Source organism: Pseudorca crassidens, chromosome 9 (genome assembly GCF_039906515.1).
Source record: "Pseudorca crassidens isolate mPseCra1 chromosome 9, mPseCra1.hap1, whole genome shotgun sequence".
In the NCBI taxonomy this organism is placed as follows: domain Eukaryota; kingdom Metazoa; phylum Chordata; class Mammalia; order Artiodactyla; family Delphinidae; genus Pseudorca; species Pseudorca crassidens.
This window is the reverse complement of record NC_090304.1, coordinates 54,777,496-54,881,812: the sequence shown is the minus strand read 5'-3', so window position 1 is coordinate 54,881,812 and position 104,317 is coordinate 54,777,496. Positions and strand designations below refer to the sequence as shown.

General features: G+C 43.8%; 2 protein-coding genes and 1 long non-coding RNA gene across 6 annotated transcripts; 2 read left to right on the top strand and 1 right to left on the bottom strand.

Moving 5' to 3' along the window:
* Positions 1–14,872: 14,872 nt before the first annotated feature.
* GVQW3 (GVQW motif containing 3) lies at positions 14,873–45,142 on the bottom strand. Of its 4 annotated transcripts, XM_067750417.1 has the most exons (7): positions 43,740–45,009; positions 43,484–43,629; positions 41,751–41,859; positions 30,824–30,938; positions 29,377–29,452; positions 29,003–29,149; positions 14,873–15,066 (listed from the first exon to the last, which is right to left on the bottom strand). In XM_067750417.1, the coding sequence occupies exon 1, from the start codon at positions 44,566–44,568 to the stop codon at positions 43,939–43,941; it is 630 nt and encodes a 209-aa protein (XP_067606518.1). In that variant the 5' UTR covers positions 44,569–45,009; the 3' UTR covers positions 14,873–15,066; positions 29,003–29,149; positions 29,377–29,452; positions 30,824–30,938; positions 41,751–41,859; positions 43,484–43,629; positions 43,740–43,938. The 4 variants fall into 4 exon arrangements, 3 of the variants coding, with proteins under 3 accessions (XP_067606518.1, XP_067606520.1, XP_067606519.1); XR_010946198.1 differs by lacking the exon at positions 43,740–45,009 and adding an exon at positions 45,016–45,142 and having other exon boundaries at positions 29,003–30,938; XM_067750418.1 differs by lacking the exons at positions 14,873–15,066; positions 29,003–29,149; positions 29,377–29,452; positions 30,824–30,938 and adding an exon at positions 33,429–37,367.
* A 144-nt stretch (positions 45,143–45,286) lies between these two features.
* Positions 45,287–71,473, top strand: THAP12 (THAP domain containing 12). Its single transcript, XM_067750402.1, has 5 exons — positions 45,287–45,652; positions 58,845–58,965; positions 62,597–62,704; positions 67,038–67,074; positions 68,583–71,473. Exons 1-5 carry the CDS (start codon positions 45,564–45,566, stop codon positions 70,514–70,516), a joined length of 2,289 nt encoding a protein of 762 aa, XP_067606503.1. The 5' UTR covers positions 45,287–45,563; the 3' UTR covers positions 70,517–71,473.
* A 3,677-nt stretch (positions 71,474–75,150) lies between these two features.
* LOC137231324 (uncharacterized) lies at positions 75,151–85,058 on the top strand. The gene is made up of 3 exons (XR_010946454.1): positions 75,151–76,201; positions 83,257–83,458; positions 84,694–85,058. It is a non-coding gene; the product is annotated as an uncharacterized lncRNA (long non-coding RNA).
* The last annotated feature ends 19,259 nt before the right edge of the window (positions 85,059–104,317 follow it).

The window sequence follows — 104,317 nt, the reverse complement described above, 5'->3', positions numbered from 1 at the left end:
GGATCGGATTCCTCAAGAGTCTTGGGAGCAATTATCAGCGGCGTCCAGCCCCGTCAGACGCAGCTCGAGGAGAGAGAATACACGTTACGACACCTGAGACAGTGGACATCGCAGTTGCGCGTACCCGATCTGGGGGTTGCGGAGTTGCAAGTAGAGAAGAGGAACCCGAGCGTTCTCGACTTTGGGTTTCTCCGCGTGTGAAGTAGGAATGATAGTGCTATATCTGTCAAAGGCAAGAAGGAGAAGGGGTGTGTTTGAGGCCCTGCGACGTGGTAGGTTCACCCTTCAGCCTTTGTTCGTGTTTAATCACAAAACAGTTGTGTGAAGAGGGTATTGTTGCCCCTGTTTTACGGATGAGAAAAGGGGCCCAATATACAAATAATCGCGGCCATAAGATCGAAGCCAGTAACTGCTACTGTTGAAGATCCAATCAAGTTTTGTGATTGCTCTCCCTTTTAAATTTTGTACTTTGGGAGACATTGGATATGGTAAAAATACTCAAATGGAAAGGAGTTTTTAATGTGCTTTATGATATTAACAAAGTTTTCTTATAAAATGTTAGGTTAATATTACCCTATAGGGATGTTGTGATACACAAAGTAGAGAAAAGTTATTTGTAAATTTTGGACCACTATACAAACGTGTGAGATTGTTCATGTTCTTGAATCTCCATTGTAGGTTAGGTTAGGAAGAAAAAATAAATAACGGCATTTGTGTACTATTTGCCCATTAGCTAAAAATCCTCTCTGAGGCCCAGGAAAATTATTGTTGAAACCCAAGTCTGCCCCTTCAGAAAGTCAGGAAGTGAGACAAATAGTCTCCCGGCTTTCCCACCACTCCCTCCCTGATCTTCCAGTGCATTCTTTTCCATCTATTTCCTACTGAATTGAGGTACCACCGCTTTCTGGCCAGATACTTAACTCTTGGAAAGATGATAAATTAAACTTTAATAGAAGATTTTGTAGTTGAACATATATTTTTTGATTTGAGTATCTTAGTGAGGCAGGTATAATTAAGATTACCCCCCACTAGGAGTGAGAAAAACAGATGTTCAAGAACTCACCCAATTGAAGGGAGTTGGGCTTTATAACTCCAGATCTTCGACTGGAATTCACCCAAATCCTATAGATTTGGCTGAATTCTCTTCTTGTAGTCCCCCGAATATCTTATAGTCCTTCCGCTTATGCTTGGCCTTGGTAGGTGCCAAGTACTGTTCTAAGCATTTAAAATATTTATTCCATCCTTAAAACAACTTTATGAGGTAGAAACTATTATCTAATTACAAATGAGGAAACTGAGGCATAGGAAGGAGATGAAATAGCTTGCCTAAAGTTACACATTATAAGTAAATGGTGGTTATACTCCAATAAAGATGTTTAAATAAGTAAATAAGTAAGTGGTGGGACTTCCCTGGTGATCCAGTGGTTAAGACTCCTCGCTTCCGCTGCAGGGGGCATGGGTTCCATCCCTGGTCGAGAAACTAAGATCCCCCATGCTGCAGTGGCACGACCAAATAATGATAATAAGTAAATGGTAAAGCCAGGATTGAAACCTAAGCAGCTTGGCTCCAGTGTGTGCTCTGGACTAGTGATTCTTAAATTTCAATGTTCAAAGAATCACCTGAGTATCTTGTTAAAATACAAATTTTAATTGAGTAGGTCTGGGTAGCGCCTAAGAGCCTATATTTCTAACAAGCTCTCAACTGCTGATGCTCTGGCATCAACTACTACCTCTGATCTACCACACATCCTCCCTTTCCTTGGAACCATATTTGTCTTTTGCAGCAAGAAACTGCCTTCCCCATGCTGTTCGTTACTGCTCCATATTCCCAAATGTTCCCAACATTGAATTCTCTTCTTTAAGAATCAGACTCAAACTTTACCCTCAAGAATATTGTCCTGCCCCTGCCTTTCTCTCTAGGATGAGACAGGCATTCTTGCCTCTGCTCCTACACCACTTATTATACATCTTGTTACAGAACTCAGACCACTGAGTTATGGTCATTTGTTTGAAAATATTTCTGACCAGGCAGTGAGCTCTTTAAGGAGGCACAAGAGTCTGTACACTCTTGTGCCTAGCACGTAAGAATAATAGCTAATACTTATCGACGGCTTTCTCTGTTCCAGATGCTTTTACACACCTAATAAACTTGTTTAATCTCCACAATAGCCTTATGAGATATATCATGACCCCCATTTTATGGATGAAGAAACTAAGGCACAGAGATTTCAAGTAGTTTGCCCAGTGTAACAAGCTAGTAAGTAGCAGAGCCATGAATTCAAGTGAAGGCACTTTGACTCCAGGAAATGTATGGTAAATAAAGTAAGAACCACTCTCCTCTACCTCTGGTCTGAGAAAATGCATTGGAATATAGTACCTATCTCAAACTTTATTCCTGTATTCACAAAGCAGATTAAGCAGGTTTCTTGGAACAAACTTCAAGATGCCTACCATCCACCATTCTAATTTTGTAGTACTCTGTTGGAGAAGGTGGATTTCACCATTATCATGAAAATATCTGAATATAGCTCCTATGGTATTGTACAGGTAGGCAAATTGAAATGGATAAGACCTTAGAGATTCATTTTCTAAATTAAAAAAAAGTGAGGTCCAAAGAAGAAATGAGTTAACCAAAGTCATACAAGAATTTCATGGCAGGATTGGGACTGGGAAGCAGCCCTTTTGACTTATAGGCTGCTGCTCTTTCCACTGTATCACACTGCCCTTAGATTCTTACCATCAGAAAGTTTTATTACCACACTGGTATAGCCAGAAGGTGTACTAAAAGGGAATAGCAAGACCAAAATTTTTTAAAAATATACAAGTAGAATATCAAATAGTGGATTTGGGGGACAGAAAAGAAAGAAGGAAAGTAAACTGGAAATAACTGGCAATTACATATCCAGGCTCAATAGAGGATTAAAAGTGCTTGGAACAATCTAGAACAGGTTCAGAAAGGTAAAAGATCTGGCCACTGCCTTGTCCAATGTGTCCCTTACTCTCCCCCACTGTCCATTCAGTTCTCTAGTCTCTACTTCCTAGGTAGCTGACCCCATTGTTTTAGTAGGCTGATGATGAGGCCTCATCACCTGTGTGAGATGGACCTTTATACCAACAGTTTTTCTCCAAAGGAACCTCTCTATACTCCTTGCCAGTACATCTACCATACTGCCACTACTGTCAGGGTGAGTTTTCTGAACTTCAAAGCACTTGTCAGTCCCCTGCATAAAACTTGGGAGGCTCCCAGATGCTAACAGAGTAAGGTTTAGCTTTTTTATAAGCAAACCCATGCTAATTCAAAGAAACATCCTTACACATCTAACCTGTTCCTAGAGCACTGCTGTCACCTTTTAATCTAGTATAAAATCTAATGTTTTCCTTAAGTTCACTGCTTCCCTTGAAGCCCTTTCAAATGGAGTTCTTCCTTCTCCCCCCCATCTTCAATATCCTGAACCAGAAATAAAGGCTGGCATTCTCCTAACTTGTCACTACATCTGTATTAAGGTCGTCTACCCCTGTTTTATGGCTTTCACCATTAAGCCATTCAAACTCCCTTTCACCCTCATTCCATCACTCTAGGGATGAAAGGATCTTAAGGAGAAGTGTTTTTTTTTTAATAAATTTATTTATTTTGGCTGCGTTGGGTCTTCAGTGCTGTGTGCGGGCTTTCTCTAGTTGTGGTGAGCAGGGGCTACTCTTGGTTGCGGTGCGCGGGCTTATTGCAGTAGCTTCTCTTGTTGCAGAGCACGGGCTCTAGGCACGTGGGCTTCAGTAGTTGTGGCTAGGCGCGTGGGCTTCAGTAGTTGTGGCTCGCAGGCCCTAGAGGGCAGGCTTAGTAGTTGTGGTGCAAGGGCTTAGTTGCTCCACGGCATGTGGGATCTTCCAGGACCAGGGCTCGAACCCATGTCCCCTGCATTGGCAGGTGGATTCTTAACCACTGCGCCACCAGGGAAGTCCCGTTCCACCTTTGAATCAGTAAGCAAGGTATTCCACATTCAAAACAAAACTTCCTTTTTTTGCATATTCTTACTCCTTTACCCTCACCAAACCTGCTCTTCAGCTTCAGTGAAATCTGCAGTTTACAGTCTCCCAGTTCCAAATCTGTTCCCTCATCTGGTTTTGCTTTCTTCCCTTTCTATCCTGGACTCCATGATGATTTATTTCAAACTCAGTCTCATCAACACTTTCAAGTCCATTCAGCCATCTCTGCCCTTCCACATTGACCCTGAAACAGCCCTCAACCTTGAATCAGTTTCTTCCCTGCATCCCTCCTCATGATGACTGATCTATTAGTTAACTATTAGTGCATAATACGTTATCCCAAACCTTAGTGACGTAAACCAATAATTTTTTTTTTTTAATTTCATACAGGTTTTGCAGTTTCTATGGGAATCAAGAGTGGCTTAGGAGGGTGGTTCTGGCTTGGGATCTCTAAAAGGTTGCAGTCATCTGAAGGCTGACTAGGGCTAGAGGATCAGCTTCCAGGTAGGTCACTCACATGGTTGGCAAGTTAGTGAGTCAAGAGGTCTGTTTCTCACTATATGGATCTCCTTATAAGGCGGCTTGAGCATCCTTATGAAATGGTAGCTGGCGTCCCCTAGAACAAGTGTTCCAAGAGAGCAATGTAGAAACTGCGGTATTGTGATGTGCCTGTGTGTGTATATACAAAATCAGGTTTTATATTTGTGTGTATATGACACATACCATGAAAGGGAATTAGTACAAAGCAGTAAATCTAGAACAACTTGACAGAAGTAAGTTGAAATATTAGGTAGCATTTGTTTAAGTCCCATTATAAAAAGAGCACCTTGTGTGTATTATCTCATTTATACCTCACAACATTCCCATGATGTAGTAATTATTGTTCCATTTTACAACTGAGGAAACCAAGGCCTAGAGAGAAGAAATTATCCAAAGTCTGATATCACCAGAAGACTTCCCAAGAACTCACAGATACTACAGAGTCCTAGTTATCTATTGTTGCATAACAAACCATTGCTGTGGCTTAAACGATTTATTTTGCTCTCAAATCTCCAGTTTGGGTAGGGTTTAGTGGGGACAGCTCATCTCTACTCCTCTGGGCAACTTGAAGACTAAGAGCTGGAATCATCTGAGTGCTCATTCGTTCACATGATTAGCAATTGATGTCGGCTGTTGCCTGGAATCTTTGCTGGGATTATCAACGGGAACATCTGTATGTGGCATATCCATGTGGCCTAGGCTTCCTTACAACATGTGGCCAGATTCCAAGGGTGAGTGACTTGAGAGAAGGAAACTATATCATCTTTATAATCAAGCTATGGAAGTCATATCATTATTTCTGCCATACTCCTGATTGGAACAGTCAAGCCCACCCGGGTTCAAGGGGAAGGGAAATAGATTCCATTGCTAGATAGAAGAGTGGTAGAGTTCTGAAAGAATATGTGGGAACAGAAATGTTGCTGTGGCCATTTTTGGAAAATGTCCTCTGTCCACAATAATCCCTCTCACATGCAAAACACACTCATTCCTTCCCTGCAAAACCCAAAGTCTCTTCCCATTATGACAGCAGACCTGGGCTGTTCAGAGATTAGGAGGTTGCAGTCATACTGTGAAATTCCATTTATATAAAGTTCAAAAGCAATAAAATCTGTAGTTATAGAAGTTGAAGAATAAATACCTTTAGCGGAGCAACTACTTGAATGGAGCTTGTAGGAATGTACCAGGGTGCTATAAATGTTCTATATCTTGATCTGGGTAGGAATTATATAAATAGATATGCACATGTAAAAGTTTACCAAGCTGTACATGTTTACCAAGTGCACATGTAAATTGTGTCCTTTCTGTAGATTATACCTCAATAAAAAGTAAAAGGGCACTACAGTGGTAGGTACAAGCCATTACACATTTGTCAAAACCTGTGGAATGTACAACACAAAGAGTGAACCCTAATGTAAACTGTGGACTTTGGGTGATAATGATGTATCATTATCATATCATAATCGATGTGTAGTTTCATCGATTGTAACAAATGTACCACTCTGGTGTGGGATGTTGATAGTGAGGGAGGTTAGGAGGCAAATGAGAATTTTCCACTCAATTTTGCTGTGAACATAAAACTGCTCTAAAAAATAATTAATTAATAATAAATTTTTTAAAAAGCCGTAAGTTAAAAGGATTGAAAAAAACCTATCTGTGCCAGTTAGGGGCCGTGTGTGTGTGTGTGTGTGTGTGTGTGTGTGTGTGTGTGAGAGAGAGAGAGAGAGAGAGAGAGAGACAAATGATAGATGAATGAATATATGGATGGGTGAATGAGTGAGTGAGTAAAATGATTTAAGGAACAATGGAAATTTTTGGTTCACTTAAAAGTGAGTGCTGGGGTAGTTCTGGCTTCAGGCATTACTGAATCTAGGATTCTAACAGGGCCAGTCTTAGTATCTCTCCATCCCTCAGCTCTGTCTTCTACTGTGTTGGCTTCATTCTCAGGCTACATGTGTTGGCTCCCAGCAGTTCCAACCTAATATGTTCCGCCTGCTTATAGGCTCAGAAGAAAAGAGCACATGTCATTTCTTCCAGCAGTCTTAACAAAAGTCTTCTTGCTCTGTTGCTGTTGACTCCATCTGAGTCACATGCCAATCCCTGAACTGTGGCCAGGGGAATGTAATGCTCTGATTTGCCAGGCCTGAACCACATGTTACTCTCTGGGAAAGGAGGAAGGGTGTGGGTAAAGTCAGTTATTCCCAAAGCACAGGGAGTGGGTGTGAGCGTGGGCTTGGTTTCCCTTAGGAAAGTTAGAGTACTATAATCAGAGGAAAATAAAAGAATGCCGCACAGCAAAATCACAGATGCTTACTAAAGTAAAAGATGGCAATGTGATAAGAGTCATAAAAATGTTCCTACCCTTAGATATAGGATTCCCATCTGTGGGAATAATCCAAAATATGGGAACACTTACATATACAAAGATTTTAATTTCAATGCTATCTAAAAAGATTGACAACTTACTTGTCTTACAATAGGAGAGTATTTACACACCCCATACATCTGTTTCAGTATGTAGTCATTTAAGATGAAAATTACAAATAATTAACATCAAGGAATATGCTTATGATAAGTGGTAAAACCATGTACATATAAACATCAAAAAAATAATGGAAGAAAAACACGCCAAAACAATAGCATACTAGAGTGGTAGAACCATGGACGATCCTTTTCCCTTCACTGTATTTCCAAGTCTTCTTTTAGTATTTATATTATTGTTATGATTTAATGTATTTTGTAAAACTCCTTAGTGTCTTACCAAGAATATTTCTTTCTCTTAAGTATGGAGTAGAGCCAGAATAAACAAACTGCTACATCAGTTGGCTAGTGATTGTGGTTAAGGTCATAGATCCTCAGAGTTAGAAGAAACCTCAGAGGTATTCAGTTTAACCCCCCCCCCCCCCATTTTACAGGAGAGGTGTCTGAGACCCAGAGAGGTAGATTGAATCAATCAATTAAGATTTGGATTTTGGTGAGATTGTCTGCTTTTCTGAAAACCCATCCTCAAGTTCAAGTTGATATCTAGCCTTCCTAATTCAAATTAAAGCAGTTACCGTGTTTGTTGGGAAAGTGGTGTTCTTAAAAGAATATTAAAAACTAACATCATGGCCCTTTAGGTCCTTCCCTTTCACATCCTTGCACTCTTTCTTTGTAAACAACTTAGTGAATAAATGCAAAGGAAGCCCAGATCTGGCTAAATTTAATGGGCCAATGTTTACTTCTTTTGGGTATCAACTTATTCATTCAATGAATGTCAGGCCATGAAATTATGAAGATGAATAAGATACAACAGTTATCCTCCTGGAGCTCACAGTTGAGTGGGGAAGTTAGACACATGCAGATAGCTCTATATACCATAGGAGACTGTGGTAACACAGAACGTTCACAGAAGCATTTAAGGAGTGCTATGGGATCAGGGAGAAAAAGATTGTTTCCATCACAGAAGGCTTCTAAGGAGAGGTAGCATTTGAGCTGGGCCTCACAAAGTAACAGGATTTTACCAGGCAGAGAAGTAAGGAGAGGGTATCAAGGGTGTCATGGCAGAGAAAATAGGAGAAGCAAAGGCATGGAAGCATAAAAGGACACATAGAAATGAAATGAGAGATATTGGATTCTTAGTGGTCCTCAACTGGGAGTACCTGTCAGAACAACTTGGGGAGCTCTATCAAATTTCAGAAGATTGTGATGTACACTCTTGGCTAAAAGCCTTAGGTGGCCACTGAGATCTTGTCCGTACCCTAAATAATTACCACAGTACCTCACAAGAGAGCACCAGACCTAATAACACAAGTTATTGCCATTTAATCCTCGTTGGAACCCAAGTGGCAAAAATACTGTCTGCTCTGGACGGTGATTTGACACTGATTAATGACTTGATCATTAGAAAGCCAAAGGGAATTGCAAATGGAAAATAGAAATAAAGACATAATCTCACACATTAAGTTTTCCCTAGTTCATTTTTGAAAAAAAAAATTCAGGTTCACCCAAGTGCTAAGGTGCCTCAGGTGAGGAGCTGATTATAATCAGTGATTATCCAAGGTGAGATCCAAAATATTTCATGAAGATGGAAATAATAACCCTGTCGGAAATGGAAATCAGCTATCATGGGGGAGGGGGCTATAAATCCAAACATAATATTCAACTTGTCTTCACCTCAGAGAGTTTCCAGCTGTTTATGACATTTGCTGTGATTTGCCAGAGATGAAATGCATTTTTTAAAACTCTGCTCCAGCCAGCAGAATGAAAGCCTTGGAGCCATAGTCTCTTTCAAAAAGTGTTGAGCACTTGTGAAGTCTTCAGAGAAATGGTAGAAAGTGTCTGCTTTCTTGTCAGTTCCAGTGAAGGTTTTTTTCCTGTAACCCTAGGATTGATCACTATTTTCTAGGTGAGCTAGTGGAAGACCAAGTCAGGTCTCTCATGGGTGAAAGGGCACTTATTGAGATGCTATGGACTTTAAACTTATCACATGAAAAAAACCCCACAAACTTAACCACATCAAGGCCAGCAGTTCAAATCCAAGCCTTGCTAAAGGCAGAGAGATAATAAAGGAACACATGCTTATGAAGAGCCTGAGGAATATATGTGTTGAGAAATGATTGTGGGAAGGAAATGGTCCAAACAACGCTTGTGTGAGTGTGCTCATGTGCGCGCGCACACACACACACACACACACACACACACGCGCGCGCGCACCCTGAGCTGAAGTGTACAAGGCAATCAGTGCTGATAACAGTTATCTCACCAGACTCTCATTAGATTGGAGACTCCTTGAGAGCAAGGACTGAGGTTTTTGGCTTCTGAGTCCCCAGCACTGTTGACTGAATTACTGAATGGTGTGTTGAACCCAAAAGTACAGTGGTGTGGGCATGTGGCAATGTCTTCCCACAGTCACCCAGACTGCCTAAGTTTCCCCAGGCAGGCGTTACACCTTCATGCTCTGCCCTAGGGCTGTTCTCCTTCCATTCTTCCTCTGCCTGGAATGCTTTTACCCTGTCCCTTCATCCACCCCCTTGCCTTTTGAAGCCTATCAAAATCCTTCTTATTCTTTATAGTCCATCTCAAAATGTCTTTTGAAAATAATTCTCCAAGCACAGATAGGAGCAGGGCATGTTCTTGAAAGTCAGAAAGATTTGGGTTTGAATCCAGTTCTACCTCATTCAAATTCTTGAACAAGTTACCTCATGTCCTTGTGCCTCTGTTTCCTCCAGATGGGCTTTGGGGAAGATTTAATGTGAAAACGTATGTACGGTGCCTGGGTCAGTGACCAGCACAGGATAGATTATCAGTAAGTGTTAGCTCTCTGAAACCCAGCTCAGTTCTTTAAAAATGTTAGGTCCCGCTGCCCATACATTCTTTAGGTTTCCATTAGACTTCTTCCCCCTCCCCAACCCCAACTCCCTCATCAAGAATAACTGCTCCCTCCTCTGTTCTGTAGTGCTTTGTTTATGCCTGTTTTCTAGCACTTAGTATAAACTGACATGTGCTGTAACTCATTGTGTTTCCCTCCCACTTTCGCTGAAAATGCCTCAAGGACAGTATCTCCAGCAACTACATTAGGGACTAGCTTAGGACAGACATTTCATAAATGGTTATCTAATTGAAACAACATTTAACCCAGCTTTCCAGGAGGCAAAGTGAGCATGTAACATGTCTTCTCTCAACCAGCGTTGAATGGTCTAAGTAGCAAGGAGGAAATTCCCCTGCAATTAAGTGGTTCAGAGTTGATTGCTGTCCATCCAGCCCAAGTGAGCAGAGCCTCCACTTCCAGATGTCTTTGTTTCTCTCACTTCCAACTCAGCCCGGCCAGAGGAGCATTCCCATAAGGGTAACTCAATATATGGTGGTTGTTTGTTGTTTTTTTTTTTTTTTTTTTGCTGATCTGATTAGAGTGTGAAATATTTTCTTTGGAGAAAATGCACAAGAGTGAGGTTTTCTTCTTTTTCACAAGGGATAGAAGGTGAGGGAGAAAGAGGAAAATTGAAGCCAGAGGAAAATCTGTTGTAACCCAGGAGATGAACACATACAGTCAACACATCAGATACTGTCCTGGGTCAAAACTTCAGAGCCTGAGCCATAAAGGACTCCATACCTTTGCACTGATCCTAGGAAAAGAATTAAACAGAAGCAAAAGCAAAAAAATTTAAAAATCTCTTCCCCAGAAGCTATTCTTTGCAGTGATATCTATACCAGTGAACTGGAAGCAACCTAAAAATTGAGTCCAATTCAACAAATATTTACTGAACTGCTAAGTGCAAGGGCATTGGATTTATGGAGATAATGGTGAAGATAGACTTTTAACCTTAGTCTGTTCTTCTATTCACTCAATTATTTTCATCCTTGGGAAAAACACAGTATTTCAGTCAGTGTTCACCTAAGGAAGCAGAACTCTTATGAATTATGGGATAAGGGGTTTATTATAGGAATTGGAACTTGCACAATTGTGGGAGAAGCTGGGGCAGTGTAGCTCTGAAAGTGGAGGGGGGCGGGGATCAGTGAAGTCACCAACCAGAAGAAAGCAAGCACACCCAGCTGCAGAATGGGGCTGTGATGGGGGAGCTCCTGGAGAAGTCTAAGGGGGAAGTCTGTGGGTGCTCAGCCAAGTGTCTGGTGGTGGGCTTGGAGCTATGATGGGCCAGCAGAGTCAGCAGTGGGAGGAGCTGGATGTGGAGTGGAGGAGAGTGAAGACAAGCTGGCACCTGCCGGCACCTCCATGTCTGCTGTCAGACCCATGACTTCAGAGAGCAATGGCTGCTGATTCACTTCTGCTTCCCAAATCTCAAGCAACTGTTCTTTTTAAACCAAGTTTAACCTAGAATCATACAGTTGCAGCTTAAGCAAGCGGACACACATAAATTGCCTCCATCATCACAAAGTCATTTCTGTCTTTTCCCTATTTTCTACAATGGAAAAAGAGTGTCCTTTTAAGTCTAACAGGACCTGAGTTCTAATCCTCCCTAGCTGTATGTTCTCAGGTAAATTACATTTCTGGACCTGAATGGATCAGGAGCCCTTGCTCTGTGCTACCATAGCTCTCTGCTTCTCTCTGTTGTAGCATTTACTTCACTTTCTTGTCATTATCTATTTATGCCTCCATTTCCTCCACCAGACCACAAGCTCAAGCACGGGGATCATATCTGATTCTGCTCTATAGTTATGGTACCTAACAGAACCTGGCACAGAATAGATGCTCCACAGATGCTTGCTGAGAATGAATCCTTGAAATGGAGAAGAGAAACTCATCAGACTGTCAAGCTAATAGTGGAGTCCGGCACAAAGACATTAAGGAAGTGTACCCTTCTCTGTCCCTATCATGCTCTCAGCACACTGTAAAAACAGGCTCCAGATACCCTTACTTCATCCATAGCTTCTATCTTAAACCATTCCACTTCCCAGCCTGTTTTAATCCTCCCGATTCCTAGCTCCTGGGCTTGTCTTCTCTTTACTACCTGCAATCACCTCTTGGACTTTTACTTGAAATGTTCAGGGCTTTGGCTCTCTATCTTGTTTTCCCCTCTGATTAAACTATTTCTACTTTCTTGACATATTTCTCACCCTCCGAACCCTAGATTCTCAGGTCAAAGACTACAAAAGTTCCTGCCCTTAAGGAGTTCTCAGGCTGGCGAACAAAAGACAAGGAAACCAGCAATTCCGGGACAGTGTAGTAAGAGGTCTGGTTGAAGTATGTGCAGGGTACTGTGGGAGCAGAGAGAGAATGACGAGCACCTAATCTTACAAAGAGAAGGGTAGCTGTTAGAAGGAAGTATAGTTTGATCTGGGTCTTAAGAAATTGCTTAAGAAATTCCCAGGCAGAGAAAAGGGAGGACATGCATTGCAGACTGAGACCAACAATGCAGAGGTGTGAAGACAGGAGAGATCAAGTTCTGGGGGGGCTGCAGGCGGGTTGGTGTGGTGGGAAGGGCTTGGAAGGCACAGTTGGGAAGTGGAGGGAAATGAGCCAATGTTTTAAAATTCAGAGATTTCACATAAAATCCTGGATTTCCAGCTTCTGTTGAAAAATCAGAAGATCTGGCCACACCAGGCTCTCATTCTCACGTTAGCTGAGTATTGTTTGTCCTTCTTAGATGCCAGGGGTGTTTTATAACTTGCAAGTCTCTACCACACCCTTTTATCATCACACTTGCACTCTTGTTTTTCTTTAAGGGAAGAAATATTTCTTAGTACCCATGTCTCTGTGAAAAGTGGGGAAATGGAGGTTAGATCACAAGGGGCAGGCAATAAAAAAAAAAAAAGCAACGAGGACTAGCATGTTTCTTTGTGGACGTGAAGAAATGTGTATCTGTTGGAGAACTGCAACTTTCTCTTAAACCCGGGTCCCTCACTCATTTATGTTACCTGCAGGGTTTGCTATATAAGGAGCGATGACTTCATGGGGCTGCCTTACTTTTCATAAAACTTTGCAATGTTCACAGGCCATCAAGAAGGAATGTGCCAGGAGTGCTAGTCTTAAAGAAGGTGTAGGAGACATGTGCATGTCTGGCCAGAGCCTGTCGAAGAGAAGCCAGCACTGACTTTCAGAGCCTCAAATAGGTGATGAATCAAGTAGGAAGAGATTGAGAGGGCCCAGAAAAGGGCTTGTCCATGGCCCAGAGGCAGCTAATGGCAGGGGTTCTCTGCAGCTGGTGACAGCGTGGAGGAAATGCTGTGCAACCCCTGCTTCCAGATCCAGGGCCAGAAAACCAAGCTGCTCCCAGTAATCATGCAGAACTGGCCCAGCTTCTCAGTAACAGGGTTACTGGATCCTTCAGAAACCCCCCTAGTCCTCACATCCTGGGACTGACGGCGCTGCACTTCCAAGTACTATCTAAGGCCTCCAGCTTTCCCAGAGCCTGGAACTCCTCCTCTGGGCTCCTCACAGCTGGCTGAGAGGCTGCCTTGAGCTCCTTTGAGACCTCCTGCCTTCAGTGATAATTCTCTGCAGCTTGGCTCTGGCAGTCTTACCTCCTCTCCCTGTGTAACTGATCCTGGTCCTCTGGCTCTGTCAGCACCTCTGCTGAGTGCACCGTGACGTGTGTGAGCCTTGAGCTGGGAGGGAACGCTCAGAGCGAAATGTGAGTTTCTTCCCAGGCCATTGAAGCTGCCTTTCCGTGGTATGCAAGACACTTGGTCTCTGCTAGTAGGAAAGGAGTGCCTTCATTAGGTGGTAAGGGAGAAGGGATCCCTTAAATCTTCAAATTGATCTCCCCGATTCCCCATCTTTTCCCACATCAATTCTGCTTGTACCTGCTGAATTAACTTACACTAAAGCCTAATGCAGAGCATGCTCCTGTGTGGTATTGTTTGTTTGTTTGTTTGGCCATGCAACGTGGCTTGTGGGATCTTAGTTCGCCGACCAGGGATCGAACCCTCGCCCTCGGCACTGAGGGCATGGAGTCCTAACCACTGGACCACTAGGGTATTCCCATGAGGATGTTATGTTTCTGATCAAAAGCCTTCATTGGCTCATTTCCTTCCAAATTCCAACCAAGTCATCTGCCCTGGCATGCTGGAACTTTCTCAGGATGACCCCAAATGTTTTTCTAGGCTTCTTGGTACCTCTCAGGTAATCCTAGACGCTTCAGCAAAGGAATGGACCTTAGCTGTTATTTTGTCTAATCCTGAATTTGATGATAAGAATCTCTTTGTGACATCCCGGCTTCACTGCCAGGGGACGATGCAAGGTAATTTCCTGTTGGGGGAGTTGGAAAGTGGTTAGGTCCATCCAGGTAGAACTAAACCTGGGGCAAGAGAGAGATTTTATATACAAAAGCATTAGAGTTAGCCCAGTTGTGTCTTATTGGAGGCCAGGCTATCCCTTACAACAGATGTTCTCAAGCCACAGTGGCAGAAAAGGCCCAGTCTGCTGGTAACAGGGGACTCAGACCAAACCAATACATGTGTCTGGGTCCCTTTCAATTGCAACCATACTGCCTTGCATCCTGTGGCTGCCCCTCCTCTTCCTAATGGGTGCCAGCATATCTTAAGCACCACACATCATGGATTCAAGTTTCTGAGAATTTCATCCCAGAGACTGGGAAGCAATGAAATGTGGAGGAACAATCCTGGTCTTTGGAGCCAGCCAGACCACGTTGGGTTTTCATTGTCTTGCATAGTATGATGTGGTTAAGAACTCTGGCTCTGGAGTTAGGCAGAGCTAGGTTCAGATACTATTCTACCATTTCCCATCTCTGTGACTAAGGACAAATTACTCAACTTCTCTGAGCCTTCATTTTCTAATACGTAAAATAGGGACAATAACACCAGCCTCATTGATTTTTGGTGACAAATGATAAAGTACATGTGTATCAGCTAGAATGTCTTCAGCTGCAAGTAACAAATAAAAACTCAAAATTGCTGAAACAATTAGGAAAATGTATTATCTCACAAAACAAGAAGTCTAGAAGTAGGAAAGTTCCAGGATTGGTTTATTCTTCAAGGACTCAGATTTGTTCCGTCTTTATGCTCTTCCAACCTCAGCTTGTAGGCTTTCCTAGGCTGGCCTTCCTCATGAACATAAGATGACTGCCACAGTTCCAGACATCACATCCACTACAATATGCAAAAGTAGAAGAGGATCATCTCTTTTGTGTTTTCTTTTTAAGAGTAAGAAAACCTTTCCCTGGTGTTATCACAGAACACACTGTCTCTCTCCTCGAAGTCTATATATGCTACTTCCTCTCACATCTTTGGCTGGAGCTGGGTCACAAGCCTACCTTTAATCCAATCACTGACAAAAGGGATAGAATCACCATGATTGGCTTGGCCAGTCATACTGGAGATAGAGTCCCCTTTCCTTAGGGATGGATATCTGGACAAAACTAGGGTTCTGTGAGCAGAGAAGGAGTGGGATGGTTGTTATGTAGACAGCCAACAGTGTCTGTTACCACATGGAATCTGGCACATGGTAAGCATTAAATATATGTTAGCTATTGTTGTTATTTATTATTATTAGCTGTGCAAACTTATTCAAGTCACATATCTCCTAGAGTGCCAAGTTTCTAGTTTGTTGGATGGTTATAAAATTAAATGAGATGGCATATGTAAAGCCTTAGGTGCTTAGTAAATGTAGCTGTTTATTGTAGTGGTACATAATTATTGCCAGAGGACTTGGGCAGCAGGCTGACCATCTTCAACAAAGGTTCCTGGGATGACCTCACTAGAGCACTAGAACCAGTTCAAATTTAATGTTCTATAGTTGTGATTGTGCATGTTAATTTGCCAGCCCTAATCCTTCAGGAACAGTTACGTATGCCTTTGTGTCAGGAGACCCGGTAAGACAATGATTCTGCTAAGTGACCCACTGTGCTGGTGCCCTTGCCCCTAGAGGGCACTAGAGGCCTCCCCTACTCAAGGGTTTGATGGCCTAAGATTAACAACCCATTTACCACCAAGAGTAGATCTCACTTTTTGGCCTTGAGTCCTCAGCTTAGGAGGGGAGCTTGATGGGCAAGAATCATCTTCTCCACGGCACTTAGGACTATAGCTTTGTCAGATCCAGATTCCCATCCCAGCTCTATCACTTACTAGCAGTGTGACCTTAGGCAGAACTCTTTATTTCTCTTTGAGTATCATTTTCCTCATCTGCAGAATGGGGATGATCATGTGATATCCATTAGAGTTATGGTAAAGATTAAATTAGATGGTAGCTGTACATAATGCTTGTCCAATTGGGTGAAGCTTAATAAATGGTGCCTGTGTTCTTGTAAGTACTCAATAACTGTTTGCTGATTGACTACAGAAGGTGAATTCGTGCACATATGCACTTGAAGACAGTGATAATTAACCCAAGTCCAATGCTTATACTTTTACAAACTAAATTTTCCCAGTAGAGGTAGAAATTAGCCTTGGCCTAATTTTTACACATGATGATACTGAGGCTCAGAGAATAAGAACTTAGTCTGGATCTCAAAGCAAGTTAATGGCAGAGCAGGGATTTGAACCCATGTATCTCTGATGCCAAAGCCCCATACTCTTCCACTGACCCATCTTTCCCTCTTACCCTGCTCATTTGAAGGCAGTGACCCTCACTAACCACACGTTCCACATCCTTCCCCACAGCGGTCTCTTTAGCCTCTGAGTTCTGAGAGCACTTGCTTGAACCTTCCATTGGTTCACACTTATGAGTACATCCAGTTAGCCAGGCCATAAACCTGGGCTCACCCTCCACCCTTCCCTCTCTTTCACTCTTCATGTCTAATAGGTTACTAATGTCTGTCAATTCTACCTTTTAAATAACGCTGAAGTCGTTACATGCTTCTCTCTTCCCACTACCACCACCCTGTTTCAAGCCTCCAACATCTCTCTGAGTAATGCGGCCTGGAGTAATGCAGCAGCCTCTCGACTGGTCTCTCTGGCCCCCATGCCATTCTCCAGAATGACATTTCTGACAGAGAAAGCTGACCGTGTCACTCATACACCTAAAACTCCTTCAGAACAGGTGTCCCTGCTCACCTGCGCAGCCTCATCTTTCATCACTTTCCCTTCAAATTCTGGTCGCTGGTCTCTTGTGATGACCTGCCGTCCCTAAACAGACACACTGTCTCTCCTCTCCAAGACTTTGCACATGCTACTTCCTCTGCCGGAATCAATGCCAACCCCACTCTCAGGCTTGCCTGGAAAACCCCTCCTCATCCTTCAGGATGAGGTTCAGGAAAGCACCCCCTCTTTCTCTACCTCCTACTCACAACTCAAGTGATCCGGAAGCACCTTGCACTTACTTCTATCATTGCACTGATCTCCCTGGATTGATAACTTGTAACTGTCTTTTTCTTCTCAATCTTTACCACGAGATTGTAAGACCATTAGTTGAGGGCAGGGTTCCCTAACTTATTCATTGCTCTACCCTCTGATGAGTAGCGTGTTGAAGTGTTATCACTGCACTGAAGTCTTATCAGTGAAGGGGAGCTCTGCAGTTTCCACTGAAGTTGCCATGGGTGTTGTGTGGAGCCCGACATAGCACCACATTCACCTTCCCTCCCTCTTCACCCCCAGAATCCCAACCACAAAATATAGCATGATGACTTACTTCCTTGGGAGCCTTCCAGCAAGTGGAGCATTTCAATAAACAAACAATAAAAGCGTAGAACAAATGGGAGAGGGAAAATGTAGGCCCTCAAGAGGAGGATTGAAATCAGACTTGGCAAGAGGCTGTGAATGCTTCTAAGTCTGATAGATTTATGATTGGGAATTTTGTGTTTCCACGTGGACCTTGCCTGCCTCTATTATGCTAACAGGCAGGGCTGGAGTGAAAGTGATTTGAGGAGAGGAGACCTAGATTCTTCTGACTTGGAAACAGCTTTGAGTTTCTACATTCCATCTTCAAACACAGGGATCCTAAATGGTCTTAGGGGGGTACAGATGCCTTTATGCACACGTGTGCTCTCTCTCTGCTCTCCCTCTCTTTCTGTCTCATGACACACACACACACACACACACACACACACACACACATCTATATGTAAGGATTGATTTTTTAAAAAAACTTGATCACTTTCTCATACTTACCCAAGAAATTAGATAGATAGAAAAGAGACCCATAAGCTTTTTTATTTTTCTGGATCTCAGGAGGATTTAGGCATTTTAGATTCTCCTATTTGTCTGAATGAAACCAAATGTCTCCATTCCATGTCTCAGGATTCCATTCCTTCTCATTCATGCCCTAACTTTCATCAAAGAAACCCGGGGAACCTGTGACTTCCACTAACATTATAATTGGGCAGCCACAGGATCAAAGTTTGAGTCTGATTTTCAATTATATTAGTCCTGAAGTTGTAATAGGTAAAAAAATTATTTTCAAGCCATAGTAGAAGCTCTCCATTTCTCTTAATGTGCCTAGAACTGAGAGTGTAGAACTCTGAGCTTGTGATTTTCTTCCAATAAGCCTTCTGGTGCCGTCAGAAGCAGCCAACCTGTCTCAAAATCCTTGTAGTCACAATTCCCACCACAATAGTCATTTCAGCAGAAATTTGGTCTCCCAAAGACTGGCCTTGAATAGGCATTTCATCCCAGGTATTCACAGGTAATCATTTTTTTTCATTTTTTTGTTTAATTTCACAGGTGATAGTTTAAGTAACTCTTGCTGTTACATGTCATGGATTACTAATTACTGGAAGAGGCAGTCCACCACGGGCCCCAAGGGTCCCCGTACATCCTTGTTTTTTATTTATTTATTTTTTGCTGTGTTGGGTCTTCGTTGGGTCTTCATTGCTGTGTGCGGGCTTTCTCTAGTTATGGCGAGCAAGGGCTACTCTTCGTTGCGGTGCTCGGGCTTCTCACTGCACTGGCTTCTCTTGTTGTGGAGCACGGGCTCTAGGCCTGCGGGCTCAGTAGCTGTGGCTCGCGGGCTATAGAGCGCAGGCTCGGTAGTTGTGGTGCCGGGGCTTAGTTGCTCCGCGGCATGTGGGATCTTCCCGGACCAGGGCTTGAACCCGTGACCCCTGCATTGCCAGGCAGATTCTTAACCACTGCACCACCAGGGAAGCCCACTGTACACCCTTGTTGAGCGTGCCAAACTGCAAGGCCTAACCATGCTTGGACCCTGGGTCATTTCTGTAACTAGTCTCAAAGGCAATTAAGTAGACCAAGGTGACCACAGCATGACTGTTGTACAACTATTCACTCACTCCCTTGGGGAAGGAGACTGGCTTGTTGGTTGCTTGTTGTAAAAGGTTCTGAGCCCTTGTCCAGGGCTCCTCAGTGACAGTGCAACCCCATTGCATGTGTAGCTGCCATCTGGGCCCATTGCATTGCCCCATGGGAATTGAGGGCAAGGAAACCAGCTGTACCATGCTGTTGTTCCTGCTCTTTGCAGTGCTGTGAAATACAGTCTTTCTCTGATCCACTGAACTTGTCTACTTTGGGGACCTCTGAAGTGTAGCAAGCCAACTTGGAGTCTTGTTACTGCTTGCCATCTTCCATGAGGTTGGGGTTCTTCCCTGACCAGTATCCCATTTTCCACTGACAAAGACCTTATAGCTGAATTCAAGCCCAATCAGGTCATATAACAATCCCAGAGTCCCATCTCTGAGGGTCAGTTTCCCAACCACTTTCCATATCAACTACTGTATCAGCCAGTGTTTTTCCAGTCAGAAAAACAAATCCTTCTAGGTCTGTGCTGTCCAGTACTGTAGCCATTAACCGCATGTGGTTATTTACATTTAAATTATTAAAATCAAAAGTAATTAAAAAGTTAGTTCCTCAGTCACACTAGCCGCATTTCAAGTAGCTACATACGCCTAGTCGATACTGTACTGGTCAGCGCAATTAGGACATTCCTATCATCACAGAACATTCTGTGGGACAGCACTGCTCCAGATCATTTCAAGCAGAAAGGGATTTAAAACAGGAAATTGTTAAGCATATGGGAGTAAACCAAGGAAGAAAGGGCTTAGGAGGGTTAGAAGAGAAAAAGGGACATGAAGAGGGTGCCGCCACCCTGGGAGAAGCCAGCCCACAGTAGGTAACTGATCTATTAGGGGTGTCGCTGCTGGGGGCACCACCAGAAAGCAGGACAAAACGATGCCTTCTTCCTTCCTCCTGCCTTTCGGTCTCCTGCCAATACCTTCCATCTGGCAAGAGAGGCTTAAAAAATAATTTGTGAGTTCCTATAATTCTTGTAGTACTAAAGAGAGCAAAGGATGGGGGGAAATGTATCTTACAGCAAACAGACAAATAACTGCAGAGTAGGGGTTTTATCAATAATAATAATATTATTAGGAGACTCCAGGAATCCCACCCTGTAGCTCACATCCATTCCTTTATCTCTAGCAACTGCCCCCTGCCCTTTATGTTCCAGCTACATGGCACTGCTTTCAGTTCTGCCCTGAAACCTTATGATATTGCTCCTCCTCAGATCCTGCACATACTGTTCCTTCTGCCTGGAACACGCTCTCCCTTGCTCTTCACATAGCTGGCTATTCTCATCCTTCAGATATAGGTCCGATATCACTTCCTCAGAGAGACTTTCCATGACCTTGCCAATCTGTCTAAACTAGCCTCAGCTCTCCTACCTCCTGCCCCAGCCATCAAGTCATCCTGTTTATTTTATTTTTTTTATTTTTTTTTTTTTTGCGGTACGCGGGCCTCTCACTGCCGTGGCCTCTCCCGCTGCGGAGAACAGGCTCCGGACGTGCAGGCTCAGTGGGGCTCAGGGGCCCAGCCGCTCTGCGGCATGTGGGATCCTCCTGGACTGGGGCACGAACATGTGTCCCCTGCATCGGCAGGCGGACTCTCAACCACTGCACCACCAGGGAAGCCCATCCTGTTTATTTTATAGTCCTTGTTTCAATTGAAAATTATCTTCTGTGTTTACTATGTCTCCTCTCACTAGAATGTAAGCCATAGGAAGGCAGGGGCTTTGTCTGTCTTGTTTGATACTGTGTTCTCAGCATTTAGAACAGTGGCCGGCATGTAAGAGGCCCTCGGTAAATATATACTGTCTAAATGAATAGTTTCCATCCATTCTTAAGGTCTGAAATCTTTCCTGTCTCTCTAGCTGGGTGAGGTATTTCTGCTATGTGTTCTAAGAGGAACCCATACTTCTCCCATTGTGACACTTAAAATTACTGTAATTACTTATATCTGATCCCTTGCTGGACTTAAACTCAATGAAAGCAGGGACCATGTCTTTCTTGTTCACAGTTGAGTTCCCAGTGCCTAGCACAGTGCCTGGGATATAGCTGAAAGTGAGAAATTACTTGATGGATTTGGTAATCATATTGTTCTACCAAAGAGTTTGGGAGAAGATTTATTAGTGATGGGTATATTGAAACTAAGCAAAAGAAAACAAGGCAATTATTAACTCTTGGAAAAACTCCAGGAAAAATCTTGGCAAAAATGGAAATGCTATCACACAGCCCTGCACAGCTTGACTATGAATAATATTTACATAGCTGTAATCAGGGTCAACAGAACTGTATTAGTTAGATTAGACTTTATAAGTTGTTAACGTTTTGACACTTTTCTATACTGGTTAGTAAATATCAATAGTAGTTACCCCAAGCTCCCTGAGTACCACACTGCCACTGCTCCAGCTGCCCTTGTCCCCCATCTTAAAACTCCTTGAACCTTCTCAGGATCCACAACTACAGAGACAATACCTGGCACAGACTGGGGCTCTAGACCCTGCTGGAAAGGCCAGCATCTCTTTGGATCCGTCAAGTGTCCGTGTCAGTCAGCAGCCTACAGCCCCTCCTGGGCACTGCCTTTGGTTTCCCCAGAAGGCTTAACTCAGCACTGCTTGTTACACCTACCGGGGCCCAGGGAGCCCTGCATAGGAACCATCCAGAGACACCCGGCTACTAGCCAGTGGCCAGCCTGCCCCACCTCCCACATATCAACCCCCATTCCTCAATGTTCCGCCTTCCCCCAGCAGGCTCAGACCTCACCCCCGAGAGATAGCAGTCCTGGAGGGAATGCTGGCATCTCAGATGGCAAATATTTTTAATGGTACTCCTGGTCATAATATGTAAATACCACAGAATGATGTAACCCAAAATTGTGATATAATTATATTGGAAGATAGGCAGGGAAGTGGTGTTAGAGAAATCTTCCATTGTTCAAAGTCAATATATAATGTCTGAACTTAAAAATCAAGAAATAACAGTAGAGCTATATTATTTGGAAAACAGAAGTAAATACCAAAAGAAACAGCTGGAAGAGTTGAAAGTGTCTAGTTGTCTCTGAGGAGAAGGGCTTGGTGTGGGAGAGATGAGACAAGAATCTACTGTTTTCTATCATAAGCTTTAAAGAAAATTTGACTTTTGAACCATGTACATATTACTTTTTTTTTCTTTTAGGAGACTATTCCAGGAATCCTGATGAGAGGTGATGGTCAGTGGTGATGGCAATGAGAGAGATAAGTGGATGCAAAATTATAATTAGGATATGAATTAGCATAACTTGGTAATTGCCTGGTGCAAAGAGTGAGAGAGGGGGAGAGGGAGGAGACTCACACAGATTTGGGCGTGTAAGCTGGGATTAGAGGATGACAGTTTCTTGGTGAGCACTTGGATGCCAAGGGTCCCTCCAATCACCACATAAGGCAAGAGTGACTTACTCCGCTTAGGAGGATTGGAACTAGTTCACAAAGAAGGGGTATTTGAGCTGGGTCTTAAAGATAGTATAGAAGTTCCCGGTTCCACAAAAGATGAGCTCTGTGGTGAGAGGGTATGTTAAGGGAAGGATATTCTCAGGCAAGGGTGATGGGAAATAATAGGAAGTACAAAGGCACAAAAGCATGGAAGCATTATTTTGGAGGGAAGATATTGAGTTGTCCTGTGTGGCTGCAGTGTGGGAGGCGAGAAAGAAAGAAAGACGTTGGGGAAGAAAATGGTGAAAAATGAGCAGTAACGAGAGTCTGTGGCCAGAATCCAAGAGCCTGTAATGTAGTCCAAGTGGTCCTCTCTCTCGAGCTGGTGGCGGAATAACAGATACAAACCTTCTGGAAAATCAACTTGGAAATATACATCAGAAGCTGTTCAGATGTTTCTAACCTCTGTTCTAGTGATCCTTTTCCTGGGGATTGTTCTTAAGGAATACTTTTTTTAAAGGATGGAGTAAGCAATATACATTAAGATACTTATTACATCAATATTGGAAACAATAAAAAATTGGAAAACAACCAACATTTCCATCAGAGGAGACTACCTAAGTAAAAGATGGCACATTCATCCAATGAATAATAAATACAGGGCTTCCCTGGTGGCACAGTGGTTAAGAATCCGCCTGCCAATGCAACGGATACGGGTTTGAGCCCTGGTCCGGGAAGATCCCACATGCCGCGGAGCAACTAAGCCCGTGCACTACAACTATTGAGCCTGTGCTCTAGAGCCTGCGAGCCACAACTACTGAGCCCACACGTCTAGAGCCTGTGCTCCGCAACAAGAGAAGCCACCGCAGTGAGAAGCCCGCACACCACAACGAAGAGTAGCCCCCACTCACCGCAACTAGAGAAAGCCCGCGCACAGCAACGAAGACCCAACACAGCCAAAATAATAATAATAATAATAATAATAATAATAATAAATACACAGACTGGAGTGCTTGTCAGAATTTAGGTGAACTCACCCAGGAGGCCTGCTGGGCTCAGGGGAGAGGAGAAGGTCCAATGTGGGCAGGAGAAGAAGGGTGGAAGCAGAGTGGACCCAAGGCCAGTCCCAGCAAGAGCACAGGCAAGGCAGCCACCATTATGGGGCATTTGCCTTTTGGTATCTCTTTTAATCCTCACAGCAATAGCAATCTTATGAGGGTGGTACTAATACCAACCCGATTTTACAGACAAGGACCTGAGGCTCAAAGGAATGGAGCGATCTGCCCAGGGCTATCTAGCTTCGATGTAGATTCCACCCCAAGTCTATGTGATGGCAGAGCAGTCAGTGCTTTCCTCTGCACCATGACGGCAAGTGTCAACAACCACCACGTTATCTATGGGGCATCCCTTTTTACATGGCCCTGGCATCTTTCTTCAGTCTTGGGGTAACAGGGCCAAGACTGTGTGGACACCAGAGATTGGCGGTAAGTAGCAAAATGGAAAAAGCTGTATGATGACATATTCTTATTGCTTACAAAGCTGAGCAATAAGAATATGTAATTGTATCAGTGATCAAAGCTGCCCCCCAAAATTGTGCTCACAGTCAACAGCAGGAAGGGGCAAAAAGAAATGGAAACAGATAATGTGTGAATGGGTTATCTCTTTCTCCTAGTTTTGAGGTTTCTGTTCTTATCACTGTATTATGTGCACAATAAAAAAACAATTTACGGGGCTTCCCTGGTGGCGCAGTGGTTAGGAGTTTGACTGCTAATGCGGGGGACGCGGGTTCGAGCCCTGGTCCGGGAGGGTCCCACATGCTGCAGAGCGGCTGGGCCCGTGCACCACGGCTACTGAGCCTGTGCTCTAGAGCCTGAGAGCCACGACTGCTGAAGCCCATGTGCCTAGAGCCCATGCTCCACAAGAAGAGAAGCCACCGCAATGAGAAGCCCGTGCACTGCAATGAAGAGTAGCCCCCGCTCACTACAACTAGAGAAAGCCTGTGTGCAGCGACGGGGACCCAATGCAGCCAGAAATAAATAAATAAATAAATATTAAAAAACAAAAAACACCAATTTACAATGAAAAATGGAAACATGGAGAAAATATGAGTCGCTGGGGTGGCCCATGGCCATGCCTGGAGCCCAGCTGCAGCTCCTGGCCTTCCAAAACCATTCTGACAGCAACACACATAAAGAAGAAGTTGGCTTCTTCTGAACAAAGGAGGAAAGGAGAGAAATGTAGTGTGTGACCCATGCCAAGAGGCCTCAGGTCCTTGCCATCATGCTTCAGATGTTGGTGTCATGGCTGCATCTATGTGACCTTCTCACCTGGGCCAGGGATGTATGGTTGTGACCAGAGCTTCCCAGTCCAGGCCACTTTGTATCTGATGGTCGTTGCTGTTCCCCATTCATTTTTGTTGTTGGCTCTCCCACCTGGGGCTTGAGTTTGGCCTTGCTGGAGGAAGAGCCAGTACAGGATTCTCTCTGATTGAGGGACAGAGGCCAAGGTAACCTCAGCCAGCAAAGAGAACAGTGAAATAGCAACATCCATGCTTGGGTTTCAGAGCTGGGGCCCAGCGAGTCTTCTTTTGTTCATGCTCACACTCCCTATCTCACTCAGTTTTACTCTGTCCTCTAGATCACCATTCCTATCATGATTTCATGCACTTGCCCACGCTGTTCCTTCAGTCTAGAGCACCCTTTCTGGTGCTTCCTGACAGAGCTAAACCCTGCTTATCCTTTAATACCACGTCCTTGATGAAACTTTTCCCGATCTCCTTTTGGGGAATGAATCATTCCCTCCTCTGACTCACACAGAACTTGATTTGTATCTTTCCTATGGCAATTGTATTTTTCTGCAGTATGTTATAGTTATTTGTGTCCATGTCTGTTTCTCCCACTGAATGGCGAGCTTCTCAATGTGGCCAAGGAGCATGTCTTATCCAACTCTGATTCCCCACACAGCGTGGCCAACGCCTGCTATATGGTAGGTGCTCAATCAAAGTGTGGAATGACATTAAATTACAAGGGCTGAGTTCTTTGTCTTCCTGTGTCATGGATTCTCTGGGAAAGCTGTTGAGATTGTGGGCAGATGATCAATTGGTTTTATATCCCTTTCTTTCCTGTGCATTTTGAAAGGGGCTGGAAGAGGAAGAGAGTTAAAGCTATCTGCGGATCCATATTGCAGAGATTTCAGCCAGGGGTCCTTGGAGAGGGTAGTAATATGAATAATAACTAACGTGTGCAGGGACTCTTATACTTTTACACCCATTAACTCTGCTGGGTCTCACAAGGACTGTAGGATGTAGGCTGGGTAGGCAATATTTGGCTTGTCCCAGTGTTATAGCTGAGGAACCCAAGGCTCAGAAAAATGAAGTGATTTGCTCAAGATTACATCAACTCAAAGGAGAGCTGGGACTCAGACCCAGACCTGTTGACTTCAAATCACACGCTCTTGGGATTGCAGAGGCGACAAAAACACAGACTCTTCCTCTTGATAAATGTTTGCAGAATGAAGGAAGGAAACCAACAGTTTAACCCTTGAGGAGGTGTACCTGCATCAGACCCCACTTGTTATCCTCACACATGTTTGTTTGCTCATCTAGGGGTTTAGCTCCTCAAAGGTAGGATCCATGCCTTCTCCTTTATTTCTCTCCCCACAGCTCAGGCCTTTGGCAGGCGCCTCACTTTTGCTGGCTCTTGGCTTCCATGTCTATAAAACGAGGAGGCTGAGCTAGAAGTTTAAGTCGGGTCACATTCCCACCAGCGCCCAGCACAGAGCCTGGCCCACAGTTTCCATCACCCTCCCCATGGACGACTCTCAGCTCCAACACTAGAGGCCTCCAGGACTCTAGCTGACATGATGGAGTGTGTACCCTGCACGTTGCAGCCTCTTCCCAGGCTGGCTTTGGAAACCGAGCTTCCTCCAGACAGCAGGACTGCTCCGCTCACACAGATCAAGTTGGGAGCCTCATTAGTCATGTCAGATGACACAGTTAACACTTGGGGCTGGCACGACCAGTTCATCAAAAGCTCCTATATGCCTGGCTCCATCGCTGCAGCTGAGGAACTACTGTATGTGGAGCAGGCAGCACGTCAGAGGAGCAGTGCCAGAGAGCTTCCAAATTGGTTTTGATTAATTGCATGGACATGTCTTTAATTGGTGCCAGGCTAGCGGCCAGAGAACTTATGGGAAAGCAGGATATTATGCTTTCATTCCCTGAAGTCCCATAAAGCAATGAAAGATGAGGAACAGAATCACTGCTCGTTGAAAATTTATTGACCGTGCAGACCCAGAAAACAAAAATTAACTATCTGAATCGAAACCTAACCTCATTTTCCCAACTCATTGGAAGCCATGCATGTTCCCCTTTGTGCCCCTGGCTTCCTGCTGAGATGTACAACTGAGTGAAAGGTGTGATTTCTAAGGAATGAGTGCTGTAGCATGGAGATGGTACCCTCAGCTTTCCCAGATGGGCGCAGAGGTATCTGGGAAGGTCCCTCCCCTCAGAAACATCTCTTCCTCCAGCGCATCACCGTCCTATGAACTGATATCAGTCGTTGATCCGTTTTGGGTGAAGTATTCATTTACACATTCATTCTTTCTTTTCCATCCTTAGAGATTTGTGTTGAGTGTGTCCTAAATACATAGCACTGTTCTGGTGTCATGGAGAATACAGAATGGAATGGTGTCAAGTACAGATCCTTCCCTAAGGGAAAAGGTTATCTAGGAGAAAGGAGAGGATGGGTACACAAATGAACTGATGCATGATGGGTGCATCACAGAAAATGAAGCATTGAGATTTGCCATCAAGAGGACTTGGGTTCAAATCTCAGCCCTGATTCTTATTTCTGAGTCACCATGGAAGTCACTCCGATCCTCTGAGTTTTAACTACAGGATAGGATAATAACATTGCACCTGGCTGCCATGAGGCTTATAAGAGGTAGCAGAGTTGAAAGAACACAGTGCAGGACCTGGCACCGACCAGTAAACGGTTGCTAATTCTGAATAAGCGGTACCAGGGAGGTTCTGAGAAAGTGCTATATGACAGTTCATGTATTCAAGGAACAAATGTTTACCAATTACAGACTCTGTGCCAGGCTCTGTGATGGGCATTAGGGATTTAGACAGGAAGTTCTGCCATTGACAAGACTGAGATCCACTAGGGAGTAGCAATGCTATAGTATGGTAAGAATGGCAAGTCGTTACATGTGTGCTGACAGAAGTCTGCTCTGAGCCAGTGGGGAGGAAAGGAGACAGTGGTCACTTTTACTCAGGGAAAATAAATAGGATAGATTTGCCTGAAGAGGTGATGCTTGAGCTAAGTCCTAAAAAATGAGAAGATTTTTGTTTGTAGATAAAGCACAAAAGGGTATTCCATGCGCAATACCACAGTGTTCTTTTTGTTTCTAGAAGAAGCAGTGGTTATCCCCTGAGATTTTGGAGTTAGCTGCTTTCTTTGTATGGAAAGTTCTTCCCCTAAATTTCCCCAAAGGGGACTTCTTGACATTTATAACCTGGTATTTTCTTTTTTTTTTTTTTTTTTGCGGTACGCGGGCCTCTCACTGTTGTGGCCTCTCCCGTTGCAGCGCACAGGCTCCGGACGTGCAGGCTCAGCGGCCATGGCTTCACGGGCCTAGCTGCTCCGCGGCATGTGGGATCTTCCTGGACCGGGGCACGAACCCGTGTCCCCTGCATCGGCAGGCGGACTCTCAACCACAGCGCCACTAGGGAAGCCCAACCTGGTATTTTCTTATTCATTCCTTTGTTTATTTTATGTCTCCCTGACTAGAATGACAGGTCCAAGAGAACACAAGATCTTGGCTGTCTTTCTCTCCACTCTATCACAATGTCTAGAACACTGCCTAGCATAGTGTAAGTGTTCAATACATGTTTGTTGCCTGAATAAATAAATAAACAACAGGAGGCACAGGAGGGCCTACTGCAATCAAAGAACCATAAGCACACAGCCTGGTGCACAGCGGGCATTGAATTTTTTTCTCATAAAATTGAACAACAAGGAATACCTAAGGCATAGGCTGGAGGAATTGAGGTGGGAGATAACAGAAGAGGTGGCCTCTGAGCTGCTCCCTGAAGGCCAAGAAGGATGACAATGTGATGGGGATGTTGGGAGGGGATCAGGAGGACTAAGTAAGATAACTTTTCAATCTCTTCCAACCTTGAGCTTCTAAGACTTTCTCCCAAACAAATCAGCTCTTGCCAACCTTCCGGGTCTCCTCACTCACACTCCTCCTTTCTACTCCACTCTGTCTGGAGGCTATAAGGACATCTGACACACCATTTCCTGCCAGTGTAAATCACGGACTGATATGTGATGCTTGTTCTCAGTTTTTACCATCCCCCAGGTGGAGATGGCCCTATAACTCAGGGTGGAGGCCCCAAGCAAAGGCAGCCTTTCCACAGGATGGCAAATAAGGGGGAACTTGTTTACCCACCAGCACCTTCCTGGCCCTGCTCCCAGGTAATTTTATGTCCTCTGGTCCTGGATCTGCTCCTTAGTTGGATGCACCTCAGTTCACTTGCTGGAGCACTGATGTGTGACTGTTTAACTGCCGCTGCTTCCTGTCCCAGGGATCCTGGGCCTCAGGGAGCATGAGAAAGAGACAAGAAAGAGAGCTTTATATGAGGTAAGCTTTGACAGTCATAATAAAGGCCAAAAACTAACTTACACTTATATAGTGCTTAACAATTTACAAAGCCCTAGAGAACTCCTGTTCATCCTTCAAGACCCTGCACAAATGTTACCTCTTTTCACCCAACTTCAACTCCAGGTAGAGCTAATCCTTCCCTCCATTATAGCCCTTATTACCTTGTAATGAATTTATTTGCGTATGTGTCTCATTTCCTTCATCAAACCATCAGCACCTTGGGGACAGATCTCTTCTCTCTAGTAAAACGCATTTCTTTTTTTCTTAAAAAGTAATTTTCATCATACATATTTTTCTAATTATGAAAGTAATATTTATAGATATAATGATAAAAAATTGTATATATAAAAGTATAATGAAGAAAATTTTAAATCACTTATCATTTCATCACCCAGATAAAACCACTGGCACCATTTTGAGTATATCTTGAGTCTTTTTTTAGCATACAGAAAGTAAAAATGGACTATGCAATGCATCTGGTTTTATAGTCTGGCTTTAGCATCTATTCCATTGTGAACATAAACACGTCATTGACAGTTCTTCAAAAACATCATTTTAAATGGCTGCATTATTTTCATTTAATGAGTATACCACAGTTTACCTGACAATTTCCTCATTGTGGGACATTTGGACCAGTTACTTCTTTTTACTGTCTTACAAATAAAATAAATAACTGTATACATAAATCTTTGTCTGCATCTTTGACTATTTCCCTAAGATTCCTAGAAATGGAATGTCTAAGTCAGCAAAATGCCAGGGGTGAATTATCCATAAAGGCTAATAATGGAGAGAAGCCAGAGGTACCAAGTCAACTTTAAGATGCCTAGATATCTTGCATGGGATTTTGCAAACAGACTGGACACAAAACCCATTTCCCCATTTAAAGTTTTATGGCTTTGGCAATTTGGACAACCATTCTGAGTTTCCATTTTCTTATCTAAAAAATGAAGACAATAAATGTCTTTCTCACAGAATGATTCCTTCTGATCTGGGAACTTCCAGAAACATGATCAACTATCCTAATATAGATGGGTTTCCCATCCCACCCCCTGCTACAGACACGTAGAGATGCTGGATGAACTATAACAGACGTTATATTTTTATTGCCAAATTTGAAAAAAATAAAGAGAAATCCCCAGATATCAAAAATGAAAAAGAAATGAAAAGCTCAAAGCTAGAACAGGTCATAGGTGACGTGCCTTAGCTGCCACAAGGATTTCACACTTAGCTATAGTTCCTGAGATCTGCAGGCCAGGGTTCCACCGAACACTAAGGAGTAGGAGATGGGGCTCCAGTCCTGGGCAGGTGAGAAAGCTGGAACTGAGCCCCTTGCATACAGCTCTGACATTGGAAGCTTTGTCCCCTTCCATGAAAAGGAGACTGGAAAAACTCTACCCCAAGGTTAGAGAAGTTCAAGGAACCTTGATGTCTGAAGAGGCCTTGGGAAGGGAAGAAATGGCACTCAAGAGAAACAGAAATCCCAATCGGTGCCAAATGCATATGGAGGTTTAAATTTACTCTACCTGTATGTGCAGACAGCTAGTGAGATAAATTAACAGAAACATTGGTCCAGACCTTAAAATTCTTAGGTTAGGGCTGAAGTAAGACCTATTAAAATTCTTAGGTTTAGGCTGAAGTGAATTCAAAATAGCTCTGCAGGGATGTTTACCAATCCAGGGCTTGCAGAATCCACTAGAAAAAACAATCCCTGATGAAGCTGCTCCTGAAAAGTATCAAACCACATGAGGAAAGAAATGAGCAAAATGGAGAGTCAACCAACACAACAAACTAGAGAGAAGAAGGGTTAAAATAGAACCATTTAAAAGAGACTGTGGGTGGGAGGGAGTGTCAAGAGGGAGGGGATATGTGGATATATGTATACATATAGCTGATTCACTTTGTTATACAGCAGAAACTAACACAACATCATAAAGCAATTATACTCCAATAAAGATATAAAAAAATTAAATTAAACCTCTTTTCTATTCAACTATAAATAAATAAATAAATAAATAAATAAATAAATAAATAAATAAATAAAGACTGTGGGGACTTCCCTGGTGGTGCAGTGGTTAAGAATCCACCTGCCAATGCAGGGGACACGGGTTCGAGCCCTGGTCCAGGAAGATCCCACATGCCACGGAGCAACTAAGCCCGTGCGCCACAACTACTGAGCCTGTGCTCTGGAGCCCGCGAGCCACAACTACTGTGTGCCACAACTACTGAAGCCCACGTGCCTAGAGGCTGTGCTCCGCAACAAGGGAAGCCACCACAATCACACCGCAACGAAGAGTAGCCCCTGCTCACCGCAATGAGAGAAAGTCCGTGCACAGCAGTGAAGACCCAACTCAGCCAAAACTTGTTTCTTTAATTAATTATTTTTAAAAAAGGAAGAAGAAAATTCAATCTAGAAAAATAAGTTAGATGTAAGGAGGGGGATGCAAGTGAGGTGCTAGAGTCAGCTCTTATCAGCCCAAAGAGCGACTGTTAAATTTTAAGGAATTTTGAGAACTGGTTGTAAAACACAGTCATTGCTAAAAATTAAATTATACAAACTTGCAATTAAACGAATTACTTTCAAAATAAAGGTAAAAAATCCTCACAGTGCATCACTTCTTAATTATTTTACTACAATTTTTCTATTATCTATGCACTTGAGGTTATTATCTCCCACATCTATATGGTAGAAATACTATAGAATGGTGTGCTGCTGTGCATCTTTTTCCTTCTCTATATTTCAGTGATGTCACATTGGTAACTTGAGTATTTGCACCTCAGAGCTCAACAAATGCTACAAGTCAGGGCTCCCTTACTCCTACTACATGAGAACTGGTTGTTAAACATCTAAACACCACTGAATATAAGAAATAATGGTTTACACTGCTAGGTATATATCCAAGAGAACTGAAAACATATGTCCACAAAAATACTTGTACACAAATGTACGTAGCAGCCTTACGTATAATACCAAAAAGTGGAGCTAACTCAAAAGTCCACCAACTAATGAATACATAAATAAAATATGGTTTATCCATAAAAGGGAATATTATTCAGGCATAAGAAGGAATGAAGGACTGATACATGTTCCCACATGGATGAACATTGAAAACATTGTGCTAAGTGAAAGAAGCCAGACACAAAAAGCCATATATTACATGATTCCATTTATATGAAACACCCAGAAAAGGTAAATCCATGGAGACAGAAAGTAGATTAATGGCTGCCAGGGGTTAGGGATAGGAGGAATGGGGAGATTTCTTTTGGGGATAATGAAAATGTTCTAAAATTAGATAGTGGTGATGGTTGCACAATTTTGTGAATATGCTAAAAACTATTGAATTGTATCTTTAAAATGATGAATTTTATTGTACACAAACTATATTTCAATAAAAAGAAAGGACTAAAAGGTAGGCAGAGAAATTGGTATGCATGTTTGTAAATATAAATAAATTCTGGTTGTTAAAACATCTAATGGAGGGGGGGTGAGTGGTTAAAAGTCAGTTGGAACTAAAATACTAAAAACCAAATTAAGTGGAAGATAGAGGGGGTGGAGAACAGAATTAAAGAACTCTAAAGTTCCTGAAATTTTCACAGTGTGCTAAAGATAGTGATTAACTTAACAATGTTAGGTTGAGCATGCACATTGATAACATAAGAACACCCACTGAAGGAATATAATTAGAATGTATAACTTCCAAATCACTAGTGAGGCAAAAAAGGGAGCAAAGAAAACAACCAAAGTAAAAGAGGGCAGGGTAAGAGAACAAAGCAAGTAAAACACATGGCAAAGGACAAAACAAAGGGGGAAAATATCCACAATAGGTCATAAGTAGAAGAAATGTAAACACGCTTAAGAAAAGACAGATTCTCAGATTGGATTTTTAAAAATCCAGCTGTATGTTGGTTACAAGAATGCATTCGGGCTTCCCTGGTGGCGCAGTGGTTGAGAGTCCGCCTGCCGATGCAGGGCACGCGGGTTCGTGCCCCGGTCTGGGAGGATCCCACATGCCGTGGAGCGGCTGGGCCCGTGAGCCATGGCCGCTGAGCCTGCGCGTCCGGAGCCTGTGCTCCGCAGCGGGAGAGGCCACAGCAGTGAGAGGCCCGCGTACGCAAAAAAACACAAACAAACAAACAAACAAACAAAAAAAACAGAGTAGCCCCCACTTGTTGCAACTAGAGAAAGCCCGCATGTAGCAACGAAGACCCAAGGCAGTTAAAAATAAATAAATAAATTTATTAGGAAAAAAACAGAAAAACAGGTGTTTAAACAAAAACTTGTACACACATGTTCATAGTAGCACCATTTATAAGAGTCAAAAGATGGAAACAACCTAAATATCCATCAGACATTTAAACATCAACAGATAAGCAAGAAGTGGTATAGCAATACAACAGCCTGTTACTCAGCCCTAAAATGTAATGAAGTTCTGATGCACGCTACAACATGGATGAATCTTGAAAACATTATGCTAAGTGAACAAAGCCAGACACAGTGGCCACATATTGCATGACTCCATTTATTTGAAATGTCCAGAACAGGCCAATCCACAGAGACAGGAAGTTGATTAGTGGTTGCCAGGGGCTAGGGGAAAGGGGGTGAATGGGGAGTGACTGTTCAATGGATACAACGTTTCCTTTTGGAGTGTTCTGGAACTAGATAGCGGTGATGATTGCACAACACTGTGAATGTGCTAAATGCCACTGAAATGTACACTTTAAAATGGCTAAAATGGTGAGTTTAATCAGAAATTTAAAGAAGCAATTTCCATAAGTCTATTCTTTCATTCATCTATCAGACATTTATTGAACAGCTCCAGGGAAGCTTTATTCCGGATGCAGGCAATACAGAGAAATCAGATGTGATCTTGGCTTTCAAGTTCATGGGTTGGTAGGGGAGGAAAAACATTCTGCAGACAATTAAGTTCAATTAAGTGTTAGGGTTTCCTTCACTTAAGAATGGGCATTGTACACTGTGGGCACTGCTTTGCCAAGAAGTGAGGGGTAGAGAATAGCAACGGTAAGGCTGAGGCTTGAGTGCTGAGTAGGAGTTTTCTAGGTGGATGGCAGCAAGGATGGATTTGAGACAGCGGGTGTGACCTGAGCAGGCTCAAAACGCTGGCATCAAAAAGCCTCCGGTTTTCAGCAAACTCCAAACTAAATAGCACGTGTGCAGCAGTGCAGAGGATGGACTTCAGGACAGTGATGTGAGAGGTGGGTGACCACCCTGTCCGGTTGCAGTAGGTGACGCTAAGACATGTTAGGGGAATGACCTGGACTTGACTGCATGTGAGAGTCAAAGGAAGTATGATGCCAAGATTGGGCTACTTTGTTGGTAGTGGAAACTGCCAGTCCCTAAAGTGGGTCTGCAGGACATTCTGTTCTCAGGGGACGTGAAACTAGAATTTACACTCCCCCCCATCTTATGTATTCTACTATTTTTTAATGATTTTTTTTCTTTTTGTATTTATATTTGAAACCTACTTCCCTTTTCTTTGGGCTTCCTCTGTTTTCCTGTTTGAAATATATGTTACTCTGGAAATGTCATGGCATAGAATAGTGGCATTTACAAGTGAAATGTAAAGAATTTTCAGAACATCTAGAAACGCAAGTCTAGGGTTTAGGAATATAAGCCCTAACGATGTGATAGCGTTCATGCCTTCAGACACTGTGTCATAAATATAAACACACCCGGAAATTTGAGACAGCATAGAAGAGATAGTTGAGAACTTTATTAGAATTTATGTGCCCAGATTTTTAAAAATGTATATGAGAAATATTAAAAACACAAAACATAACACACTAGGGAAGAACATCTGGAAAAAATGAATGACAGAATGCCAACATTTACTTGTGAATACACAGTCTGGGAGAAGGACCAGGGGGCCTGGACACCCCAGGAAAACTTGGAAAAACCTTTGCACCACCTTCTCTGTCATAAATATGTTCCCCACAAACTGCATGTAAATCAGTTGTTGGTAAATCATATTTATCAAATGCAAGGGTGACAATTATTTTAAAGTTATCTTAAGAATGTACACTTTAGTAAAGGATATTATTACCAATGGAGTAATGGAAAAAAACCTCACTGGACCAAGAGAAATTCAAGGTCCTTCATTATTATCCTGGCTCTGCCACCAACTAGATGTGTGATTAGAGAAAATTCACTCAATCTCCCTGGGCCAATTTCCTCATCTAATCTGGGTTGTACCTCTGAATTTTCACTTATTAGATTCTTAAAGCAAGATACAGGGGTACTGGCTCACAGCCTAATGTCTAGTTTCTTCTGAAAGGTGATACTGCAGGACAGAACTGAGGGCCCTTTTACATAAGAGGAGCCGGGGATGGCAAGGCCAGCAGGCCAGTTACCAATGCTTTACCAATGCTTTGTGTGTTTTGCCTCTTTATACTCCACTTTCTCATTCCTACAATCACCCTAACTGTGATGATAACAACTTTTGTTCCAAATTCTTTACAAAAGCTTGTTCCTTAGAGCTGTGCTCTGGGAGAGACTGACAGTCTAAGGTAGGTGCCCATTCCCAGTGGTCTCTCCACCTCTGGCCCTTTCCCTACCCCCACAAGGCCGGTACTGCCTAAGGGCAAGGGCTATACCCTCTATGCCTAGTACAGGCCCAGGCCTAAAGAAGGAATTCAGTAAATGACTATTCACTGGATGTTTTTGAAGGAGCAAGCTGAGGCAGAGAGATGGGTCTGGTGCAATAACTGAATCCTAGGGGTGAACTTTTGGCTACTTCTTTAAACATTTCTGAACTTCCCAAATTTTCTACAATGGGCAAAAATATATAGAAACCACAAGTATTAAACCCTTTTTTTCCAGGCTTTTAGTCAATGCCCTGGTTTCCCATAAATAATGTAAATTTTGTCCAGTTCTCCGATGTTTGGAACAGAACAAAGGTCACACATCTTTTAAGAGAAACAGCTAGTACAGTTTCCTAGTTCATTTTGCTTAAACAGCAAAGAAACAATGCATTTGTCTTTGTGGTCAAATGCCGTCTAGCTCCAAGCAAGGACCCCTGCCAACTGGCTTCAGAAAAGGCCATTTATCAACAGTGTTTAGGCACCACCTTGATTAATCTGCCATATAGGAAGTACAAAGCACATCTGTAAGCATTCTTTTGTCTTCTTAAGCAAAATAGGTTTAGGCCGTATTAACTTGAAAGAGGTAGAAGGCAATGGGTCAGGCCTTCCGCTGATTACTACCATGCTGTAGACTAATTCAGGAACTGTTCGGAAGACTGAAGAAGCAAAGGAAATTACTCTCTGTTGAGTACTTACTACATGCCAGATATTGTGCTGGGCACCCCATATACATTATTTTAATGTAAGCCTCACATCTAACAATAACTATCTAACATACTATATTTTCACTCATTTATCTTATTTCTTGTCTGTCTCCCCCACTTAAATGTAAGCTCATAAGAAGAAACATTTTTTTTGTCTTGTTCACTGCTGTATCCTCAGTGTCTACAGCAGGGTCAGATACATATAAACAATCAATAAATATTTGTTGAATGAACAAAGTGAACATCTCCATGAGACAGGTTTTATTATTCTCCTTTTATGGATGAGTAACCTGAAGTGCTCCAGTGGTGCAAATGAACTGCCCAAAGTCCCATGGCTTGTTAAGGAGCAGGACAAACCCCAGTCTCACTCCTTTGTTCTTTCTATAGACCAAGAGACTTAGACCTTGAAAAACTTTTCCAGCTTGACAAATCTGTAGCCTAGATGCCTATAAAACATGTATTTACTTTGGGTACTCATTTGAAAATCTGAAATTTCACCGAGGAGATATATTTGGCATTTTAATGGTAAACATTTTGCTAAAATAACAATGAAAGACACATTTTCCCAACAGAACAATTTCATCTATGGATAGACAGGAATTATCTACATCATTTCATACCTGAAAATCCTGTGAATAATTACTCTTCAGATATAAATAAAAGCACAGTAATTCTGGACACCAACAAAAACATTTGCAAACTTTCGAGTTTCCTAAGTTACATCATTAAGATGACTATTGATATTCATGTGGTATTCTCAGTGTGGAATATCAAATACTCCCATGTACATCCGTGTTGAGTGTCCCAGCATGGGAAGAGGTAGACTCGGCACATCAAAAGCCATTCCTATCCTAAAGAAATTATATGGGAAGCTCAAGGATTCTTCAGAGAATCAGTTGTAATAAAATCCATCTCAAGAATATTCATTTTGTATGAGAGAATGGAAGAATGAGGTTAATTTTACCCAGGAGAATACTTCAAATCCTTTCCATTTGTCAGAATATATTTGATCCATATGTGCTCCTTTACCTCCCTAGGACCACATAACAGGAACATGCCGTTTGTGGTGTCTTCTCATATCACTCAGGATTTTTGTAGGGATTCTGGTCCCCTTCTCCTTCGGGGAAGGCCCCTTTCCCTTCTGTCCCACTCCTGCTACCAATACAATAGTATCATACAGTCTCCATGTGGACCCAGCCAGTTAATTGTTCCTGGACCAAACTAATGGTTTGGCCCCATTCTCTCCATTGCCAACTTTTGGTGCTATTGTTTTATTCTGATAATAAAAGTATTAATATTTTAGAAAAATATTTTTGGATTTATGTATATAATTTTGTATGTCACTCTTTTCACTTATAAGTATTTTGCCATGCTGTTTTAACACTTCACAAACATTAATTATAATGACTGCATAATAGTCTACTATATCATCATAGTGTAATTTACTTAACCAATTTTCTACTGTTGGACTTCTGGATTGTTAAAGCATAAACTCTGCCCACATTTCAGACCATTTCTTTTTCTTTTTTTTTTTTTGCGGTACGCGGGCCTCTCACTGTTGTGGCCTCTCCCGTTGTGGAGCACAGGCTCCGGACGCGCAGGCTCAGCGGCCATGGCTCACGGGCCCAGCCGCTCCGCGGCATGTGGGATCTTCCCGGACCGGGGCACAAACCCGTGTCCCCTGCATCGGCAGGCGGACTCTCAACCACTGCGCCACCAGGGAAGCCCCAGACTATTTCTTTAGGACAGATTCCCAGAAGTAAAATTAGAGGATCAGAAGTTATAAACATTTTTAAAGCTCCTGATAGATACTGCCAAATTGCTTTTCAGAAAGCTGTTGCCAATTTACACTTCCAACATTGCCAGCGTGTTTTTCTACCAATACAGATTGGTCTAAAGAATAATAAAATTTAAGTGGAACATATAGTCCTTAAATTATTAATGCAGCTGGAGAGGCATCATGACCACAGCAGAGAGGCCTGTGGCAAACGTCATACCTTTTTCCAGGTATGCAATTAACAATGAGTTAGTGTGAGCACATGGAACAGAAGTTTTGCAAGAGTGAACAGCAATATAATTATATTTCAGACTCAAATCTAAGGCTTGTGTCTGCTTTGTCTGTTGCTGTACCCTAGCACATAGGACAGTGCCTGGCACATAGAGCCACTCGATAAAAATTTGCTGAATTAACACAGAATCTCCTTTCAGATGCAGTTTTTCAGCAGCTGTAGGATTTAGCCACTCCTGGATTCAAAGGAAACATAACTGGCTGGATTAAACATCCTTGCAAAGGTCTGTTCAATTCTGAGATTCTATTTCAACTTTGGAAAATCAGTTTAAGTGAAGGTGACACAATATGGCACTCTTTAGGAGAAAAACAAGTAAACATATCTAAAAGAACATAGCTTGGTACCAGTTGCCAATATATATATATATAATTTTTTTACAAGCATGCAAAAAAATATAATTCAATGAGTTTTGTCACCTCCATAGTAGTCCCTTTCATAGATGATAACAAACTTATTCAAATGCTGCTCATGGTCAAGGCAATTTTGGAATTACCTTCAGTTCATTCTGTTATCACTGGTTGTAACTTGGCACCATTTTCAGTATTGCCAATTTTTTTTGGAAATATTACAAGGGCAAAATATAGGTAGTTTGTGTACTATAATTTTTAGCCGAGAACAGCACAAAACTTATTTTGTGAATCAGAATATGGTCAAGGTAATACAGTCAATCATTCAGCTCTAGTTCACGCTCCTGGCACCATAAAGACTACCTTCAATATTCCACAATTTCTATAGTAGTAAATTGTCAGACATTGCCAGATCAGTTTGGCATTAACAATGTTACTGATGGATCAATCATCTGTCATTTTTATACACACATTTTATATACATTAGACCAGGGGTCAGCAAACTATGGCCCATGGACCAAATCTGGCCCACCATCTGGTTTTCTATGAACTTACCGCAAGCTAAGAATTTTTTTAATATTCTCAGTGGTTTGAAAAAAATATTTTGTGACATGTGAAAACTATATGAAATTTAAATCCCCGTATCCATAAATGAAGTCTCATTAGGACACAGCCATGCTCATCTGTTTCCATATTAGCTATGTCTGGTTTTGCATTAAAATGTTGAGAAATTACAATAGCCACTGTATGGCCCACACAGCCTAAGACATTTCCTTTACAGAAGAAGTTTGCTGACCTCTTCACTAAATGCAAGTGGGACCTAAGAAGTACTGAAGTTTCCCACTACAGATTTTTTGTTTCTGGATATTAATACTGGGAGAAGGGTGATGCAACTGGGACAGTATTTGCAAGGATCTGATAAGACAGAGACTCGAGAAGATAAATATGAGTGTTGCCTCAAATAGGATGTCAAAGCCTGGCAGAATCTGAGGGGTCTGATCCAACTAAGGAGTTAGAGAACACAGGGTTACATATACAATCCCAGCAGCAAAGAAGACTCTTATTGAGCCACATAGGACCCTGGTGACCAATCCCAAGGAGCCTAGTGAGACTTGCTGGCAATGAGGTCTGTAAACGGCAGGCTGGCTGATCAGCAGATGTGATACAGCGACAGTTCCCAATAGTACCCCACTCCTGTACTAGATATCCTCAAGTCATTTAGCATCCAGATTTATCCGGGCACCTCCAAAGTCTGAACTCTAAGAAATGGATCTGAAAGGAAGACTCTGGAAAGCAGGCCCCATGTACACATTCTTCCCAAACAATAACATTTCAGTGAGAACTCAGAGCCAGGGGCAGAATTCAGAAGACTGCAGAACTACCCACGTTTTTCGAAATCAAAGATTGGTGAATACTTTATTCTTTCTGTTTTTGATCATTACCAGTGGGACAGGTGGAAGGTGGGATGATGGGTGGAGAACGGACTGGATAAACTCAATGATGAAATGATCTGCCCTGGAAAGTGTTTATTCCTCCCAGACTTCCAGCTGTAGTGTATAACATTCCATGTGGATTTTGAACCAGAATGGGGAAGGGGAAGGTCAGCCTGAAACCCAGAGAGATTCCTTGACTGTGTGTTTAGCTTGAGAATTATGGTCAAGGTTTGCAGATGGCCAGCTCTCTTCCTGACATCCTACAGAGAGCCAGGCTTCATCTCTTATGGTTAGATGGAGCTTCTCCTGCCAGGGAAAATACAGTTGCTGGGAGAGTGCGATTTGCATATTATATCTATGAAAAACTTTCATAACTCCTGAGTACTAGAGGTAACCAAATTGCCTCAAGAAACTGGTAATACTGGTTGCCTCTGGGGAGTGGAACCCCTGGTGGCTAAGGGTGAGAGGGAGCTTTTTTGTTCCTTCCCAGTGTGCCCCTTATATATGAAGGCAATCTGGGGCCAGGGATGGAGCAATTTCTTTACTCAAGACTATAGGGCTGGGAATTCCCTGGCGGTCCAGTGGTTAGGGCTCTGTGCTCTCACTGCTGAAGGCCTGGGTTCAGTCCCTAGTTGGGGAACTAAGATCCCACAAGCTGCGCGGCACTGCCAAAAAACCCCCCCACAAAACAAACAAAACAAAAGACTATAGGGCTGAAGTGGGGAGCTGGAAGAGGGATCTAAAAATCAGAAGAGAGAAAAGTTGCAGTTGAGTGGAAAACCATGACCAAAAGGGGAATTCAAGGCAAGCATACCAAAGTGGCCAAAAGCAGCTATTGGAGGGTGCGGTCCAGAACCAGAAAACAAAGCCCAGGGAAACAGAAGAGCAAGAGCAAACTGGAGAATAAACTGAGTGATATCTGAGAAAAGTCAAGGACAAGGGCCTAGGGCATGATGGGTGGAACCCTGAGATTATAGGATCAAAAAGCTCAAGAGGCCTAGGCAGCAAGGTGCAGGCCGGGCAAAATTCATGTCAGAAATAAAACAGATTCGGCAGGTGGACAGATAAGGGGTACTGTTACATGAGAACTCTCTTGTCTGAGGACAGTCTTTTGAGATTATGCTCTAAACTGGTGTGTAGAGATACTGAGCAGCCATGTGTGAAAGGTTTGCTCTGCGTGAATATTTTTACTTCCCTCCAAACTTGAGGCTTCCTAGGGTTTATTATCATCTTACTGAATATTTTCTGAGAAGCCGTGCAAATGGGCAATGGGTTCAGGTAGTGCAGTTCAACCTGACTACCGCCCAGGACATGATCTAAGGTAATAAGGTAAGTCCTTTTCATTACAGCTACTTGTAACAATTTGAATTCACCCTCCTGATTACCTGCTTCTGGTTGCTTTGCGTCCAAACCCTGTCTGGGACAACATGGCTTCCAGTATTCTACTCTCCAACATGGTCTTGGTCCAGCACCTTTGGCAGGGTCACTCCAGCCCTGTTTACAGGGCAGGGATAAATCCAGAAATAAGTTCTCTCAGGACCTCTGTGTTATCACAGATTGGAAATAATGCCTGTAGGTACGGTTGTGGGAACCTGGCCTAGGCATAGGGGCATACAATTCTGCAACAATTACCCCCTGGGCTGAGCAAGGATTAATATTGGTTCAGTCACCAAGTGGCCAGCTGTGGCGGCTTTCTTCCAGAAGTGCAGTGTCCCTGTCGCAAAGGCCTTATGGGGAGCCCAGGGCCTTATCCGATGTAGGAAGATGTAATGGTCCTGAGATGGAATGTCTAGAAATTGCTAAGTATGCAGATGTCTGTGAGCTGTTGCCTGGTTTGAGAGCTTTCCTGAACAATATCTTTTATTTGTGAGATAAGGTCTAAGTTTCAGAGTGCCTCAAAGCTGACAGGTATTAGCGGGAAACTTGTAATTTTTCGAAGGTGATAGTGAAAAGAACTAAAAACAGCTGTGTTGAATAAATGTTGGGCCTCTACTATCAACCAATACTGTTTACTAACTTACCAGTTAAATAATAGGAATGTAAGAATCCTTGGGTTAAAACATAGACATTGGCCAATCCTGTGAAATGCTGTTACTAACCATTCCCCCCACCCAACACACACACACACACACACACACACACACACACACACACTCCTCCACCAGCCATTCTGAGATGTTTCCAGTCTATGTGGTATTACTTGGAACCCAATTGGGAAACGTTCCATTCCATAAATCCTGGCAGAGAGCCAGAAAGAGATAAAGGAGTCTCAACTAGGAAAGACTGCTTTTTTGAAGGTTTGATGAGAAACTTAAAAAACCCAATCAAATAAGTAGGCTATTATATAAACCTATCCACAGACTCAGGGGAAGCAATTTATAAACTACTAGCATAGAGTTGGGGGCGGAGAGAGGAAGCAAGTCATCCCAAATTATTTATCTTCTGTATAACACCATTATCTTCCTCTTTGGACTTTGCTATTTCAGCTAATAGTGCCCTCATTGTCCTACTGACGGAGGTTCGGAGCCTCATGCTGTTCTACCCGCCTGGGAAGCATGCCCTCATTTCCTAGCCTCCTTGTCCCATCCTTCCTTACGGATCCAGTCCAGGAACTACCTCATCCATGGAGTCCACCCAGCCCTTGGTGACCTTATTTCATAATATCACACTGTGAATGCTCAGCAGTGTTCTAAACACTGAAGGTGCTCAAAAAAAAAAAAAAAAACCCGACAAGGTTGATATTAGTTACTAGAAACAGGCTGCGGTGTGGGAATCAGCACGTAGGCAGCAGACTCCCTTAATTCAAGGTCTAGAGTGTCACCTTGTCTTCCTCCTCACATATCACAGCCTGGACCTTAGTGCCCTGGTTTCTATTTTCCAGGACCAGATCCTCCTCCTCCATCAGAGGGGATACACCCAAATGAGGGGGGGGGCGGGGTTCCAAAGCACAAGACTAGAATGAAACAAACCCAGCACTTCTGTGAGGGGTAGGTCTGTGAGAAGGTCAGGATGGGTGGCCAACCCCTGAGTTCTGAGGGGCTCCCACTGAGTCATTTGGGAGGGATCGGCCCTTAGCATTGCTCACTATGTCAGTATGCCACTGCCTCCTGTACCATACCTCAGGCCCTGACTGTGAAGCAGGCTGGAACTGTAGGCCTTCTTTTGGGGTCCTCCCAGCAGAGTATGCCTCCCTGGGCACAGAGAGAGAGACTCCAAGAGGTCCTGCTCCCACTTTTCATTCGTATGATCCCCTGAGGCAGAATACTGAGAACAAAGGAAGACGACAGTCACAACAAGCTAAGGTCTGGACAGTGAAGAAAAAACTTGGTAAGGAAAAAAAAAAGAAAAAAGAAAAATCAAGCACAAGCAAGTACCAGAAGCCAACAGCCAGAAGTTCTTCAAAGTTGTGGAGAACAGCAAGGAAGATGGCCCAAGAGTCCAGCAAAGAGTAAGTTGCAGGGCCATGACATGTAGAGAGGAGTCGTAAAGAAGCTGAAAATAGATGAGCGGCAAATGAAGGTGCCTAACCTTGAGGCAGCTTTCTAGTTTGGGTTCAGCTACCCCAGATTCCTTTCACCACGGTGTGAACCAATCCTGAGCCGCCCTGCTGGGAAGGCTTGTTGAAGATGAAGTCTGCAGCAGCTGGCTGGCAGGAGGGATTTTGGGATGGGATACAGGCAGAGGCATTTCCCCACCGGCTTCGCACTGGAGATGACTCCATGGTTCAGAATTTGTTACTTTTTCCCTCACACATGAGCTATTTTTCCTAGTTTCCTTTGAATGATCAGACCGAAAGTCAAGTTTTCGAGGTTTAGGCTCATTCTTCAAAATACCCGATATAACTTTTGCAGATACCTTCCTCATATTCAAGTTTTCTTTCAGAATGAGCCTAACGGTTTCTTTATCTAAATTTAACTCTTCAGCCATCATCCTCACAGTTAACTGCCTATTCGAACAAACCAAGTCCTTGACCTTCTGGATATTTTCATCTGTCCGGTGGGTGACTGGACGACCACTTCGGGCATCATCTCGAATGTCTTCCCGCCCTTCTTTAAACCTTTTATGCCAGTCGAAAACTCTGGCCCTTGACATGACTTCATCCCCATAAGCTTCTTTTAAAAGATGGTGAGTTTCACTTGCAGACTTGTTCAATTTCACGCAGAATTTGATACTAATCCTTTGTTCTAGATATCGGTCACTCATTTTGGCACTCAAATAACACAGGAACGTTAAAATGCCACGAGTGTGAGGGGAAGACAGAGGGACCAATCTCTATAGGGCTGCAGGTGGAATCATGTCGCTATTCTTGCTCCTCTGAAGACTCATCAGGGAAGAGTAATTGCTTTTCTGAGTTTCAGACCCTCGGCTTCCAATCTAGAAGCTAACGGGGCCAAAGAGTAGCTGCAAAGCTGGGGAAAATGAAAGCTCCTAGAACCCACGTCTGCGTCCAACTCCGCGGCACGGAGATCTGCTGGGGGTGTGAAAACCAGTTACTGAGGCCGTCCCGTTCCGCGGCCCTTAAGAGTCTATGGCGATTTCCGCAATAAAAGCCTATGTGGTGTTAATTTAAGCAAGCAAGAAGCGATGCACCGGTGATGCAACGTGCAAGCTCGCCCCAGACCTGCAGAAACCCGCGCACGCGAAACCTACCGGAGCTGCCCCGGAATCCGAGGCTCTAGAGGCCGGGAGACACGCCCGCACGCGCCATTCCCTCCACTCTCGGGGTAGGCCGTGCGCAGGCGCACTGCGGCAGCCTGGGCCAGGCCCCGCCTCCGCCTCCGCCTCGCCACGCCCGAGCAGGCGCGCTTCCTTGCGCGTGCCCGCCTACGGAGAAGTCGGCGGAAAGGAGGGGACGGGGAGGAAGGCTGAGGGAAGAGAGGGCACCCACGGGCGCCAGGGTGCATTGTGGGAAGGAGGCGGCAGCGTCCCGGGCGGGCGGGAGGTGCACCAGCGGCGGCGGCGGCGGTAAATCCTCCCGGCCGCTCACAGCACTGTCGAGCCGCATCCCCAGCCCGGCCTCGGACCGCGGCGCCCCTCCTGCCCCTCGCGGCTTCTCTCCCGCCCGCCCCTCCCCCCGGCGCGCCGGCCCTAACGAGCCGGCCGGCCGGCCTGGCTCCCCTCCCCGGCCCCGACGGGCGGGCGGGCTGCCCTGAGGAGGCGGGGAGGGGAGGGCTGGGCCGGCCGGCGGGCAGACAACGATGCCGAACTTCTGCGCGGCCCCCAACTGCACGCGGAAGAGCACGCAGTCGGACCTGGCCTTTTTCAGGTTCCCGCGGGATCCAGCCAGGTGAGCGGTGGGCGCGGAGCTGGCAGCCCGGGCCCTCCTCCGCGATGCGCGCTGCCAACCGCCGACCCCGGGCAGGCTCCGGGGCTAAGAGGGGCTGGGGGGGCACAGTTGTCGACCCCAGTCCAGCTCCGAGGTGGGGAGCGGGCCTCTAGCCGTGGACGGGGTGGCGCTCTAGGGCCTTGGAGCACGTGCGCCCGCGGGGGCTCGGCGCGTAGGGCTCCACCCGAAATTAGAGGCAACTGGGGCGGCGAGGGCGGGGTAAGGTGGGTTCTCGCCCTGATGAGCTCGTGTGACCTCGGACAAGTCTCTGTCCTCCCTGGGCTTTAGTTTCCCCAGCTGTCAAAAGAGGGACTTGGATTCTATGGTTGTGGTCACCGGGGCCCTTCTACCCCCGGGACAGTGTTTCTTTTTGGAGTCCGGCCACCTTTGATCTCAAGTCAGGTCACAACTACTCCCTCCTTCGGACTTGTTCATGGTTCATATTCTGGCTCTGACCGTTACTCATTATCTCACTTGGTTAATGTGGGGATAACGGGGGGCGGGGGCGGGGTACGCAAGAGGGCATGGGAGTTGGTATTGAAACCTCTTCTCTGAGGTAACCCACACGCTCTGACTTGTATTTAGAGAGTGGTAGAGTAGGGACTGTGTTTGAAAGGCTGAGGATTTTTTCCTTGGCATCCCTTGTTGATTCATTCATTTCAGATCAACACCTACTGTGTGCTAGGGCACTAACATTAGAGGTACTGGAAATTCACAGTGAACGAGGTAGCGGTGCTGCCTGCAGAAAGCTTACAGTCCATTAAGGAGGCAGATATGTAAGCAAGCGATTATAATATAGCATGCTGTTTATTAGTTCTACAAATATCTATCGAAGGCCTACTAGGTACTAGGCATTATTCTGAGCACTGGGAGGGTACAGATAAATAAATCGAAGTCCCTGCTGTCATGGAGTTCACGTTCTAGTGGGGTGAAATAAGTAAATATACCTTGTGTCAGACGGTGATAAATACTATGGAGAAAAAGCAAGTGTTTGATGGGAGATAGGGTAGGGGAATAGGAGTAGCAGGGGAGGCACGATTGCTATTTTAAATCGGATTATCAGAGAAGGCTTCACTAAGAGGGTGTATTTGAGCAAAGACCAGAAGTAGGTTAGGGGGTCAGCCATGGAGGTATCTAGGGGAAGAGCATTTCAGTCTCTGGAAACAGTAAATGCATAGGCAGGGCATGCTTGTTAGAGGTCAACCAGAAGTCTGGTTGGACTGCTAAAGCTGGTTTAAGGAAGGAGGGAGAGGAAAAGATGAGACCAGAAAAATGTGTGTGTGTATGTGGTAGGGGCAAATTGTGTAGGCCATTGTAGGCGGTGGAAAGCACTATGGCATTTATACTGAGTGAAATAGGAAGTCGTGGAAGGGTTTAGAGGGGAGAGACGTATACTTTAAACAGGATCACTGGGTACTTGTTAAATACATTGTAGGGAGGCAGAGGTGGGAGCAGAAAGGCCAGTTAAAGGCAATTGCGATAATCCAGGTTAATAGAGGAGGAGGTGGTAAGTAGTTGCATTTGAGATATATTTTGGAAGGTGAAACCAACAGGATTTGTTAATGGTGTAGATGTAGGTTGTAAGAGAAAAACTGAAGTCAAGAATGACTCTAAGATTTTTAATCTGAGCCTTTATTGAGCTATGGAAGACAGGGAGGAGCAGGTTTGGTGGAGGAATATTAAAAGTTTGGTTTAGGACATGTGAAGTTTGAGAGGCCTGATAGACATTCAAGAATAGATGTCTTCATACTATATACATCAGTGAACTCAAAATGGTCCATATTTAGATCAATGATCTAAATATTTAAGAGCTAAAACCATAAAAAGATATACAAGTCAGGAATTTAGAGACTTCCAGACTGGAGATTGTAAATATGGGTGTTCTCAATTTATAGAGGGTATTTAAAACCGTGGAACCAGGTAAATAAAGCAGAGTAGGTATGAGGATTGAGCCCTGGGGTGTTCCTAGTGTTTAAAATTCCGGGAGATGAGGAGGAACTAGCTCAAGAGAGTGAGGAAAAGCTGTTGGGTTCTGTGGGAGCAGAGAAGAGGAGCATCTTAATCTGCCTGAGCCTCACTCCATTCAGCATTATCTTCCTTTGAGACAAATTGGGAGTATATTTCACTTGCGTAATGAGGACACCACTAGTCAATTCTGGACCACAGGTTGTTCATGTTCATAGGTAGTGGATACTCTTTTCATTATACTTCTTAGTCAGGGAGTATGTCCTTTAGGGGCTTACAGTCTCAGATTTGGAAGGAGTTTTTAGATCTAGTGCAGTATCCTTTGAAGTGTCAGAATTCCCTCAAGAATAGTGGCTTTTAAACCTTTTTTGGGTCTCTGTCCCCTTTGGGAATCTAATGTAAGGACCGTTGAGAGAAGACATCGACACAATTTCATGTCAAATTTTTTATGGACCCTTTAGGGATCCTGCGCATTTCTGACAGGTGAGCCTTTGCTAAAACACCCCCAGTACCAGTTTCTCTGCTTTGTGAGGGGATACTTGAGGATTCTGGACAGCATTGGCTATTGTTTCTTCCTTTTATTGAGTGGAAATGTGCCTCCCTATAATTTATGTTTGGGAGGTCCTAGTTTTGTTCTTAGGGTGACAATGAACAAAGCTGTTCCCTGTTTTATTTTATTTTTAAATTTTATTATTTTATTTAATTTATTTTTGGCCTTGCCGTGCGGCATGCGGGATCTTAGTTCCCCAACTAGGGATCAAACCCGTGCCCCCTAGAGTGGAAGTGTGGAGTTTTAACCACTGGACCGCCAAGGAGGTCCCTGGTGCCCTTTTTATGTAAGAGCCCCTTGAGTATTTCAAGACCAAATTATGAACTTTTCTTAATTTTTTTAAGAAAACATCTTTATTGGGCTTCCCTGGTGGCACAGTGGTTAAGAATACGCCTGCCAATGCAGGGGACACGGGTTCAAGCCCTGGTCAGGGAAGATCCCACATGCCGCGGAGCAACTAATCCCGTGCGCCACAACTACTGAGCCTGTGCTATAGATCCCGTGAGCCACAACTACTGAAGCCCACGCCTAGAGCCTGTGCTCCGCAACAAGAGAAGCCACCACAATGAGAAGCCCGTGCACCGCAACGAAGAGTAGCTCCCACTCTGCAACTAGAGAAAGCCCGTGCCCAGCAATGAAGACCCAATGCAGCCTAAAATAAATAAATAAAATAAGTAAATTTATTTTAAAAAAATCTTTATTGAGATATTCACATACCGTACAATTCACCCACTTAAAGTGTGCAATTCAGTGGCTTTTGGTATGTTACATTATTAATTTTTAAATTTTTTGATAAAAATATACTGTTGTCCCTTGGTATCTGCAGGGGACTAATTCCAGGACCCCCCCCACCACCGCGGATACCAAAATCCATGGATGCTCAAGTCCCTTATATAAAATGGCAGTAGTGGGCTTCCCTGGTGGCGCAGTGGTTGAGAGTCCGACTGCCGATGCAGGGGACACGGGTTCGTGCCCCGGTCCGGGAAGATCCCACGTGCCGCGGAGTGGCTGGGCCCGTGAGCCATGGCCGCTGAGCCTGCACGTCCGGAGCCAGTGCCCTGCGGCGGGAGAGGCCACAACAGTGAGAGGCCCGCGTACCACAAAAAAAAAAAAAAAAAAAAATGGCAGTAGTATAACATAAAATTTGCCATTTTAACCATTTTTTTAAAACTATTTTTGAGTGTATAATTCAGTGGCATTAGTTACATTCACTGTGTTCTGCAATCATCACCACTCTCTATTTCCACAGCTTTTTCATTACCCTGAGCAAAAACTCTAACCATTAAGCAATAACTCCTCATATCCCAGTCAACTTTTCAGTCTCCATGAATTTGTCTGTTTTAGGTACTTTCTACTCATACTGTGAGTGGAATCATACAATAATAGTCCTTTTGTGTCTGGCTTATTTTACTTAACAGTGTATTAAAGGTCTTAACTTTTTTCTGAACCAAAGGTCAATACTATAGGATTTCAAATTCTACTGAATTTGACAGTTTTTTCCACTGTGCCCAGAGTTAATTATAATAAAGGAGTACATAGTTTCCAGAGTTGTTTATTGAATTAATAACAGTATTCTTAGGGTTAGTGATTATAACTAGTTTTTTTTTTTCTGTAAATGGGTTGTAGGGAGGATTGATAAAAGGTGACATTGCCACCCTACCTATTATTCAAAAGTTAACTCACATTGTTAACTAACAATAAAGATAAGTATATTTAATGCTATTAAATAGTACATTTCCCATTCATATTTATAAATGCCTTGCACACTTTTAGAAACATCTATTTAGAGGTAACTTAAAATTCAAGAGTGTAGGGCTTCCCTGGTGGCGCAGTGGTTGGGAGTCCGCCTGCCGATGCAGGGGACACGGGTTCGTGCCCGGTCCGAGAGGATCCCACATGCCGCGGAGCGGCTGGGCCCGTGAGCCATGGCCGCCGAGCCTGCGCATCCGGAGCCTGTGCTCCACAACGGGAGAGGTCACAACAGTGAGAGGCCCGCGTACCGCAAAAAAAAAAAAAAAATTCAAGAGTGTAATCAATAAACGGCACTATGTGGAATTTCATGCTCTAATATTTCATTGGTTTAGAAAAAGTGGCATTAATGTACTTTTTAAAAAATATAAAATAATAGAATCAACTCACCTTAGGGCAGTGGCAGGGAGATAGATTACCTAAAGTTAAAGTTTAAAAAGAAAAACGCCTGAATCATGATTGCCCCAGGATGGCTTGACTAATGCCCAAGCTTGGCAGGAACCTGGGGGCAGGTTACAGTGGAACTCATCCCCAGACCAGGTAAAGGTAGAGCTAATGAATTGCTCTTATTATTAGAGAGAGTTGGGCAGTTAAAGGGCTCTCCTTCCTCCTCAGGCAGTTAGTACTGACTCATCCCTGAGCTAGTGAGGTCTTCCAAGTTTCTTTGGTAATTTAATCAAAGTTAATTGAGAGTTGATGTGCTCTAAGATGTAAAATGTGAAACGGTGGTTTCCCAGGCACTTGTGAGGGTCTCCAAGACCCTTTCAAGGAGTCTACAAGGTAAAAACTACTTCATAATAACACTGATATTATTTGCTTTTTTCATGCTCATTCTCTCAGGAGTGCACAGTGGAGTTTTTTAGGGGCTACGTAACATTGTGAAATCACTGCTCAGATAAATTACATTTTGTGTTCTATAAAATTTTCTAACTGAGATTATTCAGATGCAGGTGTTTGGTAGATATTTTCTTGGAAATGAACAAAAATAAGCCTGCCACTTCAAGGAAAGCAACTGACAGCCAAGCATTCAAGGAAAAATTAGAATTTTGCAAAATTTATATTCATCACTTTGAGCTTGACAGCTCTCTAATATTTAGACTTTTCTGATGCGATCAGTGGTGATATTGATAAACGTGACTTTTAATATATTGTATAGTGAAATGTGTTACCATTCCGATGGTCTGCCTAACTCAAACTGATAAATTCATGATTTTACAAAGACATGCATGGATAAAAGTTCTATTCAAAGTGCAAGTTAGACTAATGGATTTTAATGAAACAGTGTGAAAAGTCTCATTGGTCTGGTTTCAGATTCCACATTGCAGCTAATCTTTAAGAAACCACCACTTGTGGACTTCCAGTGTCCTATCAAAGAACATCCACAACTAAATGGGAAACAGAGGAATATTGTAATAACCTTTGAAACTACATGGCATTGAGGAGTCGTTGTCTTTGGTTGAAGTCAACTAGAATAACATTTGGCAACAGATTAAATACAAAAGCAGATGTGAGAATCTAGGTATCTTCTGTTAAGTTAGACATTAAAGAGATTTGCAAAGATGGTGAACAGTGCCATTCTTTTCACTAAATGTTTTTTGTTTTGGAAAAATAGTTATTTTATTAAAATGTTTTCTATGTTAACATGTAATGGGATTGCTATTTTTAATGAATTAATAAATATTTTTTAAAATTCTAAGTTTTAGTTTCTATAATTATGAACATTGTTAGGTAAAATGCACATAAACAAAAGTTCTTTAGATAGTTAATAATTTAAGAGGTAAAGGGGTCCTGCGATTACGAAGTTTGAGAATCCCTTCTGTAAGGTACAGTCTTAAAGTACTTTCATATGCTCTCATTTAATCCTCCAAACAATGCTGTGAGTTGTAATAATAACAATAATACTTAGAGAATACTTTATTCTGTGTGCCAGGTACTATTCTATGTGTTTTATGTACACTATTTCAATTAACCCTTGCAATAAATTTTGAGATAGTTTGAAACAGGAGGGAAGGGGGCAGGGCACAACCTTTAAAAGAATGACATAGCCATAGGACATGACAAAAACTTATTAGAACCAGCTAGCCATAGGACATGACAAAAACTGGTTAGAACCAACTAGATCCAAGATGGCGGAAGATTCAACTTCCAGTAGACCTTGAGCCTCATTATATGCTCATTGTAATATATTAGCTAAATGACACACCCACCAGCGCCATGACAGTTCTGAGGCCAACCATAAAAGGCCCGAAAGTGGGAGGTGGCCTAATTTCTGGAAATCCCCGCCCCCTCCCCGCCCCCCCCAAATAGTTGGAATAATCCTCCCACTTATTAGCCTATGAAATTACCCAGCCCATAAAAACTAACGATGCCATATTTTGAGGTTCTGTTGCCTTCTGAGATGGCCCACACTCTGTCTATGGAGTGTGTTTCCCAAGGCCTCTCGCCTTCTGAGATGGCCCACACTGTAGAGTGTGTTTCTCTCTAGATAAATCCCATTCTTTTTAAAAATTTATTTAGTTATTTATTTTTGGCTGCATTGGGTCTTTTGTTGTTGCACACAGGCTTTTCTCTAGTTGCGGCGAGCAGGGGCTACTCTTTGTTGCAGTGCGTGGGCTTCTCATTGCAGTGGCTTCTCTTGTTGTGGAGCACAGGCTCTAGGCACCCGGGCTTCAGTAGTTGTGGCTTGCAGGGCTGTAAAGCACAGGCTCAGTAGTTGTGTTGCACGGGCTTAGTTGCTCCGCAGCTTGTGGGATCTTCCTGGACCAGGGCTCGAACCCGTGTCCCCTGCATTGGCAGGCGGGTTCTTAACCACTGCACCACCATGGAAGTCCAGTAAATCTACTTCTTACCTATCACATCATCTTCACATTCTTTTGCGAGGAGGCAAGAACCTTAAATTCACTGGGAACACTTTCAGATGAGCAAAGCAGACACAGAGAGGTTAGCTAACTTATTCAAGGTCCTACAGGAATATCTAAAACCCCAAATGTAGGATAAAGTATGTAATATTATCCAAACTTACTTGACCGTGAAACCTTCTTTTTTCTTTTTTTATTGGAACAGTTCTTTGACTAGTGTTCCTTGGAATATGGTTTGGAAATTCTGCATAAGTTGAAGACCATTGAAGGAAAATATTACAAACAAAACTTAAAAAGGAGTGGTCAATGATGGTTGAATAGTACTGAAAGAGTGAAAGTGAGGATAGAAAGTGACCATTGGATTTGGCAGGATGAAATTCATAACTTTTAGCTGTCCTGGGTAGCCATGATGAAATCTTGCACCGTCCCACTCTGTCCTGCCCAGAATGTGAATCATCCCTTCGTCCAGCACATCCACACTGTATACACTACCCACCCGTTAGTATTGGAAAAACATAGTATATATAGGGTTTGGTACTATACGTGGTTTCAGGCGTCCCCTGAGGGTCTTGGAATATATCCCCACGGATAAGGGGGAGACTACTGTACAGAGAGGTAGAGGAGTTTTACCTATCTGGGTGTGTGTGTGGGGGTACATACTCTTCAAATCTGAAAAGTTTTCCTCAATAAGTGACGTTTGAGCTAAGATCTGACGGCTGATGTTTGCAAAGGCTTTGGAAAGGAAGTGAAAAGCAATGAAGAGGATTCTAGGTTGAATAAACAGCATGGGGAACAGCTCTAGAATAAAAGGGATCACAGTGCATTCATGAAACTGAAGTAAGGCATGTGAGGGGGCAGAGTGCAAGGGTGGGTGGCGATATGAAGAGGGAAAGGTCGACAAGATCTAGATTGTACAGAATCTTATGAGACGTGAGGTTCTTTATCCTAAGGGTAACGGGAAGTCACTAAAGGATCTTAAGCAGGGAAAGATATTCTCAAATTGGCTTTTTAAAAGCATTTTACACTTGGAGAAGGGGTGAGAGAAAGGGAAGACTAGTTTGGAAGTAGATGGATTTGGGGAGTCATTACACTCTGCCAAGGGAAAAAAAAAAGTCTACAGAATCTGGAGTACAGGGCACAGAACAGCGACAAGGAGAGCTAGGACAGGGAAGACGCTGGTTAAAAAAAATAATTGAGAGATAACTGTAAGTGTGTATATACATCTTAACACATACACAAATACATGTATGAAAAAAACCCCCAAGATGTAGCCACAAGTCTCATAACTACTATTAAAACAAAACAAAACAAAACAAATACATGTATGCATGTAAAAAAGGCTTGTGGTTATATGTAATTTTTATAACTTATTGATGTAAAACATATATATACAGAAGATCACAAATCATAAGTGTATGGCTTGTTAGATTTTCAGAGTAACATGTCCATGAAACTTTTACCCAGATTTAAAAAAAATGGAATGTTACTAACATCCCAAACTTCCTCTCCCCTGTGGCCCTACTCTCCCCCATAATAGACGCTGTTTGACTTCACACACATTAGATTAGTTGGTTATTGAGGAGAAGGGGAAGAGTGATGGGGAGCTGTTTTATTGGTATATGACATACATAGGAAAAAGTGCAAAAATGGTAGTCTAGAACTTGATGAATTTTTACAAAATGAATATACCCAGGTTACATTCGAGATATAGAACATTACGAGCACCTCAGAAGCCTCCTTTGTGCCCACTCCTAGTCATTACCTCTCCCCAAATGTATCCACTGTTCTCACTATCATTACCGTTTTGGGGGTCTCCAAGCCACCCCCATATCCAGAGATTTACCAGGACCCATGGAACTCAGTGTTTAATTGTACTCACAGCTAAGATTTATTACAGCAATGTAATAAGAACACACATCTGGATCATGAGCAGAAAAAGATACAGGTAGAGTATGGAAGGATCCATGTGTAGGCTTCCTTATGCTCTCTCCCTCCCTTGAGGGGTCACTCAGATCCCACTTTCCCCACCAATGAAAATGCAACATGTTTGCCATGTTTCTGCCCAGAGAAGCCCGTTAGAGACCCAGTGCCCAAAGTTTTTATTGAGGTCTGGTCATTTAGACACACTCTGCTTAGCATATGCTAAAATTCCAGACTCCCAGAAGGAAGGCAGGTGCTCATTAAAGGTCATACTGTTTGCACAGTCTAGGCGCCATAAGTCACCTTATCAGTTAGAAGAAGTTTTATGTCAGTGTAGGAAACTGTTTACCAGCCAAGTTCCCAGACATCAGCCAAAAGACCAGCCTTAAAAACAAGCCTTTCTGAGGATAGCAGTCTCAGGCCTGCTGTGTTAACTCTTTTTCTGCACAATCACCATAGATGAGTTTTGCCTACTCTTGAACTTAATATGAAAGGAATCACATAGTATGTACTCCTGGCTTATTGTGCTCAACATTATGTTTGTGAGATCTAGCTAGTTCATTCATTCCCATTGCCATAGTAGTCTATATATAATAGTATACCACAGTTTATCCTTTCCACCCTTGATGGGCCAAGTTGTTTCACCTTCTCATCAACATTTGGTATTATATTTTTTATATCATAGTCATTCATATGAGTATGTAGTAATATTTACAGTTTTAATTAGTATTTTCCTCATGACTAATGAGATTGAGCTTTTGAAAAAATTGTTTATTATTTTTTTTTAATTTATTTATTTATATCTTATTTTTGGCTGTGTTGGGTCTTCATTGCTGCATGAGGACTTTCTTTAGTTGCCGTGAGCAGGGGCTTCTCATTGTGGTGGCTTCTCTTGTTGCGGAGCATGGGCTCTAGGCACACGGGCTTCAGTAGTTGTGGCACGTGGGTTCAGTAGTTGTGGCTCGCACGCTCTAGAGCGCAGGCTCAGTAGTTGTGGCGCATGGGCTTAGTTGCTTCGCAGCATGTGGGATCTTCCCTGACCAGGGCTTGAATCCGTGTCTCCTGCATTGGCAGGTGGATTCTTAACCACCGCTCCACCAGGGAAGTCCTATTATTATTTTTTTTTTTTACTGAGCATTTTTTTCATGTGTATTGGCCAGCTTTTTATTGTTAATTGCCTGTTCAAGTCTCTTGCCCATTTTTATATTGGGTTGTCTGATTTATTTGTAGGAGTTCTTCATATATATTTTGGATATGAATTCGTTGTTGGATTTGTGTATTGCAGATACCTTCTTCCATTTTGTGGGTTGCCGTTTCACTCTTAAGTGACTTCTTTTAATGAAGAAAAGTTATTAACTCTAAAGTAGCCTGATGTATTCATCTTTTCCTCTAGAGTTTATGTTTTCTGTTGCCTTTTTAAGAGATCTTTGTGCCAAGGTGATGAAGATGGTCTACTGTGTTATCTTTTAGGAACTTTGTTTTACCTTTTATATTTAGATCTACAATTCACTTGGAATTTATTTTTTTGTATATGGTGTAACAATACAGGTCAAGATTCATTGTTTTTCATATGGATATCCCATTCAGCACTATTGAAAAAATTTGACTTCACTGCTGTGCAGTGTTACCTTTGTCTTAAGCATCCACAGCTCTCAATTTTGTTCCATTGTTTTATCCTTGTGCCAATACCAACCACACTGTCTTAATAACCTTTATAATAAGTCTTACTGTCTGGTAGTATAAGTCTTTCAACTTTTTTCCCCCAAGATTGTCTTGACTATGCTTGGTCCTTTGAATTTCTGTGTAAAGTTTTAGAATGATCTTTGTCATTTCTCTCTGTATCTCTCTCTGTCTCTCTCTCTCTGACTCTCACACACACGCACGCACACACACACACACAGAGAGACATGCCCAAAAGAACTTGTTGTGATTGTATTAAATCAGTAAATCATTTGGAGGAGAATTGATATCTTTTTTTTTTTTCTTGGCTGCTTTGGGTCTTCATTGCTGCATGCGGGCTTTCTGTAGTTGCATCAAGTGGGGGCTACTCTTCGTTGTGGTGCGCGGGCTTCTCATTGGGTGGCTTCTCTTGTGAAGCACGGGCTCTAGGCCTGCGGGCTTCAGTAGTTGCAGCACAAGGGCTCAGTAGTTGCGGCACGTGGGCTCTAGAGCGCAGGCTCAGTAGTTGTGGTGCACGGGCTTAGTTGCTCCGCGGCATGTGGGATCTTCCTGGACCAGGGATCGAACCCATGTCCCCTGCATTGGCAGGTGGATTCTTAACCACTGCACCACGAGGGAAGTCCAGTATCTTTAGGATTCAGTGTACCAATCCATGAACTTGTATATCTCTCCATTTATTTAAGCTATTTAAAAAAAATTTTTCTGCTACAGGTCTTACACATCTTTCACTAGGTTTATTTCTAGGTATTTGATATGGAACATGTAGGTGTAGTTAATTGGCCTCTCTGCTCAACCTTTCTCTTTTTTTAAAATATCTTTATTGGAGTATAATTGCTTTACAATGGTGTGTTAGTTTCTGCTTTATAACAAAGTGATGCTCAACCTTTCTTGATTGAATCTGAGTGTTCTTTTTACCAGAAAGCTACTTCAACTTAGTTGAGAAATAATACAGACAGTAGTGTTCTGTGTAGAAGGTCTTCAGAGATTTAAGTATTAAAAAACAAACTTAACTCTAGCAATATGGCAAATTATTTTATGGTGAGAGTTTTTATACCAAATAATTTAGATGTTGAAACATGAAATATTTATAATCATATTGTACAGCTGTGTAAAACTATGATTAAAATATGGACATCTTAGTCATCATTACTGTGTATAGTATTACTTCTTGGTCAAATGAGATGCTGAACAATTTAGGTGTGGTTTTATTTTAGGTTAGGTAATCGACATTTCACCATGGTTTTACATACTGAGAGTGGAGCAAATTAAGTGTCAGAGTGTTGTGTGTGTTTAGGGGTAAATTTGTAATGTTAAGACATAAGAAAATATACTATGATGTAATTATAAAATAAATATGTTTTCAAGTTTGTGACACTATATATTCATGGTGGACTTTTATTCTTAGAAGCTTGAAGAATGAAGGAAAGATCTAGTTGTAACCTTTAACAAATAACATTTCTGTGCCTTCGTTTCTTCATCTGCACAAGGGGGATAATAATAATAGTACTCCCTTTGTTTTTGTTTCTTTTTTTTAATCAACTTATATTCAATTTTGTTTTCCTGAAATTTCTACCAGTAGAGCTTATTTTTGCCTTTTTAGGTACATAGAACATTTCTATCCCCTTTGGAAATAATTTAGAATAGTGTCTGGCTCTTAATAAGTGCTTAATAAGCATTGTGATGATGATGATGATGATGAAGAAAAAGAAGAAGAAGCATGATGATGAAGAAAAAGAAGAAGAAGCATGATGATGAAGAAGAAGATGATGATGATGATGTTTTTTTGCAGATATTTAAGCACCAAGAGGACGTGGACTTTGTCTCATTCACTATCTTTAACATTGTCTGTGTACTAGATTGTGTAGACACAATCCATGCATTCATGGAGCTTGCAGTCTAGTTTGTACATCATTGTAGATAATCATGTTTATAATAAAGCAGATGAATACAGCCATCATGCTTCCATAATCAACTAGTTATTTATAGAACATCTACTTACTAATTTTCTACCATGACTGTGTCTTTTCATATGCTTGTTTAAGTTGAAATCCTGAGGGGAATGTTAAGCCATTGGCCTCATGGTTGTGCAGTTTTTTGCTTGTATTGCTGATGATTGGGTCCTCTCTGATGCTAGGATGTCCTGGGAGTTGAAAGATTCAGGTTTAAGTTCTAGTTTTGCTGCTGATTTTGTACATGACTCTGAGTGAGTTACTTCTTAACCTTGTCTTTAATTGAACGTACTAAATGATTTCTAAGGTTTCTTCCAGCTCTCATTTTCTTATTAATCAGCTTCTCCAAATTATGTTATGTTCTTTGGTTATAGGGGAGCAGGAATCCATTGTCCATAATAGATATTTACCTTAAAACTGAATACTGAAATTTAAGTGTTGAGCTCATATTCCATTATTGTATTTTGATTTTACTTTTATAGATGCCAGAAGTGGGTGGAGAACTGTAGGAGAGCAGACTTAGAAGATAAAACACCTGATCAACTAAATAAACATTATCGATTGTGTGCCAAACACTTTGAGACTTCTATGATCTGTAGAACTGTAAGTAACCAGAGGGCTTGTTTTTTTTGTTTCGTATTCTCTCACTTACTATTTGGTTGGAATGTAAAGCTTTATATATTAATGTTGGAGAGTATCCTTACAGCCTGCCACTTTTTTTTTTTTAAGATGAAGACAAATTTGGAGCTTAATAGTATCTATTTTGTTCTTAAAAACCTGTTTTTATTTTCTAAACCCTTCTGTTTCTGATGCCCCATTCCTACTCACCAGAGGTAGCCACTTTTAAACTTCTTTTGTAGCCTTCAGAAAATTTTAGATGAGTATAAATGTGTATATTTAAAGTAAAGTTGGCATTTTTATTTGGATCAGCTTCTCTAGAGCTTTTTTATGAGTGAAATCTTCATCAAGGAATAGAGCTCTTTGTTTTCAAAGTTTTGTATGTACTGTTAGAACCAACCCTTAATTTTTATTTGCTGGACACAACAGGAAGCAAATCATGCAATTAATGTGAAAAAACGTTTCTGTCAGTAATTTGCAATTTCATATCAAAACCTGACTCTCTCAGCCTTGCTACTGTTAACTGTGATTTTGGCCAAGTCACTTCCCCTCTCTGAGCCCCAATTTCTAATGAAGAAATTAGATCAGATAATTCTTGAGGTCTAAGACTTTTAACCCTCTGTGATTCTGTTATTGCTATGATTCATAAAAGGCACAAATAGGACAGATTTGATTGAAATGAAGCAGACTTGAAACACTTAACTAGTTAGGAAGACAGTTTTGTTAAACAAATAATATATTCTTGTTTAGGTATTAAAACATGTATCATCTCAGTTATTGGGATAGACATAAACTTGATTTGAAGGTACACTATATATTGTTATGCAGCAATTTATTTTGATATTTTTTTCAGATACATTTTGCAGAGGCATCAGAAAACTAAAGAATGATTGGGTTATTTTATTTCTCAAAATTAATTGAAGCAGATACTTGTGAAGTCATTGGGAGGTGAGCCAATTCCGGTTCAACAGTTTAATCACAAATATTTGAGGGATATTTTTGCCTTGCTTTGTTAAGAGGGTAATAATGATCAAAATAAGAGATTTCATATGTTTAAAAGGCAAACTTTATGTTCTTGACATTAAGTAAAAATATCCCAAATTATTTAAAATACACAAGCCGTATGCATTTTTACATTTTTATTTTATTAATAAATATGGTCTCTTAATTAGTTAATTCCAATAAGACTAATGTGAGAAATATAAAATATAGTTTACTCATATTCTTGCTTATAGTTAGAGGATAGAACAGAACTATTTTCGCTTTTTAAATTTCTACATAATTCTTTAATCTTGGATCAATTAATGCAAATGTGAGACATTTTCTTTCTACACATGTAGAAGATATTGCTGTTAAATCTGGATTATCTAATACTTATACCCAGATGTTTTAAGAGTTTTGACTTCATTAGTTTGGCATTTAAGATCTCCTCAGTAAACATTTGTGGCTAGTTCAACAAGAGCCAGATATTATCTTTGATGCTAGAGTAAGATCATTACTTTATGCTCAAACCTTAAATCAGCTTAATAAAGATTAAATCTTGATACTGAATAAAAATTATCATGCACATGAATTGAATATAACCCTTATTGGCATGTGTACTTATAAATAGATGTAAAAAATTGCATGTTTTTTATTCATATATTGTTTTCTGGTCTATAATATCTTTCCTTGGTAGCAAATTAATTTTATTTGAATTTTTAAAGTCTTTACAATGTTTTATCCCTCCTCTCTTTATTTAATTGGTAAAATATCAAGAATTTACTGTGTATGTGGATATCTTTGCTTTTTGAGATGTTTGCTAAGTAGGAAAGATGAGACACTTGGGGTATAGTATAGTTTTTGTTCCCTTCCCTGATTGTGTCCAAAATCAATCCCTGATTCAAACTCCGTAGTAGACTCAGGATATTTGGCCCAACACTAGAAGCTGAACATCCTTAAGAAATAGATTTTCTTCTTTGTGTTTTCTATGAGGCTTGGGATTGAACTAGAAAATATTGACTGTAAATAGAAATTCTTCCCAAATGTGTTTAACAACTCTTCAGATGAAACTTAAGATAGTGTGTTCCCTTTAATTATATATTTTTCCATCATATTTTCCTAACCTTTCCTTGGGTGCAAAAACATAGGAATTGTTATTTTTGTTTGGCATATATTTGAATACGCTTTATTAGTCATCTTTTTTTTTTTGTATTTTTTTTTTGCTGTACGCGGGCCTCTCACTGTTGTGGCCTCTCCCGTTGTGGAGCACAGGCTCCAGACGCACAGGCTCATCGGCCATGGCTCACGAGCCCAGCCGCTCTGCGGCACGTGGGATCCTCCTGGACCGGGGCACGAACCCGTGTCCCCTGCATCGGCAGGCGGACTCTCAAGCACTGCGCCACCAGGGAAGCCCTATTAGTCATCTTTGAGACAATCACTGCTCCTACAAAAGCTTTTTAAACTGAAGTGTATTTTGTTTTTATCAGTGCAAATTTGGGAATAAATTTCAGTGCAAATTTGGGAAGAAATTAAAGGCACTGTTTCTTTGGACTAGCTAGGGAAATGTAGTAGCAGTTATTCATCTGTTACTCTACCTCTTAATAAACTTCTTGTCCCTACCTGACCTCCTCTGGTCTGGCTGTGGAAGACTGTCACCATCTAAGTATGCATCTAGCTTCTAGCCAGGTTGGATTAGGTTAAGAGGAATTAAGATAGAGAATGGTCATCCTTCAATGATAAGAACATTAGAATTAGAATGGAATTTAGAAATACCTAGTTCAGTGTTTGCAGAAGTGTGATTATGTATATCACTTGTGGTATATGAGTGATTTCAGGTGGCACATGAACCAATTTTTATTTTAGAAGTTTTGTAATATGTGTTAAAAGTATAACTAGCTCATCAAATCATTATTGTATAGTTTTTATTGCTTAAGATAATGTTAACTAAAAAAGTGAGTGGATTATGAAAAAGTATAGATGGTTGTGTAACTGAAATGGCAAACATTATGATCATTAGTATGTGAATAACTTCATTTTGGGAAATACTGATCTAATTCAGTACCTGAGTTTTATTAAGAAGAGGAAACTGAGTCCAGAAAGGGAAAAGATTTAGTCAGGGTCTGAGAGTGAGTCACTGGTAGAATTTGGACTAGCCCCTAAGTCTCCTGTGTCCTAGTCCAATATTATTTCATGGTGCCTTGATGCTTCTCAGTAATAGTAGCAAAGGTGGAGTGAACAGCAGGTAAAGGAGGGAAGAATTATTACAAAACATACAGGCGGATAGATTATTTGAGAAACTTTTGTGCCTGCTGTGTTTTGTGGGCTCATAGAAGAACAGAAAAGTAGCTGGGAGATTGAATCAGAAAAATATATGTAAAGTGCAAATACATTTTATTTTTTATGCCTACCATCAATTCAGTTCCTTCATTTATAGTAGTAAGATTGCCAGAAGGGCAAATGCAAAAAGAGTTAGAAATAATAAGTGGATCTGGACTGACATCATCCATTCTACAAGTCTCTACACTTTAGAATTAGAGTTGAAGGAGTACTGGGGAAATCATTAACACTAGAATTTTATTTATGTGTGATACATTCTTAAGGACAGTCTCTGAATTAACACATTTTTCTTTTTCAGAGCCCTTATAGGACAGTTCTTCGAGATAATGCAATACCAACAATATTTGATCTTACCAGCCATTTGAATAATCCACACAGTAGACACAGAAAACGAATAAAAGAATTGGTATGTCAGTGTGCTTCCAGATTTCCTATCCTCTATAATATTATGAAATCAAATATAGATGCATTCATGTAAAAATGGAACCAAGTTACTATCTACTCCAGAGGTAGCATTATGGGAAATTAATGCTATGGTTATTGTTGAAGTAGTGTGGACATAAGATGATTAGTTTGTTTTAGTATTTACGTTGGAAAATCTTCTTCAAATTTAGCCAATTGATACTCGTTGACTTGAGCCAAAGTATGCGGCTAATTACAGGCTCCTAACTCATTCTCTTCCAGGGAAGAAGAAAAAAAAGAAACCCACCTTTTCTTTTGTAGTAAAGAAAATGGGGCTGAGGTATATATCCAGAATTAAGCACAAAGGGATAAGTGAAAGTTAAGACATGGGTAGTTTTACTAGAAATAAGGATTCTATCACTATTAAGTACTGACAGGGTTTACAAAAAGCTTTTAAATCTCTGTATGTGGCATCTTTGTGCATGTTTTTACAAACCTTTGATATCCTTGAAACCTGTCTGTTTTTTGTTGACCTCAAATGAACAGAATTAAATTACTCAGACTCCTCAGACCATTGCTTTCTGTCATCATTGCCACCAGGAAGCCCCTTGTTTGTTTATTTTCTTTCCTTCTTCCATTATTACCATTTCCTTTCCTCCCCTCCCTTTTGTATCCATGCTAGTGCCCTTAATATGTCATTTCAGTCCACCGACTATGTGCTTTTTTAAGATAACTGTCCAATTTTCCTCATTTTCTTCTCTGTTTACCTTTCATATTTAGATCTGTGATCCATTTAAATTTGTATGTGTGGTGTCCAGTAGAGACCTAATTTTATTTTTCTCTTAATAGAGATCAAGTTTTCCCAAATGGTCTGTTAATCCATCTGGTGTAAGGTGCCACCTCTGTCGTATACCAAGTTTACATATATGCAAGGCTGTTTCTGGGAACTCTGTTATGTTCCATTGGAAGATTTGTTTGTTTACAGCTATACCACACTTTTTAAAATTACCATCGCTTTATATTATATCTTATTTTCAAAAAGGATGATTTCTTAATTCTTCTTTTTCAAAATTGTCTTAGCTATTTGTAGACCTTTATTTGTCCATGTGAATTTGAGAATCCTTTTGTCATGTTCTAGAAATTCTGTTGAGATTTTCATTATAAGTACTTTGAATTAATATTTTTCCAATGTTAATTAGTCTTATCCATAAACTGAAAAAAAAAACCCAATAGAATAGCTATCAAGTAGTAGCAATCATTGACAAAACTACTGGTTCTTTGAAAAGACTATTAAAACACTTTCAGGAGTGCAAAAAGTAAAAAATTTGATAAAAATTCAGGGTTTTTGTTGCAGTTCTTTTTTTTTTTTTGTGGTACTTGGGCCTCTCACTGTTGTGGCCTCTCCCGTTGCGGAGCACAGGCTCTAGATGTGCAGGCTCAGCAGCCATGGCTTACGGGCCTAGCCGCTCCGCGGCATGTGGGATCCTCCCGGACCAGGGCATGAACCCGTGTCCCCTGCATCGGCAGGTGGACCCTCAACCACTGTGCCACCAGGGAAGCCCTGTTGCAGTTCTTTAGAAGAGAACGTGTACATCCTTCCTTAGATTAATTTTTTTTTAATTTAATTTAATTTTTATACAGCAGGTTCTTATTAGTTATCTGTTTTATACATAGTAGTGTATATATGTCAATCCCAATCTCCCAATTACCTTAATTACTTCCTAAATACCTTATGGTTTTTGTTGATATAGATAATGTATTTCTGGTTGAGAGATTGTTTCCACCAATTTTGAAGATCCCTTTTTATTAATTCTAGTAGTCTACTGAGTTTTCTATGTAGTTGATTGTATCATCTACAAATAAGGACAAATTTGCCTCTTCTTTCAGTTCTTCCAATTTTAATTTTTTCTGTAGCCTGTCGTTATTGTTTAGTCAAGATCATCTCTAGTACTGTATTGAGTAGTCCCAGTAATGTCACTGCTGGTACACTTGCCTTATTCCATTAAGTATGATAGTTTTGTTGGTATTGTTAGATAATTTTTATGAAGTTAAAGAAATTCCCTTCATTTCCTTCTAGTCCTCACATTCACAGTTTTTATCATAACTTGTTGAACTTATCAATACTTTCATTGCATCTGTTGAGTTCTCATTTTTTTTTGTTCTTTAATGCTGTGAATAACATTGATGGATTTTCTGTTGTTGAACCATCTTTGCATTCCTATGATGAACCCTAATTGATTGCAGTATATCTCCCTTCATTTTCATACACTGTTTGATTCAGTTGGTCAGTATTTTATCTACGGTTTTGCATTTATAAGTGTTGGCCTATAATTTCTTTTCATGTATTCCTTTTATCCAGTTATGATATCAAGGTTCTGTTAGCCTCATAAAATAATTTAGATAGCTTTTCTTTTTTCCCTCTCCTAATTTTTCCAGAAAAACTTGTATAGGGTAGCTATTGTCTGCTCTTGAAAGTTAGGTTGAACTTTGGTAAAACCATCAGAGCTTTGGGTGGATGAGGGAATATTTTGATTACCATTTCTGTTTGTTTATTAGTAGTTTCTCTTTCTTCTTGTGTTCTATATGTTTCCAAAAGTTTATGAACTTCATCTAGGATTTTAGGACGCTTGCCTTTCTCTGCTCCTAAAATTACTTTAGTAGTCTTTTCGAAGAAACAGTAGTGAGTTTTATCACTGATTGCCTTACTTATGAGCTGTTTTATTGGTTTCTTCTTGATTTGAAGGATTTACTTTTTGGCTCTTTTTTAGCTTCTTGAATGTTTAACTCATTTATGTGTATTCAAAGCTATAAATGTCTAAATATATTTTAGCTATATCCTACAATTTTAGACATATAGTGCTTTTATTGTTCATCTGTGAGTATTTTGTAATTTCCCCTATTTCTTTAGTATAAGATTATTTTTGTTCTTAGTTTCTAGACATGGGTTTATTTTTTAAAACTTTTTTCCCCCAAATGTTGTTAACTGATGCATAGAGGGTATGTATAGTCTATGTGATATTCTTTCTAGTTTTTTTACATCCATCATTGGTATTAAAGTCTGATGCCAGCCTGATTCTTGTTCCTTTTTAGGTGATTGCGTTTTTCTCCTTCACAGCCTTCAGCATTTTTCTTTATATTTGATATTTCAAATTTCACTAAACTGTATCTAGAAGGGAGGTTTTTTTCTTATCCAGATGTACATCTTAAAGTTCTGAGAAATCTTCAGTTTTTATTTCTTCATGCATTTCTTCTCCTCTATTTATTTGTTTTTTTCTGGGATTTCTTATAGTTGAATGCTGACACTACACAACAGTCTTCCACCTCAGCTTTTTTCTTAGTCATATGAACCAGGGGTGAAGAGCTCAACGACTTCCCATCCTGTAGCTACCATTTCCCTGCTCTGCCCCTCAAGGAACCTCAGATATCTTACAGCAGGCACACTCTTCCAGATATGCCATCCTTGTAACTCCACAGCCCATAGGATAAGGAGGGAATGTTTCAGATTGGCTAACCTGCTGACATTCTTGTTATCAATATCATGTCCTATGCTACCCAGCAGGCACCTTGACGTCTCCAGCTGTCACTGGTACTGCTGCTTTCATGCCCCACAATAGTAATGGGTTGGGTTATGATCTAAGAATTCTAGTGGGTTAGAGGGAGAGAAAAGGACATAATTGAAAAGTTCTTCCTCAGTCTAACCCTGTATATGTCACTTGGCTCTCTATGCTATATGTATCCATTTCTCTTCCATATTGACACTGTCACTTTCTGCTTCCCAGAGGTTTCTTATAGCTTTTGTATTAGGTTCTGGGATCCAGCAACTCCCTTTTACATGGCAATCCCAGGGGTTAGATTGGGCGGGGGGCATGGTTTATGGCCCCTTGGATTTGACCTCAAGTGCCATCATATACTTTCTTGCCTTTTATCAATATTAGCCAATACACACTTGTAACCCCAAATTATGATGATATAGGTATAAAAGTAAGTTAAATGATGTATTCTTTATCCTCTAGTATTTTATTATAAACTTGGAGTCATTAACAAATCATTGTTCCAGTTTTCCTGTCATCTGTCTGTTTGAAGAATGTATTCTTTATGAAGAATTCATGCTCTTAAAAGAGCTAAATTTGGGACTTCCCTGTTGGTCCAGTGGTTAAGACCCCACGCTTCCACTGCAGGGGGCACGGGTTTGATCCCTGGTTAGGGAACTAAGATCCCGCATGCCAAAAAAAAAAAAAAGAATTAAATTTGACTCATAATATGCTTTTTACTTGTGAGTCTGTGATGATAATACTAGAGTTCAGTTTTCTCAAAGTTATTTTTTTCTTGTCATTTAGAGTGAAGATGAAATCAGGACACTGAAACAGAAAAAAAGTAAGTGATAGTGTTAATGACTCAACTTCTGAATGCCTTTTTAAAAGCCCTTGACCTGGTAAGGACAAATAAATATGTTTTATGTCCAAAAACCTACTGTGAGAATGATGTAAGAGTGTGATAGGCATTGTCCTGTGGTCTGAATTGTCTGTGAGATAAAGTCTTAGTTTGTCTTTATTGAGTGCCACTATGGCATGCACTTGGCCTTCTCTCTCTCCACTAGGTGCTCCCAGTGTGGTAAGGATGGCAGGCACACAGGCAGAGTGTCCTAGTGTAGGGAAAGAAAGGAGCAGAATCTCTGTCCACCCAATGTGTAGTGCATACTAAGTTCTTGGTAAATATTTAAGGAATAAATGCTGTTGAGACACTTGGGCTTACAGAGAGTAGGAGTCACAATAGCTGTTCTCCAGGTACTGATGCCTGAGCTGTGTCACTAAAGAATGAGGACTGGAAGGTTTTTCTGTTCTTGTCAGTTATTACTATTACTCTTCCTTTCCTATCTCCTCCTCCTACTACTATTATTATTAACATAACTTTTTTTATTGAGTGCTTACTGTGTGCCAAGTCATTATTATAAGTGCTTTACTTATATTAATTCATGTAATTCTCATAGTAGCCCTGAGGAAAGTACTATTATTTTCCCCCTTTATAGATGATGAGACATGGACTCAGGCAAAGAAAGGAGGGAAAGATAGTCTGTGCAGTGCCTTGAAACAGGATGCCAGATTTGGGAAACTACACACATTTTGTTGTTGGAGTGTCTAATAACCCGTGATGGTTAAAAAATAAACCTAAAGGGACCACAGGGGTCAGGACTTTCAGGGTTGTGTGTATGACTATGGTCAGGAGACTTATTAACCTCAGGGCCGCAGTTTTCCCATCCAAATATGAAGAGATTAGGCTAAGATTTCTAATATTCTAATATAGCCCTAAAAATTGCATGAATATGCTTTATATTGTATTGTCTCATCTCCCATATAAAAGCGTAGATTAATGGTTTGATAGAAACAATGTCAGCAGGTACCTTGGAGCTAGAGAAGCTTGGATTTGAATTTCACCTCCATCTGTGACCTTGGACAATTATTTATTGTCCTCATTTGTCAAATGGGGTTGATACCACGTGCCTGTACAGGGAGCAGTGTGCTATGTATAAAATGCCAACGCAGTGCCTCAGTACATATTAGTTCTCTTCCCCTTCCTTTTTGTGAGGACGTGGACTATCTTTTATTACTCTGTATATATGATGTGCCTTATTAAGTTTATAAGAAATTGTTCCTCTCATGATAGCATTGACATACAGGATTAAAATATATCCATTCACAGTGTTTGTCTCCTCCACTAGAGTGTATCTTAACCTGTGTATCCTAGTCTGTGGTCCAGTAGGTACCCAATGAGTGTTGAATGAATGAATTTGTGGGTTTTAAATATTTAACCAATCAAAAATGTAATTTTTTTGTTTGTATGATTCCTTATGAGCCTGTTTATAAAATTAATTCTTTGTTTTCCAGTTGATGAAACTTCTGAACAGGAACCAAAACATAAGGAAATAAACAACAGCAATGCTCAGAACCCCAGTGCAGAAGAAGGGGGTGAAGAGCAGGATGAAGACATTTTACCTTTAACCCTTGAAGAGAAGGAAAACAAAGAATACTTAAAATCTTTATTTGAAATTTTGATTCTTATGGGAAAACAGAACATACCTCTGGATGGACATGAAGCTGATGAAATCCCAGAAGGTCTCTTTACTCCTGATAACTTTCAAGCACTGCTGGAGTGCCGGATCAATTCTGGTGAAGAGGTTCTGAGAAAGCGCTTTGAGACAACAGCAGTTAACACATTGTTCTGTTCAAAAACACAGCAGAAACAGATGCTAGAGATCTGTGAGAGCTGCATTCGGGAAGAAACCCTCAGGGAAGTGAGAGACTCTCACTTCTTTTCCATCGTCACTGACGACGTGGTGGACATAGCAGGGGAAGAGCACCTGCCTGTGTTGGTGAGGTTTGTTGACGAAGCTCACAACCTGAGAGAGGAATTTGTGGGCTTCCTGCCTTATGAAGCTGATGCAGAAATTTTGGCTGTGAAATTTCACACTACGATAACTGAGAAGTGGGGATTAAACATGGAGTACTGTCGTGGCCAGGCTTACATTGTGTCCAGTGGATTTTCTTCCAAAATGAAAGTTGTTGCTTCTAGACTTTTAGAGAAATATCCCCAAGCTATCTACACACTCTGCTCTTCCTGTGCCTTAAATATGTGGTTGGCAAAATCAGTGCCTGTTATGGGAGTATCTGTCGCGTTAGGAACAATTGAGGAAGTTTGTTCTTTTTTCCATCGATCACCACAACTGCTTTTAGAACTTGACAATGTAATTTCTGTCCTATTTCAGAACAATGAAGAAAGGGGCAAAGAACTGAAGGAAATTTGCCATTCTCAGTGGACAGGCAGGCACGATGCTTTTGAAATCTTAGTGGACCTCCTACAAGCACTTGTTTTATGTTTAGATGGTATAAATAGTGACACAAATGTTAGATGGAATAACTGTATAGCTGGCCGAGCATTTGTACTCTGCAGTGCAGTAACAGATTTTGATTTCATCGTTACCATTGTTGTTCTTAAAAATGTTCTATCTTTTACAAGAGCCTTTGGGAAAAATCTTCAGGGGCAAACTTCTGATGTCTTCTTTGCAGCCAGTAGTTTGACTGCAGTGCTGCATTCACTAAATGAAGTGATGGAAAATATCGAAGTTTATCATGAATTTTGGTTTGAGGAAGCCACAAATTTGGCAGCCAAACTTGATATTCAGATGAAACTCCCAGGGAAATTTCGCAGAGCTCAGCACAGTAACCTGGAATCTCAGCTAACCTCTGAGAGTTACTATAAAGAAACTCTAAGTGTTCCAACAGTGGAACACATTATTCAGGAACTGAAAGATATATTCTCAGAACAACACCTCAAAGCTCTTAAATGCTTATCTCTCGTACCCTCAGTCATGGGACAGCTTAAATTCAATACATCAGAGGAGCATCATGCTGACATGTACAGAAGTGATTTACCTAATCCTGACACACTGTCTGCTGAGCTGCATTGTTGGAGAATCAAGTGGAAACACAGAGGGAAAGATATAGAACTTCCATCCACTATTTATGAAGCCCTTCATCTGCCAGACATCAAGTTTTTTCCTAATGTTTATGCATTGCTGAAGGTCCTGTGTATTCTTCCTGTGATGAAGGTTGAGAATGAACGCTATGAAAATGGACGAAAGCGTCTCAAAGCATACCTGAGGAACACTTTGACAGACCAAAGGTCAAGTAACTTGGCTTTGCTTAACATAAATTTTGATATAAAACACGATTTGGATTTAATGGTGGATACATATATCAAACTCTATACAAGTAAGTCAGAACTTCCTACAGATAATTCAGAAACCATTGAAAATACCTAAGAGACTTTTAACATAGGCTTTCTCTTATATTTGATATTTGAAAAAATCTGTAAGAAATTTGAAAATATCTTACAGAAAAGTTGTAAGGTGTACGTAGGCCACTTAATCACTGAATATCTTGACCTGTAGGCCTCCCTTTGAGTACATTAGTCATTGATAATCTGCCTGTTTAAATGGCCCGTTTGAAGGCCCATGCTTTGGAGACCTAACTGTTCTTCCAGAAGATAGCATTGAAAGTACCATGTTACACTCTGTGTGATCTCTGCTAATGGCACTTTGAAATTGTATTAGTTAAGTCATTTTAGATATAACATTTGTCACTGTGGATCCAGTTGTCAGGTACTTAGTTATCATTTCTTTGAAGAAATAAATTTTGAGGAGGTATGGGAGGAAGGAATACATTTTATAAAACATTACAGTGAAGCTCATGACTGACCTTTGAATAGTAGGAATTTTAAGTATGCTGTTAAAAATCTGTAAGGGACCGTTAAAATGATCAGACTGTAAGAGAAACGTGTGAGCTCACCAAACAGGGATTTCAGTGTAGATTTTGCCTTTATCAAATGAAGTTGAAGGAACAAGTTATAGTTAAAGTTTGAATGGAAGAGCCTGCCATTGTTGTTCCACATCTGATTGTTGCTGTTTACATTCCTTTATTGAGCCTACATCTTCATAAGCTTTTTGACAGGTATACGTTGAACACTTCTGTTTCATGGTCAAGACAGGATCAGAGACCATGGATACTGACAACTGATTTGTCTGTTTTCTTCTGTCTTTTTCCATGACTATATCTACTGCCTCATCTTGATTTACAAACAAAACCTAGAAAACCTACAAAAATAAGTGTTTTGTGGTTTATCTAGGAATAATATAGAAAATATTGCTGTTATTTTTGGTGAAGAAAATCAATTTTGTATAGTTTATTTCAACCTAAATAAAATGTGAATTTTGTTTAAAGTTCAGGTACATTGTTTTTGATGGGGACAAAACAGATTCTTGTGGTAAATTCTCTTTTCAAAAATATTTCTCACCTTCACAATTGAAGATCAGGTCTTTTTTTTTTTCTTTTGGTGTATGGTTTACTACTTGGGGGAATAAAAAAAAAGCCATTTTAATTGTGAAATTATTAAATGTAAGATTTATCTAACATTTTAAGTATTATATGCTGTATGACCCCTGATATAAATTGTTAGTGTTTGCGTAATTGTTGCTGGCTAAAATGTAAATGAATGAATATTGCAAAGATGTCATTGCATTATTTTATGTTGGGATAAGTTAGTGTTATTTGAGTTTCAGAAAACAGGATGGGGGTATATTTGCGGAGTGCTGGGTCTTACTGATAGCAGTGCATTTCCCTGTTGTGGACAAACCTGGCAGATGTGTCAAATCAGGACACATTTCCCATGCAGGCTGTAAAAAAGATAACAGAGTTTATCTTATATCCAGAGCTCTAAGAGGTGCCTCTGTCCTTGACAGAAAGAACTGATGGGTTCATGATGGCAGGATGACCGAAAAAGAGACACAGAGCTGGCCTTTTAATCGCTGCATACAGTTCTTAGGACACTTAATAGTGGTGTGACCTTGGCAGATTATATAATCTGGGTATATTTCCTCAACTATAAAACCACACTTAAGCTTGTGCTATGAGGGTTAAGGTAATTTATTATCAATTATCTATTACTACTTAATTGGTGCCTCAAAACCTAGTGGCTTAGAAAAAAAGTTTACAGTTTTGTGGTTTAGTTGAGTGGTTCTTTTGCTGGTCTCATCTGGACTCTGCATTCAGCTGGTGGATTGGCTGGGGGCCTAGATGGGACAGCTGGGCCTGTCATGTGGTCTTTCATCTTGGGCTTATGGCACGGTGGTCTCAGAGTACCAAGAAGGCAAAGGCAATAGCTTCAAAGCCTGGGCTCAAGAACTCACAGAACATCACTTTCACCACATCTTTTGGTCAAAGCAAGTCATGAGGCTGGCCCAGAAGGGGTAAGGATAATAGACACCTTGTCTTGATGGGCAGAGCTATAAAATAGGGCCCTGTTTTCAGTCAACTATACTAATTTATCCAAAACGTTCATGCTGCAAGCATTGGTTAAGCTTTAAAGGTGCCCACCACTTGTTTTTATAATCTCTGTATGTTCTCAAAGTTAATTTGAGAATTTATTGAAAGCTTGAAAACCCTAATTTGTTAAGAAGCATCTTCACAAACTCTGGTCTTTGAAGATAGATTGAGTCAATGGTAGTCTCCCCATAGATGAAACAGAGATTATCGTTTTTGCGAGTTAGATAGTCAGAAAGAGGTTGATGTAGTGACTGTTTATTCCTCAAATATTAGTTGAATGCTTACTGTGTGCCACGCTTCTTCCTGGGTTAAGTGCTGGCAATAACATGCACTTTCTTACAGAGCTTACAGCCTAGGGTTGGCCCATAGGACTACAGTTGTACTTATTTATAACCACACACACACAAACACACATACCTTACAGTTAAGTGGATCAGATTATTGAAATTAAAAGAAAATAACACATTAGGGTATCTATAAAAGCCTTGTGCGATTTAAAAAAAAATTCTGGGGACTTCCCTGGTGGTCCAGTGGTTAAGAGTCTGCGCTCCCAATGCAGGGGGCCCGGGTTTGATCCCTGGTCGGGGAATTAGATTCCACGTGCCGCAACTAAAGATCTCACACATGGCAATGAAGACCCCGCGTGCAGCAACTAAGACCCGGCACAGCCAAATAAATAAATAAATATTAAAAATTTTCTGTATCATATCTAAACAGTTTTCAAAAGATACTAGGAAATACATTCAAGATTTAATATATATAATTGGGGGAATTTTTGCTTTTGACATATCCACTCTCGTTTTGGGGGAAAAAAAGCTGAAGCCTAACATAGAATTTGTTACCTGTAAATTGATGAGAACAAATGCGTTATTAATAATTTTATGTAATTTTTATTTAATTCTTAACAATGGCCCCTTGAAGTAAATAGTAGTTGATTGAGTTGAAAGAGACCCCCCCACTGCCCACTCCTCTTGTGGCCATTTCCTCTGCAGTAACTTCGTTGGATCTGGTTTTTGTTTCATATTAGGGACAGCCACTTTTTAAGTGCTATTTAAAGTGAGTAATTCATAAAACAGGAAAATTGTACTTGCAGTGTTTATTAATATTTATACGATACTCTAGAGCTTACAAAGCACCTTGATTGTATCATTCAAGTTCTAAGAAAAATTCAGGCAAGAATTATCCCCATTTTTCAGTTGAGAAGTTCAAGCTCACAGAGGTAAATGAATTGCCCCGAATTATAGCTATTAAGTGCCAGAGCCAGGTACTTCAATCCAATCCTTCAATCTTAAAACTGATTATGAAAGCCACTTCATTCTTAAGGTTTGTAAGAGAAATATTTGCTTTAGGAATAGGCTTCTTTTATGTTCTTGCTTTATCCATTGCCAACCTTCAGCACAGCATCTCTAAAATGTGCTCATTATAGTCAACGTGGGTTCCTTGCAAAACAAAAAAACAAGTCTGAAACTTCTGAGACTCTGCAAACTAGGTGTAGAAATGCTGCCACCTTTGTTTGGCTGCCAAGACACTACCACAAAGGGCTGTAGATCCAGGTCCATTTACTTCACTAGAGTGGCTGCAGCTGTCTTCTTGCTGTAATCAAATGTTCCTCTGTAGCCAGCTTTTTGTGGCCAGAAAAAGCAAAGTAATTTTTAGTACAGATTAGCATAAAAATCTCTACTAGATCAGTTTCAGGAAACAATTACTAGCTTAGAAACAAGTGTGATCTATAGGTTGGCTAAAATGGCAGTTAATTTCCAGACCTTTTAAAATGCCCCTTATTTCTCACCGTGAATACTATATAAATAGAATACACTACCTGCCACTGTATTTGGTTTCATAAATTATTCGGACAGGGTGAACAACAGACTTCAAAATTAAGTAGAGGTAGTAAATCTGCCCTTTTTAATGAGTTTGAATTTACAGTAGTAGTTTAAACATCTGGAAGTTTAAAGTCTTAATTCATTCCAAATGTTCAAGAAGGATATACTGCAAAGAGGATATTGTAATTGAGGGATAAAGAAAACTACTGTTGACTCAATCTGAAGCCTTTTCTAATTTTCTCTATATACATTAATCACATAAAACTTGAGAGGCTGACAGTTCAAAAAGAGAAGAGATGGACCAAAATATCCAAGTTGGCATGCTTGTAGAAAAATAACTTTTAAAAGAGGTCATAGTTATAACAAGGATGAAGTTTAAATGCTGTTAATTAACATGTCTAGGATATGGCCAGATAGTGCTGCTGTGTTGTATGTTCTGTTCTTGTGGATATGAGGTGCGGTTTTCTTTTGTTATTATTTAAACTGGACTTAGAAGAGTCAAACCGTTTGACTTATAAATTGTAATTTTTTTCTTTTTCTTTTTGGCCGCAGCATGTGGGATCTTAGTTCCCCTACCAGGGAATAAACCCGTGCCCCCTGCAGTGAAAGCATGGAGTCTTGACCACTGGACCGCCAGGGAAGTCCCACTAAATTATAATTTTGATTAATGCATTTTGTAATCCAAGAATCTGGTCTGCTGCCAGCTTGGTCTAGCATAAGACCTAGTATTCGTTTAGTGCACACTTATTGAGTGCCTACTGGATGCTTGTTAGGTGTTGGTTTACGTTTCTTAGAGCAGAGTTGCGGCAGCAGGAGTGTTCATCATTGTCTGGTAGCAGCTGCTGCTAGGGAAGAGTGCTCGCTGTATTCCAGTGCTGTGCTCAAGCACCTTACCTGAATTATCTCATTTAAACTTTTTCACCCTATGAAAAAGGTAATATTGTCCGTATTTTTTTCAGGTGAAAACCTAACGATTAGAAGGCCACACAGCTAGTGAAAGGTGGAACCGTGATTCTAACGTGATGTAAAGATTTGCAAATCTAATTCCTTGTCTCATATTTGCTTTTCATTTTATTTCAAATATTGTATTGAATGCCTGTGGTGCTTAATCTAAATTTAGCCTCAGGCATGAGGCTAGGGTCATGGGTACAAAGATGAATGAGATGAATCCCATGCCATGGATGCAAAGGTAAGACTGAGCCCGTACCCTCAGTGAGCTCAGTCACATGGGGGAGCCAGACATGCAAGCCAGGAGCTGCCAGGAGCAGGGCTAAGGGTAGGGTAATCCTATCACTCATCATCCCAACTGGGACACTTTTGATAGTGTAAGGGTACGATTATTAGTTATGCCAGAACAACAGATAAAGCAGGACTGTCTGGAACAAACCAGGACGTATGGTCACCCTAGCTGGCGGAAAACCCACGGTGTGAAGGGAGGGCCCTGAGTGACTAGAGGAGGTGATGCCCTAGCTAGACCTAGAAAAGTGTGAGACATGCTCTTGTCTCCAGTCATCACCTGCTATTTAAGGCTTTCAAGATACCCGATTAAGTTGTGATACTTCTTCCTTAAACCAGTATTATACATATTAAATTAAAATCTGCATGGTAGAGTTTAGAGCAGTAGAGTTACACAGATGACGCTTCATTTTACAGAGGACTAGACAGGACAGCTTGCTCAGGATCACACCACTCGGTGGTGGCAGAGGCCAGGGGAGAACCAAAGTGTCCCAACAGTGCTGTGCTCTGTCCTACCACACAGACGAAACTGAAGATGGAAAGCCTGAAAGAATCATTTCTTGGCAGGTGAGCAGTGTCCACCCTTCAAACTTATTAATGTAAACAGTAATCCCATAAGTATGTCAGCTTTATAGGAGAGAGGTTTATTAAACAGGCCAGGGTCTGGGGTTAGTTCTTGGCACACTGCTGTTTTGCATACCGTAAAATTTTGGTTTCAAAAATATTTGATATTGCTACATCTTATTTGGCAAATTCCTATTCTTGGTATGATTATTTTTCTTTGGAAGGATACATGTGGTTACAGTGTGGGTTTTCAAAGCCTTTTTCCTAAAAAATGAGATGTTGAAAGCTTTCCTTATAATTGTGCCTTGTGGGATTTGGACTTCCTTTTATTAATAGCAGCTACTATGTACTGAGCACTTACTATGCTCCAAGCATCATATTAGGTACTTTGTATGAATCATTTTATTTAGGCTCACAGTAACCTGAGGCGGTAGGTGTTACTGTCCTCATTTTATGGATCTGAAAGTGACTTGTAAAAGGCCATGCAGCTGTGGAGTGGCAGTCAACCCGGCCAGCTATTGCTGGTAGAGCAGGCTGCTCCTCAGAGTGGAAATCCTCACCTTTAAAGAAAAATCTGTGTGAAAAGACTGGGGTGGGAGGAAGTACACCAAAATACTACTGTTCGTCTCTAGGTAGGTGGTGGGAGTATGGGGGATTAAAATTTTTCCTTATTTTCTACAATGTATTTATTTTTCTCATTTTCAGAAGGATTGTATAGCATTCTGAAATGGAAAACTCAAGATTAGTTACATGAAAATATTTTTCTTCCAAAAGATTTGTTGCTACTTTTCCAGTTCCATTTAACACACATCATGCCAAGCGTTATTCCAAGTGTTTGGGCTACAAAGATAAGTCATTGGCCCTGATGGCAAGTTGTTAGGCTGCTGATTCTTCAAGGCCCAGCTCAAGTGTCTGTCGCCAGTGCATCCCCATCACCTGTGCCCAGTTGCTTCTCACCGCCTCTGCTGTTACCACCTCAGTTCAAACCACTATCACCTCTCACTTTGTCTTTTTCTCCAAGTCTGTTTTCCATGTAACAGGCAGAGTTATCATGAACCTCCTTTTCTCAGACCCTTCCAGTGGTCTTAGGCCAGAATCCAAACTCCGACCATGACCTAAGACCCTACGCAATCTAGTCCATGCCTACCCCTGGTCACATCTCCTAGTCTGATTCTTGTTCACTCTGCCCAGCTACTACGGTCTTTTTTGTTTCTCCCACTCACCAGGCACATTCAGAGAAGCTTGTTCACGACCTTTACACTTGCTGTGCCATGACAGCTGTTAGCCCAATTAGTTCCTAGCTCATTTTTCACATCATTCAGATCTTTGCTTAAACATTATCTCCAAAGAGCAGCTTTCTCTGATGATGCTTTTGAAACTAGCTTATCTTTTCTAAAAATAAGTTGACTTCCTGCACTAGTATATAAGTTCTACAAGGGCCGGGACCTTGTAATGTTTGCTGTGGTTGTATCCCATTGCCTTTAATAGTGCTGGCAGGTAGCTGGTGCTCCATATTTGTTGAATGAATGGACACATGATGTGTTCCAGGACCAATGGGAAATTCAGAGTGGCTGGAAGATTGAGGGAAGGGGAAAGCAACTGGAGATAAAGATGTAAAGGCAGTTAGGGGCCAATCCATGAAAACCCTTGAAATTCCCACTCAGGAGTTGGCCATCACCCTCTGGTCAGGGGAATCTTCCAAGAAATGCTGAACCTCAACCCCTTGTCTGTGTGAACTGGCCATAGGAATAGAGCCTTTCAAAGGTGAGGTGTGTGGTAAAGTCTGGCCTGCAGCTTCTGGGCATGTTTAGAAAATGAGAGAACATGGTTGAACTAAAAAAGCAAACCCCACATTGGTCACTGTTAATCATAATTAGTAATGTCTGTGATTTGTATGATCTTTCTTCCAAAGTGTTCCAGGTCTTGAGACATGTTCCCTTTGGTCCCCCCAGGCCCTGCCACAATAACAACCTTGGCATGTGACTCACCACCCTCCCCTGCCATATAATACCCTTCTATTTATCACCTGTCTTACCCCTTCCTTTCTATGTCAAGTAATTTCTGCCTTGCTTTTTTCTTCTCTTCCTTCCCTTCTCAAACCACAGCCCATATAATTTTCATTGCCCTCTTTAGAACCTTCTTGTGTCTCAGCTCCAGCCTTTTTATAGGGAAGTGGAGCAGACCTGAAACAGTGTGGAGAGGGAGATGTACATTGTTAATTTACCTCCATTACATAGTGGCGTTTTCCTCTGGACTGCAGTTCCTTTTCCAGCTTTGCAGTCCCCCTGGAAGATAGATGACTAAACACAAAGGTGGTTGCTGGTGCTTTAAAGTCATTGGTAATCTCAGTGCTCATTTGAGGTTAGCGTTGCTACCCATAGCGTGAGATTTGTCAGTGTGCTTAAATAATAGAATTGAAGTATTGATTTCTGCTGTGCTTCATGTAATGCTGCTTATACTTAGGGAGGAATTGAATATTTATTGAGTGCCTCCTGTATGCCAGGCACTGTGTGAGATGCTTTATGCGTATATTCGTATTTAAGACTCATATTTTGATGAGGTTGATATATTATCCCCATGAGAGAACTGAATTTCAAAGAAATTATTTGCCCGCCGTCACACAGTCCACGTCTGTCTAAAGCCAGAGCCTGTGTCCTTGCATACACTGCACAGCCAGCCCCAGCCCTGCCACAGCACTTGACAGTGCATAAAGGGTCTTCACAGGCATCGTCATTTCAGTCTTCATAACAACCTGTAGGGTTGGCAGGGTCGTCCCCAACTGACTTGTGAAAATGCACCATCACGGGGACCTCCTGCAGCCCTCTTGCTCTCTGGTTTGGAGTCTGGAGCTTGGGCAGGGTCCTGTGCTCGTCACTGTGCTGGATGCAGGATTCGAATCCAGCTCTAGAAGAGTTAGATCATTGGTGGGCAATGCTGGAGGGGCCAGACCACAACCCCTGTGACATCATGAGAGCAGGGCTGTGGGTGCTCGTTCTCTGAGGGAGGCCTTGAAGAGCTGCTGTCCTTTTCCTGCTTGTGAGAGTGGATGCAGGCCTGCCCAGGAGCTGGAAGCATCGGAGTGAGAGAAGGTTGGACAAGCCAGCAGTAAGGAACAGGGGAAAGAGCAGAGGTTTGGTGTGAGGAGACCCAGTCTGAAGGCTGCTACTTGGGAGTTGTGGGGCCTTAGGCAAACCACTTCACCACTCTGAGCACAGATACCACGGCGTTTATTGTACAGTCATGGTCAAACCTCACCACAGCATGGAATAATGTTTTCTCCAAGGGAAAGTCTCTGCTAACCTGACTGCTAACCAGCTGGTTATGGTTAACTATCCCAGAACAAGCTTGAGTACTGATATGAAGGACCTGGAGACTCACTTCTCTTCCCTGCCCTTGAGAGAGAGGCTAGGCAAGTTGCTGCCCCTCTCTGGGCCTCAGTCTTCTCATCTGTAAAGCAAGGATGCTAGTATCACCCATGATTAAGGAGAAAGTGTTTAGTCAGCTATATGTTCTATCATGTCCCTGAAATGCTCTGAAAGAAGAAAAGTCTGTAGATGAAATTAGAAAGGGTGAGCTTCATGCCAAAGGACCTGGAAAGACTTCTCGGAGGAGTGTGGTATGAGCTAGGTTACAAAGGCTGGATAGGGGTCAGCAGGGAAGGAGGCAGGGTTTTGGTGGAACGGCTGGTGTAGAGGACCAGGCAACATCCCAGTACAGGAAGGGCTACTGCTCTGTCTTTCCTTCCCGTCTGACTCCATCAGCATCTCTCACATTCACAGCTCCTGCCCTCAATTCTCAATTCTAAGAGGCTATTAGTTATGAGACACAATTTTAATTAAATAGCAGCTTTGGGGAGAATAAAAAATTTTCTATGTAAACAAATATTGGTTTTAGTTGCATCTCAATTTCCAAACTATTAAATTGTGGGGAGAAAATGTATCTTAGAATTGAGAAGATACAGAATATGTCACTTTAGAATGAATACTACCAGAAAAGTTTGTCATGTGGACCTTGAGACTGATGTTCGTGTTCTTATTCTGCGACATACCAGCTTTGTTATTCTGGGCAAGTTGCTTGATTTTCCTAAGCATCAATTCATTTTTTAAATGGTCTATAAATTGCCTGGGCATAGGAGGTGAGCAGTTAAGGTTGTTTGAATCTGAATGTTGATTCATTTTGGAAAGAGGTCTACAGAACATATTTTGTCTGAAATCAGAGGTTGCTATAGTAAAAAAAAAACTGTACATATTATCATTTTAGAATAGCATAACAGAGCAGTAGTTTTCAACCAGAGGCGATTTTACCTCCCAAGTGACATTTGGCAATGTTTGGAGGCATTTTTGGTTGTCACCACTATGGTGGTAGTGGTGGTGGGGAAGCTACTGGCGTGTAGTGTGTAGAGCCTAGAGATGCTGCTGAACATCCTACATCGCACAGAATAGGCCCCCAGAACAGAGGATTTTCTGGCCCCAAATGTCCGTAGCACAAGGCTGAGAAACCCTGACGTAGAGATTAAGAATGGGGATTATGGAGCCCACCTATCTGGATTTGAACCCTAGCTCTGCCACCTGCTAGAGCTGTGTATCCTTGGGTCAGTTACTTGTCCTCTGTCATCTGGGAAAGAATAGTAAGTTTCTGCCACAGAGGGTGCTTGTGAGGGTTACCGGGACTTAATGTTGGTAGAGCATTTCGAATGGAGACTGGCTTCCATGAGGCACCTAGTGAGTATCCGCTTTTATTTTAAGTCATTGAATAAACGCTAGAGTTTGTGACAATACCTTGCCTGGTACCAGGACCTCAGGTAAGTTACTTAACTCCTTGTGCCTCAGTTTCTCCATCTGTTAAAAAATGTTGTGGAGGTCAGATGAAATTAAGGATATGACAGCACGATGGAATCTGGAAAATCTTACAAATACACTTGTATCATTATTATTGCCTCAGACTCCAGTAAGAGAATGTTCTGGGGCTGAAGTAATAAACTCTCCTGGGCCAGGCTGTAACTCAGCAGAAGGGACAGCCAGAGAGAGGAGGTGCTCAGAGCAGAATATCTCAGGCCCAGCAGTGGATTGCATCTTAAGTACATCCTCAGCTGTGAATCCCGGAAGTTGCCTTTATTGCACTGTTATGTGCAGGCTGCGCCCCAGCTTTACATACCACTTTCCCCAGAGGAGTACTTGGCGAATCGGCATGCATGCCTGCTCTGCAGGCTCTAAGCTTAGGGAAAAACAACAGCTCAGATGGAAAGAGTGCCCTGAAAGCCCCTGGCCGGGGATCTGTTCCTGTTCCTCCTCTGTCTCCTCTGGTCCCAGTTTTTTCAGCTCTCAGATGAAGGAACTGGATTGCTGGCCTGGACTCCAACGCTTGTTGGGGCCCTGGCTCTACCCACACAGGATTGAGTCAGGATTATTATTATCTTTAACAATTATATCTGTAAACAGTAATCTAGCAGGAACTGTGTCAAGCAATTTACATAAATAAACTGATATAATTCTCAGAACAACCTTGTGAAACATTGACCTTACTGCTGATGCTATCACTGAGGCTCAGAGACGTTAAGCAACTTGCCCGAGAACGCATAGAGCCAGATCCACATCACTCTTGACCAATACCCTGCAGTATCACAAGCCAGAACGTGCAGAGAGCCTGGCGAACACTAGGCACTTAATATTTGTTCATTGTGTTGAATGAATGAATGCCCAAGGGCAGATCACAAAGTAGCTTGTCCCTCATCCAGCTCTGTCCATCCCTGCCTCTCACAACCTCATCCCTTCTCCTTGCCTGGGCTACCAGCGCCTGCTCTCTCTTGCCGAGAGCTTGGCACCCTCTCGGCAGCAAGTAAAACTGTTCTTTAAGGGACCTTCAGTGACAACTGAAGAGACTAGCCTTTTCCACTACTCCGTCTGGTGAGCCTGCTCTGTGCTAAGCACTGAGGGGGGCTTGGGGACCTAGAGGTGAGTCATCCCCAGCACCTGATCTGAGGGGAATCTACATCTGCGGAAGGTGGGTGGGGGTGAGAGGGGAGACTGACGAGAAAACCAGCTGGTCACAAGCCGAATGATCAAAGCAGCCCTTGAAGGGAAAGGCTCAGGGAAGCCTTCCCTGGGGCTGAGGCTGCTTTTGAAATTTGCCTACCTGTACTTGGCACAGACTGGGCCACAGCTGCCTTCTCCCATCCGTCCCAATTTATCCTTCTTTCAGTGTCCTGACACCACACAATGGAAAACGAAGAAGCAGTCTCTAGCAGCTCAGAATCCACACTGGGGAAAAAGGGAGAGAGAAACTGCTGCAAAAACCCTACTATGTGCCAGATACTTTCATCTACTTTGTTTAACTTATATTCATAAGTAGTCAATGAGGTAGACATGCCCATTGTGGAGTGAGGGGAAAATAGGGTTCAAAGAGGTTAGGCACTTTGCTGAAGGTTCCAGAGGAAATTGCTTATGAGGAAGCTTGCTTAAAGATAAGCAGGTGAATTGGCCTCTCCATTTTGGATCCCTGTGCCGGTCTACTCTCATAGGGCCCCATAGAGGCACAGTGTTGGGGTGTCTAGCAGGCTGCAGAGTCGGGTGGGGAGTGAGGAAACCTCAGTTTCTTCAGACCCCCACAGGTTCTCTGTTCAAAACAACTCAGGGGATGCCCACTTCCTAGGGAGTGCCCATTGCAGACAAGGGCAGGAACACATAATGTGGCAAGACATCCCCAGATCCACATCCAAAGGTGGGCATTTTTCTTGGTGGGGCTTTGGATAGGGATGAGGGCCCAGGGGAGAGGCTTGGGAGAGAGGGACCTCTCCCCTCTTCCTGGGACTGCCCAAGAACAGGCCAACAAGCTGCTTTGGGGCAATCAGTCAGATCTACAGAGCTGAAGTTCTGCCGGCGCCATCCACGATGAACAGATTTGTGGACACAGGTATAACAAGCTACTGCATCCCCACTCATTAACCCAATCACAATCACCCACAGCAGTCTAACCCTCCACCCATCCAGCCCTCTGTCCCTTTCTCCTCCCTCCCTCAGGCATTCCTCTATTGCACTCAGTAATTTCTTTCTTTCTTTCAGCAAGGGTCTGGGACCCTTGTCAGGCATCTTTAGGATTTTGCCAGGATCCAAGAAGTCTTCATCATGATGCAGAAAGCATGAGACCCAAGCCTCGACAGATAAGCTGGAACTTGGCAGGAAGAAGTGGGTTAAAACAAAGAGCAGTCCAGATGGAAGGGATGGTGTGAGCAAAGGCAGAGAAGCTGTAAAATCTGTGAGAAGTGTAAGCGATAATTTATCATCCGCATTGGCAGAACAGCGTTTCCCAAGAATATGGGACCACAGAGCATCTCATGAGATCAGTCACCTAAGGAATGCCCTTAAGGAGGTTCTTTGGTACCTTATGTGTGTGTGAGTGTGTGTATGTGTGTGTGTAAGTGTGTGTGTGTGTGTGTGTGTGAGAGAGAGAGAGAGAGAGAGAGAGAGAGAGGGAGGGAGAGAGAGAGAGAGGGAGAGAGGGAGAGGGGGAGAGAGGGGGAGGGAGGAGGGAGGGAGGGAGGGAGAGAGAATATAGTGAGGGTGAAGGCATTTGTGCTTGCTCTTAGAGGTCTAGTCACAGAATAGTAGACCCCAGAGATGCTCTGTGGAAACATGGTACCACAATAAGCATAGGAAGTGCCACATATAGTGTCTTCCTTGGGAGTCACAAGGCACAGCAGCATATTAAAGGCCACACACACCCCCACACCCCTGCCCCAAGTCCTGCGCAAAGACACTTTAACTTTGCTTAACCCTGTATGGACCGAACTTATTTCACCACAGGTCCGTTTATTTCAGGGAACATTTTTGTTTGGGGGACTAGGGGACTAATTCTGTTTTTAAGTTAATGTGTGTTTACAGTATGCGTACATTTCAAACTGAGCAATGGGGTATGCTTTGCAAAGCTTTCCTCCCACACTTGCTCCCTTGGACTCCCAGTTTCCTCCTTCCAGAGGAAGTTATTTGTGGCTCTTCTGTATTTTCCTAGGGAGTTCTAGGTTACACAGGATGTGTTCCTTTCAAAATGTAGTTGGAGACAACTGATGAGCACATTTCTTCTGCAGGCATGTTCCATCCTAGGGATATGTCATGTGTGTTTAGCCGTTCTTCTACTGATGGACATGGAGATCATTTCTAATCTTTTATTAATCTGAACCAGGGGTTGGCAAACTGTGGCCTGCTGACTAAATCCGGCCCACTGCCTATTCTTGTAGCAATGAGCCCGTATGGTCCTCAAGCCTAAAATGGTTACTATCTGGTCCATTATTCTAAAAAATACTGCAACGAATATCCTTATCCATTATTGCAAACACATGCAAGTAGATCTCATAAATAGCATTCTATTTCATCTAAGCCAATCTGAGGGCCATAGCTCAAAAAGTACATTTCACTGTTATTTTTAGTTGATTTTTCTTTTGTTTTGAGTGAGGTTAAGCATCTTTTCACAGGTATAAATGTTTACTTTTCTCTTTTTTGTAGGTTTTACTTCTTTCCAATTGGATAAAAAAATGTGAACAAAGGTATTTTTCCTATCACTTTATAAAATGTTAAGGGAATTAGCATTCTGGCTTGTGTATGTTTTCTCCATTTGTCATTTGTCTGACTTTATGATTTTTTTTCATGTTGAAACGCTTACTTATCAGTGACGTGAAGGTGGGTTTGGTTGCTGACAACAAAGGGGGTGGAGGTCCTGGGCCAGGCAGACTGTTCTTGTTTTTGAGCCCCTACCTTCTTCTAGACCCTGGGAATCCAGTGGTGAAGGAGATAGGCAGAGGCTCTGCCGTGGCGGCAGTGATGGGCAGTAGGGCAGTGTTCAGCGAGAATGTCACAGGGGCACCTCCGCAGCTGGACCTGATGAATGAGGAGGGACTACCCAGGGTCCAAGCTGCAGGGGGAGAGTTCTGAGCAGTGACTCATACAAGCCTAAACCTCAGAGAGATGGAGGTTTCAGAGTCAGGTTTCTGGAGCCCAAGCTGTCCTTGGGTGGTGATGAGGCACCTGGCACAGCCATTCCTGGGTTGTGGTGGGGGGGCCAGGATAGAGTCTAAGGGGTCTCCTCGAGTCCCTGAGTGGACAGAAAGCTGCTCCACTAGGCCCTGCTCTAGGCAGGGATTTCCTCTCTCTGTACAAGGGAAGAAAGAGACTCTCGGGCCTGCAGCCATCCAGCCAGTGGAGACTTAAACTGAGGTCTGAGTGGTTAGGACCGGCCAGGGTAGCGATGAAGTGTGTTGTTCTAAGAGCAGCAGAGGATGGGGACACAATGCTGACCTCTCCTGGAGTGACGGCCTCTTCCTGCCTCTCCACAGCCCTGGCCCTGTGAACATCTCTCCAGAGAATCAAAGACCAGGTGTCAGCCCGGGAGGGGAGGAGGGGCCCTGAAGGGAGATGTGACTGGAGGGCGGGCTGAGACCAGACCCTCGAGCCTTGAATGCCAGGCTCAGGCAGTTAGCGATTGTTGGAGGTGATGGGGAACAGGGAGCCTGGGAACTGCTCTGCTCCCCTGCCTGGAGCCCCGCCCCAGGGCTCCTTGCAGGTGATGACAGGATGAGGCGGGGAGCTGTGGGGAGAGCCAAGAGCTCACAAAGGTTCTGCTGTGCTTGGCCAGGGCCTCCACCAGGGCCGGCTTGCTTGCTTGGAGGGAAGGATATGATTTAGAAAGGTGATTGCCGGGGGCTCAGGGCCAGGCCTGCTGGCTGCCAGCCAAGCACAGCACCCTCACTCCAAGCTCCGCATCTTGGGGCCTCCTCATTTCCCTTTATTTTGGTGCTCCTTATTAGACCCAAGTAGGATTCCACAGCCTTGAACTGAGGACTTACTACACACAAGGAGCAAGTGCTTACCTGAGGACCTGGGAGGCGGGAGTGTGCAGGGCGTGGGGGAAGGGTAGGAGTACAGCACTGGCCCAGTGGGCACTTCATGGAGAAAGAAATGCAAGGCTGCCCTTCACTGAGCACCATATGCCAAACACTGGGTGTTTATAGTGTTCATATTTAATCCTCTCAACTACCCAGCAAGGTAGTTATTAATATCTCCATTTTACAGATGAGAAAAGAGAGTCCTAGAAAGGCTACGTGACTTGCCAGGGTCACATAGTGAGTCAGTGGTAGGGCAGGGCCAGAATTCTAACTCAGATCGGCCCTGCCTGCCTGTGAATCTAATTTCCGCTTAACCCCTACCCTGCTTTGTGCAAGAAATGATCCTGTGTCTCACATGTGTCTGGCAAAGAGTAAGGGGGGGTGTCCCATAAATGTTGAGTTTATCATGCACTCTCTCTGCTAGAGCTTGTGAACCTCACAGCAACCCTTCAGGATCAGTAATGTTTCTCTCAATTTAATGATGCAAGCTCAGAGAAGCTGAGCAACTTCCTCAAGGTCACACAGCTTACAGCAGAAGATGGGGAACTTGGGGGAAATTCAAAAGAAGGGGGTGTAGAGTGGAGCAAGCTAGCCCAAGGAATGACAGGGAATTTTCAAGAAGCTCAGGGTGCCCACTGAAGACTGAGAGTGTCCCTGGAAGCTACAGATTTGAGGGTGGAGTAGTGGGGTTGTTCATTCAGCCCTGACCCTCGATGGGCTGTCACCCATCAGAAGAGCAGCACTCAAAGAGCTGGGCTCAGGGCACCTGCCTGGACCCATGTATATTCCCTGTGTGACCTTTAACAAGAAAGGACCTTCATCAGGACTATTTCCTTTTTGTCAGATGAGCACAGCTGGACTAGGTCTTTGATTCTCTTTTTTTTTTTTTTTTGCTGTACGCAGGCCTCTCACTGTTGTGGCCTCTCCCGTTGTGGAGCACAGGCTCTGGGTGCGCAGGCTCAGCGGCCATGGCTCACGGGCCTAGCCACTCCGTGGCATGTGGGATCCTCCCAGACCGGGGCACAAACCCGTGCTCCCTGCATTGGCAGGTGGACTCTCAACCACTGCGCCACCAGGGAAGCCCTGATTCTCTTTTTTAAAGTGGCACCTTTCTTAAAAATAACCTTATGCTAAACCTTAATATTCTTTCATCCATTCGACAAATATTTATTGATACCTTCCAGGTGCCTGGAACATATGGTTAACAGGCTTTTCTTCCTGATTTGAGGCACTGACATAAGGTAGAAAAACTAAGGGTAGCTACTCCTCCGCTCAGGGTAGGAATCAGCCATCTGGGCTGCCAAGGGTCCACGTCCTCATCTGGGAGCGCGCCCACCACAGAACTGACCTGAGAGGCTCAATGTCTGTGCTGACAGGACCCTTAGAGATATTCCCATGCTCACAACTGTCCATTTCACAGATTAGGTGACGGAGGCCCAAAATGTAGACCAGACCTCAGGTCCCCAGTCAAAGAGGCTTTGTGGAGGCAGGCGTGTCTAAGAGGAAACAGAAGCAGGAAAAAGGCATAGCCTAAGCAAAGCCCTCGAGGAGGAGGGAAAGAAGCCGCCTTGCAGAGGCCAAGCCCTCCCACCCCCTTCCCTCCCATACCTGGCAGAGCCTTCTGAACAACCAGACCCCACGCCCCTACCCACCCCCGCCATCCTCTGCCCAGAGCCAGGGTGTCAGCTTGGATTTGGTGACAGTAGCCCCAAAGGAGGTGTTGGATCGCTGAAGCCCTCCCTTGTAGAAGCTCTGGCATCTTCCATGAGCCCAGCCTCGCCTAACTGTCCTCCTGCCAAGCTGGAGAGCGGCTGGCTCCTGGGAGGGACCCACTCCAAGCAGGTAACTTGATCCTCTGCAGCCCAGCAGCAGCCTATCTCTGGCCTCCAGAGCTGGAACCCTGAAGAGTTTATGGCAACATGGCAGGACCTGTGAGCCTCTTTCAGGGTCAGGAAAGGAGACTACCGGGAGCCCCAGAGCCCAGAGGGGTGGCGAGAATGTGGAGCTGACAGGCCAGAGACCCAGGTTCTAGCCCCAGCTCTTCACTGATTTTCTGTGTGACTTTGGGTAAACCACCTCCTCTCTCTGGGCCTCAGTGTTCACATAAAGGAGTCTGATAGAAGGGTGGTTTCCAAAAGCCTGCAGATGCACTGATGGGCCAGGGTCTCTAACAAAAGTCTCCTTGGTCTGCAGCATTCCTTTCAGGTAAACGTCTTGCTACGCTGTGCTGGGTGATCAGGGTGCCCGCTGGCTCTGAGTCCCACCACCTGGCCACCTGCCCCCTCAGGCAGTAGGGGGAGGAGGGGCTGGTGGTTGCTCTCTTGGTCCTCAGCCTCTCTCAGCTCTGGTGGAACATTCCAAATTCAGTGGAACTATGTTGGGTGTGGCTTCCCTTTCCCACAAGATAACCAAAATGAAACAGGGTTTTTCTCAAGAACCATGATAAAGCTTAAGAACAAGCTAGATATAGACTCCTAAATTGACAAAACCAATGAATGAGTAATACAGTAATATAAAGTTTTGTTTCTCCCCTGGAATTTGTTTTACTGTCATACATGCAAACTATGCTATTGTAAATTTACCACTGCCCCTTTTTAGAAGGACTGACCTTTATTGAGATTATGCCTTTCCCATTTTATAGCATTAAAATGTCTTTTAAGATGAATAATGGTGTGATAGTACATGATATTATTTTTATTTATTGTTTTGGTTAATATTTATTTATGGCTGCGTCAGGTCTTCATTGCAGTGCACAGGCTTCTCTCTAGTCGTGGCACGCAGGCTATGTAGTTTTGGCACGTGGGCTTAGTTGCCCCGCGGCATGTGGGATCTTACTTCCCCAACCATGGATCGAACCCACGTCCCCTGCATTGGAAGGTGGATTGTTAAAACACTGGACCATCAGGGAAGTCCCCATGATAGTTCTTTGAGTAAACTTTTTACAAATTCTAACATATAGAGTAGTCACACTCACAAGTGTCCAGACTGATGCATTTCCACGAAGTGAACAAACTCTAACCACCACCCAGATTAAGAAACAGAAGGTTGTGGTAATTCTTTTTTTTAATTTTCTTTACCGAGCAAAATAAAATGTTAGCAACTTTACCCTGGTCTCCCCCATCTTTATTTAAAATTTACTCATCTGTAAGACTTAAAATTTGGCTAGATGATCTCATGTCCCGTGCAGTGTGAGCACTCTGTGGTTCTACCTGAGTCCCTAGAACTGGCATCTTTGGAGATGCTCCAACCAGAGGGAGGCAGGCCTGGCCTGGGGTTCCACCGCCCAGTCCTAGGGGATAGGGAGGATCTGGACAAATGTCCCTCCAGATGCGGGACTCAGCACCGCTGGCTGCTGGAAGCCAGGGCCAGGGGACGGCGAGGAGGAGTGGCTTTGGGCAGGAGATGCCAGGGATGAATCGTTCCTCCCATCCAGGCCTCTCTCTAGCTGCTTTTCATTAGCTATAACTCTTCCCTTCCACCCACCCGCCCTCCTGGACACCTAAGAATCCCCAGGGGCTCTTTTGTGCACCATCATTGCCACCTCCTCTCTCCCCAGACCCAGAAAATCATTCTCTACCTCTTTTTTTCTCTTTATTGATCTATGGGGAAATCCTGGCATCTTTCTGAAAGGTTAAGACATTTGTTAAAATCATACAGCAGGCTGGGAGTCCAGGAGGCCATATTCGCTCCACTGAGCACATTTATCAAGGACTTGCTTTGTACTAAAAACACAGGTGAAAGTGATTCTAAGGAAGAAGATCCTTTCTGTTCAATTAATTATTATTCTGTTCAATAAGTATGTCCCCAGGCCTCACTAGGTGCTGACCATGCATGCACACAGCAAGTATGTATCGAGCAGCTTCTCTGTGTCACTTGGCTGAAGTCACTGTCCTTAGGGAGTTCACAGCCTGGTGGGACAGACAGAATATCTACAGCTGAAGACAGGCAGTGATCACAGTAATGACAATGGGTTAAGGGATGAGGGAGAAGGAAGAATCCATGAGGTTGCAGGGGCCACAGGAGGCTTCAGGAAGGCGTGGTATTTGAATTTGCCCTCGACAGATGAATTGTATTCCACCTACTCAGCTTAGCTCCCCTGAGTCCCCCAGAATGTTCCTCTCCTGCTCGCATTTCAGAGGTGGTCAGTGTTAGCCTAAGCCTTCTGCTGAAAACGACTGCCCTCCGGCCACTAGTGACCTTGGCTAAGGGGCTTTTTGTCACTCTCTCAATGTTTAAAAACTTTAGTTGTACCTGCACATAGTTTAGAAAGTCTATAAGGCTTGTAGTGGAAAATAGTAGTCCGCCATTCAACACATACACACACACAGACAGACCACTTCTCACTCTGCAGAGGCAATTGCTTTCAGTTCTGAATTATTTCCTCATGATGCTACTTCTTGATTTCTTTTTAGTTTTAAGTACCTTTCTCCCACCCACCCACCACCTTTCTCCTTGCTCTCTCCACACCCACATGTCCATTTTGTGTTCCCTGTCATCCTCCCAGTATAATTACATCACAAGTGTGGTTGGAACAGTATTCACTGTTTGCATTATTAGGCAATATAAATGCTGTTGACAAGTGAGCCATGTAATACGCGCTGATTACTTTTCCTTTCCTGCATAACAATTACAGTTATGTAATCTCCTCTCGATATGCTTAAATTCTTTGGATAGTCTACCAATTTCATCTTCTGGAGTCTTTCAACCTGCTCCAGTCAGGATTAGTTACTTTCTACCTCTCTACCATTGGCCTGGGGATTCCTCTGCCTCCTGCTTTGTGGCGTCTTCTCTTCCTTCGATGCCGTGTCCTCCTCTTTCTTGGTTTACTCACTCATTTCTGTTGAAGCACATTCTCCAGTAGCTTCCTGACAAAATGTGCAAAGAGACCTTACATGACTAAATATGTCTTTATCTGCACCCTTGATGATTATTTGGCTGGGATGGAAATAATTTCCCTCAGAATTTTGAAGGCACATTGTCTCCTAGTTCCCACCTTACTCTTGAGAAATCCAATGTCAGTGTGATTCTTAAAGCTTTGTTTGAAGCCTGCTTATTTTTTCTTCTATCTGGAAGCTTTTGTGATGTTTTTGTTCTCAGGGTTCTGTAATTTTGATGTCTTGGTGTCAGTCTGCTTTCATCAATTGTGCTAAATCCTCAACGGGGCATTTCAATCTGAAACTGATGTATTTCAATTCTAGGACATTTTCTCTAATCCATCTTTCTAAAATTCCTGTTATTCAGATGTTGAGTTCCCTTGACTAGCCCTCAAACTATCATGTCTTTTCTGTTTTCCATCTCTTAGCCTTTTTGCTCTATTTTCTCAAATTTATATTCCAACCACTTTGTATTTTTTTAGTTTTTCATTTTCTGCTGTTGAAGTTTTCCAAGAGTTCTTCTTCTTCTTCTTTTTTTTTCCCTGTAGCATCCCATTCTTGTTCATGGATGCAATATCTTATCTCTTAGGACGTTAATGACAGTTTTCTCTTTTAAGTCTTCTACTTTTTGCATAGTCCCTATCTTTCACGTTCCTTTTTTTTTCCCCCTGATGTTTGTTTTAACCTCATTCGTTTTCTTATAAATTTATTTATTTATTTTTGGCTGCATTGGGTCATTGTTGCTTGCGCGGGCTTTCTCTAGTTGCGGTCAGCAGGGGTCACTCTTTGCTGCGGTGCATGGGCCTCTCACTGTGGTGGCTTCTCCTGTTGCAGAGCACAGGCTCTAGGCATGAGGGCTTCAGCAGTTGTGGCTCGCGGGCTCTAGAGCACAGGCTCAGTAGTTGTGGCACATGGGTTTAGTTGCTCCGTGGCATGTGGGATCCTCCCGGACCAGGGCTCGAACCTGTGTCCCCTACATTGGCAGGCGGATTCTTAACCACTGCACCACGTGGGAAGTCCCTTAACCTCTTTCTTATTAGAGGCTTCCCTCAAATGTTTATTCATCCTTTGCTGTCTTCTTATATTTAAGAATGGGACACTAAAAGACTTGATACATGATGATCATGGCTGGGGCTGTGTACAGGGATCTGTTGGGCCATTCCATGTCTTTTTTTGTTGAGCTGGTCAAGAGAAAATCTCTTCCAATCTCCTGCCTGGAGGGTACTCTCCTGGCAGCCAGAGTTTGGGTAGCCTAATGGAGAAAGAAGGCTAGAGGCCTCAATATTGAGTACAAAGTGTTCACTTTATTCCTGTTGTCAGAGTGCCCCCAGAATAGAGATCCTCTGTTAACCTCTTCTGAGAATAGACCTTCAGTATTCGACCAGGTGGGGAGGGTATCTGGAGTCTGATTGCTTCTTAAATATATTTTCAAACAATTTTCCTGTTTTTAAGCCTCCCTACCCATCTAATTTCCAGAAATACCTGGGACAGCCAATTCCTAAACTATATGGGGGTTTCACAGTGTAAACTGGGCTGCTCCTCAACTTTCTTTATTGCCTGTTTAGGATTCAGTCAGTTACCATTCTTTGTTGGCTGTGTCTGGTTTCCAATATTTTGATAAATCCCTTTACTGTTGTTTTAGTTGGTTTCAGGAAAGACCACAGTGTGTGTTCAACTTGTTATCTTTATCCCATTTCAATTTTTAAATGAACAGCAACATATTTCAAAGCAGGAATTCTCTGCTTCCAATTTACAGAAGTAAATAGAGTGTAACCAGAATATGGAAGAGGGCCTGCAGGGGCCTTCCCCACCAGTTCTTTACCTGTTAAGATCTTTCCCGGCTTAAAAAAAAAAAAAAAAAAGATCTTTCCTGGCTTTAAAAGCCCAGGTCAAAAGCCACTCTTTGTGATGCCTTTCTCAGTCTCCCAAGCTTGTATCTTGTTTTGCCCAAGTTGGACTTACTGAGTGATAGACATTACAGAACCTTACAGACATTTTTCCACTTAAACCTTTATACTTTATAGCTATAGAGGCTCAGAGAGGTGGATCCATAGATCAAGATCCCATGACTAATGAGTGACAGGACTGAACTCCTGTCTCCACTACCCAGGCCCTCTGACATTATCCCTAACTCAGGGGCTCCTCAAAGGAGGGGCTCACATTCTGGTGAAAAAAAAATTGGCACATGTACTGCAAAGTCAGCCCCAGGCACAGAAAAGGAGTACCGAATAGGGATAAAGAAGTTGAGTGGTGTGCAGTCCAGAGGAAGGAGGGCTTCATCCCAAGTGACTGAATCAGGGTGGGCTTAACATAGGAGGTGGCATCTGAGCTCATCACCACCACCACCTCAGGCTGGCTTCTCTCCTTGCCTAGAGGATTGGCAGCGACAGCGAATAATAATGATGGTGGTGGTTTAGCGTGCAAAGCATTTTTACACAGATCTCTTTGATATTACAGAACTCTGGGGGCTGAATGTTATTTCCATTTTCGGCAAGAGGAAAATGAAGGCACAGAGAGGTTAATCACCAGCTCCTGGTAACCCAGCAGAAAATGTTGGTTTCAGGATTCAAATCCATCCCTTCCAATTCTAGGTTCCCTGCTTCTCCCACCCTGTTCACTCTTGCTTCATCCTGGCCATCAGTTGAGGGGAGCCTTCCTATTCCGAAATATCTCTTCACCATTGTTTCACAATGTGTGTGTATGACCCGCCTGTTTTTAAAAGCCGGTTATTGGGTCCCACCCTAGACATACCTAATCAGTAGAAGATGGGGCCCTGGAACCCGCATTTTAACAACTGTCCCTGTGATTCTTGTGCTCACCTAAGAGTGAACCGCCCTGGGCCCACAGTGATGCTGAACAGCGCAGTGGGCAGAGCGGGGACCCTGGAATCAGCACTGCCCTTCTTGTCTCTGTTTAGGGACCACCTCTGTTTCCCGCCTTCTAAGTGGGCGAGTCACGCGAGACTCCGAGGGCCGACGTGCCGCGGGCTGCCCGCCCCAGTAGCACAGGCACGCTCCACACCTCCCTCCCTCCCCAGGCTCCTTCCCGCCTTCATCCGCTTCGCCCCGCCCCAAGTGGAAGGAAACAGCTGGGGGCTCTTTGCTTCCAGGCTGCGGTCGCCTCTAATCGACTACTGACGCGCCCTGAGGTTGGGGTCTCGGGGTCCCCATTCCGCATGCGCCGGCCCCCCACCGGGACCCGAGGGCACGGCGCTTCCCGCCGGCCCGGGCAGCCGAGGCCGCCTCCCTCCGTCCACCCCTGCAGCAGCCCATAAATATTCCGTGGGTCCGGAGGGGGCGGAAACGGACTTTCCAGCTCCCCTTCTGGCCCTGGCCCACCTTCCCCCCGCGCGAACCATGGGAGGAGAAGCCTGGACTCGAGTCTTAACCTCTCCGGCCCGCGAAGCCTGAGGGGCGCACGTGCGACCCGGGACTGGGCAGCGGATTAGCTCCCGCGCCCCAGCTCGCCGGTGCTGCCCAAGTGCGGGACCTGGGCAGCGGAGGCAAACAGACGCACCATGGAAATCTGCAGGAGGGCTCTGCACTCGACAGGCTTCCTGGGGATATTTAAGATAAGCTCTGAAAGGTGAACGCATGCGATGGACAGAGGGAATAGAATATGCAAAGGCCAAGAGGGCGGCAGTCGGGGAAATTACAGGTATATTGTGTTAATGAAGTATTGAGTTAAGGTGAAATGTCACAAGGCAGGGCTGGAGAGAGTGGCAGGGACCAATCCAAGCAGGGCCTTGTAAACAGTGCGGGGCAAGCACTGTAGGATTCTAAGCAGGACCTGTGCTTCGGCCAGATTATTTGCTTTTAAGAAAGACCACTCTGGGGCTTCCCTGGTGGTGCAGTGGTTGAGAGTCCGCCTGCCGATGCAGGGGACACGGGTTCGTGCCCCGGTCCGGGGAAGATCCCACATGCCGCGGAGCGGTTAGGCCCGTGAGCCATGGCCGCTGAGCCTGCGCGTCCGGAGCCTGTGCTCCGCACCGGGAGAGGCCACAACAGTGAGAGGCCCGCGTACCGCAAAAAAAAAAAAAAAAAAAAAAGGAAAGAAAGACCACTCTGGCTTGGTGTGGGAGGTGGAATAGAGGGGTTTCAGGACATGAGTGAGGAATCTGTAGACAGAGGTCATGGTGCCTGGCCAAAGTAGCTACAGTGGGAATGGAAAAAAGGGGATGGAGAATTCTGAGTGTTATGGGTAGGACTCAGTGATAGACTGGATGAGATGATGGGTGGATGGCCCAGCCTTTCCCAAGTAGGAAGCAAGGGGGAGCAGGGTTCCTCCTCCCACAGTGTGTCCCTCCTTCTCTATCCATCCAGCTTGGATCCAAGGCCTCATTCAGTGCCTGACCCCTCCACCTCCAGGAAGCCTTCCCTGCTCCTTTATGGATTTCAGAACGTCAAAACTTGTGTTTGGTTAAATGCTGTCTTGCATTGTTCTAGAATTAATGTGTGTGCATCAGCCTTCAAGGGAGCTCAGCATAGTGGTTAAGATCACATTAGGATCCTAGCAGTCCTGCTCTGTAACCTGGGAAAGTCATTTATTCTCTCTGAGCCTTGCTTTCTTCATCCATACAGTGGGGCTAAGAATCCCTCCCTTGAAGGATTCTATGTGCCAGGCATGTGGTGTGTGCTCAGTGAGCGAGCTCTTCTTTCCACTAAAGTTGGTCAGCCTGGAAAACCAAACAAAACTCTCTAGAGTATCTCCTGAAACTTCTTTTCTGGAGCTTTTGGATAGAAGTGACAGAGTGGGGTAATAGAAAGATTTTAAGGCTGGGATTGGAAGGCACGAGGCCCTGCTTGGACTTTCCATGTGACTTCAGGCAAGTCAGGGCCCCCTTACCCACCTTGGACAACAGGGAGTGGATAAGATGCCACCTGGAGTCCCTGCTGCTGCCCCTCGGTCATCCAGTTTCCAGTGGAGTTCCGTAGCTCCCAGAAAGCCCTGAGCACTGAGGGCTTAGCGGTGCTCATTCCCAGGCTGCCATGACCTCCCCCCGGCCTGTGGGTCTGGCTTCCCCCTACAGCCATCCTAATGGGGAAGCAAAAGCATCCCCCTCCTACAGACCTCTAGAGACCAGAGCTGGGGCTGGTCCTCCAGCAGGGTTTGGGGGCTAGTGGGATTGGGCCTGGGTTTCCTTGGGAGACCAAGGCACCTGGAACACAAGCCCAGAGCTGCAGTTCCAAGAGGACAAACTAGCAAGGGCCTGGCTCGGAGCAGCTGCAGCAGGTGTCAGGGCATGGGAGGTAGGCATCTTGGGAACAGCAGGATGAGACACATGTGAGCAAAGCCATGGGATTTGGGTAGGTCCCAGCTGAAGGAGCCATAGCAGTGGTGTTATCACACCCTTCTCTTTGCCCAAATGAAAATTAAGTGAGCCACCATGGTCATGCAGCAGGCTACTGGCAGGAACAAAGTGGTAAAGCCTTCTGTGTTCAACACAGGTGAACTGAGTCACTGTCATGGGATAAGGCATGGGAAAGCATCTAGTCCAATGGCACTGAGTAGATGCTTAATAAATGCTACTTAATTGAACACCAGACCCTATGCTGGGAAGCAATGGGTCACACCCACTCTCTGTTTCATCAAGGAGCTCAGAGCCTGGGAAGACCAAAAGATGTACACAGAAACATTCCTGGCTTATGCAGAGATAAAGGGCAGCCCAGGGACTAGCAGGGGGTACCCAGAAGAAGACAGGCTTGAATCTCTGCTGTGGGGCAGGCTTGGGGCTCAGTGGTGAACTTGGGATAAAAGGCATGTTAAGGAAGGCTTCACCGAGGCGGTGACATCTGCAGTGGTCTTTGATGGCTATGCACGAGTTTTCTAAGCCAAGAAGTCAGAGAAGTATATTTTAAGCAAAGGCAAGAGCACATGCAAAGCCATGGGGGAGGGGAAAATATGAAGTGTTTAGGGAGCTGGTGAGTGTTTTGCTGTTTAGGAAATGAGGCTGTAGTAGTCAGGAGGGGGGGGGGAATGGGAAGGGCCTTGAACGTTAGGCTGAGTGTGCACGGAACCCCAGGGCAATGGGGAGCCATGAAATGTTTCTGAGCAAGAGAACGATGTGGTCAGAATTCATTAGAGAAGGGAACATTCTGTGTTTGGTAAGCCACCTGGAGAGGCTGGGGGAAGGGGAACTGGGGCAGAGGGCCCATTAGGAACCCCTGCCTGTGCTTCAGTCCCCTGGGACTTGTTTAGGTCAGAGCCAGGCTCCTGGGACTGGTGGCCTCTTCCCACAAGGACAGTAGGTGGCGCTGCATCCCTGTGCATCCAGCCTCATGGGCGGTGCTACCTGCTCCTCACCTAGGCGGTGAGACCCCTAGCCCTGCTTGGGCCCTATTTCTGCTGATGGGCACTACCTCTGCTGATGAGGCCCCCGTGAAAGGGTGGGGTGGGGCTGGGCTTTACTCCCCCTCCTCCAAGAGTAAAGAGGGCCACTTGCTTTGCTTTACAGAACCACAGGACCTGTGAGCAGGGAGGGCCTCCAGGGCTCCTCGGGTCCATTTCACAGGTAGGGTAACTAACGTCCAGAGAGGGAGGGGCTTGCTGGAGCCCCTGCGTGGGTTAGTAGCTCCGGGGTTGTTCCGCGGGAAGTATTCCTGTCCCTCTTCCTGCATCTCTCACCAGTTCGCCTCCGCCTTGCCATCCCCACTGCCTCTTTTCCACTCAGTCCTCGACCATCTGCCTGGCCTGGATCACTGTCCCAGTCTCCTCACAGGTCCCTGCACGGTGGTCTCTTCCGTGCCTGCCTGTGCCCCTCCCCGCCCCACGCAGCCCGCACCCATCCAAGGATTCTTCTCACACACAGATCCAACCTTCACCCACCCTGTCTCGTGGGGCTTCTGAGACGTGGAGGTTTAGGTACCCCTCCTGGGCTCCCGTGGCTGTGACTGCAACGTGTGACTGGGCGCCCCTGTGCCCGGCTCCTCTGCCGGGTGACCCAGAGGGCCTCCAGGCGGGGACCCCCAGCTGGAGTTCAGTGCAGCCTCTCCGGGTGACCGAACGACCAATAGGAACGCTCTGGGAGGAGCGTTACCAGGTCAGCGCACGCTGCGAGCCAGGCGCCATGCTAGGCGCTTTTGCACGCTCACAGCCTCTCTGTCCACACCACAAGCCGGATGGGTCAGAGGCTGCAGTTATTATCCCGGTTTTGCAGAACAGGAAACAGAAGTGCAGAAGGTCAGGCAGTGAGTAAGTGGAACAGGGCTCAGCAGGCTGCGGCAGGGCAAGGCCTCGGGCCACAGCTGAAGGGTAGCGGGAGCCACACGTACCCAGTGGTCTGAGTAAGGCTAGTGTAGGGCTATCAGGCGGCCACTCAGGGTGCCTGGGGTGGACGGTCCTCAAAAGTGAGCTCCCTTCCTGGCGCTTGGGGAGCCCCCTGCCGTTCTGAGTCAGGCAAGGACCTAAGGCCTGAGTACCAGACGTGTTCACGTGGCGGCTATGAGGCAGAGATCAGTGGCCAAGGCCGGGGAAGAGGCTGACCTGGTGATCCAGGGAGGGGCAGGCAGCTCATGGTCTGAGATCAGGCCGGGCCAAAATACCAAGATTTTCCAATGTGGTGAGAAGGCCAGATGCCAGGAAGCCGGAGGTAAGGCTGCCCACAGAAGACAGGCGGGCAGGACGGGCAGGACGTGGTAACGAGCTGCAAATATTTGCTGCAGAGAATCCCAGGGCTGGGGATGGGCAAAAGGAGGGGCCCACAGAGTGTCTCAGGCTTCTGGGTCACAGTATCAATGATGGGAGTGTCCTCAGCTTGCTGTGCGACCTTGGCTTGGTCTAGGTACCAGTGAGGAAACTTCTAGCCTGGAGTCTGCCCGGGGACCCCTGTGTCTGGTGCCCAGTCTTGAAGCTATGCAGAAGTCGGAGATAGAAGGGCCCTCGGTGTCTAATCCTGGGCCCTGTGTTGTCTGAAGGAGAAACTGAGGTGTAGAGAGGGACTGCGCCTGCCCAGTCCCACAAGGCAGACCCAGAACCCAGGTCTCCCGATTCCCAGTCTGGATTGGTGATGACTCTAAGCACATTCCCTCCTGTTCTTCTAAGACTTGTGCTCAGATTCTTTGGGGGAACCTTCTGGGGGTCATTTGGTACAGCCCCTGTGGCTGGACTTAATCCTTACTCTCTAGGAGATAGTGTTCAGAATGCCTTCCTGGCCTAAATCCACTCCAGACAGCGCTGGAGAACTTCCTTGAGGCTACCACTGCCCTCTCTAGCTGCAGTCAGGCTGCTTGGGGATGTGTTTGAGCAGTTGCTGGTGAGGAGAGGGGTGTCTGCCTAGCTCAGGCTGACACATGCCCACCCGATGGCATCGCTCAGCTTGGTGAGGTCATCCGCTCTCTGGGAGGTTTGCTCCCGGGGCCTCCCATGGGGTCCCACTCAAGTCTTCTCCCAGGCTCAGCAAGGGGCCCTGCCACTTCTAGAAGGCAACTCTTCCCCTGGGTCATCAATCTCAGGGTGGGGCACCTCTTCCAGCCATCCAGTTCTGGATGACAGGGTTTCTGGTCACTGCTCCCCAGCTGTGGGCTGCAGAGAGAATCCTTGCTGGTTTCCTGGGGGGGGATGTCTGATCAGCCACTGGGATGATGCCACCAGCTCCCCTTGGGGGACTTGAGGGGAAAAGCATCATCCCCCCCGCAAGTGAGGAAATCAGACGAGTCTCAACACGCCCCAGAGCCTCTGCTTCTGGCCTCCTGGCTCTTCCTCAGGCCCTGCCTCATTCCTGAAACATCCTCTCCCTTCCCGGGGAAGGGCGCACTGAAGGTGCTCGCCCTGATGGTCAGGGGAGAGGGGACAAGCAGTTACCGAGCTCCCGCTCGTGCTTGGTGTGAAGGCCTTCTCTGGCAGTCCTTGTAGCCACTCTATGTGGTATGGGTGTCACCACCCCCAATGACCAGCTGAGACCCCAAATTTCCAAGCCACTAAGCGGGGGAACCAGGACTTTAATTAAGTCTCTCCAAATCCTTACAGAATCAGAAGCTGTCTCCATTCGTGTATAGGGAAAGACCATTATTGCTGTTTCTTAAAATGATTGGAACTAGTGAGAATAAATATATATTTCAGCTAGCACCTAGTAGGGGCTCAAGAAGTATTTGTTGAGGGAAGGAGTGAGTGAATGAACTAGCTCTCAGGGATGGGGGGCTGGATGAGAGGACCTGCCCTTAATGGTGTTCAGTCCCCACTCAGGGAGGGGGCTGCCCCTTGGGACCCTGAAAGCAGAACCACCTTTGTCCCTCACATCTGGCTGGGGTGTCATTTCCTCTCTCTCGCCCTCCACCATTGAGGGGTAAGCAAAGCAAGTCCGAGAACCAGGATTTGCGTGGGGACTGAATTAACAGTGGGGTTTCCCCTCTGTGGGCTCCCGTATCTTGCCCTCTCGTGTGGCTCTCCTACCTCTGTGCCCTCACTCAGCTGGGAATATACCCCTGGGGGCCCCTCCTCTCCCATAGTCTCGACCTACTCCAGGAAGCCTCTTTGTTCCCAAGCCTGGACTGGGCTTTGCTCTCTGCTCCCCAGCCTTGTGAATTGTTGTCACAAAAGTTCCATGTTGTCATTGACTAGTTATGTGGTTGTTTGCCCATCAGACTGGGAGTTCCCTGAGGGCAGGCCTTGACTGATTCCTCTCTGAGTCTGCAGCTCCCGTGACACAGCCAGGAAGGAAGGTTGTTGAATGAGTGAATAAATGAATGAATGAACGAAAGAATGAATGGATAAAAGAAACAGGCAGCGAAAGTCTCCCCAGTTGGCAAGCCTTGGGCCTCAGTTCTACCACCAGCTGCCGGGTGATGTGGGGCAGAGCCCTGTTCCACTCCGGTTTCAAATCTCCCATCTGTCCACTGGGGTGATGGGACCCTCCAGCCACCCCTCAGGAACTGGGAGTGAGGGCAGGGCTGCGTGCACAGGTGCGTGCTCAGCATGAAGCTGCCCCCCACTCCCTGCCCCCTCCTCGTCCCCTCAGCCCTGAGCTCCACGGGGCAGGGTGCGGGAAGGACCCATCAAGTTGCTTTAGCCCCATGCTGCTTCACCTCGCCTCGTCTCAGAAATGCTCCACCCTGAGCAAGCCTGCTTGGCCAGCGGACCCATTGACAGCAGCCAGGGCTTGCTGGGGACAGGTCCTGAAATCCACTCCCAGGATCGGATGGTGTCTGCGATGCTCTGCAGGTCACCAGGCCTGTGCCCCTCCCTGCAGCCTGGGGGCCAGCCTCTCTGTGAGGAAGGTAGGACCTGCAGAGGGAGGGGCCAGACTGGCCCTTAGCACTGAGTGACCAGTGGCCCAGCTGGGAATCTGAAATCAAGTCTTAAACTCCAAACTGGTTTACTTCAATACCCAGATCTGCCTGAAGGTGTGAATTTGGGCAAGTGAGTGATTTCTTCTGGGGCTCATTTCTTTATCTGTTTCAGGAAGATAACTGTTGCCCAGTATTCCTGAAGGTGCCTGTAGAAATGGAGAAGCTGCTTGTGGAAAAAAAACTCGAGACCGGGAGCCAGGCCTGGCTCTTCCTCTCTCTGGGCCTCAGCAACTTGTCTGTACCTGGGTACCGGCTGAGAGCCAGCAGGTGAGGTAAGTATATGTTTTAGCGGAAAGACGGGTGAGCCAGAGCTGGGCCCTGCCATTCCCAGGATCATGGGTTAGACAGGATAAACAACAAAGCAAAACAAACAAAACACCCAACTCACCAGCCATCTAGAAGTATTTGTCAAGTGCTTTACCTGAGCTCTGTATACACTGCAGGTAGTTCTCACAACTCTGTGAGGAGGTACGATTTATTAGCCCATTTTAAAGATGAAGAAACTGAGGCTTGGAGAGCTGCAGTGACTTGCACAGCGGTGTCCAGTGAATAAATGGTGGGCAGTAGGAACCCGGACGGGAGGAAGAGAATTCAGAATGGAGAGTAGGAGTGGGAGCCAGGAGGGAGTCCCTGACTTGAGCCACCGCCACTTTCCTGGAGCCCTGGCAGCCCTCTGGGAGGGTGGAGAGGAAGCCCCACAAGGCCAGGCCTGGCCAGGCCATCTTGAGTCCATGCCTGGAGGTGTGTTGAGGTGGGACAGGTTAAAGCGGCCTCAGCCACAGAGCCCTAGATGAATCTTGTCTGAACTTTCTTCTGCTTCTGCTGAGCCCTGGGTGTCGGGGGAAGAGACTAAGGGGGAGTAGACCCCCTCCCCCCACCAGCAGGGCCATTAGCTACAGAACAAGGAAAGTTCCATCCTGGGTAAGGAGGCTGGGGGCCTGATTTCCCACGTCCCAGCCCTGGGTGGAGATTCTCCTTCTAGGGCTAGATGTAGGAGGCAGGGATTTAGTATCAAGAAACCTCTTCTTACCAGAGGCTGGAACTTGTCAGGACGACCTGAGTGTTGTCCTAACTTGGCGGCTCTGGGGCCGTGCTCACACGCTGCTTTATCTTGCATGTACTTAACGTGTGCTGAGCCCTACGTGGAGGTTTGTAATCAGTGGTCTCATCCAATCCACACAAGGGCCCAGTGGGAGAGAGATTATCACTCCCATTGCTCTGATGGAGAGATTGAGGTACAGAGACATGAAGGGATTTACTCAGATGACCTAACTCCCAGCCCAAGCTTCTCTCTTTTACTAGTTACTGCCCCAAAACACAACTCCCATCTCGTATAATCTCTGAATTAGGGAGCAAATATCCGTGGGCAGGAACCTTTGGTTTGACTTTGTTTTTGCTGGGGAGAGATTTTGGTTGGACCTGCCAACCATTATTTTCCCCATCTGTTAAATCAGTATTAATACTAGGAGTAGCGCTAATAAACTCTGCTTTCTGGATGCTGTATGGCTCAAGGGTTAGCGCAGGCCCAGGGCCCGGAGCACAGGGGGGCCCTACAAAGGTTGGTTGGTATTTCAGGGTGGTTAAGGGAAGGAGCAGGCAGACCCGTAAATCCTCAGCTACCCCACCCCCTTTAGGGCCTGTGTCCCTTGCCTCTCCCTGAGAGGTTCCTTTGCAGGGCTTGGGCCCCCTGTGAGTGTGTGGTGTGCGCACTTGCATTCATGCATGAGTATGCTGCTTCTGCCCTCAGACCAGGGCCCCCAGGGGCCCCAAGGCCATGTCTCTCTTTTAGATTGGGGCTCACTCTGTTCATGGTGCCTGATTGCTTAATGAGCTTGGCATCAGGGTATGAATAATTGCGCCATAAATTATGTAAATCTAATCATAACAACACTGAGCTGGGCAACTCGCATTCTCTCAGCTCTCGGGGTGCCCTGCTCCTGGGATAAAACTTCCGTGGGAACTGCACCACCCAGCTCCCTCCTACTTTTCTGAAATTATAACTATGATGCGTACCTTGGCCTCAGCAATTACAGTAGCACAGAGGGCTCCCTGCCCCTATCCCATCGGAATCTCACAGCTCTAATGGGAGAGCATTGATGGAGCGCGTACAGTTTGTCAGGCAGAGTTCTAATCATTTTACATATGTTAACTCATTTAATCCCCCTCATAACCCAATGAGATAAGCATTACTGGATTTCACAGATGAGGAAGCTGAGTCTCAGAGGGGTTTAATAACTTGCCTGAGGTCACACAGCTGCTAAAGTGAGAAGTCAGGAAATTTGGTAGGATGGGAAACTAAGGCACAGAAGGGAGAGAAAGACTTGTCCAAGCTCTTGTAGTCATTGGGGGTTCACCCAGGTCTCCTGGGACCTCTTCAGCCATCTTTGGGATCTGCAAGGCCCGAGTGTCACCCCAATGTGTGCCTGTGTGGCTGACTGCGTGTGTGTTGGAGGTGTGGACCGGGGCCTCGTTCTGGGAAAGTCAGGGGACGCAGCCAAAGCAAAGAGCTATTTTAAGGCCTCCCCTGCTCGCCCTGCTCCCCACACAGCCCCTCTGCTGAGCCAGGCTGCAGTGGCCCGGAGCCTGGGCCAAGCATGGAGAGTTTTGTTCCGAGAACAGAGGGAAGTCTTGGCTCCAGAACATTCACACTCAATGAATTACTTCAATGCTAGATTATACTTGCAGGCTTGGAACAAAGTGATAATAGGGCCCAATTAAATTAATTTATATGGACTCTATGCTCTGGGCCCCTCCCTCGGTGGAGGGGCAGGCCTGAGGCACCGCACCTCCTCCCCTGGGCCCAGCCCACGCTGGGAGATCTGGAAGGCAGCGGGCAGATGGCTGTGAGGGCTGCTCCTTCCTTGGTGGGAAGGCAGTGCTGGAGCTGCAGAGGGAGAGGCCAGGATTGTGGTTTTGTTTTTGTTTTCAGTCTGATGTGCAGGTCGGGAGAAAATGACCCTCATTAAACAAAGACTTCAGGAAGCGAATTCCTGGTTAGAGAAGGTAAGGACTGGCAGGTCTGGCTAAGGCCCGATTCCCAAGATCTAAGGGGGAAACCTTGAAGGGGTCACTTGGAGAGGTCCTCACCCAT

What these genes read in the sequence shown, in the direction of transcription:
- THAP12 (XM_067750402.1), top strand. Translation starts at nt 45,564, where the DNA reads ATGCCGAACTTCTGCGCGGCCCCCAACTGCACGCGGAAGAGCACGCAG. An exon ending in GAAAACGAATAAAAGAATTG is followed by an intron (nt 62,705 to 67,037) that starts GTATGTCAGTGT and finishes CTTGTCATTTAG; the next exon opens with AGTGAAGATGAAATCAGGAC. An exon ending in GACACTGAAACAGAAAAAAA is followed by an intron (nt 67,075 to 68,582) that starts GTAAGTGATAGT and finishes TTTGTTTTCCAG; the next exon opens with TTGATGAAACTTCTGAACAG.
- GVQW3 (XM_067750419.1), bottom strand. Translation starts at nt 44,568, where the DNA reads ATGAGTGACCGATATCTAGAACAAAGGATTAGTATCAAATTCTGCGTG. An exon ending in GCTCATGTGTGAGGGAAAAA is followed by an intron (nt 26,856 to 44,103) that starts GTAACAAATTCT and finishes CGATTCAGATAG; the next exon opens with TTAATTTTTGTTTTCTGGGT.